The sequence below is a fragment of the Haliotis asinina genome, chromosome 2, assembly GCF_037392515.1.
Source record: "Haliotis asinina isolate JCU_RB_2024 chromosome 2, JCU_Hal_asi_v2, whole genome shotgun sequence".
NCBI classification, from domain to species: Eukaryota; Metazoa; Mollusca; class Gastropoda; order Lepetellida; family Haliotidae; genus Haliotis; species Haliotis asinina.
Genome location: NC_090281.1, coordinates 55,627,389 through 55,749,284, shown reverse-complemented (window position 1 = coordinate 55,749,284; position 121,896 = coordinate 55,627,389). Strand labels below are relative to the sequence as shown.

Genomic DNA, 121,896 nt, shown 5'->3' with positions numbered 1-121,896 from the left:
TATACTACTGTAAGCTTCCAAATTTTAATGGGCCATTTTTCATTCTAATGTGCAAAATGGCCCATGGACCCTGCCTTTCCCAATCCCTGCTAGTAACTGATACATATCTCATTAACTCAAGCCTCTTTCCACGTGATGAATCCATTCTGCTGACAATGCCAGGGAATACATCCAGATGAGAGTTGTGTCAGACTTACTTCTACACAGAAACCAAATTTGTACAGACCTTTATTGTTGGAACAAGACGAATTTATGACTTCAAGAGGCACTGTGAGAGCTCACTTCATTCACATTGTACTTGATCACTACTACATGCCTCTCCATAAAAATCAGTAACAGCACACGCACACATTAGCTATACATTCTGAACGATCTTTAAATTAGATGAAATGTAATTTAGGTCACTATGCTATAAGAAGTAAATTTACCAACTCAAGTGCAACACATTAAGGTTGTATAGCATGTATAACAGTCATTTGGAGCTCAATGACAGATCACACTACCTGGCAAAACATAACGAATGAGTTATCTCCCTTAGACCTGAAAGAACAAATGCGCATATTTATTTTGATTATCTTGAGTGAATGACATTTGAATGTATTTCAGTCATGAGAATTATCTTTTGAAAGTTATTATTCACACACAATCAAAATGCAAATTGGCTATTCCAAGAAGAGATTCTTGCCAGCAGGATTTTTACTGCATCGCTCTGTGTTGAAAGGGAATTCCCCTCAGAGGCTCAGTTCAGAGCTGGGATTTCCTACTGCGTTTTACGTCCAGCAAACATAGTCGTGCTCGACTGTTGAATGGCTTCAAAACAAACTGTTCTCAACAACGGATGATGCAGGTATGTTGTGACATGTCTGTTTCATTAATCATTTTGAGGGTGTCATTATCATGCGTTTGCTTCACAAGTAAATGAATGTTTACGAGATGGTCGTGACCTATTTTCTATTGGAACAATGTTCTGCCAAAACTTTGTTACGCTTACAAACAGAATATCATGTTCCTGCCGTGAGAAATATTAATAAGATAGCATTTCATGGTGTTAGTGTATAGGCTTGGTTCAATCAGACCTGTATTTTCACTAATATCAGATGAAAATCAAATGCTAAATTTCACGGACTGAATACATGGTAACATACCGGGTAGTGCATGAAAACCATAAATGATTGACTGAAATAAAACATTTTTCCAAAGAATCAGATTTCTCTGATGTTTCTGCCGACAGCATGATATTCACGTCGAAAAACTCTCTTAACTCAACTTTTATGGAAAGGTGTTTATGTGCAGTTTGATATTTGCATCACTGTGCATATATTAATGTTATACATGCTCATCACAAATTCCTTTGCCTTAACATTTTATGAACTATTTTCATCAAGCAATTTGCATATGCAACTCGCATGGTAAGAAAGGATATATAAGCACCTGTTTATATATAAAAAACAAAACAAAAGTGTAAATGAGAATTTAATACTGATAACTAAAATATGTTCCCCTTCTCAAACCTATCTTGTTTGTCATGACACTACTGTTCTTTCAACAAGAACACTGCCTTTCACCCTTCCAGTTTTTGTTTTGACATGCAAATAATGCATGCAAGCATGCACGCATGCACGCACACAAGCACACTCACGCATGCATGCACACACTCATGCAAGCAGACACACACATGTCAATGTCATGATAACAGTCACTGGATTGTTTAGTCACAGACAAAGCTATTCAGAGCCCATGTTTTTTAGCTGGAATACTGCTGAGTATAACCAGAGACCATAAAAGGGATCTATTACATATAGTCTCTAATATATCAAACAATATGCTCTGAGGTATAATATCTACAATCAGTCTAAGTAAACTTAGACTACATCTACACCTGTCTTTTCCATGAGTGGCATGTCCAAATTTTTTGTTCAAAGGTCACCTAGAGGCATAATATTTCAGCCTAAGGTTGGGGCATATTTTGAACAACCTTTAAGGGAGGTCCAGGTCAGTGAAATGACTGATCAGTGGGGAGTTTGTTTTCTAGTGTAGTGCACCTTGTGGACCCAATTCTTCTGATTTTGTGATGTGTCTCCAGAGGTAAAGCACCCCTACATCCATACCCAACTTTAAAAGCATGTCATAGGAGTCACGGATATTTAGGGTCAAGGCCATCAAACAAGAAGTTTTGTTCTTTAAGGCAGCTAGAGCCAGGGGACTTGAAATGATATATTAAACAGAATGACAGCTTGATGTGCTCCCATTCCACAATTTAGCTATTTTTCTTAGGAGGATGTGGTGACAGACATGGTAACATGTCATACAAAGCAGGTATTCAGACCAGTGATTTTGTTGAGTATGTAGGAAACAAATAAACAAACAATCAAACAAACATGTTTAATCATATACGTTTCATATAAAACATCCACACTGGAGGATAACCTGTCTAGATTGTCTGCTGAAACAGCTTCCAGGTTTTTACAGGCAAATGAAAATGACATGAATGGATCACAATACTAGTGTTTATTATTGTATACATGTCAAGGTGACACTGCTGCCTATTTGATATAAACAGTTCAGTATCTTGACTTGATGTGAGAGTCAAGGACAATGCATATCGTGACTGATGGGATATAAATAGATTGGGAATTACAGTGAATATTCCCCAGAGATAGGCTTAAACTGTAACAGCATATTTCACTGAAGAGGAAACGATGCATGACATCTAGCCCTCCAGAAAACGCTTCAGGGCGAAGCTGAGATTCTAAGAACTGTCTGAAAAAAGATTGAGAAAAGTGCATCGAGCCACCAAATATGGACACAATGATAAGATGTCTGAATGTATGCTTTTGTTAGTTTTGTATTTTGTTTAAGGCTGCACTCCACAATATTCCTACAACATGGCATCAGTCCGTAGATAATGAAGTCTTGACCAGACAATCCAGAGATCAATAGCATGAACATCAAACATAAACAATTTTGATACAAAGACATTTGTCAACCAAGTCAGAAAGTCTGACCACCTGACCCTGATAGTTGCCTCTTACAACAGGCATGGGTTGCTGAAGACAAAATTATAAACCTAAAGTGTGCTTCTCACTATACATTAGAATATCCAAAATAACCACATTTGCAGTTTTTGTTTTGGAGTAAGACTGCTTCCCAGGTTTTACTTTTCGTTAGTAAGACTGCTTCCCAAGGTTTACTTTTCCTAACTTTATATGAACATCAACATTCAAATGATCCATGAGTGTTTGAAATCAATTGAAAAATATCGTTCAAGACTAAAGTCAGAATACAAAGGTTTTCTGACGCGGGATTGGAACCTTAATTCTCTCATCCATAGGCAGACGCCCTACTGCATGGCCATCAGGCCATCAAAGGTGGAAGGGTTAAATTATCTAATTATAGTTACTGTCATTACATTGATTTTACGCTCGCTTCAGGTATTGCTATGTAGCTTCATTAAATGATCATATGCATTGTAATTACCCATCATTGACGGTATATATGATAGAGAAAACACTTCTCGGTTTTGGTAGACAATGTAAAACCATCGGGGCTCTGCCCCTCAGGATTTCCCTCCCCCTCCGGTTTTACATTGTGTACCAAAACCTCAGATGCATGTTTTTTGCTATACTTCTAACCCAGATTGATATGCATATTAGTTCACTGCAACGTTTATGGTTTTTGCTTAAACATGTTTGTTTGGTACATTGAATGAGAATGGTGGAACTTGAACACAACTGCCATAACAGGATTGTCACAAACATCAAGTTGAAGACAAATCAGTTCACATATGAGTGTTGACCTTATGGGGAGAATTGCATGTTTCTGAGGAACAATTCATGATGTCATAGGGACGGTGGGGTAGCTTAGCAGTTAAAGCATTTGCTCGTCATACTGAAGACCCAGGTTCAATTTCCCACATGGGTACAATGTGTGAAGCCCATTTCTGGTGTTCCTAGTCTGATATTGCTGAGATATTGTTTAAACATGTTAAAGCGACATGAAACTAAGCTCAGTCAGTCAGTCATGATAGCACGAAAGTCTGTCTACGTATTTCATAATGATGAAGCACAATACAACCTAAATACAATATAAATACAACAAAATTAAAATGACAAATTCTGTGTTTGATTATTTTAAGATTTATAAGTGAGTGAATGAGTTGATTATTTTAAGATTTATGAAGTGAGTAAACGATTTGGGATCTTTAGTCACATAAGCAGAATTTCAGCCATGCTGTTACCAAAACAAGGTATACTTTCAAGACATATAAACTCAGAGTATGAAATATTGTGGACAAAAGAAAATCAAAACATGATTGTCACAGAAAACTAGCATGAAAATAACTCATACAGACAAAACAATATAAAATTGGCTATAGATTGCCAACAACTGAAAGTGGATCACAATAATAGAGACCATGGGGTCTTATGGTATTGTTGCTTCCTGCATGGACCCTATTCTGTTATTTCTGTGCTATTTATCTATTCACAAAGATATTTATCAAATGTCAATTATTAAATGAAACCTAACTTTTGTGGCAGCAAAATACTCAGATTCAATGGGGCTTGATGAATGGTGTTCGTTCATGAAGTCATTTCATCCTACTTTAAGACTCTTTACTAGACGCTAGTATAAGTCTTTGTTCAGAAAGAGACATTACATGTATTGTGTTCAGTCAGGCTTTGAAATCTGATACAAATTCAGAATCAGCGAGGCACATATACCTGAGGCTGTTACAGGTTAGAAGACGCTCTGTACAGTGGCAGGACACTGCTATGAAGCTAGGTATATGTCTGTGATCTATTACAGGTTAGATGAGGGTCTGTTCAGTGGTGGGACACTGTTGTGAAGCTAGGTATATGTCTATGGTCAGTTTCAGGTTAGATGAGGGTCTGTACAGTGGTCGGACACTGGCATATATTGCCCTTCTATGGAAGCTAGGTATATGTCTGTGGTCTGTTACAGGTTAGATGAGGGTCTGTACAGTGGCGGGACACTGTTATGAAGCTAGGTATATATCTTTGGTCAGTTACAGGTTAGATGAGGGTCTGTACAGTCACTGGTCGGACACTGGCATGAAGCTAGGTATATATCTGTGGTCTGTTACAGGTTAGATGAGGGTCTGTACAGTGGTCGGTCACTGGCATGAAGCTATGTGGGGGCCTGCTGCCACTCGTGACTGGCGCCATTATACTGCTGTTGCTTAACTTTGGCAAGGTAATACTGAAATTCATTGTAATCATTGTATGTATAATGATATATAGAATTGGACCTGTATCTTACAAACAACGTGGACCTATAAGTATAAGTTATGAAATGGGATGGACCTGCATTATGATTATGAAAGTAACAGACCTGTATATTATAAACAATATGCCACTGTCTAAGACCATACACTTGTTTGTTTTATTCAACCAACCACAGCTCACAGTTATAGCCCATTGGTATGTTTCAGGTTGTTCAGGCGCACTGCTCAGACAAGAAGTTGTAAGTATTCTTCTGCAGACTTATAAAAAATATAAATGAAACAAAAGGCTTGTTTAGCCAATCAGGTCCCTTGAAATCACAGCATATTTATGGTACAAATATTGGATGTTAGATCAGTGACCCTGATGAGCCATGTACTCTTGTAAAATATGCATCGAAAATTTATAATTACACCTTGAAAAATAACTGTAGCTTACCAATTACCCATTAAAAAATGTTAGATAGACAAAAGGTTTAAAACATTTTCAATGTCATATTAGTTAGGTAAGTAAGACCACCGAAATACCCACATATTTGAAAACAGTAACAGAAAATGAAATACTCAGCATTAATAATACCGACCCCAAAAATACAGCCACCCACATGGGCTGAATCTTATTTGGAGCTTGATTAGATAATTCATATTCCCATTCTGTGTATTTTCTATGCAGCAAGTGTAAAATCTGAATCACTAACTACTTGACAAAGGAGTTCTGAAAGTGTAAAACTATTTGCCAACACTTAGGACACTATTTGGTACATCTGTAGTGATTCTGGGTTAAATCTGTTCCCAAATGCTGGTAATAAGCTGTGACTTTTTTACTTGTCAATCATTAATATCATTTAATATCGTTTTTGTTAAAAAATCATGGAAACATATTTGTTTTCTCAAGTATCCCAAAGTCAGAGAGGTAAACCCTTCTGTGCATAATAAGGTGTATTATTATTATTATCAAAACATTCAAGGTGTACAAAAGACATATAAGTAACGGGTGTAAGTAATGTTACAAAACACATAACAGTGCTGCTGCTGCTGCTGCTCCTGCTGCTGTTGCTGACAGTGATGATGACAATGATGATGATGATGATGATGATGATGATGATGATGATGATGATGATGATTATGATTATCATGATTATCATTTCCATGTTTAGCTACTACAAGTTGCCGAACCGCCCCAGTTATTGCGAGTTGTGCCGTATTTGCCCCCATAAGGTTTTCAACAATCCCAGGCTATATGAAGAACACCTTCAAGAACAATGTCGACAGATCCCTGCTCTCCCAGATGGACGAAGGGCTCACTGCCACAGCACCTCCTTTGACAAACCCTGTATGTATGCAGCATATCAACCCGGTATATAAACGTTGCTGAGCAACAAACCGAGCCTGTGTGAACAGTATTTTGCTTGCCTGTTGAATATTCTTTAATGTGACTTTGCATGCATGGATGTGTGCGTGCATGCCTCTCAATACTTTGTTTATGAATCCCTTGACAGAATAATTATGGAATAGGTCTGTTTCTTTTCAAACAGGGGACTTTGAATTCCTCCTTCAAGAAATTAGTATAAGTTTATAAGTTTATTGCTAAAATCAATATAAATTTTTTGTTCTTATTTGAAACTTGTTGGAAATATTTTGTAAAATCCTCAGTGAGTTTTTGGCAACCTAAAATTCCAAAGAAATGCATGGGTTTACTGTCAAAAGAGTCTTAGGAAACAAGTGCAGTTTATTCAATATCTTTTTTGAGGGGGACAATGGCAATCAAAACTGTTTACATTTCAATATGTGATAACAGCCTGTGTGAAGTGGATCCCTCGTAATGGAAAAGCTGTCTGCAGCGATGACAACATTGTCTATAGCACCTGCTTCCTTGAGTGCTCTGTGGGTTATAAAGCTTCAAAGTCCTCAAACATCACGTGCATCGACCAGCCACAGCCTCACTGGGACCAACAGTTTACACACTGTATAGGTGAGACCACACATGGACTATCAGTTTTCACACTGTATAGGTGAGATCACATTGGGACCATCAGTATACACACTGTATAGGTGAGACTACACTGTTACCATCAGTTTACACACTGTATAGGTGAGACCACACAGTGACCATCAGTTTTCACACTGTATAGGTGAGACCACACAGGGACCATCAGTTTACACACTGTATAGGTGAGACCACACTTGGACCATCAGTTTACACACTGTATAGGTGAGACCACGCAGGGACCATCAGTTTACACACTGTATAGGTGAGACCACACAGTTACCATCAGTTTACACACTGTATAGGTGAGACCACACTTGGACCATCAGTTTACACACTGTATAGGTGAGACCACACTGGGACCATCAGTTTACACACTGTATAGGTGAGACCACACTTGGACCACCAGTTTTCACACTGTATAGGTGAGACCACACAGTTACCATCAGTTAACACACTGTATAGGTGAGACCACACTTGGACCATCAGTTTACACACTGTATAGGTGAGACTACACAGTTACCATCAGTTAACACACTGTATAGGTGAGACCACACTTGGACCATCAGTTTACACACTGTATAGGTGAGACCAGACAGTTACCATCAGTTTACACACTGTATAGGTGAGACCACACAGTGACCATCAGTTTACACACTGTATAGGTGAGACCACACAGGGACCATCAGTTTACACACTGTATAGGTGAGACCACACTTGGACCATCAGTTTACACACTGTATAGGTGAGACCACGCAGGGACCATCAGTTTACACACTGTATAGGTGAGACCACACAGTTACCATCAGTTTACACACTGTATAGGTGAGACCACACTTGGACCATCAGTTTACACACTGTATAGGTGAGACCACACTGGGACCATCAGTTTACACACTGTATAGGTGAGACCACACTTGGACCACCAGTTTACACACTGTATAGGTGAGACCACACAGGGACCATCAGTTAACACACTGTATAGGTGAGATCACACTTGGACCATCAGTTTACACACTGTATAGGTGAGACCACACAGTTACCATCAGTTTACACACTGTGTAGGTGAGACCACACTTGGACCATCAGTTTACACACTGTGTAGGTGAGACCACATTGGGACCATCAGTATACACACTGTATAGGTGAGACTACACTGTTACCATCAGTTTACACCCTGTATAGGTGAGACCACTCTTGGACCATCAGTTTACACACTGTATAGGTTAGACCACAGAGTGACCATCAGTTTACACACTGTATATGTGAGACCACACTTGGACCATCAGTTTACACACTGTATAGGTGAGATCTTACAGTTACCATCAGTTTACACACTGTATAGGTGAGATCTTACAGTTACCATCAGTTTGCACACTGTATAGGTGAGACCACGCAGTTACCATCAGTTTACACACTGTGTAGGTGAGACCACACAGGGACCATCAGTTAACACACTTTATAGGTGAGACCACACAGGGACCATCAGTTTTCACACTGTATAGGTGAGACCACACTTGGACCATCAGTTTACACACTGTATAGGTGAGACCACACAGGGACCATCAGTTTACACACTGTAGAGGTGAGACCACACAGTGACCATCAGTTTACACACTGTATAGGTGAGACCACACAGTGACCATCAGTTTACACACTGTATAGGTGTGACCACACTTGGACCATCAGTTTACACACTGTGTAGGTGAGACCACATTGGGACCATCAGTATACACACTGTATAGGTGAGACTACACTGTTACCATCAGTTTACACCCTGTATAGGTGAGACCACTCTTGGACCATCAGTTTACACACTGTATAGGTTAGACCACAGAGTGACCATCAGTTTACACACTGTATATGTGAGACCACACTTGGACCATCAGTTTACACACTGTATAGGTGAGATCTTACAGTTACCATCAGTTTACACACTGTATAGGTGAGGCCACAGAGTTACCATCAGTTTACACACTGTATAGGTGAGACCACACTTGGACCATCAGTTTGCACACTGTATAGGTGGGAGCACAAAGGGACCATCAGTTTACACACTGTATAGGTGAGACCAGACAGTTAACATCAGTTTACACACTGTATAAGTGAGACCACACAGGGACCATCAGTTTACACACTGTATAGGTGAGACCACACTTGGACCATCAGTTTTCACACTGTATAGGTGAGACCACACTGTTACCATCAGTTTAGTGAATTTATTGTTGGTTTTGGTGACTTATCTGAAGTTAAACATTTGATGTGGTTTTGGTCAAAAGGAGTCAAAAAGGTAGCATCTCTGGATCTTTATATTTGGATGTGTCCTTGCTAAATCCCACCCCTATTTGTTCCTGCATCTGGCCATGTATGATGTCGTTTTTAGTGCTGATCTTGAAAACCATACACTATTTCTTCACCAACTTGGAACATGGCTATCTCTAATGGTTGAATGGTACCTTTTGCTGGTTTAGGTTTCTGGTAAAAACAAAGGTTTGAATCTCCTTGGCAACAACTTTGACTGAAGTGAAATAGTGGTTGTGCATGTTTCTAGAGCAGATTTTGAAGAACATACAATATTACTTCACCAAACTTGTAAAATAGCTGTTGGTGAGTTTTTTGATAGTTTGGAATTTTACAGGTCACCTGCAACGTAAAACACAAGTTTGCAGAGTCCGATTCCTTTCAGTATACACTTACCGAAACAAATCATGAAAAATGCCAATTCAGCCTATAAAGTTGAAAAAAATGCAATGAAAAAAATGCCTGTGAAATTGGAGTTCAAACGATTCACTAAATTTCCCCCAACGCTGGGGGAAAAACTGGTTTCAACAGCTGTGCTGCGCTGCACCCATAACGCATGCGCAGTGAATAGAGCTTGAAACAGTACTTAACTCCTATCAGACTATATGCCATAAACAAAATAAATTGATTTATGACTGGTGCACCTGAGTCCTGTCTCTGCCACATTATGTAATTAGGCAGGTGTGATACTTGTACACATGACATGTTTTTATGTCTGTGGGTTGCAAACAAACTATGACCATTTTTCCTCGAATGACTGGATCTGAAGGAAACTGGTGCAAACCCTTGTCAGTTTTAAGTCCTGCTCTGACTTGGACGGATGACAGTTTCCAGCCACATCGTAGTTCACCATCTCTACTGAGATGATTTTTGATTCGATCAAACGCAAATTCAGAGAACATGTATTTACCAGACCCAACATCTCTATTTACATTCTTTATGGATAACAACTTCTTCTAGTGTATATGACTTTGTTTGACAACGGTATATGAATCCATACTGAAACAACACATCAAGTACAATAAAAGAAGTTGTTATCCATAGAGAACCTTACTTTCTTATGACTCGCCATATTTCTAAAATGCCCATCAAACAGATCATCTTTCTGTACACACAATGAGCTCTCGGTGTTTCAGCAAATGAACCAGGCAGACGGAAGCCGTCGTTGCACTTGAGTGTACACCGACCCCGCTATGACTGGGTGCGGTCTCCCGAGGACTTCATTTCGAGGGAACTAAACCCAACTATAAAATATTTTGAATCGCAATTGAACACTTGGAATTTTGTTTATTTGTTTTTTGGACAAGCATCAGTGTATATTATATGTCATGAATAAGTGATAATTGTGTTTAAATTATGTTTGATTTTTGGGTTGCATGTGACCTTTAAAAAGAATTAAGTTTCCATGGCAACAACTCTGACTATGACTGGGAATGCTGCATTTCTGAAGCAGATCTTGAAATTCAATACAATACTTCCTCTCCATACTGGGTGGTGTGGTGAACAGTGATGAACTGTTTCTTACCCATAGTTTTAGATTCTGTCAACAAAATAAGATTCAACCGTGCATGGCAGAAAGTTTCAAATATTTTTTCATGGTACATGTGCATATCAGTTGCTTTGTCTTCTTCCTGTTCTGTGACAGTGTTTGTCGTAAGAGGCACCTAACAGGATCAAGTGGTCAGGCTTGCTGACTTGGTTTACACATGTCACTGGTTCCCAATCGTGCAGATCACTGCTCATGCTGTTGATCACGGGATTGTCTTGTCCAGACTTGATTGTTTACTGACCGTGGCGATGTAGCTTGAATATTGCTGAGTACAGCGTAAAACTAAACTTACTCAATCACTAATGTTGTTCCCATGTATATCAAAGGTCAAGGTTATTATATAGTATGGTTGTACTAAGACTTATAATTGTTGTTTTGATTAAAGTGGAACACAGTTTTTCTACTGAGAGTGGTATATACTGTTTTAGAGGATTGAGGAAATGCCAGTGAAGGGACTGCTGCTGATTTGTCAAGTACTCTCAAACACTTGTCATCTAGTTTTCACTTTTTAGTCCGAAACCCACAGTGACAGGTGACAAATTAATTAGTATTTGGAACCATATGACCCATACCTCTAATACAGAAATAACTGCACACAGTGCACATACCTGTAAATCTCACAGCTATATCAAATTGGAAAGTTTCTTTTCAAATTCAATGACAAATGATTTAATAGGTTTTGTGTCAGTGAATGCTAGCAATTGCTACATCTTTGAAGCAGACAGACTCTTATAAAAATAATGTTATAAGAATCTGAAACACATGATAACTTGCCTGTAACTCCATCGCCAAACCCAAAGAGAAGACATCACAGGGACATCACTGTGTATTTCAGGTGACGGTGATGCCATAGCTCTGGATACAGTGGCGATTGTTCTTGTAGGTAAGTCATGGAATCTTTGCAGTTAGCCAGATTTGGGCTTAGCTGTGAATTCGTCTTTTTTATGCACTAGTAGACGCATGTGTGTTTGCAGTAGGGTTGGTTATATAGGACTAGAAGAACAAGACACTTGCTGTAGTTGAACATGGCTACCCCACTGACTTAACAACTGACTTGCATCTGTATCTCTCTCTCTCTCTCTCTCTCTCTCTCTCTTTTTTCTCTCTCTCTCTCTCTCTCACACACAAAGCAACACACAAAAAAGCAACATCAACATTTTCATGACCTGCATTGGTCAGTAAGCTCAAAAGAACTTATATCACACACACACACTGACACACACACACTGACACACACATGCACACGCACACGCTCACACACACTCTCACACGCTCACTGACACACACACACACACACACACACACACACACACACACACACACACACACACACACGCTTGCTCATTGAAGTATAGTGCAATACTATTTTACCTAATTTCACCTCACATATTTCTATACCCGTGAAGGTCCGGTTCACAGATGATATTAGGCAAATGATGCTAGTTATTAGAGGTGGCTAACAGGATTGGGTGGCCAGACTCCCTGACTTGGTTGTCTCAGGTCATTGTATCCCATTTGTGCAGATTGATGGTCATGCTTTTGATCGCTGCGTCGTGTGGTCCAGACTCGATTATTTACAGACCACTGCCATATAGCTGGAATACTGCTGAATATATAGAAAACACACATTTCCAAAGATCAGAAAATGATTGATTGCACCTACATAATAAAGCTGTTTCTTTGTATTTGATGCATGTTAATTAACAATGTTTATTTCCAGTGATAGTGATCTTGGCTGTAGTCGTCCTTGTGGTTGTTATTTTCATCTGTGTTAAAAAGAAATCATCAACTGCTGCAGATACTGATGTAGAAGAGCAAGGTTAGCTGTGTGGATAGTAATATAAGAGATATGTGAGACTGTCTTAAGTTAAATTACAATCATTAATTCTGTGTCTGGGGCATAGGATGTGAAAATATTAACATGACTTTCTCAAGCAATGACTTTTAAAAAACTAGCTTTGTTGTGTCAGTGTAAAAAGTATAAAATATGGAAAATAGTGCTTCTGATGATGATGCTGTTGACATTCTTTCAGCTTAAGGGTTGGTTTGAAAAAAATATATTTAGAAAAGATAACATATTTTATGAATCTCCAAGAAAAGGTTACCCAGTGCACCATGGAAAATTTATTTGATGAAAATCCAGCAGTCTGTCCCTGAACCACATTATTTTCCCCAGAGCGCAGCCCTACAGCACAGCAATCCCTGCAGTGTTGAATCCCAAATGAAGCAAGTCTAGATTTCCCCAGGTTCAGAATCACTGGTCTCGCTGGGGCCTTTTTCAAATTAAGTTGGTTTATTTGTTGAAAATTGTATATATTTACACACTTAACGTTAGTGTAGTTCAATTCTAGAAGTTCCATTTTATTAGGACCACAAGTTCTTGCATAAATCCATCATTGGTTGATGAAAGAAGGTATCACTGACGACATGGTGTAGTTGAAGCACATACACCATGGTGTATTAGCAAGGTGTGATTCCAAATTGGTACAGCTTGTTTATAGACTTTTATATTATGAACATATTTTCAGTTATGAATTGTTTCATACTGTTTGTGTTGTACATTTCTGTAGATCCTCCAGTACAGAGGAATGTCAGCATAAGACTGGCTAATGCCACTCAGAGATGTTACAAGCTACACAAGTGGTTTGCTCAGAAAGGTAGGTTCCAGGTATTTGAGTAGATCAGTGGTTAAAGTGTTTAGTTGTGAAGTGACTGATTTGGAACGACTTTAAATGAATTCCCCTGCAGCCATGAGATGTATAAATCTTTAATCACTTAACTGCCATTGCTTACTTCTTATTCTTACTTACATCCAATGTGTTGCTGTCGTATATGGTTTTGACTTGTCGGATGATCTTTGGTAGATAAGTTTTAAACCAGAGAAACTAAGGTCTTCCGCTAGCCAAACTAGCAAAAACACGAAAACATGTTGACACACAGACCCAACCGACACCACCCTCTTTCCTCCCACCCCCAACTCCTTTCACACACTGGAGCATGATGTTAAACTCATATTACAGTCCGCTTGATTCTATTTGAGACCGATGAATTGCACATCATCCGAGTTGGTCTGTCGATTTCAAGTGGCTGTGCAAAATTTGGTTTTGTTGCAATTATTAGATTTTGTGTTAGTTAGCAATTCATTTGTCTTAAATGGAATCAAACAGGCTGTAACTCACCAAGCTATTGCTATGAGAGTGCACTTTGACATACTGACCTTGACCTTTTAAAGCAACTGTGAAGGCATGGCACGTGTATGTCCTCAATCACTTAAATTCCTTTGAATGTGCTTTATCCAACTTTACATTATATTGTTAATCCCGTCATATTATCCATTGACTCTCAGCTGCCATATACAAGTTGTCCAACCATGCCACTTCTCCTTGTTTATTGTTATGACTGCCCATGTCAGATTACCATTGATAAGTCAGCTTTAGTCGGGGAAAAAAACATGGTCTTCCTCATAGCCTAGGAAACCAGTAGCATGGTATGTTAGTGGGCAAATTTCGTAATTATGAAACCCTGACTGCTCATCAGTCAAATCATACACCTTTCAATCAAAGACTAAATATCCTGGTGAAATACACAATGTCCCTCAAACCCTCCTCCTCCTCCTCATCATCATCATCATCAAACTGGCATCATCACACATAAACCGAACACACACGCTTGACTCTGACGTTAATACCACATTTAATCTCTTCTGTTGCCATGGAAGTGCTGTGAAAGTCTGATCTTGACCTTTAGGCAGTACAGTATCAGTGATGGCCAACAGTTCAGGATGTGGCATCGAGTATCTTGTCCTGCTGAAGCAGGACTCGAAAACAGGAGATCCAGCAGTGTATTCCAGCAAGCCTGATGGTCCCAGCCAAGTGGACCTGGTCAATGTTGACCGCTTCCACCAGGGGTCATACAACTGGATCGTCCGACGAACAGATGGTGTCACGGAGAGAGGACACTTCAAGCTGGTGGTCAAGAAGCACATGTCTCACGGGTGGTCACTCTATTCAGGTAATGCCATGTAAATATGTTCCCTCATCACACTGAAGACCAGGGTTCAATTGCCTACATAGGTACAATGTGCGAAGCCCATTTCTGGTGTCCCCTGCTGTGGTATTGTTGGAATATTGTTAAAAGTGGAGTAAAATTCTATACTCACTCGCTTACCCTATTGCTTAGAAACTGAGATGGCTTCAAGTAATTTGCCATGTTGGTGTGTTTCACTCTGTAGCTAAAATTAAAATGCTTTTTCTCACAAAAATCTGCTTATGGATGTGGCAGGTATGAAGTCATGTAAGATTTGGTTCATTTGAAGTTGTCATTGTCTATAGTTTTAACTCAAGTAGTATCTTTTTCAAGTGTTAGTCTGTGGTTAATTGGTTATATTTTAGATCCTGCCTAGTCCATTGTAGGTATAAAGAGTGTCAAGAGATTGTGTTATCTCTTGTGTTGTGCCCATTGACTTGTTTGACATCAGCCTATCAGTAGCTTAATCACTGATGGATATTGTGATGGCTGTGGACAAGTCATTAGGTACAGATAAGTTTATTTAGTTTACAGTTAGACTACCACAAATTTGAATAAACATTTGTTTTTGGTCTCCTTGTGAATGATGGGACGTGACTGTTGCTTGTTTTAGGATTACTTCCTCCCCGAAATACTTCAGTTGCCCTCCATAGTTCTGTTGGACAGCATCCTGTATCACCAGATGATGAGGCTTATGATAGACTGTCTCACACTCAGCCAGGTAGGTCATCAAGACAACCAGGTATATTTCTGCTGATGCACCTGTCCCTTCATGATACTAGTTACTAGCATGATACCATCTTGTGGAATAGTTTCATGTGGAAATTGCAATAATTAGATAATAGCTTTTCTTAACATATACATAGGAAGTTTGGGAACCCATCCACAAGCAGTTCCAGACACCTCCCTCATCCTGGTTACTACAGCCACAGAAGATCTGGAGCAATTGCAGGGTAGGTGTAGTCATGGTAACCACATATGCAGACTATTCCTACTTATCGGTAAGTTGGACTGATGATCAGATGCTATTTCCTTGTCAAGTGTTGTCATGGTGACCATTACAACAAACCACTGGTGACCACTGTAAAACAGCACTGTGCAATTTTTCAGCTATATGATGGCCTTTTATTTGATTATCAAATCAGACATTCAAGTGATTGACATGATGAGCATATATTCATGTAATTGAGATGTAGTACAAAAGAAAATCAGCGACTGTTACTGTATTGTCATGGTGATCTCCGCAACATGTTACCAGGTTTCTGTAGAGGAAGCATTACCAGGTTACCATAGTTTATGGGAGTTGTTGCAGGGTAAATGTGACCAGTGCAGGGCGATATGATCTTTATTACCTAATAATGTCCTTGACCTGTGTTCCAGAACCCCATCCCACCTGGAACAAGATGGAAGGCTACGCCAGACTAATGCAGACACGAGAAGATGTCCACACTCTTTGTCGTCTGCTGGACAGAGATGAGCAGGATGGACTTGCATCATGGCATGTCATTGTCACATCACCGCTGCTGGGATATGACAGGGACTTTGTCTCCTTCCTAGAGTAAGATTGTCTTTGTGGTTTCACATCACATTCACAAGTTTCCAGGATTTTCCTTCATAAAGGAGTCAAGGGCAGGGATGCCAATCTTACCAATTTTTTGGGGATGATCCCCAAAAATGCATGTCAATTTCACAATCCAGACAAAGCCAAACTCATTCTGATTTTTGTAAAAATTCAACAAAGATGAAGATAGACTTACTTTCTGGATGACTAGGGCATCTATGACCATCAATAATGATAATTAAATAAATACAACACTTTGTTTACAGAAGTTCTCAAGTTGTTTACACATAGAAAGTAATCCAGAAGCTGCTTACTCAGCCTAATAAATTCCATGGCTGTTTATTTTATGCACTTATCGCTCACAAACATTGCTGGCGACTACTGCAAACCAGTTTCAGTTGTAAAAGGATCTCTATGTGTAATGTCAGTGAATAGTTTCATCCCTTAAAAGCATTCATAAGGATTCATAATTTGTTGGGAAAATTGCTATATTTTCCTATTTCTAGCTCAGATTCCTAACTGCACCAATTTGGGTTTGGCATCACTGAAAAGGCCCATAGTGAGGTCAACCAGCCTGAGTATTCCAAGAGTAAGAACGTTATATTGTTGGTGACTTTTCCCTACTAGTTTAATGTGCACGTGGTGGTGATGTGCAAATGAGGCAAAAGTCAGGTTTTCCTAGTTTTTTTGTTGATGACTGTTGTTTTTGTATTTTTAAACCATTTGTATACATGTTGTATTTGATGTGTTGATAAATCTTACTTCTCATAAATGAAGTGTTGATATGTCTCCATGTGTGTGTAGGTACCACCGGAAAGGTAAGATGTACGACGGGCCGATGTTTCACATCCTGACTCTGATGAAACAGAACGGAACAACTGTGGAGGAGCTGATCCAGCTTCTGCAGCACTACCAACCATCCTCTAGCAAAGCTATTGCAGTCTTGGAGAAGTACTTGTGAAGAGGAAGACAGTCCACATTACACATCTCTCTAGATTCAGTGAGCGAGTTTGGTTTATTCCGCTTTTAGCAATATTCCAGCAATATCACAGCGGGAACACCATAAATGGGCTTTACACTTTGCACCAATTGTCAGGAATCAAACCCAAGTCTTTTGCATCAAGAATGGCCGCTTTAAGTACTAGCAGTCTAAGTAAACTTATCCTCAGTACTTTTCATTACACTACACGACTGAGTATAACAAAATGTTATGGGAGGTCGCATCAGGGAACCTTTGAGATTGACCAATCAGAACACAGCTTAACAAATCGCGAAAGTAGACATTCGCACATACCTTTTGAACTTTTTATCTGGAAAAGGTTCGTACCCAAACGGTTCCGAATGCTATTTAGCAGATGCTCACTTACAGGTGATGCTCACGGCGTACGTTACAACCATGACAAAGGGGAGTAAACAGTCGCTGAAAATAGTGTTTTGGGCAATATTCAAGGATGTCATCTTGCGGAAATATTAGCTAATGGTAACCATATCAACAGAAACCCCAAAGCGTATATACTGCAGGTCAAATAACTGTGTTTTATATGCAGATTTTTGTTCGTGGAGAGATCTGTGTCAGTGACCTGAATATTTTGAAAGTCCCTCCGATCCCTAAATAGTAGCTGTTGTCTGATTGGTGAAATCTATTTAACCATCTTGTGTTTGATTGGACAGTCATTGGTCTCTCAAAGGTTAGATGACGTGACCTTCTACTAGGTTTTGTTAGACTCAGTGGTGGAATGTAACGATATACACTGAGACTAAGTTTACTTAGACTGTAAGTACTAGGCTACACCTCCCAGGAATGAACTCAAACACTTCGCAAACAAATGCAAAATTTATTAACCAAATATTAAGAATTTCTATTGTGAGTTATTTAATTTCTTCAAGAATCTTACAAGGTCCTCTTCAGTGCAAAATTTTTGTATGTATGCTAACTTATGAGAATGATTTCTGTAACTTTTTAAACATTAATCCAGTCTCATAAGGATCAAGGCATCAAAGGTGTGTGATTATGAACAAAGCTGTGTTTAAATGCACAGATGCACAGTTATATTTTACCATTTGTACTAGTGACTGACTGGTCACTGGAACAAACAGGAATCATTTTTTGCATGATCCTTATGTTGATATGTATCATATCAAAGTTTCATGCAGACAGTACTTTGATAATATTTATCAGAGATTGACAGTGTTGTCAGTGTGTTCATGGGGCATGTTTTGTATTATGTGGTTTGAGGGTCATGAAAATAATGTTTCAACATGATATTTTTAAAGGACTGTTTCAATTTATCTTTTTTAAAATTTCTTTCCAAACATATGATTCTTTAAACATGCTCGGATGTTATTTTGGAAGAGAATTTAACAGTCTGTTCTCTTTTATGATGTTATTTTTCATTGTTGAAAATCTTAAAATATTAACTGGATTGACCATATATGTGAAATGTTTGGTACTGATTCCTTTAAACCACATTTTATGAACTGTTACTGAAGCTTGCTGGTCAAGCTGGGCAGTTACATGCATGGACGCATGAATATAAAGTTTTATATTTTTGATTTTTAATATCATCTCTGACAGTATATAAAAGAAACTATTTAAGCATCTTTGTATACTTCCTTTCAAAAGTTAAGACTCACTAGTGTAAATATAGCTTCTTACTTCAGGCAATTGTGTTAAACTACATTTTGCAAAATATTCTATAAGGTTTCAAGGTATTGGTTACACATGTACAGATTCTCTTTACACATGAATTGATGTAGTGTAAAACAAATTTGTAACGTTGAAAAGATTTTTGACAAGAGTTCAGTAAATGACAAAACCAGTGAAAATGGGTGAATTCTTAACAAAACCGCTGTTCACATGCACAATATTTGCACATGCTTTTTAGCAGTTTTATAGATGATCTTTGCGAAATTTATATGCATAAGGTTTGCAGTTAGTGGAGAAATCAGTCCTCATTGTAGCCATATGTATATAGATTTATAACATATAGTGTTTTAAGTGAATTTTGAAAGGAAGTATATGTGACATTTTAGTGTATGTGTATTTTATCCATTTTGTTTGTGACAGATTCAAGCACCTTAACTGTGTCAGATCGATGTAATTGCTGTTTACACAATATATTTTTAGTGTATGTTTTAGGTGATGGTGATTTTGGTGTTTGGACCAATATTTATCCATTAGTTTATATGTATTAGATTGTATATTCAACATATTTAGCATGTTATTGAGAAAAATACACCTGGAAATAAGTTACGCATCAAACCTTCTTTTGGCTCATATTCTTCAGCTTCTCCATATGTTTTGAAAATATCCCGGTCAATCGAAGTTTTAGAAAATTATTCGATTCTATGGGTGCCAGGTGACAGGTTGTAGGGATTTAATTAAACATGCCCAGAAGACAGTATTCTCTACTGTGCAACAAATGGCAAATATTCTTAGTTTGGAATTAAAAATAACAATTTTGAAACCCCATCTTGTTGACAAAATAAGAAAAAAAACCCAATTTACTGCCTGGGCACTTATTTCAGGTACCAAGGCACTTATTTCATGTATTTGATCTCATTCGCTATGGAAATTTTAAGAAAATATATGTGTTTGATGAGAAATTAAGTTCCTGATCCATTTCAGAACTGCTGAATTCACGTAGAAATATATTCTAAGCAGGGCTTCGCTGTTTGCAGGTGTATGTATGAAATGTGTTGATTTTTCTGTGCATTATTTTCTTTATAGTTTTTGTTCATTTTATAATCCAATTTATCCATCTTATGTTAAAAGACAGTTAAAATGTTTTCAAATTAGTTCTGATGCTCATAGATGTACGTATATCAAGGATTTTTATAGGTGATAGTAGAAAACCTCCTGTGAATTTATGTACTATGCAAATAGCCTGAGCATGTATGTATACCCAAGAATGTATCTATACATATGTCTCTATACCCGAGAATGTATCTATACATATGTATCTATACCCGAGAATGTATCTATACATATGTATCTATACCCGAGAATGTATCTATACATATGTATCTATGCCTGAGAATGTATCTATACATATGTATGTATACCCAAGAATGTATCTATACATATGTCTCTATACCCGAGAATGTATCTATACATATGTATCTATACCCAAGAATGTATCTATACATATGTCTCTATACCCAAGAATGTATCTATACATATGTATGTATACCCAAGAATGTATCTATACATATGTATGTATACCCAAGAATGTATCTATGCATATGTATCTATACCCGAGAATGTATCTATGCATATGTATCTATACCCGAGAATGTATCTATACATATGTATCTATACCCGAGAATGTATCTATACATATGTATGTATACCCAAGAATGTATCTATACATATGTATCTATACCCGAGAATGTATCTATACATATGTCTCTATACCCGAGAATGTATCTATACATATGTATCTATACCCAAGAATGTATCTATACATATGTATGTATACCCAAGAATGTATCTATGCATATGTATCTATACCAATGTGCAAACTAGCCACTGGCCCTCATTTCGTAAGAATCCTGTCAGGCCAGTAAATCTCCACAGTCACTGGCCCAAGTGGCTAGTGAATTTTCATGGGATCGTTTTGTAAATATATCACTATCTCCGACTAATTAAGTATTGGTACAAGACTCTGGCCTGATAAAAAGTTTCATCATATTGGTAGCTTCAAGATCAAACACATGTCATGTCAACAGTATCTTATTCTCATCCATTTTTAAGTTGTTTGCTTAGTATTTACATTCAGATTTCAGGCAAGTGAATTATTTTGTGGGTTAGTAACTCTGAGGTTTAGCCTGTCCGAATGGCTAGCAAAATTTGGAAACCATTTAACACACTGATATATTCACAACAAAACCTTTTCCATGATCACAGGAGAGGTCTGCTAAAGTCTGACTTCATGCACACTTCCAACAATGTCTTGAGCAACTGTTAATGAATCACTATTACACAGATGACACCATGTGACTTTGTCGTTTGAGGACCAGGTTTTTACCATATTGTTATTCGTTACACTGCTCTACCCTAGTAGGAGGTTGCATCGGGTAACCTTTGATCAATCAAAGACCGTCCAATCAAATGTGCAACATCAGAACGGATTACTGTTTAGGGTTTGGCAGGACTTACAAAATTTCCCAGTCACTGACTCTGATCGCTCCACAAACGAAAATTTGTGTGAAACACATACATGTATATTTGAGCTGTAGTATACACACTTAGGGCTTTCTGATGACATGGTTACCATTGGTTCTTTCCAGTGACTGTTTACTCACTGTTTACAGAGTTGTAGCATGCTCCATGTGCATCATCCAGAAGTGGTCACATGGAAAATAGCATGCAGAATAGTTCAGGTACAAACCTTTTGAGGTGACTGTTCAGAAGGTATTTGCCAATGTCCACATTCACGATTTGGTAAGCTGTGCTCCGATTGGTCATTCTCAAAGGTTACCTGACGCGATCTCCTACTAGGGTTTGTTAGACTCAGTAGAGTGCAACAAATAATACTGAGACTAAGTTTACTTAGACTAACCATCTAATTCACTGCGCATTATGTAATTCTTACATCTATTACTGTTGAGCTAAGATTGATTATATTTTTGCAACTTTTGTATATGTATGCACGTACATAGTTTCAGAAGTGTACAATTATAGAAACCTGTATGTTCATCAGACAGATCTTTGATGGCTGAAAGTTTCTCTAGATTTTCCATGTATAGTGCATTTGCTGAAATCACTGTCATCACTGTTTTTGTGTTGATATGTTATATATGTTTATCTTCTTTCTTGCAGAGATATTTTTCTACCTTTATAATCTAAAAACATATATCTAACTACTGTAATTCTGTTTATTATTGGCATGGGCTTGAAATGTTTCTGCAGTACTGATGTTATTCCATATAGACTCCTTGTTAGAAAACATCCCTAGCAACTGTAGTCTGTTTGCAGTGAAAAAGTACTGACAAATTTTACTTCAAACAAAAATGTAAATTGAATAAAATGAAATTAAGATTGCGAATTCTCATAATTTTGCCTTGCTAGCTAAACTTTTAAATCTCAGAATTTTATTCAACTTAGGATATAACTTGTTTACCAAACGATCATAGTTTTTAATCACTTTTGTTGGTTAGGATTTGTATTCTGAAATTTACATGTATTTATTCTGATGGAGAAATAGCAAATGAAGGGAGAATCTGCAGAAGATTTTGGTTGTGAAGAAAACAGAAGAAACATAAATTATGGAAAGGTGATGTATATAATATATTCTTAATTTAGTTGTACAGCTGGATTGTGCAGATTGTTGTACTATTAAACTGCTTGAATACAAGTATGTGGTACTTGTGTTTTACCATCTTTGTCAGGGCCATGTCCCCGAATGGAAACTGACACTACAAGAATATCCTGTTTGGAAATGGAACCCAGAAACCCATGAGGCTAAGGGGTCAGCTTGCTGAGTTGGTTCAGTGCCTTTCATGATATCCCAGCTGCATGGTGTTCACATGTTCAAGTGTTGTCCAGACTTGATTATTTACGGACCACATATAAGTAATAATGCTGAGTAATGAACAAAGTAATCACATTTGTTGAGACGCGAAAACTAATCATAACAAGCAAAAATTTAACCAATGGGATAGTCAGTTGTATACATACATTACATCTACAAACCCATGAAAAGATTGGTCATCAGCAACCCATGCTTATTGTGAAAGGCTACGAACTGGGTCGGATGGTCAGGCTTGCTGACCCGAATGACACATGCTGACACTACTCTTGATCACTGAACTGTCTGGTTCTAACTGTCAAAACCTGCTCACTCACTCAGCGTTCAGCAGGGCTGAGTATCTGGACTGAGCGTCAGGGTTATGCAAGTAGTCCATTTACCTACCTATAACCAACGCATTGACGAGCAACAGTTAGCACAATGGCCCATAATATGTTGGTTCTTTAGGACCAGATCATGCAACTAGGCTCGGTTGGTTTGGTGTACCCGAATCAGTGTAGACACAACATTAATATTTTACCTGGCCCAGCAATACAATCACCACACCATTGCGATATACGATACAAAACATGCATGGGATTATTTCACATTTGCTGAATTTCTTTTCTTCTTTCGGGAGTTAATTGAAATGTAATACAATTTCTGATAAACATACTATAAGTGCATGTTATCTTAAGCTGAACATGCTGCTCTGTATGTTCATGTTTTGTTTAGCTGAACATGCCACTCTGCTAGTGCATGTTATCTTAAGCTGAACAGGCTGCTCTGTAAGTGCACGTTATGTTAAGCTGAACATGCTGCTCTGTAAGTGCAGTTTATGTTAAGCTGAACATGCTGCTCCGTAAGTGCATGTTATATTAAGCTGAACATGCTTCTCTGTAACTACATGTTATGTTAAGCTGAACAAGCTGCTCTGTAAGTGTATGTTATGTTAAGCCGAACATGCTGTTCTGTAAGTGCATGTTATGTTAAGCTGAACATGCCACTGCAAGTGCGTGTTATGTTAAGCTGAACATGCTGCTCTGTAAGTGCATGTTTTCTTGAGCTGAACACGCTGCTCTGTAAGTGCATGTTATCTTGAGCTGAACATGCCGCTCTGTAAGTGCATGTTATGTTGTCTATGCCACACTGTAAGTGTGTGTTATGTTGGATATGCCACTCTGTACGTGTATGTTAAGCTGAACATGCCACTGCAAGTGCGTGTTATGTTAAGCTGAACATGCCACTGCAAGTGCGTGTTATGTTAAGCTGAACATGCTGCTCTGTAAGTGCATGTTATCTTGAGCTGAACATGCTGCTCTGTAAGTGCATGTTATGTTGGCTATGCCACTTTGTAAGTGTATGTTATGTTGGATATGCCTCTCTGTAAGTGCATTTTAGGTTAAGCTGAACATGCTTTCTGTACGTCCTTGTTATTTTGAGTTGTACATGTCACTCTGTAAGTGCATATTATGTAAAGCTGAAGAGGCCTGTCTGTAAGGGATAGTTATGTAAAGCTCACATGCCACCGTTTCAGTGCTTGTTAGGCAAAGGTGAACATGGCGCTCTATAAACGTTGCCACAGCATTTCTATAGAAACTGTGAGGGTGTGTTACATGACTCGACATTATTACACAAAGACGCTGGCGTCATCTCCCGGCATGACTTGTGTCTATATATGGCGTCAGTAAATTGATACCCGACAGGTGGTGAGGAAATACCTGTCTGCAGATAAAGAATGTTTGAACAACCACGTCATGGCAATACAATCCATCCTTCAGGGGAATACCCTGTTTTGCCCGCACTGTGATGGTCATGAAGGGTAGGGGATCTGTACTGACATGAAAGCAACTCCCTTGGGGGCAGTAGACAGACGCTATCTGTACAGTAGTCATCCCAATACTGTTTTCATAGTAGACAGCACACTACAGCGCAAACTAATACATACTGTCTTTCATTGTAGACATGTACAGTACTATTCGCATAGTAGACAGCACAATACTGTCTTTCATTGTAGACATGTACAGTACTATTCGCATAGACAGCGCAATACTGTCTTCCATGGTAGACATGTACAGTGCAATTCTCATAGCAGATAACACACTACAGCACAATACTGTCTTTCATAGTAGACATGTGCAATACTCTACTCATTCTTTTCTGTAGTTCAGAGTTTTTGTGAGTTCAACGTCTCACACTCGCTCTCTGAAACTGGATTATTTATTTAACACATTGCATTTGTTGTTATATAGATAAGTAAGTCTAGACTTGCCACATTTTTCAGACTTGTGTGGGCTTTCTTGGATATATTTGCTTCGGGTCCGTGTAAGAGGTTGTTCGACTACTAACTGGTGTAGATTGATTGGACACAGGGTATAAGGTTTTCATTGGTTGGTACAAAGTTTAGAACTCGAACTTAACAGTACACATTTTCCTACACAGATCGTATGTTTCCCCTAATAAAGTGTCTGACCCACAGAAACTGCCTTCAGATTGATTTAACAGAACCTACGCTTCTCTGATGCTCTGACTGCAAGTGGATAGCTGGTGACAAAAGACATTGTAGTGCGCAGTTCATTATCCGACACTAACAGCCCTTGTTCACCATCATGTGGGGAAATCCCCGTAATATCTAAATATAGGACCCAGTTTTTTCATGGCGTCCGTCTCTCTCGGTGACAACAGGCCGCGGAAATGTGGCGCACGTTTCTATTCTCCTGTCATCTCGTGATGGTTATATTCCTTAATATTTCACTTCACACGGTAAGTATGTGTTTTGATACACTACGAGATAAATTCTATGTGAAAGTGTAATGTGTGAACGTAATCTTCTCTATGTTGTCTTAAGAGGCCGTTCATACTTGATCGCAAGAGGGGGGGTGATGATGGTGTTGACGTCATTCGAATCATTTTGTGACATATAATTGACCTCATACAATAGCTAGTAATAAGTGTTGATGTCATTAACTGTGATTTTCGAAGGCGACTGTAGTGATCGGGATATTTAGCAGGGGAGCTCAGTATATTCAGAACTAATGGGTAATCAAGACAAAATAACACTCGTACGTGTATCATACTGATTTTACGAAACTCATGGTATTTCTGTACAACCAGTATGGCACAAATGATCATCTGTACGTAACTAATGACAAAATGGCTTCCACGGGGTACAGTATTTATAGGATTAAAGTATCCATAGGATTAAGGTATCCATAGGATTAAGATATCCACAGGATTAAGGTGTCCACAGGAATTAGGTGTCCACGGAATTAAAGTATCCATGCGATTAAGTAAGGTATCCGTAGGATTAAGATATCCACAGGGTTAAGGTGTCCATAGGATTAAGGTATCCATACGATTACGATATCCACAGAGTTAAGGTGTCTATAGGTTTACGGTGTCCACAGGATTAAGGTATCCACAGGGCTAAGGTGTCCACAGAGTTAAGGTGTCCATAGGATTAAGGTGTCCACAGGATTAAGGTGTCCACAGGGCTAAGGTGTCCATAGGATTAAGGTATCCATAGGATTAAGGTATCCATAGGATTAAGGTATCCATAGGATTAAGGTACTCTACAAACACGGGTTAGTTGTTGGTTGCATTAAAAGCAACATATATATATGTCTAAAACTACTAATCAATGATTTTGCAATGACGCATCCTTATTTAAATGTGACCTAAAACTAAAATTTCAAGAGCAAGAGGCAACATTTCCCCCTTAGAAGATATGTTTATTGTCGGGGGGGTGTTGAAGTAGGGGTTGTGTGGACATTGTGAGGCATGAGCTAGAAAGTCCGGGTTCGAAGTTACACATGGGTACAATAAGTGAATTGGTGAGCCAAGTAGGAGTAATAGTAGTAGTGACGAGTCGGTGTGAGGTAAATGGTAATTAATCCATATGCCTGCCAGTACATGCCACCCTCGATCCGTCTGCTGTTGGGTCACTGCTATATGCCATCACTCTCAACTTCCTGGTACAAATGAAATGACACACTTGTATGTATCCAGCGTGAGTTATGAGAGTGTGGTGGAGCGAGAGACAGGCATATATTACCTGAACTATCAGCTGTTACGGATCACAAAATTGACCTCCTACTTTGTGCACACACAGAGAGAAATACTTCCTTGTCGGCTGGGTCAGTGCTTCTTCAGAATAGCTACTGACAACGTCTAATAGGTTCAACGGCACAGCCAGCGGTTAGATATTGAAAATTTAAACTGAAACATGAATAACAGTAGAAGTAACTGACACTACGTTTGAAATGACACACACGTTAGTTTGCAGCAATACAAATCACGACGTTTCGATGTTTGTTTATGCTGTAAATAATCAAGTCTGGACCAGACAATTCAGTGATCAACAACATGAGCATCGATCTGCGCAACTGGGAACCGGTGACATGTATCAACCAAATCAGCGAGCCTGACCACCCGATCCCGTTCGGGGCCTCTTACGACAAGCATAGTCGCCTTTTATGGCAAGCATGGGTTGCTGAAGGCCTATTCTACCCTGGACTTTCACGGGTCTCTTGTGAATGATTGTTGACCTGGGTTAGGATTGATTTTCAGTGAACCAGGGAGCCTATATAGATGTAGAGTATCCCTGAGTGAATTAACCAAACTTTGAACTGGCTATCCGGACTTGGCTGTGGACGGATGGGATTGGGTAGTCACGCATGCTAACATGGTTGACACACGTCACCGTATTCCAAATGCGCCGGACGATGCTCATGATCTCACAAGATTATCTGGTCCAGGCTCGATTAGTTACAGACCGCCGGTGGAATATTACTGCATGTGACTTAACTTACTAAATTCCAGGCTGAATCTAATTAAGACAACGGCTCAACAGAGGAACACTGCCGGAGATTCGAATGATATTTCCAGACCGCAGTTATAAGCTCACAGGTATAATGCAACGCTAAACACCTTGGATATACTGGATATGACATTTTAAATCCATCATATTTTCTATTTGCAGTGTGAGGAGAATTCCACTTGTCCAGAATATTACTACATGGACAAAAGTTTTGGCTGTCAACCGTGTTCACAGTGCAGCGATGGATTCATGTCGGTCGAATCGTGTACAAACCAATCAAACACGGTTTGCAGGTCATGTGAGCTTGGAACTTATTCCGTCGGGGGATTAAAATGTCAGAACTGTTCCCATTGTTCCCCAGGAACCTTTGTGTCGCGCCACTGCACTTTGACCTCTGATACTCAGTGCGAACCGTGTGCAAAAAACATGTACTCTTCTCATTGGTCAGCTGAATTCTGCATACCGTGCAGTCGATGCGGGAAAGCGGTGACAGTAGAGACAAAGTGCAGCGACACCCATGACTACAAATGTGGAGATTGTATCGAAGGTAGAGCTATGATAGATAGGTTTACATAATATATCAGTGTAAGACAGTTGATTTAGGAAGCAACAGCAACATCAGCAGCATCACATGCAGTTGTGAAGACTCTTGACATAAAAGTGGTAAAAGCATCAAGCCGAAGACCCAGGTTCGATTCCCCAAGTGGGTACACTGTGTGAAGTCCATTTCCGGTGTCCTTGGTCGTGATATTGCTTGGAAAATTGCTAAAAGCGGCTTAAATCCAAACACACTCATGATCCAGGACCAAAATTCCAAATTCAACATGGAGTATTTTTTTCCTATGGAAAATCAGATATATTTTCTACTTTAAACCTTAGGATCTAAATACACTTTTCTAAAACAAAGCAAAGTATATTTCTTGTGACGTACTATTTTCTTAGTTTTCAACACCTTATCCAAAAGTTCTATTTGCAAGCATTTTCTGAGACATTTAATGGAATCACATGAAATGCAATTTGTTTTCTCTGCTCCGGCAACAGGTTTTGCAGTCGAGTGATATTTATTGGAAAACAATACTCCCCAAAACGTTTCCCACACTGGAGAGGGGCTAAACTGCATCCTGCTATAACTGTTAAAACCTTACATCTGTCTTTCCTCTTGCAGGGTACTACCGCCACCCGAACCTACCCAACACGTGCATCAAGTGCTCTTACTGTTACCCCGGCAACCCGAATGTCACCGTGGTGGTGAACGAGTGTCGGACCAAGAGCAAGGACCCAGAAATGAGGTGCATGCCTGTTTGGGGATTTCTTGCTGGTTAGCACTGTTTTCTCTTTGTAGACGTTAGCACTTCTCAAACAAATATTTCTTTTATCTGTCTTGCATCACTTGCGCTTAAATCGTCTTGTAGATAGCGTGAATCGTGATGAACGTGATGATAAAATAAAGATTGTTATTTGCGAAGTATAGGAATAATGTGTATATTAAAGGTAGTTCTTGCAGTCGAAAGAAGGTTGGAGATGAAGGGGTGTGGGTGGAGGAGGTTTGAGTAGCGTTTATCTGTAAATAAGGAGCAAAAAATACGATCTCTTCCCCATGGCATCTAGGTACCTATGTTATATTTGTCGATTAGTTACATTGGTTACATTTGTTCACATTGTTACATTGTTACATTGTATTTTAAGGGTCCCTAGCGAAGAACCGAGCATCTTCATCAACGTCGTCAACAACAATGTCCACGGGCCACATAATTTCATCTGTACCATTCCTTTATGGCGAGTCCTACAACGTCCCTATACCCCCGAGAGTGGCAACTGCAATAATTATTGTATGTGTGATAATGATCATGGTCATACTTGCAATATTATGTATTCTTCACAAACGGAAACAGTTACCAAAAAAATCTGAAACAATAAACTTCCTCTGTCAGATGTGTCGTTGTGAAGGTTCCGATCTGAAAATGAAACGTGGCAAGGAAATTCCACCGCCCTCTCTCTTATCTAAACAGATCGAATTTGTCATCACCAGTGAACCTGAATCTACCAATTCTGTTCCCAGGAGACAGGCCTACAGTGATGAAGTCCCAATGGTGTCTTGTAGCCAGTGCCTTATTCATTACGGCATCGGTGGTGGGTCGGAAGCAAATCAGACTGTAGACCTTGTGGTTGGTCAGAATCAAACACGTGACAAAGCTCAGTTACAAGAAACATGCGTAGTTGAATTAGACGCTGAACCATTTTGTCCAAATCCAGTGCATTTTGTACCGAATGATTCTGAATCTAACTTTGTTTCTAGCAGTGGAAATGGCCTTCCGGTGTTCACGTCCCCATCAGATCGTGAAGGTGGAAATGAGGATCCGGGTGATTCCGTAGGAGGAACTCCGTTTGCTAACAATAACGGGTTTGAATGTGAAGAAGCTTTGGTGACTAATCCCAGCCCTCCAGTGTCCATTTCAGAGATGAAAGAGCAGAACCAGGGAGGAAGTATCCAAGCCTCAGAACCACTTTCAGGTGACTACAGGCTGATGCTCCAAGAACCCTTAGGAGTAGGAAGTAACGATTCAGATGACAGCGGACTCCCTTGTGTCCAGCAAGACGCTGCACAGTCAGCAATGTCACGGCTGGTACAGCGCATGGATAGCGGTATAGCAGAAGTAGGAACAGATACAGAGAGATCTGGGAACTCATCCCGCCATCTTAGCACGGCTCCTCCCCAGACAGGTGCGTGTTCAGTTCCAGAAGTCTCCACCTCCCGAGATCTCCAGCAACCCGGGAGTAGTTTCGTGGACGTAAGTACAGATAGCGAGGGTTCATCCCAGCGGACAGACATGTCCAGTGACTATGACTCAGATGTAGTGGACATGAAGACCTTGCTTGACAGGGGTCAGACCAGACCTGCTTCTTCAGGACGTCGATCAGGGCGTCTGAAGAGAAAAACGAGACGTCACTCTAATCCTGGAATACTGGGATTCCACCTCAGCAGTGGAACTCTGGAGTCGTACTCCAAACTGGACACCTTTACACAAAGGGATTAAGTTACAAATGTTGCAAGTTGATTGTCCTTTCTAAAAAAATGTATACATGTATAAATACGTGTTCAATACAACTTTCATTCCTTATTTCCATGGACTTCAGGGATACAGTAGTCTACTTTTATTTTTAATAGGCTGTAACAAATTAAATCCAAACCACTGCTGATGCAGTGTATGCAACACTTGAATAAATATTTTTGACTACTGTTTCTCTTCTGTTTATTCCAAACAGTATGAGGTGTGTGATGTTCGATGTTCGATGCTATGCATGCCCCGTAAAAGTACAATGAGCGTGGACGTCCCAGTAGCCTGAGATGGCAAGATATCACATGTACGAAGCACAGAAGCATCGTGGCCAATGATTATGCAAATAGTTGAATCTATCAGGACTAGGTGCCTGAGACGGTGGGTTCGAATTCCGCATGGCACTCCCAAACAAACATACTAGAATCAGTACTTTATTGAGAGAGTGTAATCTCTAATTTTACATAAGTTCGCTGAATCTACATGTAATTGTAATCCTTATCAGACAGGATTCTTTGCTAATCCTAGGTCTGTGGTCCAGTCTGTTCAGTCTTGAGGAGTATACTATTTCTTTTCTAATAAGCGTTGTGTTTCTAATAAGCAGCGGACATCTAATAAGTAAAGTAGGTTATCATGAAATATGCGCCGGGCCTCCAATAACTGCCGGGTCTTGAAGACCTTTGACAAGTAAGTTCCCGGGTGCTTAATAGAGGAATGCGGTATATGTTTTCAATATGGCCTTGGTTGGTGTAGATACTCGGGATTAACCAAATTTATTTCCTACGAGGGCGAACATATCGGGTTTCATATTTCTCATAGGGGGTCCTAGTGCAAAATGTTACTTTGTCATGGCGACGTGACGTCATGAACAATGCCATGATGTCATGAACAATGCCATGACGTCACAGGTCTGTGACGCGTTCTGTGACGCGTTCTGTGACGTTGGGTGGTCAGCCCATGTTTGAAAGTAGATTTGCGTTTATTTTCCTCAGTTTATTAACTTCGGTAATAAACAGAATATTATATTGGTGCCCATAACCTACCATGTTTACCACACTCGTGTCTATATATCGGTCAATCCCTCGTTCTCACTCGGGAAATACCAAAATTTAGACACTCCTGTCGTCAACATAGTATGACATGGACACGAATATAACATCCTCTATTTATTACCGAAGAGGACGAACAAATCGAGGTTCATATTTTTCATACGATGCCCTAGGACAAACTATCACAATGCCATGGTGACGTGACGTCATGAACAATGCTATGACGTCACGTTTCTTCTCTGACGTTGCGATCCATGTGCGGAGACTGCGGTTATCCAGCCTGTGATTGAAAGTAATTTTTTAAAAAAATGTTCTTCAATTTGACGACTTCGGTAATAAACAGAACAATATATTCGAGCCTGTATCATACTTTGTTCAGGACACTCGTGTTGAAATATCTGAATATCCGTCGCACTGGCTCGGGAAATACGAACATTTAGGCAACTTGTGTGGTAAACATAGTATGACATGGGCACGAATACAATATCCTCTATATACGTTTATATCTACGACAGCAACTGCGCCAAGCTCTTTTGGAACCATGGGATGTCATAGGCTATCACTGTTATCACATGGTATCAACACCAGGCTCGGGGACTTCACGCACAGTAAGCCGTTTGGCTCAAAAGCGGACCAATGAATTGCAGTCTAGCTCGATAACAAATTACATTACATACTCAGTGAAACGCTGATCATAATCGGAACATCATACCAACTCTGTGGGATTTTTGCAGAATATTTTTTGCAATTCACTAGTTGTTACGAGGAAGGAATGCCGAGAACGGGGCAGCCAGGTGTGCGAGAAAGCATGGAGACAGCACAACACAGCGCAAGTTAATGAATGAATAATTTTCTCGGCACGTGTGCACGTGCTTCACGTGCTTCACGAATACCTGACTGTGTCTTTCTCTGCACTCCCTCCCTCGTAGTAAACTGTGTCATTATTTTAATGTCAGTTTGTGAAACAACTTTTTCATCATGAGGACAAAAATTCTGCAAAAACCTCACAGAGTTGGTATGATAATTTGATTATGATCAGCGTTTCATTGAGTATTTTATGTTTATTAGTTTTCGAGTTAGATTGCATTTCATCAGTCCACTTTGGGGCACACTCCGCGTGAGACTTCACGACTGTAGTGGATGACTGAGTCTTGTAAATGGCTCATGCCAAGTGTGAGTTTTAGTTTTACGCCGCTTTCAGCAATATTCCAGCAACACCAGAAATGGGATTCACAGATTTTACCATTGTAGGGAATTGATCCCAGGTCTTCCTTGTGACGAGGAGACGCTTTATCCATGAAGCTGTTCCCGTCCAGGTCAGTGAGGAAATGAAAGAGAATGTTCATTTATTGCTAATGTCAGTGAAACTAATTTCGGACATCTAAATAAATTTGTGCTATGCCAAACTTGACGACACCGTTTGATTATCCATCGTACTCCTAAGTTACCTTGATACATCAGAAGTGTACCTTTAAATTTGTGGACAAGTATCGTAAAAAGAAGGAACAAGACCCATAAAACCCTTGCCCATCGGTCATACTGTTAATGTACGGCGCGACGGGTAGCCCAGTAGTTAAAGCGATTGTTTGTCACGCCAAAAATCATGGTTCGATTCTACACATGGGTAGGCTTACATTATGTGAAGCCAGTTTTTCTCGGTCGGGATCAGGATGCGCCGTTTCGGGCGATACACAGGATTGGTTCTTAGGTTTGTAGGTTTGATTTAGGTCGATCAAATTAATAGCCGAGCCAGAATATCTTTTGAGGTAAACATAAATCAAAATACCCACCCCCACTCCCCCCACTAAAGACCATAATCAAATATGCAACATTGTGCCTTGTGTGGACGTATGGGTAAGCATTTTGTCTCTCTTTACTTAAAATAATCGAAATCACAGAATATTGGTTTAGCGTCGGTACGTCATACGCCGTTAGGTAAACAAAATATATAGTCACAAGTTGTTTAGTTTAAAGCGGCGACTCCCAACATCACCCGAGCCATTCAAACCGATACTGAAAGTTCATGGGGATCAGCTTGTGTGAAGCGTTGAGTAAATCAGAAACAGTTGGGAATATTTGGGGAATTACCTGTAAGTACAGACGATACGTAATAGTTATACTCCATACATGAACAAACCGAGTCCTCTTTATCATCATTATGTAACCTAGAGTGGAGTGAGGAGTTTGTCGTGAGTGTTTGTTGACGATGGTTTATGTGTGGATGTCTATATCAATTATACAAGACCGTGGCAGGCATCAGAAAGCATTCATTCAGGTACTGTATAGTTTTCTGAGAAACGTTTTGCCGAAGCTGCTGGAAAGGCGCGCTTCTCTTTCACACTGGCGGTCTGTAGCGCGTTCACACAAGCATACAATTGCTACATTCATGATTCACTATGCTGGACCTTTCAGTACCTAATTCTCCTAAGATTGTACGGATGCTTGTACCCAAACACGATCGTTTTTTTCATGTAGAGTAATTTTAGGGTTTTCATTAAAGGACTGGACTGAAAATTTATATGTTTGGCTTTATATGTTTGAGCATTACGTGTTTAACGGTACCTGAAAAACGTAATACGCATATAATGAAAAACGAGTTATCTCCCTTCGTATATTGTCTGCATATATTTTGTTCATAGAAGAAAATTCTGATTACTCTGTGTTTGCTCTACATGCATATGACATGTAAATGGCAACCAGTCCTATGTAGTATTTAGGTTGGAAATGAAAGCACTGATTATTTCTGCTGTGAGATGTTTTGTAAACGCCAATAGCTTTTGCAACTCAGAAACAAGACCTAATATGATAAAAGAAAAATCATATATCTTGTTGAATTTTTTACATAACAGATTTTCAAAACTGATTTAAGTTTATAAGAAAATAATAGCAATACTATACCACCTTTGTCATTTTTAGGGAATAGACTAATAAAAATGTAATAGATCTAAATATGTTAAATACAATACGAACCATCTGGATGACAGTATATGATTAAATTTTGCTAGTCTTGAAAGCCTGCATTGTGGACGGAAATGTGTGTTTACTTACTGAAAGACAATACTGTGTACTGGTTTCCTTAAAGATCACATGCAACATAAAAGACTACCTGAAATAGAGCCTCTCAATATACCTCTGAGCATTTGCTAAAATTCAAGTAACTTGTATGCAATAGACTAAATATGAATTGAGGTTTCACGTAAATATTTGGGTAATTTACACGAATACGCAGCTCATCTGTACCTCTGACCATGACATTTCTGTTGAGACTTCTCTTTAAAACTTCTAAATGAAGTAAGTCTAGATTTGTCAGATTTAGTTTGCCTGCCTGAAATCTTGAACCATGTTTTCTCTTTCTTTAGTCTGTCATACAGACCTTGAAACAAATATATCTGAGAAAGCCCACTCAGGTTTTGAATATGTGGCAAGACAAAGTCTAGATTACCACTGTTTTTTTCTGTTACAAATGTTGATTTCAGTGACTTGATATCAGTCAATGCTCTCTGCAAACCTCGAAATAAGCAAGTCTAGATTTTGCTTGGTTTCGGTTTTAATGTCCCATCTCACTGGAGCTCCTTTTCGTTTAAAACGGAGTAATTCTATTCTACCAAAGTTGTCATTTTTCAGGTTATACATTGGTCTAGAGGACAGTCTGACCTAAGAGTTATCAAGACATGTCTACAACAATGTCAGAAAATATTCCCTATTAATATCAAGTAATAGAATACAGAATACAATATTATTGTGGCTGGACCAAGATTACATGTATTTCAATAACTTCAACACTTACATAGAGAAAGAGGCCTGAGCTATAATTATGCAATGTTAAAATATCAAAGAAATTTAAAATCAAAACATACACCTTAAATACTGACAAAGTTAACATTTTTCCCAATTTGCCCTATCAATGCACTCCTGACACACAAATGAGTATGTTTATAAACAATTTTGTTGTTGTTTTGTATGATGGGCTGCTGACTGGAAAGCGGAAGTTGTTGAATTTCTCTTGTATTACGCATATGAGAAGATTCTATATTTAGCATCATGGGATACTCCAATGCCTGAACAATTGTTGTTTTGATGTCAAGATTAAATACGCAATAAGTTGGCCTAGTTAAACGTGTCTTTTCAATTTTGCAGTATGTACTTTCCTGTTATACATAGATTCTTTCAAGGAAAGTATATATGATTAGATATATGCAAAGTCTCATCTACAGGTAGGTAGAGCTCACCAGTGAAAGTATGTATTTGCATCGATGAAGAGACATGTTTGTTCAGGTAGTGAATTTGTTGAATGCAAGAATTGGGTCAGGAAATATTGTAGATGTTTTCTAGTCAACAGTGTTATGAACATTTTGTCTATTACCTTTATATGAATATGGTGAGTAGTTGACAGGTTTTGCGTGTATGTTGCTGTTTAGGAGTAGCTGAAGGCTTTTATAAATATGTATAAATGTTGAAGAGGAACAATTATTTTATGGACAGACAACTTCTTTATTGCAATGGATGTGACATGAAGATGTTGTCTGTCCTTAAAATATCTGTTCATCTGCATCATACCAGCTTCTTAATGCCGTTCAGAGGAGCTAACTGCCTCTCAAAGAAATGTGTGAATGTTTTCTGAGACTGTGATGTAGAATATTTAGCAATCATAAAACTGTTGATGTTGTTTGTGAGGTAGTAGGTGCTTTTTGACATGATAGTCTGAGTGTGAATGTATTTTGACTTATTCAACAAATATGTCACTGGGTCTGAAGATAAATAAGGTCACGATGACATACAGCCCCTTGATACCTCTGTGGGACCAGTTTATACACCATAGTCCATCCTGTCTGACAGCACACATGGCTTATTAGGGATACATTCTGCCCCAGGATTTTGTGATTTGCTGCCAGCAATGGGTAGAAGACTCACTGTAACACTGTTATGACTTGATTCACCTTGTCAACAAACATGGGTTTAATTATATATTCTGCTGGAGAAATTCAGGTTGTAATTCAGTCTGACTGAGGAGTGAGTTTGTTCTTTATGCTGATATTAGCAGTATACCAGCAATATCACAATTGTGGCAACCAGAAATGGGCTTCACACATTGTACCCATGTGGGGACTTGAACCCAGGCCTCTGGCGAGAATAGCAAGCAAGTGCTTTAAGCACTTGGCTACCACACTGCCCTCAATCTCTGACTTACACACTTGAACCTCCCAATATGTCTTACCTCATGTCGGTAAACATGGGGCACTAGAGACTGATTTTGCCCCAGATCATCCACTTGTGGTGTTAGATATAATGCCCACTCATGAGTTCCTCTTCTTGGTGAGCGGTGGGGTAGCCTGGTGGTTAAAGTGTTCGCTTGTCATGCCGAAGACACGGGTTGGATTACCCACCTGGGTACAATGTTTGAGGCCCATTTCTGGTGTCTCCCACTGTGGTGAATATTGCTAGAAGCGGCATACAACTGAACTCACTCACTTCTCCTCTTTACTTCCAGGCTACATGCCGAAGACACGGGTTGGATTACCCACAGGGGTACAATGTGTGAAGCCCATTTCTGGTGTCTCTCACTGTGGAGAATATTGCTAGAAGCAGCATACAACTGAACTCACTCACTCCTCCTCTTTACTTCCAGGCTACATGACGGTCCACGGGTATTCGTGGGACGATGAAGTGGACGTGGTTCCAGATGGCAGAGTTTTCTGGCATTATTATCCTGCTGCTGTTAAGTTTTGGAAAAGTAGTTATCTGTCTTACAAACGACAAAATGCTTATCACAGAAATGTCACTAATAAATTTATAAATAATGTTTACATACATTCTAACAGTGATGTGTTTGTTAATTCCATCTTGCAGTCTTTTCAGTTTTCAATGATTCAGTACTAGTTAATTTATTTTGATAAATAATGATTGAAACTAATGGAAAAAAAATCTAGGCATCTTTGTGATCATCACATCATATCAGCACAAGGACTATCTTCACGTTATTTTTAGATCATACACTTCATCAAGGTTCCAGTTATGAGATGTTATACAAGTTCTTAATCTTAGGGGGCAAGATGATTGTTATATACCAGGTACCTTAAGGAGGCAAGATGATTATTATATACCAGGTACCTTAGGGAGGCAAGATGATTATTATGTACCAAGTGCCTTAGGGGGCAAGATGATTGTTACATACCAGGTACCTTAGGGAGGCAAGATGATTGTTATATACCAGGTACCTTAGGGAGGCAAGATGATTATTATGTACCAAGTGCCTTAGGGGGCAAGATGATTGTTATATACCAGGTACCTTAGGGAGGCAAGATGATTGTTATATACCAAGTGCCTTAGGGGGCAAGATGATTGTTATATACCAGGTACCTTAGGGAGGCAAGATGATTGTTATATACCAAGTGCCTTAGGGGGCAAGATGATTGTTATATACCAGGTACCTTAGGGAGGCAAGATGATTGTTATATACCAAGTGCCTTAGGGAGGCAAGATGATTATTATGTACCAAGTGCCTTAGGGGGCAAGATGATTGTTATATACCAGGTACCTTAAGGAGGCAAGATGATTATTATGTACCAAGTGCCTTAGGGAGGCAAGATGATTGTTATATACCAGGTACCTTAAGGAGGCAAGATGATTGTTATATACCAGTTACCTTAGGGAGGCAAGATGATTATTATGTACCAAGTGCCTTAGGGGGCAAGATGATTGTTATATACCAGGTACCTTAAGGAGGCAAGATGATTGTTATAAACCAGTTACCTTAGGGAGGCAAGATGATTGTTATATACCAGTTACCTTAAAGAGGCAAGATGATTGTTATATACCAGTTACCTTAAAGAGGCAAGATGATTGTTATATACCAGTTACCTTAAGGAGGCAAGATGATTGTTATATACCAGGTACCTTAAGGAGGCAAGATGATTATTATGTACCAAGTGCCTTAGGGAGGCAAGATAATTGTTATATACCCGGTACCTTAGGGAGGCAAGATGATTATTATGTACCAAGTGCCTTAGGGAGGCAAGATGATTGTTATATACCAGTTACCTTAAGGAGGCAAGATGATTGTTATATACCAGTTACCTTAGGGAGGCAAGATGATTGTTATATACCAGTTACCTTAAAGAGGCAAGATGATTGTTATATACCAGTTACCTTAGGGAGGCAAGATGATTATTATGTACCAAGTGCCTTAGGGGGCAAGATGATTGTTATATACCAGGTACCTTAAGGAGGCAAGATGATTATTATGTACCAAGTGCCTTAGGGAGGCAAGATGATTGTTATATACCAGTTACCTTAAGGAGGCAAGATGATTATTATGTACCAAGTGCCTTAGGGGGCAAGATGATTGTTATATACCAGCTACCTTAAGGAGGCAAGATGATTATTATGTACCAAGTGCCTTAGGGAGGCAAGATGATTGTTATATACCAGTTACCTTAAGGAGGCAAGATGATTGTTATATACCAGTTACCTTAGGGAGGCAAGATGATTATTATGTACCAAGTGCCTTAGGGGGCAAGATGATTGTTATATACCAGGTACCTTAAGGAGGCAAGATGATTGTTATGTACCTGGTACCTTAGGGAGGCAAGATGATTGTTATATACCAGTTACCTTAAGGAGGCAAGATGATTGTTATATACCAGTTACCTTAGGGAGGCAAGATGATTGTTATATACCAGGTACCTTAAAGAGGCAAGATGATTGTTATATACCAGTTACCTTAGGGAGACAAGATGATTGTTACATACACAGTACCTTAGGGAGGCAAGATGATTGTTATATACCCGGTACCTTAGGGAGGCAAGATGATTGTTATGTACCAGGTGGCTTAGGGAGGCAAGATGATTATTATGTACCAGTTACCTTAGGGAGGCAAGATGATTGTTATATACCAGGTACCTTAGGGAGGCAAGATGATTGTTATATACCAGGTACCTTAGGGAGGCAAGATGATTATTATGTACCAAGTGCCTTAGGGGGCAAGATGATTGTTATATACCAGCTACCTTAAGGAGGCAAGATGATTGTTATATACCAGTTACCTTAGGGAGACAAGATGATTATTATGTACCAAGTGCCTTAGGGAGGCAAGATGATTGTTATATACCAGTTACCTTAGGGAGACAAGATGATTGTTACATACACAGTACCTTAGGGAGGCAAGATGATTGTTATATACCCGGTACCTTAGGGAGGCAAGATGATTGTTATGTACCAGGTGGCTTAGGGAGGCAAGATGATTATTATGTACCAAGTGCCTTAGGGGGCAAGATGATTGTTATATACCAGGTACCTTAAGGAGGCAAGATGATTGTTATATACCAGTTACCTTAGGGAGGCAAGATGATTGTTATATACCAGGTACCTTAAAGAAGCAAGATGATTGTTATATACCAGGTACCTTAGGGAGGCAAGATGATTGTTATATACCAGGTACCTTAGGGAGGCAAGATGATTATTATGTACCAAGTGCCTTAGGGGGCAAGATGATTGTTATATACCAGCTACCTTAAGGAGGGAAGATGATTGTTATATACCAGTTACCTTAAGGAGGCAAGATGATTATTATGTACCAAGTGCCTTAGGGAGGCAAGATGATTGTTATATACCAGTTACCTTAGGGAGGCAAGATGATTATTATGTACCAAGTGCCTTAGGGGGCAAGATGATTGTTATATACCAGGTACCTTAAGGAGGCAAGATGATTATTATGTACCAAGTGCCTTAGGGAGGCAAGATGATTGTTATATACCAGTTACCTTAAGGAGGCAAGATGATTGTTATATACCAGTTACCTTAGGGAGGCAAGATGATTATTATGTACCAAGTGCCTTAGGGGGCAAGATGATTGTTATATACCAGGTACCTTAAGGAGGCAAGATGATTGTTATGTACCTGGTACCTTAGGGAGGCAAGATGATTGTTATATACCAGTTACCTTAAGGAGGCAAGATGATTGTTATATACCAGTTACCTTAGGGAGGCAAGATGATTGTTATATACCAGGTACCTTAAAGAGGCAAGATGATTGTTATATACCAGTTACCTTAGGGAGACAAGATGATTGTTACATACACAGTACCTTAGGGAGGCAAGATGATTGTTATATACCCGGTACCTTAGGGAGGCAAGATGATTGTTATGTACCAGGTGGCTTAGGGAGGCAAGATGATTATTATGTACCAAGTGCCTTAGGGGGCAAGATGATTGTTATATACCAGGTACCTTAAGGAGGCAAGATGATTGTTATATACCAGGTACCTTAGGGAGGCAAGATGATTGTTATATACCAGGTACCTTAAAGAAGCAAGATGATTGTTATATACCAGGTACCTTAGGGAGGCAAGATGATTGTTATATACCAGGTACCTTAGGGAGGCAAGATGATTATTATGTACCAAGTGCCTTAGGGGGCAAGATGATTGTTATATACCAGCTACCTTAAGGAGGCAAGATGATTGTTATATACCAGTTACCTTAAGGAGGCAAGATGATTATTATGTACCAAGTGCCTTAGGGGGCAAGATGATTGTTATATACCAGGTACCTTAAGGAGGCAAGATGATTATTATGTACCAAGTGCCTTAGGGAGGCAAGATGATTGTTATATACCAGTTACCTTAAGGAGGCAAGATGATTGTTATATACCAGTTACCTTAAGGAGGCAAGATGATTGTTATATACCAGGTACCTTAAAGAGGCAAGATGATTGTTATATACCAGGTACCTTAAGGAGGCAAGATGATTGCTTTATACCAGTTACCTTAGGGAGGCAAGATGATTGTTATATACCAGTTACCTTAGGGAGGCAAGATGATTTTTATATACCTGTTACCTTAGGGAGGCAAGATGATTGTTACATACACGGTACCTTAGGGAGGCAAGATGATTGTTATATACCCGGTACCTTAGGGAGGCAAGATGATTGTTATGTACCTGGTACCTTAGGGAGGCAAGATGATTGTTATGTACCAGGTGCCTTAAGGAGGCAAGATGATTGTTATGTGCCAGGTATGTTAGGGAGGCAAGATGATTAAAATATTATAACCAGGCAACGTAGGGAGACACTTTGATCTGTTTAGATATTTTTTTTCCTGATTTCAACACATTATTTGACAACATGGTTTCTGTTATTTTGCAGATCGTTGAAGGACACTGTTCAAAATAGTAAGTAGGGAAACAGCATCTACCCTTGTATCAGGAGTTCAGTGTGGGCCAAAGTTTCTGACAAAGCTCTGTACAGCGTATAGTGTCACTTCAAGCAACATGCCTCTCCATTTGATGAATGTTATTGTTCATATTGAATTCTTCTGATTAATGGTTTATTAACAAGGTAGCCATAATGCATTATTTGTACTGCTACTATGTGTGACACCATCACATGAAGACCTACCAGATGAAACAACCTTACAACACCATACAGTCACCCACCTCACAACACCATCACACCCAGATAGGACACATGATAACATCATATGCACATCCACCTCAAAACACCATCACACTCAGACAGGGCACATGGCCAGATCATATGCGTAACCCAACATCACATCAGTGTCCAGGAATTGCACACTACACACATACAGACCATAGTTACCAGCTTAGGTTTAAGTATTGTCTACCTGCTGATGACTGGATGTTTTGCAGCATGTATGAAGTTCCTAATCGACCTGAGCTGTGTGGCATGTGTCATATCTGTCCTGACAATAAGGAGCAGAAACCTTACATTCAGCCAGGTTGTCATGAGCAGCTGCCCGATGGACGGAAAGTACATTGCAACAATATCGCCTTCAGCAAGCCAGGTAGGGCATGCAGGCAGTGTAAATAGCAAGTTAAAGACAGTCAGATGCCACATTATAACTATTCCTGTTAACTAAATCAAATTATTTTTGAAATCCTTGCAATGTTCACAGTTTTCTGCCTTAATGGAACCTAGTGAGCAAGCATCACTTGTAAACTGAAATACAAATACCATACCCTGAATGCTTAAATTTCGGATCTGAAACCAGAAAAGCGATCACAGCACTACGGTAACTGTGACTTCCATACCTTAACGTAGACTTAAGGCAGACTTAGTGCTAAGGTCATACCCAGATGACTGAGAATCCAAATGCATTTATATTCTTCCAATGATGACATAAACGCTACTTGTAATAGTTACTGTGATTATGTTCAGAATTAGTGAAAACACATCTCCTCAGAAACCTTACTTCTTGTTATGTTAGTTTGTGGTTATATCAAGTAGCTCAGGTTTATTTCTTAAATTGTATCATATAATTTAGATGAATTTGAAATGCAAAACAAAATCAATAGTAAACTGAGCTTGCAAAGATGAAGATGACATGAAGAGGAAATTGTTTAAAATCAACAAGTCTAATTTCTGGTCTATTTCATGCCATAACATTGTCTTGAAATTTTTTGCATGTGAAGCTCTCGGTTAAAACTGATCATCAGCATTCTGTGTTTGTCACAAGAGGTGACTAATGGGATGAGGTGGTTGGGCTCGCTGACTTGGTGTATGAGTAGATCAATGCTCATGATGTCGATCACTAGATTCTTTGAGACAGGCTTGATTCTTTACAAACCTCTGTCATATAGCTGGAATATTGCTGAGTGCATTGTTTAACAACAAATATTTGTCACATAAATATTATCATTGGTAAATATGTTTCTCAGTCTAAGTAAACTTAATATCAGTATTATTCATTACACTGAGTCTAACAAACCCTAGTTGGAGGTCCAGCTAAATGGACGAACGGATTTAACCAATCAGACAACAGCTACTGTTAAGGGTATGGCGGGACTTACAAAATTTCCCAGTTGCTGACACTGATCACTCAACAAACAAAAATGGTGAGATGGTTTCCATTAGCCAATGTTTGCACAAGCTGACTGTCCTTGAATTATTGACAAAAATGCTATTTTCAGTGACAGTTAACAGTGTTGTATAGTGCTCCGTGTGCATCACCCGGAAGCGACTGTATGTGAAATAGCATTCGGAATTGGTCGGGTTCAAACATTTTTTAGGTAAAAGTTCAAAAGGTGTGTGCGAATATCTACTTTCACGATTTTGTATGCTCTGTTCTGATTAGTCAGTTTCACTGGTTACCTGAAGCAGCCTCCTCAGGAATGGAAATAATTCTTGAATTGCTAATGTACCCCGGCACAGTGGCACTTGTAAAGTCACTTGCCCTGATAATTTTTCCACTATTCTAGCTGATTTTCCTGTTGATTATTTAATAAACAACATAATTAACAATGGAACGTTCTCTGGACACCGGTACAGCGTGATATACAAATTAGCTTGTCCGACAGAAAGAACCACTAGACTGGGACGTTGATCAATGGGTTATTTCCACCCCTGCTCCTACTAGGGTTTGCTAGACTCAGTAGAGGAATGTTACAAATAATTCTGAGACTAAGTTCATTTAGACTAATATATTTCTCAGCATGTGTAGAGTGGAAGCCAGAGATCGGTAGTCTCAAGTGCAGTGATAACAACACTGTGTACAGTACCTGCTCATTGCGATGTCCTCGGGGGTACAAGCCAACTGTGTCACATAACATTACCTGTCTGGCAGATCCACACATACACTGGAGTCAACTGTTTCCCTTCTGTCAGAGTGAGTGTAAACCCTCTGTACCGATAACATACCTGTCTCAGTAGATACCAACATTACCTGTCAAATATTGCCCTTCTGTCAGAGTGAGTATAAACCCTCTTTACAGACAATATTACCTGGTTCAAGTAAATCCACACATAGAGAGAATTAAAAAAGAAAATCAATTAGAAGAATCTTTCTTATGACAATCATTATCCCCCACAACTCATTTTGAAGGGGTTATTGAAATATGCTCTGTCCATGAGTCCATGCATTTGTGCACTTTCATTTTTTTCCGGAGCAGAACTTTTGGACTGTTCAATATTTCTTCACCACACTTGGCACATTGGTCTGGTGGTGTCCTAGTGCTTTTTGGTAGTTTTGAATGTCTGAATAGGGTACTTCTTTTGCATTTCCATGACAACAAGTTTGACTTTGACTTCTCTTGGTGGTTGTGCTATTTTCTGAAGTTGAACTTTAAAACTGTACAGTATTTCTTCACATAGGTTGGCACATAGACTGTGGTTTGGTTTGAGCTGGTGCCTGTTGGTAGTTTGGGATTTCTAAATAAAATATGTTTTGCATTTCCATGGCAACACATTTGGCTTTGAGTGAATTTGGTGGTAGTACTTCTGGAGCAAGAAAGCTTAAATGTAACTCAAAAACTTCAAAACCTTTCAGTGATTTCCTTCCACTTTGCTTTTGGTATCCCAAAACATTTGTCATAATCATAACTAGTTGACATATTCATGACAAGTGGTTTGCCATGTCAGGGGATATTGATGACTTTGTCCTCATGTTTCAAATTTCAGACAAAAGACAATCACAGCAGGAGAAAAAGTACAGACATAAAGTTTTGAGTGCCGTGGCCATGTTCTTTATGGGTGAGTATTAGTTTCTGTTCAATTGTGGCTATGAAGTAATTATCTTAACTATCAGCTGAATGTCAATCCAGTGGATGCCTGTAGATGTAAATTAGAAAGCCTTTTCCCGCATGAATCCAAATGATCATCAGTCTCAAACGTTATGATCTGTGCAAACAATATGGTGCAATGGTGCGATTATTAACTCCTCTGGTGTTCTCATCAGATTTGTTATCATGGATACCATGATATTTATTGGGCCATCAAAAAATCAATAGGATCATGACGTCAGTTTGAAGAATGGGAGAGTACTATAGAAATATTTATAAATGCAAACGTAAGTCTACTTACATTATATTTCATGACCTGATCTAGTCCAGGGTTTGTTTCATATTTTACAAATTCCCTGATGTGTGTTATGTAGATGTGGTTTTCACGTTCTACTTCCGGTGATTGATTCTGATGTCTAACTATATTCCTCAGCGGTGTTATTTCTGCTTGGTCCATGGTGTATCCTCATCTGTCTCATTAACTGGAACAAGAAACAAGAGCAACGAAGTCTGCTGACGGAACAAGGTATGACTTGTCCAAGTGACATTGAAAAAAATACCAGGAGTGACTATTAGGGTGGAAACAATTATTCCAAAAGTGATAGTCTGTTACAACCAACTATTGTAATACTAGTTTCAATGATGTAACCTTGGTAACAATAAAAACATTATATAGAAAACAAACTATTGCAATGCTATTGTAATATTATTTTTCTCCTTGAAGTGTCTCATTTGTAATCATTTCCCAAATGAATGTATAGTATTTATGAAATAAAAATAAGCAAATATAGTTTCAGTCTCTTTTGATTACAGACAAGAAACTTGAAACCGAGATCAAGTATGTTAAAGAGGTAACAGGGGCAGATAACACTAAATCCAAATGAACGTTTATGGTCCTTCCTGTAATTTAAGTGTTCTTTTCTGCCATCAATTGATTGCTAGTGACTCAAAAATTGCAGTTCACAGTTAGTTTGATGCACCATTACATCTCTACACAATATGTTCTGAAAGGTATGTTTCTAAGTTCAGACTTACCAGATACAGGCGCCTACTATAAAAGTTATATGACCCCCATAACGAGTGTTTATAAGTTTGACTTTGGGCAATGAGATGCTTTTCATTCTAAATGACATTTTTCTATTCATATGGCAAGGTATTTAGGAAAGATAGAACAGGTCAATATGTTTATTTACAACTCTGGCCAGATGATTTTCTTGGTTCGCAATCACAGTATGGACAAGTACATAAATTTTAACAGGTGATTGAGAGCCAACTGGAACAGGACAATAAATGCTTCATTTCATAACCTTCTAAAAGATTTCCCCAATTTCATATTTCTGTATTTACGTAATGGAATTAACACATAACACATAACACAACAGATTTGTAATATGAAAGACTTTGTTGGTTACAAGCACTTTTGAAGAATATAGATATAGATCAAGCCTTATCAGTTATAATATTCATGTGACAAAGTAGTTTCTCACCAGGCTGCTTGTTTTGCTTATTTGTAATCCTACAATTGATTCCAGCTGCAAAGAATCCCAGAAGTCGAGTAGTGATGAAGCTGATTAATGCAGAGCACAGCCAAAGATGCTATGTCCTTCGAAACAAGTGGGTGGCAAAAGATGGTATGTTCACCAAAACTGTTTGTTTGTTTGTGGTTTTAACACCACATTCTAAATGGTTGCAGTCTGAAGAAATTCAAGTTTGGATTAGTCAATCCAATGACTGGGGTACGATGACATATGTCAACCACGTCAGAGAACCTGACGTTCTCCTAGTAATCTCTCATGAAATTTAGCATAGGTTACTTAAGACCAATTCTAGCCTGGATCTGAGATGAGGATGTATTTATAAATTTTCACCTTAAAAAGCTTTTTTTCACACTGACCTCACAATTCCACATTATATTGTACTGTAATGTAGAATATAACACACACTCAGATTATAGTCTTGCTTATTCATGAGGACATTTACTGTGTCAAATATGGCATGAGATCTGATCATTACCATCCTGGCAGGAAGCACTCTGACAGTGTTTGCCAAGTACCAGATAATACGACTTCCTGTTCACGCTGAATGTCACCATCAGTCTATGTCATCTACATCTGCATCTACATCTAAAAGAGAGACGCTGCACTTCTCGGTCTTGCCCAGTTCTAGACCATTTTTAGTCATGTTTGCACATTGTTTGCACTCAGAATTGTTCATAGCTTAAAATCATAATGGTTTGGTTGGTGGTTTTGTTGAAAGAAAGCAAAATTAATGTTTTGAAAGTTTCGTACAAATCTGTTCTGAACTAACCACTAGAATTACGTGGGTAGACTTTCAGGATGGCAAGCGACAGCAGTCATATTTGTTCAGCAGACAATGTAGGTGAAAATAGAAGAGGTTTGGTATAGAAGAGTACTGTAAATGAATGGACTGTTTTGGGGTGATTTAGACTTCTACATTTGGAAACTTCATGCAATGAAACATTGTTGTGAGAAACTAAAAATGAAATTATGATTATAGTTATGGTAAAATAGTGGGGTTGTGGGCTTAAGAGATGCCTTCTATCCCATGCTTATCACGGAGAGATAGTCATGTGGTGAAAATATTTGACCTTGCTGGACAGAATCATTGCTGTGGTGAATGAGGAGTTTGCTCAGGATTTCGGGGTGATGGCATGTTTCATATTTCTTAGTTATTTTAGAAAGGTGCTGCTAGTACTCCAGACCTATATTCTTACACTGAAACCCAAGGACATAATTATGATAACAATAATATACAAAATTAATATAGTGCTTCATATGGTTTAGAAACTAACACACTCTAAGGCACTACAGAAAGAGTCGCAAGTGCTACTGATTGCAGTCTGATTTAAGGAGATGGGTTTTATGCTCTTCTTATATTTAAAGTTGTGTTAAAATTTGTCAGGGTAGATTGTAGATCATTCCTCAGGGTTGCTGGAATCTTATTGAAGCATTTGTCACCATCATTATCAGTTTGTGCTTCAGGCATAGTGATCACAGATGCAGATTGTGATCGAAGAGATGCCTGGCAATTTTTTTATTGGTTTGTTTGGGGTCAGTGTCCTCACACAAATCCCAACAGTACTGGGTTAGTGGGCACCTACCCAGAACGATAATGGAGTAATTTACCATGGGTTCCTCCAGGATCTTGCTCATAATCCCCAAGTGCAGACCTATTGAGCGGACTTTACTTTGTTTAAACAAGCACACTGGAGAAACAAAAGTCAAATACACTTCAGAACATTTCCTCAATGTCCTACAGGTACTAATGTCACAATCTCCGCCACACCCAAGGAGGAAGCTTTAGCAGTAACGGCCTTGACAGTGGAGAAGATAGGATCAAACAGTGCCATCTACATGGCTCCCCAGTCAGCACCAAGTCAGATCATTCTGCACAACGTGTCAACACAGCACCCGGGGCGGTACAACTGGATTGCTGACCTCAGCGATGGTACTTCGGAGTGTGGAGTTTTCTTCCTAGAGGTGAAACTGTCGGCATTATCAGGTGAACTTTTTGAGCGATGACTGATTGAATTTAATTATGTAGGAACTCGTGAAAGACAATATTTTGGTTGTTACAGATGACTATAGTAACAATTTTATGGTTAAAAATCTTGAAGATGTTAGAATTGGCAGAATGGGCTCCACATTCCAAATGGTAGAGGGATGTCAGATTAGAGTTAGTTTCTTATATGATATCATACATGTACAAATTCTGGACAAATAGTAATATTGGTTTACAGGGGATGTCGGTTTAGAGGAGTCTGCTGTATTTGTTTGTTGTCTAACATGCTGCTCAGCAATTTTCTAGCAATTTTCTAGCTATATGCATGCAGCCTGTAGGTAATTCAGTCTAAATCAGCCAGTCAAGGGACAGATACAATTAGCAATATAATGATCCATGCTGTTATCTGCAATATTCTAGCTATACACTGTTGGTCTGTAAATAGTCAAGTCTGCACTCTCCAGCGATTAACACCTAATGAGCATCAATCGACGCAACTATGAAGACATACACCAGCAATTCTTGTTTTGTTGATTATTATGAACATGAACTGATAAGTGTCTTGTAGAAATAATTGACTGTGTTGAATACAAGCACATGCATTATGTGTGTACATTTTTATAAATGTTACATAATTCACCTGAAAATTATTGATATACCGTATTTCCTCTAAGACGCTTATTAGAGGCGCTGATGTGGCTGTCTTTAATCACTGCTTACAAACAAGGTACACTTTACTTCAGTGCTTGATGTTAATCTTTTTATTGAAATTATTTAAATGAAGAGAAGGTAAGCTACAGATCCTGCTGCTCTTTCAGGCCTTTCTAGACAAGGAACTGGGTTTGGGAGGCTCATGAAAAATCGCAGTGACATCCAGCGTTTGTGTGTCTTGTTTGATCAGGAGGAAGTCCCGAGGGTCATTTCTTGGCGTGATATAGCCATGTCCCCACTCCTCAACTATGACTTGCAGCAGATCAATCATGATGAGTAGGTGCACTTGCTTTGAATTATTGTTTGTTTGATTGTTTGTGTATTTGTTTGTTTGCTGGTTGGTTGGTTCATTGTGAAATTCCATACTGAACAATATTTCAGGTATGGTCTATACATATCCTGTCTGGACCGGACAATCTAGTGATTGACAGCACAATTATCTTTTAACTGAGATATAAATGCACGCATCAATCAAGTCATTACCTCTGGCAACTCGACCCTTCTTAGTGGACTCATGCATCCACCAATGTTGACACCATTTATGACCAAGAGTTTCTAACATAGAGAGGGGTACAAATACCAGTTGCCAAAGGACACTAACATAAATCAACAACATTAACTGGAAGGTGTTAGAACCATTGCACAAACATAGAAATATTAGACCAACACTTAATCTCTGAATTTACATTATTTCTGCTAGTGTGGGATTGGAAGTAGGTGGGTACAGCGTTTGCAATACTTTAATTTGCCAGGTGGACATGAGGGCCTGCTGTTGCCTGCAAGCTATAAAATCTACATTCCCAGAATGAAATCTGCATGCCCACTTTGTTAAATTGAAACCAATAAAAACAGAATAGACTTCACTGAACACAGTTTCACACTTTTTCTACACAATAAGTTAGCGAAGTCTATGGCACACAGAGACGTTATTATTTGTTAAAGACTGGTGAAATGCCAGGAGGTGAACCTGTAAGTTATCGTAACATGATGGATAATCCAAATGTTAATAAAGAAAAATAAAGATAACAGTTAAGGGAAGAGATTCCAGTTTTTCAAAGAAAGACAGATAATTACTGAAGGCCACAAGGACCTGCAAATAGTTGAAATATCAGTCCTGATACAATAACAAACGGTCTTGGCCTCTGAGCCAGCAATTATTTTGAATGCTGTGTGGGCATTTCTTAGACAATGCTTAGCTTCTGTATGTATATAATTTTGATAGAAACTGGCTTTTGCTTGGTCAGATACCATAGGAAGGACATCCATTTTGTATACAGTGATATCCAGACACATTTAAAAATCACTTCCAAATCAGTATGGTCATTCAGTGTCAGATAGGCCTATTTATCACCACCAATACCCTGGTGGTTGGTCATTAATTAGCAGACCTTGTCTTTTGTCAAAACATGTGGACACTTCTGCTTCACTTCACACAGTCAGCAGTAGATCAAGGCTTTGTGGGGATAAGTGAGTCAATTTTGTGTTGACTTGTCAGGTTTGTTTGTAAAATTTAAAGTCTGGAAACAGAGTTAGTGAGTTTATTTTTATGTCGCACTCAGCCATATTCCAGCTATATGGTTGCAATCTGTAAATAATCGAGTCTTGACTAGAAAATCCAGTGATCAACAACATAAGCATCAGTCTCTGCAGTTGGGAACCAAAGACATGTGTCAACCAAGTCAGCAAGTCTGACCACCTGATCCCATTAGTCACCTCTTACAACAGGCAAAGTTGCCTTTTATGCCATCATGGGTTGATGAAGGCCTATTCTACCCCGGGTCCTTCACTTGTCTCTGGAAACAGAAACTGAAAATCTGTTACAGTCACTTTATAGCATAAGAGATTGTTTTTTAGGAGAATTGACCTGAAGGTGAGGTTTCTGGATATTTTGGGGCCGGCAAACCAGGGTCTCATTGTTATTTGTTTGTAATCAGACCCTTATTCTCATGTACATCTCTCAAGGATATTTAGTTAGGTTGGAAGGGTGTTATCTTTATTTTAGAAATGACAGTATAAGGCATGTCAGTTGTGTTACAGTCTTATATTATATCAGTATTTTGTATACTTTCCTCTGCAGGTACCATCTGAAGGGTAAACCCTGGATGAAGGGTCCCACAATGAATGTGTTGACACTTCTGCACCAGAAGGGCACGACCATTGCAAGTCTGACAGAGTTCTTGAAAGATCATATGATTCCAACCAGTGAACCTCTCCAAATACTGAATAAGTACTTATGACTAATACTTGACAGTCTCTAGACAAGTTGTAAATTATTACCACACTTTTAGCATGGAGTGTTATCAAAATGTTATCACAAAGTCTTTTAAACAGTGTGAGTAGTCTGACTGCAAACCAGGCCAAAACTAATAATACACTCTAATTACACCTAGTATGTAACACAAGTTCTGACAGGACGGTGCTATAAATCGTCAGCATATGAGGGGGTATAGAAAAGTTCTAATTATCACCAAGACATGTTCAGGGATTTCTTGTCCTAAAGACTTTACGTAGTCATCAACCAGAGTGACACATTTCTCCCAACATTTCTTGGCCTTGTGCAGACCGCTTGAATAGACCCCCTAATTTCATGGAAAACCAACACTCCGCCTCTTCAATGATCCCATTGGTTCATCCTCTTAACGGAGTCGACTTCTTGGTTCACCTGTCAGGCACAGGTAGCTCGTTTGGAAATTCCTTTTCCATCTCACAGCAGTATCATAAGATGGGTTATTTTCACCATAACCAGATTTCATCTCCTCTTGATTCTGTGGGGCAGTCCAACCCGTCAAGTGCAAAAACTTTGATAGCACTTCACAACTCAATCTCCTGCAAGATTGGGGTAACTTGTGTTCAGCATCAACTTACACAAGACTGAAAAAAGTGATATAAATATTTTCGGGTCCATTAAATAGATAAGGGTCACTGATGTCACCTTACAATTTTCAACATAATTTCTCAATAAATGGAGATAATTAGAATTTTTTATATCCCCTCGTATACAGTTGACATGTGAAAAACGATTCACCAAAACCTTTGAATGTATCCATACACTATTGGGATAGCACTGTTTTTCATGGCTGTTGACACAATACTGTTAGATCATGGAACAAGATTAATCACATCATTATGTGACGTCATGTGACAACAGAACTATTAATGGATGATGGTGAAGCAATCAGTCTACCATTATCATTTTCAGCACTCATTTCTGATAACTAGAGGGTGGTTTCATGATAATTTCATCCATTGTAGCAATAACACTATGATTTATTCACTAGTGTAAGATTTAGTCAGTGTCATATGACAAACGATTTGACATTAGAAAAAAGAACTACTTCTTTTGGCAGTCGTGAAAGTTCAAGAAGTGATATGATTAACCTTTGATTTTGCATCTTGAATGGGGAAAACTGTTCTGTGTTTGAAATGGTGACGTATACCGATGGTTATATAGCCACAAATATACTACCGACAAGAAATAAGGGAACTAATGAAATAATAGCGAATTTGAAACTGCTTTAAATGTCCACTAAATCAATTTTAGGCGTCAAGTTCAATATCTGGTGTGTCCACCATGTTGGGCAACACATTCACGGCACCTTGATGGCATGCTGTTAATCAGTTTCCGGATGGTTGCCCGTGGTATTGCCCGCCATTCCTCTTGGAGAGCTGCACCAAGCTGGGCCAGGTTGGCGGGTCCTGGGTCCCTGGCGTACACCCTTCGACCAAGAACATCTCAGAGATGTTCAACTGGGGACAGGTCTGGGGACTTAGAGGGCCAGTCCAATGTCTGGATACCTTCTTGTCGGAGATAAGCGGAGACAGTTCGGGCCCGATGTGGTCTGGCATTATCATCTTGGAATACAAAATTTCGGCCGATAACTCTAGCCATTGGAGCCACAACAGGACGCAATATTTGGTCAACGTATCGCTGACCAGTCATGGCTCCGTTAATGATGACCAAATCTGATCGTCTGTCATGTGTAATCCCACCCCAAACCATGACACTACCATGGTCAAGAATTGCTGCCCTGGCATATCGCTCCCCGCTCCGACACCAACAACGTTTTCTGCCATCTGTGAATCGTAGGCAAAACCTTGACTCATCAGAGAACATGGTGTAACGCCAGTGGCGCATAGCCCGTCCCATAGCCCATGCCAATCTTTGGCGCTTATGGTGAGCTGAAAGGGTGACACCCTTAAAAGGCCGTCTTGCTTTCAGATGAGCTTGATAGAGTCGGTTTTTAATGGTTGAGGTTGAAATGTGTCTTCCAGTGAGTGTGTGGAATTCTCTATTGATGGCAGGGGCCGATTTAAACCTATCGCTTAGAGCAATTAACGTAATGAGACGATCCTGTCGTGGTGTCGTTGATTTTGGTCTACCACGCCCAGGTCTCGTTGCACCCCCACCCGTTTGACGGTACTTATCCCACAGGCGTGAAATTACACTTTTTGATTTACCCATCTGCCGGGCAACTTCACATAATGATGTCCCCACCTCTATCATCCCCACAATTCTCCATTTTGTTGCTTCACCGAGATACTGCCTTGGAGGCATTTCTGTAAGTAAGTGTCAATCTCTAATGCATTCGTGATTGCAACTTCTCAAGTACATTTACAGGAGTTAACTTCTGTATGCACGTGTAGCACATGCTGGGCATGCATTATGCGAAATTCCATTGTCATTGGATGTTGCGTTTGGGAGATATGCCACGATAACGGACCCTGTCACAGTCAAAGTCATCTACATTCAATTTCTTGGTTCCCTTATTTTCACATTATTGTAACATTATAACTAAATAATAACAGCTATATAACCATTGGTATGCGTCAACATTTTATCAAACAAAGAATATATTAGTTATCCCCATTCTAATTCAAATCGTGTTATGTTGTTTTTTATGAAGGAAAATCATTATTTAAACCAGGGCAAAGTCCTTCTAGATCAAGGTTTATCATATTACTTCTTGACCTCTGGTCTCTACAAAATCATGACTTTTATCAAAAAAAATGTTTGTGTGTTTCAAATGGAAGAAGCTGCCTCTTACTAGTCCTTGTCATTAAGTGTAACGGTACCCAGAGTGTTCAATTAATAGTGACAATATTGAAGCAACTTATTATTTTATTGCCATTTGAACTGCCATAAGTGTGTATTGTGAGATAAATCTAGAGTAAATAAGATCTGATTCGTCATTACATGTTGGTGCATATTTTTCATATAGCCATGGTGTGTTTCATTCTAACATGTATTTGATGTGATTCAGCATTGTTAAAAGGATGTGCCTTTTGGATATTCTTGAGATGACAAGAGTTAATTCCTTTCCTTTAATGGCCTTTGTCCATACTTCTGTGTGAAAGCAGATGTGGCAGAGAGACAATGGTTTAAGAACTTCCACTATGTGTTGAAGGAGCTTTACTGCTGACTAGAAAATACCAACAATGGAGCTTTGCAAGCTGTCACAAGGACAATCTGATTATCAGTTTTATAACTGTCAGGGAGTTGTGTATGTAATTGTCTTGTTGTGACAGCCTTATGAAACGGTAATGGAAAGAGCATTTTACAGAAAGTTTAAAAACTAAATCTATTTAATGTTTTATCATACTCTTCATGTTAAAAGAGCTCTATTCCCCAGTTTGTTGTTTCAGTTTGTGCAAATCTGTGCAATGTTATGTCATAGAAAGATGATGATGATGATGATGATGATGATGATGATGATGATGATGGTATATTGTCGTACTTGCCACTGATATTCTTTGTAGGAATCTAAATTACTTATTGTAACATCAAAAATTACTTTATGCTTGGGATTATTTGACAAATAAGATCATTTTTGAAGTGAACATTGACCTTCAGATTGTATCACCCATAAGAAAATGCAGTGACATTAAACTCACATCTTTAGCTTTGACACTCGGAGTGGGAAGATCTGATCTCACAGATGCATCAATGGAGCTTCTGACAGCTGACAGTTGTGAAGTTGTACAGCCAGTCAGTGTTGAGTGAGCGAGGAATTCCTGCAAATATATCTAATTTCTATGTGTCAATGACTGTAATGAATGATGTCTTAATGCAAACACTGCCATGGGGTGTTCATGCAAGGTTATTTGGCAGTTTCTCTTTGCCAAGGGCTTAAGAAAGGTGACTTCTTTTTGCTTTCAGAACCCACCGATATTTGCACAAAAGTATTGAATAAGAGCAAAAGATTGGATTTTGTGAAACTGAAGAAAGTGAAAAAAATGAAATCTAAAACTACTGAATCAACTAACGGTAGACTTATGTACTCAACTGAAAGTCATTGTGCTGACAATTTGTTTCAGTTGCTCATAGCTATAGTGTCTTATGGGACATCTCATTGTATTGATGTATAAATATCACTCTGTATTGAGTTATTTAAAACATATATGGACTTTCATCCAACATCAAGCTGAGCCGCTGTGATAAATTCTCATTCTCAAGTATATCATTCACCCTGTTTCGCAAGTAATGGCTTGTAAGAAACACAAATTAAGGAGTGTACATAATTTACGACTGGGTTGGGGGTGATATTGATTTCATGGTGCAGCATGTACAGTGTGAATGCCAGAGTTGTATTTGGTTGTATGGAACACAATCCTCAGCTCTGGTTGATTCAAAGGATTGATGAACAATGTTTTATCCATCCCACAGGAATCTTTGGTGTATAAGGATTAGAACTGTTACTGTCTCAGGCTTTACATTTGTTGAAGCAATCTTTTTTAATGTTTTCAATGTATGCTAATGACCTTTCTTCCAATTATGATTATTTGTAAGTTTTTACATTAAGTTAAAATATTTGTTATTGTGACAGTATGATTCAATCTCCATTATATTCACAAAATAAGTTTTCAACTCTTTTCTCCTAGACAGATTTCTTCCTGTGACAGACATCGCATGCTTCTATTGAACCATTTTAACTAGTGAATTAGAGGCTAAATTGAAAGAAGTCAGTAATATTATTTTAATAAATGATATTGATATTATTTTGTAATAAATTAAACTTTGAGCTGATATAACATGTTCTATAAGTCACCCAATATAGCAGATGGTTATTTCAAGCTGATGAACTGAGACGGGCATTAGAGTCTTGGATCTGAAGTCTTCAGTGTCTTTGCATCGCAAAACAATTTAATAATGTCTGCCATTTTTAGATCAAATCCAGTTTTCAAGTCCATACTTCAATTCGCACTGCATCTTCTTTACCATGTGATGGAATTTTCGGTTTGTTGGTGAATTGTTTCATGCACAATTTGGCATATATCATGTGTATTACTCTTCCTTGTTTGTTCAATAATAAGAACATTCCACAATTGTCAGACTAACCATTACTTGCCCTCGCTCAGACAAATATTTGCAGACCTACCTCATAACAGAGTACTCAACTTTTACTCAACAGCCAATACCAGTATTTAATCAAACATAAGCGTTTCCTGTCTGTCTGATATTCATGTTTAGGACAGACCAGTTTTATTTCTTGTTTGATAGATCAGCCAGTCGTATTATTTCTAGGAATAAGAAAAAACAAATAAAAAACAATTTTCCTATCTCAAAAATAAAATCCCCATGTTTTTATTGAGCAGAACTGTAAACTTACATGAAAACATTTTTGGATTGTCTTTTGCCCCACATGTGCCAGAAGTAAATACTCAGAATAATGAGAAATAATATTACTTTGAGTGGTAATTTTATTTTGATTTAGGTTTTATGAGGCCCCAAAATCTGTAAAACAAGAAATAGAATCTGGCCTTACAATGTTGTTTCTAGCCGTAAGCTTGTTATTACTGGTTTGTAAGAAGAATATGTTTAGTGACCACACTTGTGTCTTGTCACTACTGTTGGGAGTGTCTGGGAACAAATCGTGCATCTCCATGTTACATTCTGTAATTTGAATAACATCTCTGGTTTCTAGTCAAGTTTCAAAGTTAAAACATTTTTATGCCCCCGGCATGTAATGTCGGGGGATATAGTCAACTCCTCGTCCATCCGTTCGTCCGTAATCATTTTGTTTCTGGAGCATAACTCAGAAACCCTTCAATATTGTTAGACCAAGCATGATAGATATAATAATCTCAACCTATAGTTGTGCCTCAACCTATAGTTTTGGCAATTTGGTGTTAGTCTGATGGGGGGGAGGCGGGCTTCATTTCCGGAGAAGAACTCAAAAACTGTTCAATATTTTTCTGCAAAACTTGGTAGATATGTGTGGCAGGCCCCAAAGTGGTGCCTTTTGGTATTAACAGGTTTTTGTGATTTATTACTTTCTGGGTTTCCATGGAAATGTTTTGGACTTGGTCTCGAAATGAAGGGATGTGCTTTGTTTCTGGTGCATAACTATAAAAACGTTCACTATTTTCCTGCAAAACTTGGTAGATATACCAATCAGAAGCTGCAATGGTGCCTTTTCCTAGTTAAATTTTTTTGTGATTTCTTGATTTCTCGGTTTCCATGGAAACAATTCAGACTTTGTCACAAAAGTGAGAGGTGTGTTTCGTTTCTGGAGCAGAACTCAAAACCTTCATAATATCTGTCAGTAAAACTTGGTAGATATGTGTGGCAGACCCCAAAGTGGTGCCTTTTGCTATTTACAGGTTTTTATGACGTATTATTTTCTCGGTTCCATGAACACGTTGCTGACTTCGTTTCCGGAGCACAACTCGAAAACCATTTCATATCTTTCAAAAGATCTTGGCAGATATACGAGACAGATCTTGAAATGGTGACTTTTTCTGATTACAGATATATGGCTTTTATACTTTTCATGAATTCCATGGAAACAATTCAGACTTGGTCTAAAAACAAAATAAGTAACTGTCAGATGATTTGTCCTTTCAAATATGTGGGGGCGGGGGGGATATATCATCTTCTGATGACTCTTGTTCCAGATAAAGAAGGATCTGTAGTGGAAAAAAGTGACAGAATGTAAACAACAAAGGAAAAGAAAAAAACATTAACCTCATATGACAGGAATCTTAGGAAAATTGACAGGATATAAAAATAGATAGAAGGTTCAGGTTGCATTGTATTAGCTGAAAGAATAACCAATTAAGCAATTAAGCAAAATGTCTCAAATCCCATCTTTCAAAATGTTCTCCATGAGTGTCATCAAAAAATTCCTAGTAAAAGGAGAGTAATATAGAAAAAAGAGAGCAACATTTTAGCAAGATGCTAAAGTATTGAAAAGAATGAAACATGTTAAAAAGAGAGTAACATATGAAAAAGATGGTAATATGATGATAATAAAAAAGAGTAATATATTAAATAGAGAGTAATATGACATTAAAAACAGAGTAATATATTATAAGGAGAGTAATATATTAAATAGAGAGTAATGTGATACTACAAAGGGAGTAACATATTAAAATGATAGTAACATGATAATAAAAAAAGAGAGTAATATATTAAAAAGAGAGTTGTGTGACACTGAAAAGAGAATAATATGATGGTATAAGGAGAATAATATATTAGATAGAGATAATGTGATATTGAAAAAGGAGAAACATACTAAAAAGAGAGTAATGAAATGCTGAAACCTTTTTAAATATGTTCCTTAAGTCATTATGTTGTTTTTTCAAGTTTTTAGTATGGTAAAAATTTGTAATTCACTCAGAATTCACTTTTGGCTATATAGACACCTTGTCTGAAACTTACTGAAGAAGCTGACTTTTGGCCTGAATGTCTTCCTATCGATACTAGCAACAAGTATAGTGAAGTGGATCTTGACATTGCTGATGATGTAACCCTTGCAAAGATAGTTAAGAACATTGTTAGGTTGTCGTTACCTTTTTTCACTTTACAGCTTCATGTCTTGAGGTTGAATCCACCAATTATATGTTGGTACATGTCCAAATAAGCTTAACATTTTATAAGGCCCCTGTCTAGTTAAAAGCCTCCATCTCAAATTACATGCAACATGGTACAGGGGTAGAACCAGGATTTCGGAAGAGTGGTTGTACATAAATCATGAATTCCAAAGGTTAGGGGGAAATGTACTTCAGGGACATTTTTTTCCCAGGGAAAGGAGGTGTGCGCACACCCGTTTGGATCCGTCCTAGTGGTACCCCTGTGGTGGATACTCAGTACACAGTCTGTACACTTGATTATCTTGTCTTCCTAGGTGGCAAAACATCAGTCTTGAAACTGTTTCATGTGCTCATTACCACCATGATTTTTCTCAGGGCTGATATATTATTTTCGAATATCAACTGTGTGTGAGTGTGTCTGTGTTATTTTTGATACAATGTTTTGTCAATGTTTTGTCATGCCAGTTACCAGTCTGACCACTAATGATTATACCAATGAATCTTTATATCCTATATTTCAGACTTGCTGTAGATTTTGCTATCCTTTTACACATGCCTTTCTTCATAATTGTCAGAGGCGTACACAAAGTATGAAATCTAGCCTACCAGTTGTCAGACATTTGGTGGCAGCCGTGGTGGCTGAGGGGGCCAGATTATTGAGTTTGTGTTCTGGCAGTAGATGTCTCTCTCTGAGAGTGTGAGGTTTTTGTACTTGAATCTCTAATATACTGGAAAAGTGGATTGTTGCATGCTCTTCAGTAAGTATATTCTTCTGATGTAAATACTTTGAAAATAAAATGAAAGTTTTGTATATCTTTGTTCTTTCTGTTTATCAGACTATGAACTGATATAAATTAGAGAGAGATTTTATGAGTGTACTGAAAAGATTTTTCATCTTGAAATGAATGTAAAATATAGCTCACCTTGGCATCATTATCTGGAAGGGTCAAGGGTTGTGACCCAGAGACAAACCTGAACTTAAAGCTCTTATCTTATGAAAAAATACTGAACATACCAATATGATAACACCAAAATAATTTTGCTAATTTTCTTGGTTACACCAGGTTGAGTTCCATTTAAAACAGTTCAACATGGCCAATGTGGTTTGAAATCTGCCAAATATCATATGTAGCAGACAAAATGAATTACCCCTGTAACAGCCTCATTATTTTTGCTTATCCCAAACAGCCCCCATCATATATTTATATCTTTCAGTCATGTAAGGTCACCTGGTTGCCATGATGTAAGCACAGAAACACCTTATGACATCTCTAGCTTCATAGCTGATGATTACCAGACTAGGCATGGTTTCTAGCTGGACTTGAATGATACCAAGTTATCCAGAATGGATTTTGTTGTTTCAAATGGATGCATCAGAATATATGGGTATATGGTCGCTAACTGAAGACTACTCTTAGTCATAACGTCACTGTTTAATCTAGCTCCTGAATAAAGGTGAGCTTCTGTACCTCAGCTTTAATACCCTACTAATTCCTGGTCGATCATGCCTAAGGATCTCCCAAACTTTTTCTGCTGCTTTACACATACATTTTCGTATAGTTTAACACCTGCTGTGTTATATGAAGGCGGTGTGAAAATGAGTATGAATCATGCAGTCATAAGCATCGATCCAGCTAAAACGAAGACATGCATCAACACTGTCAGAAATTTATAGACTTAACACCCATTGCCGTTACTGAAAACTTTCATAAAAGTTAAAGAAATAACCATTCTTGAAAGGGATCCTCAAAGAAATCCCTATCACCCCAATCCACCAATAAAAATCAAATATCGCGTCAATCAGCGTGAGTAAAGCAATGATGTTGTCATGCCTGATGCAAATTTAGAATTTAGTTGAGAGCGACCAGCTGCAACGGAAATGCCACGGTTTCTGAGACTATATATAGACACACGTATTTTCCATGTATCTAAACATAAACACGGCAGTACACGTCATTCGGAACTTCAATGCCTGAAGATGAGTTGCTGCTCCTCCAGCTCTGAGTCTGCACTGACAATCATTCTGATTATGGTGGACGCGATGTCAACAACTTTGGTAAGTATGATTTGAAGAGTATCATAACGATCACATCCCCGTTACTGAAAGCGATCACAGAGCTACGACAGTGTTTCTGTGTGAGAATTACGACTGACGTACCGCTATGACCGCTTTCAGGAACGGGGCCCAGAATGAAATCCATATGTCTGCTAGAACACATTACGAAGGAAGTTGTGTGTGCAAATGCGTTACCACCATTTTCACCAGATAACAAAATATTTGTGACGCGTTATAATAGCGAGCTTGCTAAACGGTATTTGTATTTTAGCAATGTATTTATGATAAATATGACTACAACTAATATCAATAATATCTGAATGTTATATACATGCATTCATGCGATGTTAAGGACAGGATATTGTTACTCTCAACAATAAAAATCACTTATCAGTTTTGTATTTTATGTACCAACAAACGTAAGTAGTGTACTTATTCAAATGTATGTGTATAAGTTTCAGACGAGAGATTGTAAGACATAATGTAAGATTGTAAGGTGGGGTGACGTTTGTCTGAAGATAAGTAACTTTCTAGAAGATAAAAGCCATGTGGACATATTTTATTAAAAATCTGAAAAGACAATGTATTTAACCATATCACACAGGATCCAGATGACTGGACACTGTATCCAAATCATCAAATCAGCTTGTAGACTTTCATACTACTGGAATATATTCAGCTGACAAAATTGTGTTGAGAAATACGAGGGTACTGATTTCATAGCTGTACCCTTTTATGCAGAATATATTCTTATTAATAATATAGTGCCCCGATTGCCATATTAGTGAATTCCTCTTCCTGTCAAATGAACCACCCACACCTGTCAAATGAACCAAGTGGGTGGATTTCATTGTCAATAATATCTCGAAATGCACCACCCCCCCACCCCACCCCCCCTCAAATGAATCAAATGAACCCCCACCCCCACCCCACCTTGGATTCGCCAATGGTCTATTTCTCGAAAATAGCTCTTAAATCATGAGTCACAACTTCTCATATCTACTTTCACATGTTCCGCTTATCATTTGTGTTTGAGAATACAATTTCCACCACAGTTGTATCCAAGTAACTTCCTTATTCTAGTTTTACAGTCGTCGTAATTTTAAATTTAATTTCAGGGAGCCTTGTCCTAATTACTGTTTGATCATTGCACACCACACTAAATCGTTTTCTAACTAAACGACTTTGACCCTCAAAAATTCATGTTTGAATCAGGTGATCCGGTGATTGATTGTGTGAACACAGATCCACACGATGACAGGCCAGACCACTTAAGCCACTGAATAGTCGCTTGTAGAAGCGATGGAGTAGCCAAGTGGTTAGAGCATTCGCTCGTCATGACGAAGACCCGGGTTCGATTCTTCACATGGGTACAATGTGTGAAGCCTATTTCTGGTGTGCCCCGCAGTCATCTTGCTGGAAAATAGGTGAAAGTGGCGTAAAACCCAACTCACTCACTCATTCTTGTGTACTACCCAGACTGCTCGGGACCTGTTGAGATGGGGGCAACTTATGGATATCTGTGTAATCTATTCCGGTTAAATCACGATATTTGATGGATGCAGATTTTAAATATTTACTGATCTGTTGGAACTGCTAAACCATCTTACGGTTGATGCTGATGCGACTAAGCGAGCGGACGCACAGAATAATTGAAAGATTCATCTCTATAGAGAGGAGAGTTATGGCACTGTAGTCAGGTATCCATCGTGCGATCATCTGACTGCATTTATGGTCAAAGAGGAGATAGTGTGTGGCCGGAGAGTAAAAGACTGATGGTTCCATCATAAGTCTGGATCATTGACAGAACGTCTGGCTGGAGAGTGGAAGGTTGGTGATTCGGGTCCCGACTGCCTCTCAGGTCGTGGACAGAGGGTCTTGCTGGAGAGTGGAAGGTAGGTGGTTCGGGCCCCGACTGCCTCTGTTGTCGTGGACAGAGTGTCTGGCTGGAGGCTGGAAGGTTGGTGATTCGGGCCCCGACTGCCTCTGTAGTCGTGGACAGAGTGTCTGGCTGGAGGCGGGAAGGTTGCTAGCTCGGGCCTCGGACTGCCTCTGTGGTCGTGGACAGAGCGTCTGGCTGGAGAGTGGAAGGTTGATGGCTCAGGCCCTGACTGCCTCTGTAGTCGTGGACAGAGTGTCTGGCTGGAGAGTGGAAGGTTGGTAGTTCGGGCCTTGGACTGCCTCTGTAGTCGTGGACAGAGCGTCTGTCTGCAGGCTGGAAGGTTGGTGGCTCGGGCCCCGACTGCCTCTGTAGTCGTGGACAGAGGGTCTGATGACTGGGGAGTGGAAGCTTGGTAGCTCGGGCCTCGGACTGCCTCTGTAGTCGTGGACAGATCGTTTGGCTTGAGACTGGAAGGATCTCCTTTGCACGCCATCCAAAACGCCGTTGATGATTACTAATTGCCTACCGCGTGTGAGGCATTAGGATATACAACCTCACCACACCTTTGCATAGGCTTGTTCAACATTAAAGTAGAAGAATTTGAAGTCGACACTAAAATATGTACCTAAGATAACTTATTAATGGATGTATATATATTGGGTGTCTCAACATATACAAATGCATGATGTTGCGTCTTGCATGGTATCGGTAGGCATGTGCTTGGGCATATATTCTCTTCATGTGACCTAGCGGGGTCTTTTTTCTTTTCAGGGACAGAATTCGCCACCATGCCCTCGAGGCCAGTACTATGACTTTAGTTCACAAGACCACAGTTCTTGTAAGCTGTGTACCTATTGCCCTCCTGGATCAGAGGTAACCTCTCCTTGCACGAACCAGTCGAATACGGTTTGCAAGTCATGTGACTATGGAACATATTCAAGCGGGGGATACAAGTGCCAGAACTGCTCTCGCTGTCCACCTGGAACCTTTGTGTCGCGGCAATGTACCTTGACCTCTGACACACAGTGCGAACCGTGTGCAAAAGGCATGTACTCTTCTGACTGGTCAGCTGAATTCTGCATACCGTGCAGTCGATGTGGGAAAGCGGTGACAGTAGAGAGAAACTGTAGCGACACCCATGACTACAAATGTGGAGAATGTATTGAAGGTATAGCATATTCCAAAATGCGCAAGTGATTAATTGCCCATGGTTGTGGGTTTATGTCCATTTTCGCCCTATGATGAATTTAGCTTTATCAGAATCATACCCGTGCTTCTTAGTTTCACCAGAAACCATATAATATCTATTACATGGTCTCTGGTGTCATTGTTTGTTGAACTGTCTTCCAACGTCAAGTTCATTCGCCCTGATATAACAGATAATTGTCAGTGTGGTGCTGTAAAGCAAGGCTAGCTATTCAGGAAACGTTCGTAGCCCTACGAACTTCTTAAGCCCATTCTTTGGCTACGATCAAAATTAAGAATTCTTAGGGCTACGAACGTTTCTAGAATTAGGGTTCAGACTCAGTCACGCACACGGTCTTCTCTCTCACCCAAGTAACCCGTCAAAATCCGGGTTAGAATTGATCTCCATCTACCTGTGCTTGTAAGAGGCGACTAACGGGATCTGGTGGTCAGGCTCTCTGACTTGGTTGACACATGTCATCGTATCCCAGATGCGCGGATCGATGACCGTGATGTCAATCACTGGATTGTCTCATCCAATTTAGGTTGAGTGTGGTGCAAAACAACAGAAAAGCTTAGCAGAAGCAGAACAGCTTAGACTGGTTTGTATTTACATTCGTGTCCAACTCGTGTTATTCCGGGACCAGCCGAATGGCGACTTGCGTCTTCTTGAAAGTCACGGAAAGGAGCGAGTGGTGACGAATGTTGTTTACACTGTGTGACGTCAGTGCTATTTCTATTGGGGCAAGGTGTCCGATGGCGTCACTTTTTGAGGACAGTGTAACCTTAAAGATTTGTCGCTATTTGTGAGAAACATACAAATATGTATATGTTTTAATGCTTATGACAGTGTAAATGAAGTTGGGGGGTTGTCAGCCTCCGATTACTGATATTCATATGGTCACAGAACGCCCTCTAAGACACACACTCACTCTCTACTCATTGCAGGATACTACCGCCACCCGAACCTACCCAGCACGTGCATCAAGTGCTCCTACTGCTACCCCAACCACACTGAGGTCACTGTGGTGGTGAACGAGTGTCTGACCAAGAGCAAGGACCCGAATATGATGTGTATGCCTGTCGTAGGAGGACCTCTGCCTAAGGGGACCTTTTCAAGTGAGTTTGTATATTGATTGTTGAATATCCAGTCTACTCAAGGAAGAGGCACGTGATTATTGACAGTCTTAACCGAATCGTTGGATCTGGCGCATGAGTGCGCTTGTGGTTCCGAAGATGAACACACGGTCCATAGGTCTGAGCTTTGAAAATCACAAATGGGCCTAGGTGGTAACAGGAACCCGAAATACTCTCTTGTTATTCGACCCGCGAGGATCTGGGTTAGAATATTGATTTTCAGTAACCCATGATTGTCGTAGGAGGCGACTAACGGGATCGGGTGGCCAGGCTCGCTGATTTGGTTGGCACGTCATCGGTTACCAGTTGCGCGGATCGATGCTCGTGCTGTTGGTCATTGGATTGTCTGGTCCAAACACGAGTGTTTACAGATCCCGCCATATGGCCGGAATATTGCTGAGTGCAGCGAAAAACTAAACTCACTCACTCTTGTTATTCAGATACTCGTGTAAATAGTGAAGTGACACCCGCAACTTTGACAGACAAGTACCCATTCACATTCATATATAGACACACTGATTCTGAATATGAAAAGAAGTCGCATCCTAATTGTATCCTAAAAATAACTGGTGTAATCGATCCCATTGTCAGGTATTTCCTTTAATGGATGATCAATAATAAACGTTAAATGACATATATCTTCCATCTAAGGTTCGTCGGGATCTACCACCCGAACAGGCTCAGCTTCAACAGTTCCAACCAGCACACCAAGTCCCTCATCACAAAGCTGGGCTGATCCACTTACGTTAATCATAATAACAGCAGCATCCTTTGCCCTCCTTGTCATAATCTTCTCAATCTTTGTCTTTAGTATATACTGTAAGCATGGAAAGGGAAATAGAATGAACATAGTTACATTATTATACTGCATGTGCACAAAGAACAAAAGACACACCAGAGAAACAAAGATGACATCGGGGTTGTCACTGTTAAAAGGCAACGAACCCGAACAATCTGCTAGCAAGATGGCAGGGGTCTACTTCGCAGACTCTTAATTCCTTGTCTTAAGAAAGAGTGGGACATTACTCGAGCATTTTGCTGACTCTGTAGGCGGGAGCCTGGAGACAAGACACAAGTTGGACCTTCTGTTGGCGTGAGACATGATGGCGGAGGCTGGTCCTCTGCACTAACTGGCATGACACATCTCGGGAAAACAAATGGCGGTTCAGGACGTGGAATATTGTGTAGACGGGAAACTCGTGACAAGACATGGTCAAAGGTCGGTGGACGCTGATGTGTTCGAAGCTGATGTTCCTTCCTGACTTGCTACACTGGATCATCCCACCCCTGGGACAGGAAGCCAGTTTATCTCATCTGGTTAATCGGAACGTACAATCTTGTGCCATAATGTTGAAAAGGGACAAAACCAAGGCGATGGGTGATCTTCCGCGTCTTCTTGTGAAAATGGAATCGGAATCTCACTGTGACTTACTGCATATTCTGCCTCATCGCTTTCAAAGAGGGAGGTTGCATGAACAATCTTGATGATTACCCAGACTCACTCCAGTGCCCTGAGCCTAGATTTTCGAAGCTCTCTTAGAGCAAAGACAGTCGTAAGTGCCATAGATTTGCATTAACTTACGACGTTCTTAGCGCTAAGATAGAGGTACGTTTATGTTAATATATGGCACTTACGATTATCTTAGCGCTAAGAGAGCTTCGAAAATCTAGGCCCTGTTTCTGAAATCGATCGTAGCGCTACGACAGTCGTAAGTCTATGTTCAAGTATGGTAGTTACGATCCCCTTAGTTGTACGTTCGTTTTGTGGACCTGGGCCCTGGTTACATAGTCACCCAACTTAAATACACATTTTTGGAAGGGATCTAAATTGCAGAAATAAAAAAAATAATGCTGGCTTTTTTGCGCTGGAATATCAATTTGAGACTATCATAAAATGACCAAACTTGTGAGTGACAAACAATCTCTGAGCTGATATCTTACCAAAGTTTATATTGTTAAATATGTTGTGTATCTGAAAATATGTACCAGCCTTGCCTGAACTGCAGAGCAACGCATAGGACACTGTTGATCAGTTAGAAACGCGTCTGACTCAGGTACGGGTGGAGGGCAACGTTCAACTGACGCGTGTAACTGGCTTTGATTTTTTTTCTTTTTTCTTTTTGAGGATCATTTAAGATAAAAAAAAAATTAACTTAATCGTAATTTTTTCTTGAATGTTTCACTGTTTTCGGTATTTATTTAGAGTAATATGACATGCATCTTGTTGTAATGCAATAAATTTGTCTTGATTGCCCAAGATTCCAAGTTGTTGCATTCGCCATGCCATGTCAGTTTTCCAAGGGAGTATGGGTATGTGGTCACCAGGGACACAATGTCTTCACAGTATTTTCGAATAATAACAAAATGTACACATGCTAACAAAACTATTACTTTCACGGCACAGAAGTATATAAAGAGATAACAAAATCCTTCATTTTCAATATTACATATGTTCTATAGCGTGTTTGTTGTTAGCGTGGATTCGTATGTCGAGTTCTACGTCTTTAAATACGCCATTCCGACAGACTTGAGAATAGCTGACTCGGCCAAGCCTGGATTGGTATAAAATCTGATGATTAAACCAGCTGGATTATCAGTAAATCGCCCAAAAGTAAATTTGATTGTGCACCCCACTTTAACAATCGATTTAGGACACCCAGTATTTGGAGGAAGGAGAGGATGGAAATTTTATGTTAAAGTTTACTGCGCCTTTAATGCTGCATGTGTGTCTGTTGCTTTCGTGGGCGCCCGCGCACGTGTGTGTGCGTGTGTGCGTGTGTGCGTGTGCGTGTGTGTTGAATCTGTGCTGATATTATTGTGCTGAGATACTAAGATATTATGCAGTTCAACATTGGTACCCTTATAAGACTTTATACCTAGACGAGCATTTGTGTAATCCCCCATGACCAGGCAGGTGAACAATAAGTACCATGTTTAGCGCTTTATGGTATCAAACCATGGGAATCGAACAACGACCTTCTATCCACAGGTGTAATGAGGCAGGTGAGCAGAAAAAACATATAGCGGATAAATATATCATATCAGGATCGGGCCTATAAACTGATTGGACAAAGGGTCATTCATGTCCATTGCTGCAGTTATAACCAACCTCCACAACCAGGATACTGAGTACTTGAATAACGTTCATAATGTGACTGAGATCATCAAATCATATGGGCGTTATAGGCATGAAGTATATTTATACCACGGTGAAGGAACACACAGGATGAAACAAGACCACTCACAAATGCAATATTAATCAATCTAACACATGTGCAAACAAAGGGTGTTTGCATTGTTAGATATTAAGTGCACGAATCAAGTTGTATGCACCCGGATGCATGACACACTCTCTGTCATACCAGGAAGGAATATATCATATTCAACTGGCATGCATTTCCTGCGCCGAAGTCTTACACAACTTGACATAAACGTCGGCTGCGGAGAGACGTAGAATGGGGGGACAATGACTCCTGAGAGTTCTCACAGGGCTTCAGCGACACTAAAGCATACGTGACAAATCTAGGGCCTCCCTGGGCATGTAACCACTGTTTGCGATTAACCCTGAAAAACTCCAGGCCCGTAGCACACAGAATCATAATAAGTTGTGGGTCCTGATCGGAATGTGTAGGTTTTATATTTGAATATTAAAACAGTCGGCCGTGAGAGCCTGAAGAAAGGACCTGTCAGTACCATATACGGATTAAGCGATATGTCTTCATCATACCCACGGTCCAACGTTTTTGACACGGTATATTTCCATCGACTCTATGTACATGTAGTGACAAAGACTTGAAGCAAAGTTTTCACAAGCCTTGCCAGGAGCATTCCATTGCATCCAAGAGAGGCTGTGTTTGTTTGTTAGTTGTTTAACACCGCAATAAGCTGTATAAAATCAAGTTGGACCGACTGTTGATAATATAAAGATCTACAACCGGGCCCTGGACGTCAGGTTTCGGTTGCCGTGGACCTCTCCTGACCAGGGTTTCTCTCTGTGAGACCAGCATCAGTTGCTGAGGAACTGTCCTGAACGGGTTTCCATTAGAGATACCAGCATTTAACCTTAGTATGTAACCTAAATATTTCTCTCGTCTTTAGACACCCTGGGTTCTAGTTTTCATGACACACACGATCCCCATGGATACTGTTGCTTGATTGATGAGCAGCTTCGGCAAACAGGTTCCATACGGTCAACATACCATATTTTGCTAAAGTCACTCTGCTGTTGTTGTTGTTGCAGACTGGCCAGTACATTTGCTAAGAGGCACAGATTATCCTGAAGCAAATGCTTTAATGGCCGAGTGAGTTTTCATCAGTTCGTATCTGCAGACAAACCAGCGTTATGAGTAAACGCCTCTGAATGTACATATTTGGGGCACTGGTATACAAACCTGTTGCTACAACCACTCCGTGTCTTGTACAAGCTGCCGTAGTGTGTTCCCTCCTAGCGTTGTCTGAATTGGAGAATAGGAATTACAACAGTAAGTTAAGAAATGTAACGCAGGAGGAAAATCAGTTGCGAATATCTTTTTCTGAAAAGGCAAACACTCCGAGAGCGGACGTTGAGAGCGGACGTCGCTTAGCGGAAAGGCAAGAAGAGAAGCGATATAGAAGATTCATGTCATTGCCAGAGGAAATAATAGTAGTAATAATAATAATTATAGATTCATATAGCGCTTTTATCAGCTGAGCACAACTGCTCAAGAGCTCCCCTAGTGTCAGACAACACGTGGATATACACAATGCTTGGAATTTCTATTCGTAAGCCTCCAGGAACAAGTGACATTCTTGAAATCATCCAGATACTAAATAGATCGTATGCGAAATTGCTTAGCCCATAATACAGTCCTGCTATAGGTATTTACCACATATTGTTTTCACATTGGACAATGGTCTTCGTGATGGGAAACAGAAGCCATGACCAAAAAAAAACGAACGAACGAACAAACAAACAAACAAACAAACAACATCAACCAAATCATGTAATCACTCTTTCACACAAACGCTTTTATTAATTGCTGAGGTTTGTCAATCCAAGAATTCCCAAGAGGGTCCTGGGTGAATATTGAAAACTGACCCAATTGGTAAGTAAATTATTAAACCATAAATATAACCCAGGGCTTCAATTTGGAAATTTCCTATCTTGAATGGAAAATATACCAGCAGACATAACTTTCTATATCTCATTCATTTTAAAGAACATTTAAATGCTAAATAAAACTTACGAATGTCGCCTGGACGTATTCAGGAAATACTGGGATTTATACATAAATAAATATGTATTCTCGAATCCCGAATTCCACATTCACCTCGATCATGGGTCTCAGTACCTTACATGTTTATTCCGCTTTTGATATTTTCAAATGAAGCTGACACAGAAAAAACATACTTGAAATACAGTCGAAAAATGGTTATTTAATAAAATACAATTTTAAAGATATGCTAATGTCACACAAACTGATTGCCATCGTAGTCACTATTTTGTCTAGTCCGAGTTCCAGGTGGTGGGTTTTTTATATGATTATGTCCATACACCTCCACTAACTTACAATAAAAACATTCGTCTATATACATCATAATGTGACTTTTCAATAAAGCTATGATCCGAAAAGAGAATTCACGCCGATCAGTTTGCGCTTATTTGAAACTGAACAGAAATCCGAAATCCGAAATCGCAAACTGCACACGCAAGGCTCCTCGTTTAAGGCAGTTTATCGTTGCTACTGTTGTCGTGATGGTGGTGGCAGTGGTGGACGTTGCATGGTATGATGTAGCTGCCACGCTATTGGTTTGTTTAACTGCCGCGAAACCCATACCTGTCCCAACGACAGCAAACGGCACAAAACTGATCCGTGTGATTGCGAAAACCCGTCCCAGCTGTTAAATTCGGATTCGATGCTTCGCGAACGCGCTTTATATGTAACATCGGATCCTTAATGAAATCGCGGATCCTAAGAGGTTGAAAATGTCCGTTGAGTCAGCAGGGTGAGCAAACGTTTGTGTCGTACCATCAACGCAACCCGCAACAGCAGAAACCGGATCTCATCGGACCCAACTGAGTAAGACAGATCGAGGGCGTGTGTAGTACACTCGCTGTGTCCTAGAACATTCTGTGTGTATATAATTTGCTTGTTTATCACAGGATCCGAAAGTGACAAATTGAACTGCGTATGAATCGGATCGGCGTTGGTTAATCTTCGATGTGTTCGGATGTACACCGTGTCATGATGTATTCCAGATATTACTTACCTTCTGAGGATTAATTCCTAGCATCAGTCATTTTATTGTTGATTATTTATCGGAGTCATCATGTGAATAGCTTCGTGGTAAAAGCATTCGCTTGTCACGGTGAAGACCGAGGTTCAACGTATGGTGTGTCCTCCGCAGGAACATTGCTAAAACCTTCGTAAACCTAAATTCACGCACATGGATAAGAGGTGCGTCAATAAACGTCTCATTACCCCAGGTACATGACGGAGCTGTTCCAATAATCGATACTGAAGTAGATAATTCCGTTCTATGATCAAACTCACCTGCACACACACACACTCACCATGACTTTCCATCCTATACGTTTCAGCTACATATTCAGTGAGTGATTTCCGTAATAGATTGTACTGTTAGAGATATATCACAGATAGAGAGATATTAAACTGTCGCGAATATCACATTTACAAATTATACTGTGACGTATATAGTGAGTGAGTGAGTGAGTGAGTTAATTTTAAGCCGCACTCCACAATATTCCAGCTATATGGCGGCGTGATGCATATAAGGCTGGAATACAAAATGAAATGTTTGTCAGTGACGAGGGCGGTAGGACTTTTTTACAGGTTTTGATAGAAAAAAAAACGTACGGGGGAAATACAGCCTGGGAAGTTAAGCGCGTGTTAATGAGGTGTAGATTCAGTCACACTCGTTTTTACAGACACTCATTCTAACAGTGGACAAATAGCTGATCGGGACGCGGAGAAGGCAAAATTATTATTAATTATTATTTTTTTAAAAAAAAAATGTGTTACCCACGCAAATAAAAGTGACGCGCCGACGCTCAGGAAACATTTCACTTATTTATGTATTCTAATGTGTGTAAGCAACGTTTTGGTCGTATTAAGCAACGTGAAGGTCCGGGTTAGAACTGATCTTCAGCAACCAATGCTCGTAAGAGGCGACCAAGGTGATCGGGTGGTCAGACTCGCTGACTTGGTTGACACATGACATCATTGCCCAGTTAATGATTGATGCTCATACTGTTGATCCCTGGATTGCCTGATCCAGACTCTATAATTTACAGACCGCTGCCAAATGGCTTGGATATTCTGGAGTGTTCCGTTAAGTAACATACAAATCAAGCAACCAAACAACTTGTGTTTGTCACGGGAATACCTCAGTAAGCTAAGTATGATCGTTCTGTGCAGTGAGTACATTCAGGTTCGGGAGTTGTTTGGGACGCATTAAAACCGCTCTTCATGTTAGATTGAGAGGAGTGTGAGAAGTGGAAATAAAGTTACATTCTTATTGTTGCAGCGGATTATTTATCACTATGTACATTGGCAGTTCCCATGTCTGAAGCGATCTGCCACCCTGGACACTACACCTTGTACAATAGAAATATGGACTAGCACGGGAATGTGACACGTTATTGCCTCTTTAAGTTACAAATCTAGCACTCGACATCAGTGAAATTTCGCATTAGATTTCTTGGACACTTCATATGAAAACGTATAGCCACCGTCTGAGCCTCACCAAGACGACAGTTTACCATATCAGCGAATGGACAATCAAAATTTGATATCATTTAGAGTAGAAGAGGAGTCAACATGGACCCAAATAAAACAACGATTGATTTGGTGAGTACTGTGGGTGGTTCCCTTCTTGAGTGGGTCAGAATCGCCATATTACCGTACATCTTGGTCTGTGTGTACATCAGTATTATGGTTCTTGGGGTAACCCTGAATGTCACTCTGATTGTCATGTTCGGAAAATGGAAACATTACAAGACTCCGGGGAACGCCTTTATCCTCCAGATGGCGCTGGTGGACATCGCAATGTGTGTCGTCTGCTTCCCGTTTACAACAGTGTCAGCCATCTTGAAAACGTGGCAGCTGCCTGATGTCGTCTGTTCTGCCCTTGGAGTTGCATGCAGGTGGTTTTATCATTTACCCTTTGTGTTTTTGAGTTGCTGTGCCGTTGAACGAACTACCAAGATAAGAAACAAGGAACTTTACATGAGAACATTTGGTAAGCCGATTTTCGTTATTTTCATCAGTGGGATAACCTACACCCTTACATTTGGCCTTGCCGTTCTTCCGGTCATTCCTGATGAAGTCTTTGGAGACATCAAGTTCAGCAAGATCACTTATCAATGTGAACTGATCCAAGATTCAGGTCATTTTATTCATAATTTTGACTTTGTAATGAGCGTGGCTGCATCAGTGGTGACATATTCCGTGTGTGGTGTGCTGATTTTCAGAGTGAGGCGTAAATCTGTACCAATCAAACCTGATGACAGTTTAGAACTGGAAACAATGACAGCAGAGAGCCAAGGAACCGTGGAGGATGTGAGGTCTGCCTCAAGTCTGTCATCCAGCTCCACATCTCCCATCACGGTATCAGACATTGGTGGAAAACGCAACACTAAAGGAACTGACATGGCTGTTCCACGTGGGCTTCAGAAGCTGCAGGCGAAGGGGGAGTTCGTGGTGGAAGTTCTGAGAGACGACAGAGCCGATGCAGACTACCACATGGTCATCACGTACGTCATCACATGGGTCATGGTCACCGTGTTCACGTTGGCACAACCTGTGTTAACTTACATCGAAGTGTACGGCGGAGTTACCGTATGGGGCGGAGCTCATATCATTGCCATCATGGTAGGATCAATGTCTTTCTGTGTGAAGCCTATTGTCTACCTGTCCCATAACAAGTACCTCCAGAGGCAAACTGAGTCTGTCCTACCTACTGCCCTGACGGAAACTGTGACAAAGGTGAAGGTCACTGTATCGTCCTCTGTTGACAAGCTGGAGAGAGCTGTCTTTAGAATGAACACGACGAAGCCATCTTCAGGCGAGAGAAACCTCTCACCGGTTTCGGCTGATTCCACTGACAGTCCAACAGAATCTGATCAGATATTGTCAAGGTCATCTCCTGATATGTCACTGTTCAGTATGGTGATGTCAAGGTCATCAACCAAGTTCTCGAAGGACATATATGACGAGACAGGTACGGTTTGTGATGTTACAGCACACTGAACAGGTGCCCTCCTACCGTATGACACTAAATATATTGGAACGTGTATTTATAAAGCTGTACCCGAAACAATTCCCCGTTTCGATTTGCACTAATGTTAAGTGATTTTTTTAGTGAAAAACTGATTTGGTTTCGGCTATGACGGGTCTCACTAGTTGGGCGGGTAGGCTCCTGTTTTCGCGAACACCTGGTATCACAACTGTTTAATAGTGATTCACAGACACGTGGCAGTCGGAACGCTACATTGCTTGTAGCAGACGTTTCTTGTTTCTTTGTTTATATTTACATATATTTTGGTGGCATGCAAGAATCAAATCGGGGCGTTCACTCCTCACAAAAGAGCTTTGTGGTTGATTTTGATTTACAAAACACGACTTTAATATTCTGAGATGAGTTTTGATTGTGACCAGCGTTTCATCAAGCACTTTATGCTTATTAGTTTTCGAGCTAGACTGCAATTCATCGCTCCGCTTTTGAGCCAAATGGACCATACATGATCTGTTTACTGACATGCTTGTCTTTTCGACATACCGGGAGTGGGGTGTTGCGCCAGGTACCACGGAGTAACGTCATCTTATGAACGCCAGAAATATACGATTGTGGGTTCGAATCCCGATTCGCCAAAATATTTATCTAGCTATGGCAGCAACAACCCATGTTCGGGTGTTATTGTCGAAGTGGTGGGCGTCTGAGATCTGTATTACGACAAGCCGTGTTCAACATACCCAACTCACTCATATATTGGGGAACGTGCGTGTGCGTGTGTGTGCACGCGTGCGTATCTTTGCGATGGCTTTTGATCCATAAGTTGCATCAAACATACTGTGCGCAAAAGAAAGTACACGCGTGTAACTTCTCGCTTCTCTCATTACTATGGACAGAAAAATTACGATGTCTATGTAATTTGAAAATCGTATATAGTAATGGTCGTGTGTTGAGATCCCGACATTCAGACATGTGATCATAATTACGTCACTTTAAGTGACACGTCAATGACATTTACACTTCGCATAGAACGGAAAGTATAAACGGATCTAGAATTAGTAACTGAAAAGCCGCACTTGACTCATCAAAAGAAATCTGAGCGGATCATGGGTTTATCTATGTTACTGTACGGCTATATTTGGTCGTCCACAGACACACGGACACAGACACAGACACAGACACACGCACACACACACACACGTACATGTGATGGCAGTATGTAAATACTCACTACCAGATACACCAGCTTCATACTTCAATAGTTCTAGTAATTTCACTTCTGACAAAGCAAATGTTCAACTGCTCACGTTTAATGGATTCTTACAACAAGCAGTTGACAAAGAGGGCATCGCTTCAAACCTGGGTCTCAACTGTTAAATACAAATTGCTGATATGGAATATAACGAGGCAGATACAATACAGGGTCTCTGGATGAAGGTACTGAAGGTTTAACAGCCTTTGTCGTATCTGACTGCAAATTGATGAGAATGTTTTCTTTATTATTTTGACACCAGTTTATTATCAATGATGGAGGAAGTTATGCAGAGCTTATTCTGATGTGGATTCAGGCATTTCTGCATTTTGTATTTGTAAACTACGACAAAAGTTGTCTCCCTTTGTATACAAGCAAGCAGACAGCAAAACATTGCTTTGTACATTCCAACTGTGTACAGTGTTTTGAGATGTCTCAGTGTGGAGATGGAATTGAGAACACAGAGTGACAAAGTTAGCACGACATTTTTGGTGACAAAAGTGATAGAGATTTACTGATGAAAAATCTCATGTTTCTAAAGAGACAGTAGCAACGTAATTGCATGCAATGGTAGAAATCTTCCCCAAACCATGAGAGAAGAACGCCTGTTTGCATCGATTTGGACAATGTTGCATTCAGTAAACATGGCGTCATACCTAGCAAGTTTCACAGCTGTCACAAACTGTTGGTGAAAGCTTTCCTCAGACACAATTTGCAATAATTCATAAGTCAGGTATGAAAGATGAAGGGTCAGTGTAGCTGTATCCAACCTGCATAATAAGGTGCAAACAGTTTGCCAGCTTCCAAATTACCGTTTCACATATTAAGTCCAGGGTGTAGTATTTGTGTTGCTTCCACGCTACTATATGTTTTGGAAGATCCTTGTGTCTGAGCAGCAGGGAATATTCTTGTCAAAGCTGTCAAAATCTCATAAAAAATAGCCAGGATAAGTACTTTTAGGGGTATGAGTGAGCAAGTGATTTAGGTTTCACGTAACTTTGCACTAAACACGTATTTCATGTAAAAGCAACAACAACATTTTCATGACCTGGATTGGTCAGTAAACTCAAAAGAACTTATATGAAGACCGCTTCAATATACATAGGTTTATGAGACAGTATCAGAACAAGAGAAAATGATATCTTATGAAAATAGATGTTCTGACAGAAGATTAAAGGATGTTTCGGCAGTCAAACCCCAGACGACATCAGAAATCCGTTTCACACTCTCTTGGCAGCCCAAGGATCACATAAGTATGGGTTTAAAATCACACAGTCAGCCTGTGTATGATTCTCAGTTCATTGGCACAAAAAAGTGAACAATTAACAGAGTTGTGTTTCTGACTTCTGATGACTCTGAGTAGACATGATAACCATAAGGCATATGGTTGTGTGGCTATTTAAAGTGAACACTGTTGGCTGTTTTTCTGAAATATGCATTTTTTTGCCAATTTATGCAAATCTAACAGCAATAGCTTGGTTGCGTTACTTTACTGAATTCAAATCTCTGTTTGCACAAGCATGATTCAACCTTTGACATATGCATAAGGTCTTAGTGAAATCATATGAAGTCAAGGAAATTTTGTAAAATACCTTAACGAAACAAACATTATTAACAGACAAAACAATAAACATACAAATATCTGCACATGAACATCTGACTTTTTATAATTCATCTTCAGGAACCCCTGGTTGTGGCAAGAATGAATGACTGGAACAGGTGGTCAGGCTGGTTGCGTGAATACATGATCATGACATTGATGTCTATTACTGGATTGTCTGGTCCAGGCTAGACAACTGGGACACTTCTGTCATACAGATGGGATGATGCTGAGTACATTTAAATATCAAAACTCAAAACAATAATCAATGTCGTTAAATTTCAGATAACCTTTATATGAAGATGGAATAGCTAACTGATCTATACTTCTGTCTTTCTTGGGTGGAACAGCTGCTCGTATAGCAATACGGCAGATTTCTCTCAGAGTCCTTGGTTGGTGGAGGTACCAGTCCAGCAATGATTTCATCCTTTGTTGAACATCTTCTTGCAGGCGCTCTAGGTCCTTATAGAGTGCTTCCATATTAGTCTCCTTGAGAGGAGCCCCTGCGGCATGTAGCAGTTCTGTTATGCTGATGACAATATCTTCTGGTATTCGTCTGGACCTTTTTCTGCGTGTCAGACCATCGCTTTTAAAGAACTGAAATAAAGGTGGGAATATCAGAGCTTGAGCTTTTGGTCTTTGCATTTCTTGTCCTTGAGATTCATGTCCTTCAATTCTTTCACCTTCAGTTTCTTGTCCGTTGGTATCTTGCTCTTCAGTTTTGTGAGTCTTTGCACCCCAGTCCAACAGCAGCTTGGCCTTGTCTAGTCTGTAGAGACGACAAGCCATATGTAAGGGCCTCCACCCAAAGTTCCCATAAAGCTCATGGTTCACAGATGCTCCTGCATTTATTAGATACTCCATTGCTTGTTGAACATTCTTGGCATCATTTTCCATCACGATCGACCTCAAGCCTTCATTGGGTGATGCTCCTTGAGAAATCATCAGCTCCAGAAGTCTACCATGACCAGACCCTATCCCACATACATAACTCAGAGTGATAAAATTCTTGTTGAAACAAGCACCATGTTGCAAGAGGAACTCCACCATTTCAACATTTCCCTGACAAGCATGTTCATGAAATGGGTATCCGTTACGCCAGTTGACATCACTCCCCGCATCGATCAGCATCTTGGCTATAGGCAAACTTTTCACTATACACAATGGAGAACACATAAAAGCATCCATCAGATCTACAACTGCACCCTGAGCAAGGAGATGAGCTACAACATCCTTGTTATTTTGTTTACATGCGTAATGTAAAGCAGTTCGTTGGTCCCCATACGACACGTCATTGACACTAGCACCCGACTCAAGCAGTTTCTTGACAATTCCTAGATTGTTTGTTTTCTGATCTGAAGCATAGTGTAATGGCATGATGCGTAACTCTGGATGTGCGTAGTTGGGGTCTGCCCCGTGTTCCAGCAGCAGAGTCACAATGTCCTCAACGTTCCTCTGACACGCCCACACCAATGGGTTCCCATTCTTCCAGGGTGCTTTGTTCAAAATGTCAGCTACATCTGCAGTGTGGTCCTTGAGGAAGTCCCTTATGTCTCCCAGTGTCCCATCCTGCACAAGTGACTTCAGACGAGTCATATCTACCTCAAGGGTTGACTGAAGACCTTCAAACACAAAGTCACATTAAATTATGTGAAATGTAACCTTTGGAACATACTTCCAAACAACTTTTCATTTGTTTTTATATAGAGTTATTTGACCAAACTGTTTAACAGGCTGTACAGTTAAAATGTTACTGTACTTTTAGAAACTATTTTCAGAATCCTTATGGAAATGAACCTGAAATCAACATACCACCACTTGCCTCACTTTCAATGTTAAATCATCAAAGTAAATTATCTCTCCAATGCAATCACATGCAATTGCACATTAGCAATGTTGGGTTCTGCTGATACACATGTAACTGGCAACAGTAAATATCCCTGTGGAACAACAAATAAGTTGTCCTATTTCTTATGAATTATAGATTCTGTTATAAGGTTACCATATAATTTTGGAAGATATTTCAAGCTGTGCACATCAGCTACGGAACTTCACTACTCATGAAAATTACGACTAATTCCTTTGAGCAATCCTGACATAGACAGTTGAAACATATACTAGTACATGAAGAGACTTTCCACAAAACTGAGGATTTGACTGATGATGATCGAACATACAAGCTTTTTGCTCAGTAAAAGGGGTGAAATGTTGAAACAGTCTCACTGTACAATTGGGGATTTCAGGAATGTCTTTCAGAATGTGTTTCCAAGTTCTTATTCATAAATAGGAACACCTCACAAGAGAAAATAAGGAAAATCCCTGCTTCTGTTAGGTACTCCCTGGTCTCACATGAAAAATATGTGCTCAAATCTCAGTAGAAGTGTACAAGACAAATATGGAAGCATGCCCCAAAACTATTATTAAGGGGCCTTAAACATGTTTGTAGGGAGTCATTGTTGTTCATTTTTTATAAATGTTGGCAGCAGGATTGTTGTGCCAAGATATGCAGATCACATTCAAAACAACTCTCACATCAGACAAGAACTGACACAACCAGTTGTATTGGTACCGCTGAATTCAAGTCCATTGAAGTCATGCAAATAGTAGAATGGTAAAGCACAAAAAATGCTGACAATTTAGCTGTTTGTGTTGGCTGCATTTAAGTGTTTCGAGACCTCCAATATGTTCAAAATGAAACCCTAAATTCTCATGTCTAACTCCTGACATCTGAATGACAGAACAGTACCTTACCAGATAAGCTGGCAACAAGCATGAAAGTCCAACACAGATTATTCAAAAAAAAATTTCAAAAGTAGCTGCATAGCTCACATGAGTTTTTCTGGGACAAAATCTCAGGTCTTAGTGATCCAGCCTTGATTCTAAGCCACTGAGGCTGTAAAACTTTATTCTGGGCAAATGAGTCACAGAACACAACATACTCTCAACAGTACCACATCAAGCAGATATCATGGCTCTTAGAAATGAAAACATGTATGAACACTTTCTGTCACTGGAACTCCTTGATGAAATTTGGTTTTGAGATACAGAAAACAGACATGATTGCCTAAAGGCTTTGCTTCCACTGACTGACCACTAACAAAGATTCCCTGCCATGACTTCATATCTAGGTTACCTCAGATCCTCACACAGAGAGGCATCATATTGAAAAATCTACAAATATCAAAACGGGTGGTGAGGTAGCCTGGTGGTCAAAGTGTTCGCTCATCATGATGGAGATCCAGGTTCGACTCCCCACATGGATACAGTGTCTGAAACCCATTTATGGTGTCTCCTGCCATAATATTGCTGGAATATTGCTAAAAGCAGTGTAAAACCATACTCACTCACACACTCACTCACAAATATCAAAAACATCTGACTCTGAGGAATCATACAAATTTTCAGCTTCATTTCCCTTACAGTTTTAGAAAGGATGTCGAAAACTGAAATGTGAAAGACAGACAGACAAATGTATGCCAGATGACATAAGTTCACTATATGTTCAGACAGGTGAGTTTAATTAGCAGTGCCTCTGTGGAAAAACCTATTTGAGGTGTCCCATGCCAGGATATTGCTGAAGTATTGGTCAGATTCAATCACCATCTTACTTTTGTCAGCTGGTTCTGAAATTCAAAATATATGAAAAGTAGAAATATCAACTCACTATGTTCTTCCTCATGTTCATCCATCCTGTGATTATGCCCACCTCGTGCTGACAATCACTGTTTGATTATTCGACATGAGTCCTCCATGAAGTTGCCTGCAAGACAACAAAAACAACAGTAACAATATCATCGCTCTAACAGGTAATTTGTATGCTCCAAGGATACTAACAAAGTAAATTTATCTCACTAAAAACTGACTTACGATGTTTTTCGGTAAAGAATCCTTTACCATTTTTCAAGCATATAGGGGTAAGATGTGGTACACCAGTTTATTTACAAGATAACATAATAATGTGATAACAATAACAAGGGCAGAATATCAAAGCATCAAAGAAAGTTAAATCATGAGCTTGAATAGCATGATGTTGATGGTGGAGATTTTTACAAAAAAGGAAACTGCAAGTAATAGAAATAATTTTTGGCATGAAAAACACAGGTTTCTGCATTTACACAAACACTGGATGCCTGTGAAACTTGAGTGTTATATAGTTTTAAAACTTTATCTTTCTTGTTGATCTTTGAATTTGACAAACCTGGAAAGGTTTTAAGCTCTCTGTATTTGAGGTGTGTGTCACAAAGTCTCTTAACATTCTGTCAATGTCCATGTCATTCCAAACAAGCAGGTAGATATCTCAATGCTAAATTACTGACGTAGAAAACGGCTCACAGAAGACTTTTTTTAAAGAAGACAGCTTCATTAATTCATTCACTGAAAAATTTGGAAGATTATTTAGAAATTGAGAGAAAAATGTACCGGTAGTTTCCCACCGATGTAATAAACTTGCTGAAGTACTTTCAAAAGCAACCGAAGTTGCGCTGGGAACAACCAAGTGACACCTGCGTTGGAGCATGACGAGGTACACTAATTAGTACAAATGGTGGAGAAAGTGACCTATCTCCTGTAGATTAAGCATGATTGATGACAAGACAATATTTGGACCTTCTGGTTTCCACACAACGTATCGTATGATTGCATGGCATCTCTTATGTTGGGATCAGTGTAGCGTGTCAGGGTGACTGTACAGCCATTGCCAGTCACGCCTCACGGGCATTGCTGAGGAGAATATGGAAAACGGATGCAACATATGTCATATTTGGGATTTCACTTTCTTAGTAATATGACATATGTTGCATTTGACCACTTTCTAAATGGCATCGTGGAAAACGGATGCTCATAAATGACATAATCTCCTCAAAATACTTACATGGCTCATGACTGCATTATACAACATCCATAACTATTTTCTTGGGCGGATTGACACCTATTGTGGAACTTAGGTGGTGGTGTTGACACGAGGTTGATGTGGTGCAATTCACCCGTCGGATTTTCCTCCTCCCTTCTCTCTCTTTCAAGTGTGCATCGCGAGCGGTAGACTGCTGTGAGTGCTCTCCCTTTTCTGTCTACCGCTTCCGGGTCCAGAATGCGATGTAAACAATGCATAAAGTTTTTGAATCGCTGCCCTATGCTCGTTTAACCTACAGCGAAGTCTGTGGTATTTTTCTGAAATGAACACCTATGCAACATTGTACTTGTTTTTAGCGGATTCGCCATAGTTCAGTAAACTGAGACGAACCTCAATCAAGCCTAGTATTTGACATATATGCTGTTGGAGACACTAGTGGCCGAAATGAACCGCTTCTTTTAACCAGAGACCATATATCTATTATATGGTCTCTGTTTTAACGTACTGAAAAACTTCAGCATAAGGCGTTGTAAAGACGGAAACATAGTCATCAAATATTTGGCTGTAAAAAGTGACTCCGTCCGCTCATTACAGAAAATGACGTTCATAGGCCTTCTTTTCTGCACGAAATATAAAGCCTACCTATCTTATGCATAACCAGGTGTGTATTGTACTTTACTTTCGAGCGTATATTCCGCATGAGATAACAGATTCTATTCTAACATGCAACCTCATGTTTTTTTGGTTAGTGCGAACATTTATTGAACCGAACTGCTTTGAACCGAAGTTGTTTTTGGTTTTTTTCCCCAGATGGGCCGATCATTACAGAAAAATTTATGTTCAATGACGAAAAACCTTTATATTTGACCAAACAACCAAAGTGCCTCCTAAATCATTTACGTTAGTGGTGGTCTAGCCGGAACAGCCGATTTTATAATAACAGTCACTAAATGACTCGTCAAAAGCGATCACTGATAAATGCCATGCTGACTCACTAATACACACACACTATCTATACACATCACCATTTTAACTAAGTCACACACGCACACGCACACGCACACGCACACACACACGCACGTACACACGTACACACATACACACGTACACACACTTAAGCAAGCGTGGATAGTGTTTACAATGCAGTTTTCAAACAAGTACCAAACATGTCACAACTACAATTACGATCAAAACATTAAGCTCCAATCTAAACCTGGTCTTCAGTAACCCATGCCTGTCGTAAGACGCGATTAACGGGATCGGGTGGTGGATCACTGCTGGAAGGTGTTGTCGTATCCCACTTGCGTAGATCGATCCTCGAGCTGTGGACTGTCTGGCCCAGCTATGTAGCTGGAGTATTGCTCAGTGAGGGCGTTATAGAACAAACAAACAGATAAACAAACCGGGTGACAGACTCGTTGACATGTCTTATGCGTGTCTGCGTATCCCAACTGCACAGATCGATGGTCGTGGTGTCACTCGCTAGATTGTCTAGTACAACTCTTTTATGGCTAGATTGTCTAGTACAACTCTTTTATTATGTTTTGAACAGAGACCATATACCAAAATGATTTTGAACACTGCTGAGCGCGACGTTAAACAAGAAACAAACAACAGATGCGCTGTTTTGTTGGCTCGTCCACTTGCTGACTTGGTTGACACATATCATCAGTCCCCAATCACGCAGACCTATGTTCAAGATGTTGATCAGCGGGTGGTCTGGTCTAGACGCGACTATTTCCAGACCGCCGCAATATATAGATGTAACATTGCGGAATTCGGCGTAAAACAACTAACCTCTCTCGCTCATTGTCACTACGAGATGTGTGAACGCGTGGTTCCGACAAGGGTGTCACATATGGGACTAGATGATCCTTACTCTTGGACATCCACACCCTCACGATTTGGGCGGGTACATACACACACGTTGGATACCCCATACACATTCTTTCTTCATCAGATGAATGACACGTACCAACACAAGCGAATCCGTTGCAAATATGACTGGCAACGTGTATCGACTTCAATTTGTGGCTCATAGAACCAGTCTCACCGCAAAATGCCTCTAAACCGACATACCTGACATAACAACGTATGGTATGGATTTACAACACGAGGTCTCTGGGCTACTTCTTGTCGCTTCATCGGGTGAATGGCAGAATGATGATGATGATGATGATGATGATGATGAGAGCTTCGTTTCGAGGGAAGTACAGAATACTTCACTTTTGAATCGCGATTGTACGCTTACAATTTTGTTTATTTGTTTTTTAAAAGCAGCAAATTATATTATATGTCATGAATAAGTGATAATTGTATTTTAATTGTTCAATTTTAATTGTATTTTAATTGTTCAATTTTTTGGTTGCATGTGACCTTTAACATCAGCTCCACTGTAACCTCTGTCGCCTATAATAGGGAATAAACCATGATACTTATAAATATGTGAATGAAGGGGTGTTATGTTACCTTGAATTTAAAATGAAGTAGATTTTATGCAATAGGTAAGACTGGTGTGTAGAGTATGGTAATAACGTGTGCACACACACACACACACACACACACACACACACACACACACTATACTGGTGTGTACAGGGTGGTTATAGCATATATATATATATATCGAGAGAGAGAGAGAGAGATATTGAGATATGTAAAACAATGCTTGTCTGTGGGTATCAGGAATGCATGCTCTTTTACATGTCTTAACATATCTTCAATAAAGAAAGGTACGTACGATATTGATTCAACACACATAAAAAAGCACAAAATATCTTATATATATCCACCTCAGTTTCAGAATTCCTTGATCCACCCATGAAGAAAGTCAAAGGCTCCTTATTATTAATAGAATAATATGAGTCCAGATATTTCTTCTTGCAAAATCGTCTTTATATTTATATTGGAAATATAGAGGAGTTTTTGCAAGAAGAAATATCTGGACTCATCATATATTTATTTCTGTACACTTATACACCTGCTGAAATCACCTACTTACACACACACACACACACACACACACACACACACACACACACACACACACACACACACACACACACACACACACACACACACACACACACACACACACACACACACACACACACACACACACACACACACACACACACACACACACACACACACACACACACACACACACACATTATATATTACTCCCTTTTCTTTCCTTCTGTAAAATGTGTTCATTTTAGAGACTAGTTAATTGCTAGTCTATGACTTTAACATTCAAGTCAATATTGTCATCACGGTCACTGCGTGTGCAACACATCATAATCTGAAGAGGGGTGGAGGAGCATTCTACCATTGCACTTTAGAGACTGGACACCTTCGTTTCCTCCTTGCTGTGTGACGACCGGTGCGAGCGCTCCACAATGGCCTTTGTTTGTACTGTGGCCTTCTGTCGAAGACACGTATGCCGCGAGTAAGCTCAGCGCAAGCTGACGACACGCATCGTGAACTGAGAACCAGCGTAAGATGCCACCCAGTCTTCGCGTATTTTAACCACTAAAATCGCACTTGCCATCATCACGTGACATTTTACCCGCGCAATCAAACCTATTTGGAGGGAAAGAAGGTCCGCAAGTTGACTGCTCCTGACAACAATCATCTGTCTTCTAGAATCTGATATCGTCCCTTTCAAGTCAAGATGTACGTCGTTAAACGAGGTAAGTATTAATTTCACTGTCGTTGTGTATGTATAGTGCGTTTGAATGCTTGTTACTTGCGATCAGCAACTTTTTCGTCAGAACAGCACCCTTGTTTGTGTCAACGAACAAAACTTGACATGTATAGTCAGGCCAGTAATAAGTGTTTGTTTTTTCAGATGGACGTCAGGAGAAAGTTATGTTCGACAAAATCACTTCCAGAATATCCAAGTTGTGCTACGGTCTCAATATGGAATTCGTTGACCCGGTATTGGATATGATATTCTTTGTCTCTTGAGGTCTTTTGATACATGGCGGGAACTTGAAATTTGAAGTTTAAAAGGATACCCTATTGCGCAATGCGATTAATTGCAACTTATTAACTTGTCATGACTGAATTTGTTTAGTGTGTGAAAATAATTATTAGCATATCTCTTTATGTATGGCGTGTGTGTATTTTTAAAATAATTTTGAGGGTATTAGGGTGTGTCACCAGTTTGTTCTGAGGAGGGGTAATCACTTTTGTGCAAATGTAGTAAGGGGTGCCTAGCAAACTGTTAATAAAATGCGGTTTGGGGGAGGGGAGGAGGGGGGGCTTGTATGTAACACTAACAGATAAATAGATACATCATATGATCTTGGTAGATCTGAAGAAATGCATCAGCTCTTTAAAAGCTGACTTTAGGACCCATTTGGTTGGAATTTGATATTGTGTACTACTGGGTACAGATGAGAATGCTGATGTCTATAATGGTTAGTCTGGTGTTGCAGACCGCCATAACTCTGAAGGTTATCAGTGGTCTCTATCATGGAGTGACAACCATCGAACTCGACAACCTGGCAGCAGAAACAGCTGCTACCATGACAACAAAGCACCCTGACTACGCTCAACTGGCTGCCCGCATTGCCGTGTCAAATCTTCACAAGGAGACAAAGAAAGTGTTCAGTGGTAAGTAGAGTGAGTGAGTTTAGTTTTACGCTGCACTCAGCAATATTACAGCCATATGGCGGCGGTCTGTAAATAATAGAGTCTGGACAAGACAATCCAGTGATCAACAACATAAGCATCGATCTGCACGATTGGGAACCGATGACATGTTGAAGTCCGCAAGCCTGACCACCTGATCCTGTTAGTCACCTCTTACGACAAGCATAGTCGCCTTTTATGGCAAGCATGGCTTGCTGAAGGCCTGTTCTACCCTGTTACCTTCACGGGTAGAGTGGCAGTGGATCAAGTCATGTCCTATGCCTTTTGTCATGGTTTCCACAAGACTGACATCTACAGTCGACACAAATGTATAGAATGGACTTAATAACTCCATACTGATGAATGCATACTAATATGTTGTACCAAAGTCCTGACAGAAGATACGTATGTCTAGTAATTTTTAAATCTTAAAGTATACATCACTTAATGGTTTCATTGCTATGACAAGGTTGGGGTGGATGGGTGTTTAAAAGTCTGACATGACAATTTTTTTAAGGTGATTTCCAAATTTCCCCCAAACATGGTAAGATAGTTATGTCATGAGGTGAAATTTTACCTTGCCCCTTAGGTCTGATTATGGAACTTTTTTTTTTAACTGTAAACTGATAAACTGACTTAAGAAAGGTTGTTTGCTCAATGTAGATATTAGCAAATTGATGACAATTTTTTTTTTTTGAAAACTTCTGCTCATATCCCCTATAACATTTCATTCTTGTCAAATCGTATCACCTAGATATATGTCATCTGATAACAATGAGTTTTTGCATGCTTCTTGTATTGTGTCTTAACATATGGAAAGACATATCCAACTTTGTAAATGACACTCAAAGGTTTCTTTCCTCATTGTTAAATTTTCAGTGGATAATATGGACTGAAGTCTTGCCTTTATTTTTTTCCAGATGTGATGGAGGATCTGCACAAATGGGTGAATCCAAAGACTGGGAAAAAGTCCCCAATGATCGCCGATGACATCTACGAAATCATTATGAAAAATAGTGATGTAAGTCTAACCTTGACAAACTCACAGTGGACAGAAAAAAACTAAACATTTACCATGTTAACTCATGTCAGGATTCCATCTTTTTTTTTTATCTGCATTTATCCATTCTTGATGTGGTAATACTTGTCAAAAAACAGTATTTACATCATGTCTTAATTTTTGTACCACATGCATTATTGGATTGTTTGCCAGGGTCTGATTGTCATTGACCTTTTGAAAAGCAAACAATATGGAGACCATGTTTCAGCTCCTTGTGTTATCTTTTACAGAAACTGAATTCTGCTGTGATATATGATCGTGATTTCAACTACAACTTCTTTGGATTCAAGGTATGTGTTGCTTTGTAATTTTAGACTTGGTCTGACACTTCTAGCCTGCTGGGCTAGGATAAGATACATTTATTAACTTTGAGGATTTTCTTTTTGTATCTAAACCGTCTAAAAATGAATATGTACTCAATTCACAAAAATGTACACAGTAATAATATGCACAAAATGAATGCTGGTTATACGCAATAAAAATAATGGTTCAATACAGGCAACAAAGTAGGTAAAGAGCCTGAATAATTCTAGTTGCAATCACATGATGTTTCAAAACATTTGTGAATGGTATGAAAGACTGTCAGGCTCGCTTTTGAGGGAGGCTTAGCTAAAACGGCATCAAGGAGGAATTAGTTCAGAATGGTGAAATTACACCTGGGAACTATCGATTCTAATTTTAGTTGCCTACTTGACAATCTGGTGCTCACAGATAATGGTATTCATTATCAGTAGATTTTTATATCATGGATTTTTATCAGCTGACCTTACTACACTGAACAGTTTAACCAGACTTAGGCTAGAGATTCTAGGCTTATGTTTGAGACTTTTACTTTTTGTTTTGAATAAAATGCATTCATAATGGAGAAAGGACAAGATATATGATGCAGTAATCAGGTTAATGTTTTTAAGACTGTACCATATTTGTTTTCCTCAGACTCTTGAACGATCTTACTTACTGAAGATAGATGGAAAGGGTAAGTGTCCAAGAGAGGCTACTCGATACATGATCAAACCATTATGTGAACTGCCATAAAGATCAAGTTCTGACCTTTCTGTAATTACTTATCGTAAGACAATACGAACATATGTGTTTATGGGTCTTTTGTCAAAACTGGAAACACAGAATAATTACTTGGACACGTCAGACTGGCTTCCACTTATGGAGATTCCGGGTTGACTCTTTACACATTCACAGCTAAACTCACATCCTAAGTGGTGTCTCCATGACAACTGACCACATATGCATATTACCTCGCAATTACAGACATATATACTATCCTGTAAGTAAGCATACAATTCTAAGCTGTGTGACAGAACACACTGAGCATACTTTGCAAAGCACCAGAATGTTAGCTGGTGTGATAATCTCAGATTAGCAGTGTGATTTTTGGTTGTTTTTTTTAAAATCTGACTGAAATGTGTAGCTTGTGAGTTGTTTGTAGTATTTCACTATTTCTACTTGTATGGCTTCATACAATGAAAGACTTCACTGATGTATGATGCTGAAATAAGGACTCTCTGATATCACTCCAGTTTCTGATTTGCTATATTTACATATCCACTCCAATCTTTTGAAAGAAAATTGTTAGCAAATAATTATTGTAATATAGAAGACTGGTGTTCTGTAACATGTTTTCAGTTGTATGTTATAATGATAAACCATGTGCAAAACACTATAGGAATAATATGAGGAAGGGGGGATTCTTTTCATGCAGTGGTGGTATTTGAGAAAATGTGTTAGATGTTTGAAATTTTGTGTTTCAGTTGCTGAACGTCCTCAACACATGCTTATGAGAGTTTCGGTTGGCATCCACAGGGATGATCTGGAAGCTGCCATTGAGGTAGGTGCTGATGTCTGAGAGCTCAAACAGTTTGTTTTTAAAAAGTTAATTCTCCATATTATTGACTCCAGTTCCATACCATAGTGGCTCAAAAAATAGGATATTTGTTGACTTTGGTAGATGGTAGGACGTTTATACTGCCACTTAAAAAAGGACACATGGTCTCATCTTAGGTAAGTTTGTTCAAAGTTGCCTCTGGTCACCCTGCAGAAAATGGGTACCCGGTGGGATGGGTTATGACTACCTGTTTGCACAGCTTGAGATGTTCAGGGCAATGATTTCCATCATTAATGCGTAGAGTTGTCCCAGGAGCATGGAGTTCAGCAGCACTATTTAAGTTTCAGGGCTCGATTTAAAAGAGAACATAACCAACCAGGACCAGGTGCAACCAAAGATAAATAGTTGCTCCATCCAAATTCCATTGCTTTTTTTGCAATATGTAATGAAATAGCCATTGTCATTATTGAATTATTTAAACATCTGCCCACTGAGAAATTTACCAAATCGAGCCGTGAGTGTCCATATTGTAATTTTTAATGTATGACATTTGCATCCTAGTTGAAAAATACCGTTGTTGTTTCAGACGTACAACCTCCTGTCCGAGAAGTGGTTCACTCACGCCTCCCCAACCCTGTTCAATGCTGGCACATGTCGACCACAGCTCTCCAGGTATGTTTTGAACAGTTTAGCATATTCGGTTTAGTTTAATGGGATAGTTCCAGCTAAAATTACAGCTTTGTCATTGCTGAAATATGATTCTACTCTTTACTTTATTGTACCTGTGAAGATCTGTGTTAAATTAGGTCTTAAGTAACCCATACTTCTTGTAAGAGTGAACTAGAGGATCTGATCGTGAGGCATATCGCAGTCATGTAAAATTGATGCTCATGATATTGGTCGCTGGATTGTCTGGTCCAGACTCAGTTATTTACATACCACCGTCATATTGAAGGAATACTGATGTTTACAGGATTGAACAACCAACCAACCAAACCTGATGGTGTCAGGTCCACTCGAGAAGTGGGAACTCCTGCTTGAGTCAACAGTAATTGTTTGTATGATGTTACTGTCATTCCACTGATAATTGTAAAGCTTGGCATCTGTATTGATGTTAGGTTAATCAACCATGGATGAGTATGAAGTGAGTGTATTTCAGCTGTTTCCTGCTGACCATGGATTCTGACAGCATTGATGGTATCTACGACACATTGAAGAAATGTGCTCTCATCTCCAAGTCTGCTGGGGGTATTGGTCTCAACGTCCATTGTATCAGATCCACTGGCAGCTATATTGCAGGCGTGAGTACAATTGGTCTGTTCAGATTGCAGGGTTTCGCTTTCTGTTAAAATTTCAGTTCAGATAGTTATTTGATTTTAGTGAAGCACAATTTATGATGCTTGTAAAAGCTCTTGTTAATAACTCACAGCCATTAATGTTAAAGGGAACTGCTATTATTACAGATGTATGACATAAGTGCCTCATCTTTGCTCAAGCAAATTTAATAATTAGGCTAGAGAATATCATTGAATACTCGTCACCTGACTGTTTCAAAGATTTTATTTTGAGGCTGTATCATACCTTTACTTGAAATCAATCTTCTCTGCCTTCAGACCAATGGAACTTCCAACGGCCTCATTCCAATGTTAAGAGTGTACAACAATACCGCTCGCTACGTCGACCAGGGCGGCAACAAGGTAACCAATTAACTTGCTTTGTGAGCAACAGTAACACAGCACATAATGCAATAGAAATGTTCAGTTCCAGTTTCTGAGATTTTACTTACTAGTAGCAGTTTCGGGGTCTAATACTGCCAGAAATAAGTCTCTAATATTTGTAATTACGACTCTAGTAAAATAAAGTTGTTCGAGTCAGTCATGAGATAGGGAATTTCATAGTTTAAAAAACCTGTGACGCTCCCGGGGTAGAATAGGCCTTCAGCAACCCATGCTTGCCATAAAGTGCGACTTTGCTTGTCGCAAGAGGCGACTAACGGGATCAGGTGGTCAGGTCCGCTGACTTGGTTGACACATGTCATCGGTTCCCAATTGCGCAGATCGATGCTCCTGCTGTTGATCACTGGATTGTCTGGTCCAGACTCCATTACTTACAAAAGACCGCCGTCATATAGCTGGAATATTGCTGAGTGCGGTGTAAACCTAACCTCACTCACTCACACCTAGTTTAAAATACTATTAGAACCACCCTCAAGGATCCCAAGACCTAAGTTGTAGCCTATGATTAAAGCGTTCACCCTTTATTCGGATGACTTGGGTTTGATTCCCCATGTTGGTACAATGTGTGAAGTCCACTTCTTGTGTACCCCACCATGATGTTGGAATTTCATGCATAAAAGCAGTGTAAAACTATTGTCCCTCACTAACCCAAGAGCAAAACATGCTGAACACTGATAACTATTTAGATAATGCATTCATTCATTGATTTTAGATAATGCATTGCATTAATTGATCTTGTAGAGACCAGGTGCGTTTGCCATCTACTTGGAGCCGTGGCACTCTGACATCTTTGAGTTCCTGGAACTGAAGAAGAACACAGGGAAGGAGGAGACAAGGGCTAGGGACCTGTTCTACGCCCTGTGGTTGCCCGATCTGTTCATGGAGAGGGTGGAGCAGAACGCTGAGTGGACTCTGATGTGCCCCCATGAGTGCCCAGGACTTGCCGATGTGTGGGGAGACGAGTTCAAGAAGCTCTATGAAGGGTAGGTACTGTGAAAATGCATGGAAGTGGTAAACTTAATCGTGGTGTATGATGGCAGGTCAACGAAACTGTTGACTTCGCGGTTGCACATGAAGGTTGTTAACTCTACTAACAGTGATGCTGATGCTTCTGTTATTTCACGGAGGATGAACATATTTACACTCTCAGTCCCGTTTAGTGTTTTATTTATCATTTAAGGTTATGCCAGACCAATTTTATTTCTTGTTTATGGATTTTTGTCCTGAAAAAGAACCCCAAAGCAGGATCGGAAAAAAGTAGAAATAAAAATCACTAATCAAAGTAATATTCCTTCAAAGTACTCAAAGTATTTTACTTTTGGCTATTTATGAAGTTTATTAAAATTTTATGACAAACTGACATGTTGAAATATATGCAAGAACTCCTACCTCTTAAAGTGAACCTCTACATGATTTGTGTTGCCAGGTTTAATCGGTTAGATAATTTAAGAAGCAAAAGACTTGCTCTTCCTCCCAGGGAAGATACCTGTTCGGCTAAAAAGCTAGTCAAGGGAGGTAATGAATTCATCATCTGAGGCATAGATGCGTCCAGGGTGTAGTGGAGACTTGTCAGAATCTATACCCTGGAGATCGAGGATTACAGGGAAAGAAATGGTTCAAAATTTCCCCTATGACCACAGGACCAGTGAGTGGACAAAAATTAATGGTCCTGTCTTCACTTCACTGGTCTAAAATAACACTCATACATTTGTGATACTATCAATACAGAATTCAGTGGTATAAATGAATTTTACTAGCCAGGACCAGCATCAATTTTATGCACTGATATATAGCTGACAGAATGTACTCTGACATGGATTCTTAATGCTCAAATAGTCCCAACTTGCTTGCTCGCTGTTCCTCAGATACGAGAAGGCTGGCAAAGGTCGTAAGAAGATCAAGGCTCAGCAGTTGTGGTATGCCATCATAGAGTCTCAGACGGAGACTGGCACCCCCTATATGTTGTACAAGGACCACTGCAACAGGAAGAGCAACCAGCAGAACCTTGGCACCATCAAATGCAGCAATCTGTGTACAGAGATCGTTGAGTACAGCGCTCCTGATGAGGTGAGTTCCACTACATGCGAGTCTTGGGAAGCGACTCCTAAATCCATAATTTATTATCAATGTCTTCTGTAGATCAATTATCGATAAATGATTGACTATAAATATGGATTTATAAACATAACACCATGCAGGTGATGAGTTGACTGCTACACAATCACTTGTGAGAAAGAGATATGATATGACATGAAATTATAACTCATTGTAAGAAATGGATTAGAAAATGAATGCAAATGAATGGCTATAGGTGGTAAAGAACTATTTACCAACAATAATTAATTGGAAAGGTGTTGACATTGATGACAACTGGATTATGTGGCTTATTATTCAAAACCAGTTTACAAGACTTTACTTACTCTGCTAAAGACGTTTTATGATGGTCATTCTGCCTAGTCTTTTTTCAAAAACCTGATATTCTTTGGCCAACAGGAATAGTTGTCCATGAGATTAATAACTGGATTTGATGTTGCAACTGGAATATCTATAGGCTGCTGTCGTGTACCTTTTAATAGTGAAGTTTGACATTAGACAACAGACTACAACAAATGTATAACGTTGGAAGCCCCAAGGTTCACACAAGGTATGTTCAGTTGACTTTCACTGAACATGATTTGCTTCTTTCTGTGCTTAACAGGTCGCTGTGTGCAATTTGGCTTCAATAGCCCTGAACATGTATGTGAAACCTGACAGAACGTACGACTTTGGCAAACTGCGGGCGGTGACCAAGGTGGCTGTGAGGAATCTCAACAAGATCATTGATGTCAACTATTACCCAGTCAAAGAGGTAAATGGACGTGATAACCCCCAAAGCTGACAAATACCAAGGGTCAAAGTCACTGCTTTAGGTAGTTCACCCAGGTCTGAGGATTTCAGGGAATAACAATAGTGACTGAAATTAAGCCTGTCGGAGATAACCTTTCAGAATGGCAGACCCAGTTGTTCAGAGGCAGACATATCTGGAATACGGTGATTGCATTGTATAACATTACTACCTCCGCAAATGACATACATTATAATTGAAAGGGGATTTGTATAGATTTCCTAAAAACTCTGTAAACTGAACTTGCATGAAACTGAGATGAATTGATTATTTCAGATAGAGATGATACGGTAGCCTAGTGCTTAAAGTTCTCCCTCATCACACTCGTTTCTGTTCCCATGCAGATACAATGTGTGAAGCCCATTCCTTGTATCCCCAGCTGTGACATTACTAGAATATACCTGCCATACTAAATATTGCCTAACAAATGGAATTTCTATATTTATGGTTGATCTAATTCCTACAAACATCCACAGGCTGAAAACTCCAACTTCCGTCATCGTCCGATTGGTCTGGGTGTTCAAGGACTGGCTGATGCTTTCATCCTGATGCGTTATCCCTTCGAAAGTGAGGAGGCCCAGCGACTTAACAAGGAAATCTTCGAACACATCTACTTTGCTGCCTTGGAGGCTAGTTGCGAACTAGCAGAGAAGGTGGGACCTTATCAGACGTACCAGGGGAGTCCTGTCAGCAAGGGGGTAAGTGATCTATATTACTGGCTACAGTGGTAGTTAATTCCTAACTGTCAGACAGATTTAAAGGTGTCATCTATTTGTTTGCTGTTTTAAAATTCTGAGTTTTTTTTTTTTTTTTTTTTTTTTTTTGAGTTTGTCTTCCCGTAAATTTTATTAGATTGAAAACAATATAATGTGAAAGTTTGCATATAAGTGTCTTGCTCCTGTTGCTTGTTTACATCTTCAAAAGTCACAAGGCCAAATAAAAAAGATGTTCTGGTTCCCGTAAAACCTCTTTAAAATTTAGGGTAGGTAGGAAGTACGTTGTATATAATATGTTTGGCATTTTTTTTTTTTTTTGAAAGTTTGAACCTATACCATTTATGAATGTGTAATTGGTTATTCTATCAGAATGATCGATCTCCATCTGTGCAAGAAAAATAAAATGATATCTGAATGCTTATTTTATTCATACCGCTTGAAAAAGGTAGAAATAGCACCAGAATTCCAGGGTTGGTTGGGTATTCGGAATCAACACCTTTTTGAGCTTAACATTTGTGCCATTTAATGAAATGTGATTTTACACATTTAACAAAGATTTGCTGCTAGTTGGGCCAGATATTGGGTGTGGGCAACTATGTGAATTCTGCTGCTGTGGTATAACCACTTCCGAGTTTGCAAGGCAGATTTTTAGTCTAACAAGTCACAAGTAAGGATAATGAGTGCAACAGTTCACACTATAGAGGGTTTATGCATATTAGTTTACCTATGGCCAGACCTGAGTCACTTCTGATGTTTCTCCTTGCCAAGATATAACTGAAGACTCATGCAGGTCCCAGGGTAGAAAAGACCTTCAGCAACCCATGCTTGCTTTAAGAGGCGACTATGCTTGCTGTAAGCGGCGACTAACGGGATTGGGTGGTCAGTCCGCAGACTTGGTTGACATGTCATCGATTCCCAATTGTGCAGATTGATGCTCATGTTGTTGATAACTGGATTGTCTGGTCCAAACTCGATTATTTACAGACTGCCGCCATATAGCTGTAATATTGCTGAGTACAGCGTAAAACTTAAATCACTCACTCAAGATGTAACTGAAATAATTATTCAGAGCAGTGTGAAACCAAGTCCCAGTTGTATGCATGTTGCTAATGTGTCGTTGCAGGTGTTGCAGTTTGACATGTGGGGCGTGAAGCCAGTCACCAGTCTTGACTGGACTAGTCTTAGAGCCAGAATTGCCAAGTAAGTTTAAATTGCTCACTCCCAGGTGTTAATGTACAAAGCAATCTCAGCCCTTGTATCTTCTTCCACATCTAAACTTGTCACAGTCTTAAGGCTGAAGGTGTTTTGTGCAATGACAGTTTTGATTGTTTTTGCTGCAGAATCCTTGCACCAGTGCAACCTCAGTTACATCTTCATTGGAAGGGAGTGAACTTGCTGTAAAGCCCAACAAGTTCAACAAGCCTTGAATTTTCTGTGTCATTCTTATGACTGTTAGTGGCTATTCTAAGACATCCCTTTAATGTCCTTCATGCTGCCAGATCGAATTTCAACTGTCACTTTGCTTGTATTTTCTTAAAACAAAGTGGAGGCGACCCTAATCAAGAACATCTCATTGATGGTCGACTCTCACCCAATAAATCTCCTAACTTCATGGAATGCATCAAGTCATTTCAACTCTTTGATAAAAAAAACAAAACATTGAAAGTCCCCTTCTCTGCTGATGTGCAGGTAAAAAAACATCTGCTTAATCATGGTATCTTTTTCTTTTCCTAAAGCTCATACACCCAATATATTTTAATTTATATCTCACAAATGTTGTGCTTCTTAATATTTTCTCTGTTTTATTGTTCAGTGTGTTTTATTTATCATTTTTGGCCTTGTGAGTGAAATGGTATTCTATGTAGTTTGGTACAAGGCCTTCAGTTGGGTTCATTTCTTTGAGATGTAAATTAGCAGTCATCTAGCTAAGAAATGCATAGATTTTGATTTAAAGGTTTGATTTCTTGACACTCTAGGAAAGGTTTATAAATTAATGGTGCACAAACCGAAAATGCTGAATTTTTACTAATACCACAGTATACAATTCCACCCCTTTGTCATTGTTTGTTTGTGTTTGTGTATCTAACTTGAACCAGTTATTTGTTTCATTTTGGTGTTGAAATTTTTCCAAAATTTCCTTGCAGTTAACAAACTGTTATTATAGAAGTGATGTGCGTAAATGGTCAGAATTCTGTTATGGATGACAACTCCCATCATGATGTTTTAATATAATGATTCTTCTCTGACAAGTGAACCTGGTTGTAGTTATAAGGCTCAAAGACACAGGCTGATGTAAAATTTACCCACTTCTGTGTTTGTGCAGACATGGTGTACGGAATAGTTTGCTGTTGGCTCCGATGCCCACAGCATCCACAGCGCAGATCCTCGGCAACAACGAGTCCATCGAAGCTTACACATCCAACATCTACACACGTAGGGTCCTGTCTGGGGAGTTCCAGGTTCGTCCTTGTCATCAACACACACATCAGAGGCTTAGTCACATTGCAGACGTTAGAGCCTGTGGATGAAAGAGAAATTTAACAGGGGATCTGGTGATCATAATATCAGAACAGTGACTCTTTATTTTGAATTATGGCTTGGCTGATTGTATCTGTCATCCAGTGTTGAAAATAACTGTCCCCGAGGTGCCATGCCGACTGTTATTGTATCGGGCTGGCAGTTTCAAATATGTGCAGGCCCTTATGACCTTCAACACAGTTCTGTCAATTCATTTTCAACTATAATGTTTCCTTTTTTTTTCTTTTTTATTAAGGTTTGAGAATCATCTACAATCTATGATGTTACTATAACTTAGTTTCACTTCCTGGTTTTTCAGAGCTTCGGCATAGGCATGTCAACACCAGTCTAACAAATAAAAACTAGTGTGTGCCATATGCTTTGCTTGATTTAGTACAAACAGTGTGAAACTTCATACAATACAGTCTATTTTGTTTTTATTGCTTTGACTTGAACCAAATAGACCTGCAGATTTCATTTATGGCCTGTAGATGTTAAAGCCTGTAGGTGCCAGCAGGCCCTGATGGCCAGCTGGTAAATTAAACTAATGCAAACACTGCAGTCATCTCGGGCAAATTCAGCAATTCCACCATTGTGGAAGGGTCAGCAAAAAATATGTCAGAATTGCAGATAAGAGCAATATTTTATAGAAGTTCTCTATTTCAAATTAGCAAGTTTCTATACCGTATGTTTTGTATATGGGAGGCAACAACTAATTATTTCTGTTGTGTGTCTCAGGTTGTGAACCACCATCTCCTGAAGGACCTGACGGAGCGTGGCTTGTGGAACGATGAGATGAAGAACAAGATGATAGCCAGTGGAGGTTCTATCCAGGTAACAGGGCTACCTGATGTAGTGATACATATCCAGGAAATTCCATGGTTCCATTTATGTCCCTACAAGTTTTGACTGGGATAATGAAATAGACAGTTTCCTTGCAAGATGTTACTGAAGCCAACAACAAAATCTACATGTATTTCTTCACCAAAGTTGGCTCATAGATCTTTTTCTAGTTTGGCATTTTTTAAACACATTTTCCTGTCATTATGTTCAGAACCATAAACAATTCTTGGAAAATAAAATTCAGGTGAATATTAAAGAAAACTTTAATATCTGACTTCATGACAATTTGATGTAATTGTTGTTCCAAAGCAAAATCCTAAGTAGGCCTATTGTTAACCTGTGACCTTTTTCTTCAGGGCATAGAGGAAATTCCAGAGGACCTGAAGAAACTGTACAAGACCGTGTGGGAAATCTCCCAAAAGACTGTCATCAAGATGGCTGCTGACCGGGGTGCTTACATAGACCAGAGTCAGTCTCTCAACATTCACATTGCGGAACCCAACTATGGCAAACTCACAAGCATGCACTTCTACGCCTGGAAAATGGTAGGTCATTTTTGTTTTTGTCAATCATGATGTACTTTGAAGAAGTCCAAAGTACCTGAGATTTCTTTTGAGAATATGAGTTAAAATTGGTCTTTATTTGTTAGTCATGAAAAGAAAAGGAGGTCAGGCTCGTTTGTATAGATATGGGAGACCAAGTTTGTATAGTTCAATGCCCATTGTGTCAATCACTGGATTTTCTGGTTCAGATTCACTTACTGTAAAAGCTGCTATTGTGTAGTGGGAGCTTTGCCAGATGGTTTCAAAGAACAACCAAACAAACATAAAATCATTGCATTTTTCCCCCTGACAGCTCTTAGTTGTAGGCTAGTGAACTAGTATATATTCAGAGTCAGTAAAGAATGTTTGTTTGTCTGCAGGGTTGCAAGACCGGTATGTACTACTTGAGAACAAAGCCTGCTGCGGCTGCCATTCAGTTCACTGTGGACAAGTCCAAGCTGAAACAACAGAAGGAAACACCTAAAGAGAAGCAGGAAGAGAATATGGCCGCCATGGTGTGCTCATTGCAGAACAAGGATGAGTGTCTCATGTGCAGTGGTTAGAGAAATGAAACATGACAATCATGCATTGAACATCTCGACAAAACAAGTGCTCTCTCCTTTCCTGTCAGTTTCTCCCATGTACTGTCTTTGAACAGTTTGCTAATGTTCTTTGAGAGGTTATTCATGCTTAAAACTGCCCATGGCTGAAGTGAATGGTAGAAGATAATTTCTAAATGGAGCAAAGAGGTTAATGAAGAAATCTAACTGAAAAACCAATGTGCCACAGTCCCTATGCTGTTTTGCAGGCTGTTTCTAATAGTGTCAAAGATACCCATAGTCGATTAAGGATTGCAGAACCTTGAGTATATAGCCGACATAGTGTGTTTTACAAGTATGCCTGTTACATTGTATTTGTTGACTGTCAGATATTACCATGGTAATTGTGTTTAAGTTCACGTATCTGGTATTATCAGTGCTGTAAGCTTGACATTGTTATTTTGATGGATTACTGAAGTGGTAAATCAAAGACTCCTGTTATAAACCTCTATCTCAGAGTCAAATGGAAGACCTGAGGTTATTCTTTTTATTGAAAACAAAGGAGATGGGCAGAATTTTTTTCTCACAAAGGAAACATGGAATTGTACAGATTGGTTTTACTGTTAATCCAAAAGAGATAAGTTTACCAATAGCCCACTTCACGTCTAGCCCTGAGGACTGGAAAGAATTTAAACATCCAGGTGCTGCCCAACCTTGTGGTCAGGAAAGGGGTGTTTGATGGAAAAGGGCTCCTAAACCCGATGTATGTACTAGTATTGCTTTATGGGAAGTCTAATGACCATTAATGAAAGGGTACTGAGAATGGAGATCAAAGGGTGAAGGTAACCTACCCAAACCCTTCTATAGCTTACCAAGGATGGAAGAGGCATGCAAGATCTGTCAAATCATTAACATTGCTTCGAGTTGGTTTGTAGCACAGTAATCTGTGCTGTTGCCTGATTTTGCACAGCAAAAAGATGAGTGATGTAGTTTCTCAGCCACATTTCTAATAGGCATGTGTATGATAAGTAACAGCTGTTGAAGGTATTTGAAACTGAAAGTCATTTGTGGGGTTCACAGCTTTTGGTTGATGTTTATCCTGAGATTTTGCTGCATGTCCTGAGTAGTAATAATTTCTAATCCTGGAAAGAGCTGTCTCCATTACCTCCTGAAACCACTGAACAATGACTTTGATTTGAAATTTGCAGTATTTCTTTTATGCCATTTGACATTCCATCAACGCATTCCTCTTGGATCAAAATCGTCACACTGATCATCAAGCACCAATTATCTGTCCTGAACCTGTGGTCTGTGAATGTTATTTTGGTGTTATATATCCCTTCATCCTGTATTTACTGGTGAATATTAATTGCATTTACTTACTCAGGATAGTATTGGAGAAACCATAACTCCTTATCACTGCGCCCATCTGGATTTTATGGCATAACAGTACAGTAACTTATATGTATCCTGGTGAAGTATCCTAGTGGTTAAAGCGTTAGCTTGGCTCACCGAAGACCCATGTTTGATTCCCCACATCGTTACAATGTGTGAAGCCAATTTCATGTATCCCTTTCAGAATATTGCTGCGAGTGACATTAAACTAGACTAACTCCCTGGCTTGTAGCAAGCTATATTCCATTAATGAATATTTTACTTATGGTTGTTGGGTATTTGTCATCATTCAGAGTAACTGGTCCAGACTTCATATTTATACATCATTGTCTTATGACTGAAATATTGACTGCTTGAAATCAATGGCATCTGATAGAGACAGTTCAGTGATGACACATTGTTCACGTTTTAATGTTACCATTGTTAATGGTTTCTCAGTATGATGTTACTCCATTTGTCTTGATCTGATTTCTGTCACCCAACTTCTCTGTTCGATATGGATTAAACTGTTGTTTTGACATGTTCACAATGTCTAGTGAATGCTGTATATAAAACTAATGTTAGTTGTATACCTGTTACCATAGTAACTGTAGACATCCGTCTCTATCTATAAGTGCTTTTTCAATATACCACCTAAATATATGACAAAATCTCATGATCTGATCACATTCAAAGCAAATTTTAGGCTTTTTATACTGATTTTGTACATTAATTTATTACCTTCAGTGCAATAAATAAACTGAGGAAAACTTGGTGTTACATTTTCATTCCCGGCAACTATGAAATATGGAAACTAGTTCAGTCCGTAGGTACGTCTGCAATACTTTGTCCAAAGCGTATCTCCTAAACTGTACCTGATAAAACTTGGCAGACATGTCAAGCATGATCCCTAGATGTGCCTTTTTGGGGTTTGGACTCGGAAAGGCAGTTTTGTTCCCCGCCGTAAAACGGGACTATGTATTCAGCAGGGTCCGTACGTCCCGCTTCTTGGTAAGGCAATATCTCATGATCTGTATTTCCCAATGTCATCAAATTTGATGACATCCTACAATGGGGATTAGGCGGACACCTGTCGATTTGGGGTGAATTTGATATTGCTTTCAATGTGACCACGGCACTTTGTCCACTTTCCGAACTTAGTTAACGCAATATACCATGAAATATTGCAACCAATGTCCTCAATTTTGTCGACAGGGCTACATGAGGTGATTATCCAAACATTCATTTCAAGCATCTCGTGTGAAACTCTTCTGTGAAGCGTTTCAAGTCGGGGTCATCTCAAAATTTTCATATTTTTTTTTTTTTAAATATTTAATCCTCGCAATGACACGAGCGCATGTGGTCAGCAGTGGATTCCAGCAGCCTGAAGATGACGAGTAACCGCATGGCTGCTCCCCTTTACCCATGAACTGAGGCTGCTGTTACTGTAGCATGCTCTGATGAGTAGCATGGGATGAACCGATCTTGCGAATGAGTTGTCACTCCTCGCGGCCGCCCGTAAGGGGGACGATCAGCAACAACACCGATTTGCTGATTACGTTGAACAAGTCATGTAATGGATGAAGCCCAATCGTCCAACTACAACGGTTGCAGAGCTACCTCCATGCAAGTTTACAATAGCCATTCCCCTCTAGGCATCGTTTATATGGCGTGTACACCTCCTAGCGTCAATACATAAGGTTTTTTGACACAAATATATGAAGGATACACGCTGAAATGCATGCTTTCCACCCATAACCATCGATGCACGTGCTAAAATTATGCTTTTGCTGCTTTGTTAATGTGTTTATGACAATGTTTCGGTACTCCAAAAGCATGAGAGCATACCAGTGGTGTCTCTTACTGAATCCTGTATGACTGCAGTCAAAGTGTAAACTGCGCGCGTAGAACCTACGCTTAGTACATGTTCAGTAAGAGGCAGCTGATCTAGTTTCTGTTTCCGCAGTGCCCCATGCATACTGAACTACTGGTTCTGCTTCAGGTGATCCGACACTGGTCCTACTCTAGACGTGTGTGAATGAGTGAGTTTAGTTTTACGCCGCACTTCGTAATATTCCAACTATATGGCGGCGATCTGTAAATAATCGAAACTGGACCAGACAATCCAGTGATCAACAACATGAGCATCGATCTGCGCAATAGGGAACCGATGACATGTGTCAACCAAGTCAGCCAGCCTGACAAGTCGCCTCTTACGACAAGCAGAGTCACCTTTTATAGTAGGCATGGGTTGCCGAAGGCCTGTTCTACCCTGGGACCGTCACAGCAAAATGACGTAAGTGAAACAGTTCAGTGGGTCCAATAAAGTAATAAAGAGTACGAGGCCTACCAAAGAGAACTTTCCCACCGTGCAGAAAAATGACGAAAAACCTGCTAAAACCACATACCTCCCCCACTCCCCCCAAAAAAAACAAAATCCGCAACTTCGAATGTGCGCATGCACGTATGAAATATATAGGACGTTTTGACTGCATGTTGCCATTTTCCAGTCTGAACAAAGGTTTTGTTCCCTTTTTAAGTATTTCCGTTGTGTTATTTGGCATTTATCATCATCATGCTTCTGTGCACACCTGTTTAGTTTACTTTCCATGCGTATCTAATGCTTGACAATAATTATTTCTACACATTCAATACTTTATTACGCGAGGCGATTCACGGTTGCTCGGCAGTTTGACAGAAGCGTGGATCGCAATGCGCATGCGCAGTAGAGGTCAAAGTTTGTTGATATGAAAATGTTTAAGGTATTTCGTGGCCATTATTATTGTTCCAGTAGCGAAGTATTATGTTTATTGTTGCTATTTCCACAATTAATGTGGGCTTTTCTGTGGTTCTTTTCTGCACAGTGGAAACATTTTGTTTGGTAGGCCTGTGAGTACTGGCCCGATTAATAGCAGAAGAGGTAAATGGTCACTGTGGATCGCTGGTACAAAGCGCATTTACCAAGTGAATTCAACATGTACAACAAAGACCTATGAGCTACTTTCCAAGATCATTTACATAGGGGTTTCTCGATAGTTGTATTTTCGAAAGAATACCATTCAGAGTTTGAAATATACACGAATCCAAAAGCAGAAATATGCAATCACTATTTGGGGTGTTTACATACTTCACAAAGTTTTCAAACACTTTCCGCACGAACTCCACGACACCACCTCCATTGTTGTAGTCTCGGAGATTGATGAAAACAGAATATTTGTGAAATGCTCAGGCTCTCTTTCCAACATTTCGTTCTGTTTTTTCCAAAAATGAGAATATGTCTGACCTTGACAAGTGTTAAAAAGAGTTCACGCACGCTGTTGCATCACTTTCCCGCCTGACGATTAGACGAATTCCTCGGATGCGTTTTGTCGATTCGTACAGCAGACGACATATCTCATTTCGATCTCCAGCCTCTTCCACCAACACTTTAAGTTTCTTTCACTTCTGTCTAACAGCGAAAGAAAAGTCCTCAGATATTCTTAAGCCAGTGTGTTATAGCAATGCTGCAAGACCAAGAACAGATGATTTCACATTGTAGTCCAGAAAGTTTACAATAACAGACCTTCCTCTGTTTATTCTATGGGGCGCCATAACATCACGCACATGGTTTTCAGTCTTTCTGGTTTAGCTTTAGGAACTCCATGAAATATAATTCTATTTCATCGACGGTAGTCAATTCTTGTCAACTGTGATAACAAATCCGTCTGAACATTATCAACTTTAGAGGAAACCAGTTTAATTTCAGTAAGTACTCTTTCGAAGTCTTATTTATCTGTTTCTATCAATCCTGATGACTTTATTTGTTTGGTATTGGAAGTGGTTCTAGTATCGGGGTCAGGGTTTGGCTCTATACTGGACAACATTTCCACAACTCGTACAGGCGAGGAAAGTCAAACAGACGTGAAGCACATTGGGATGGTTCTTTGTGTTTGGTGTCTCCGTCACGTTTAGCACAGATATTTGGCGGAGGAAACGATGTTTTACCAATATACATCAGCCAGTTCGTAATGTATATGAGGCTTGAAAAGCATACCATCAGCAGGAGAGATGTGCAGATTATCAAGCAGTACGACATGTCCATTAATGGCGCCCATTTTAGGGGCGGAAAATACGCTTGGATTTTATCAATCTGTTTTAGACACCGGGGATGGAAATTCTTCCAATACTATTCCTGCAAGTGTCAATACATCCATTTTATGTTTGTGAAAGATTTAAAGGGTCTTTAGGTCTTTTGGGGTCAATTATCACACAAGTTTGACTCAGACTTCACCTACCAGCACATACAGGAACATGAGAACAAGTGTACGTGTGTTTTGGACGCACGAGGATGGTACACAAACTATATGGAATGACTGGGTGCTTGCCGTAACAGGCGACTATGCTTGTAAGAGGCGACTAACGGGATCGGGTGGTCAGGATCGCTGACTTGGTTGACACATATCATCGTTTCCCAATTGTGCAGATCTACGCTCGAGCTCTTAATCACTGGATCGTCTGGTCCAGATTTGATTTTTATAATATAACTGGAATATTGCTGACTGTGGCGTAAAAATAAATACACTCACTCACTTTGTCACACCTGCATAATTTCTCTTGTGAAAACATTGTTCCCGTGCACAGTGGGTGACAGTGAAACACTCTCCTGACGCCATGTGATTCACGTGCACTTGTTGAATATAAACCACGTGGCCAGCCCGCACTCTGCAGACGTCAGTTTGAAGTCGGAGCGGGCAGTTGACTTTGAAAGGGTAAGAGTATTGCTACTGAATTTATTGTTTAAGTATATTTAATATGATTTGAATCTTGTATTGCAATGAAAACCAACGCGATATCTCTCTAAAGCGTATTAATTGTAACCCCAATACAACCCACATAGTTTTCAGTGTTTTCCTTGGGCCAGTTCCAATTTATAATAAAGCCCCTTTCAAATTACGTGCAACTATAGCTACCGAGGGAAAGAGTTCCTTCCGTTCCCCCAATTTCTTTCTACCGCAGAGTAACAGATGCAACGCAGTGTGGTTTGACCCTATATATTGTAATTGATGTTTAGGCTTTTAGATATTTCTGTGAGTTCTCCAGTAATTGTTAGGTTTTGTTAAGAATTTTAGTATATATTAATTTGCAGATATCTGGGATGGGGGAACGCAAGGAATTCGTAACACTACCGAGTAGGCAGGCGCAAATTGAACGGTTGTTTTTAGGTTCTGTGTTGACGATTAGAGCGAGACAATTGAAAAAAACACTCTGAACATCAATGTCTTGTGAAGCTCCGATTCTGCGTGCGATTACGCCAACGGTCATGATCTGTTATCACTCAAATGACTTTGTTTGCAAGACAATGCATTACGTAGACTTTGAGGATGAACTTTAGTTGAAAACCTGTCAAATTTTCAAAATGTATGTTAAGTTGAAATTCCAAGTTGGTATATCTTGAAATTTCATATTAGTGTAGGATATTGAAATTTAAACTTCGTTTCCAGGGGTAAGAGTTCCGACCCTACCTACCACCCCAATCAAAAGCCAAAATTACAAACGGACATGCATACCCCACCTTACATATACATTTCTTACTTATACTTATTTCAGTGTTAGAATATCACACCGAGGAAGGTGGAAACATGTGTAAAAATAGGGGTTCACGGGCCTAACTCTTTCCTTTCCTGGTAACTATCTAGAAATTGCAACTTCTCATCTTGAAATTTCTAGATACTTTTCTTGAAAGGGAGTCTGTCCCTCAACTAGTTTCCCTCCCTGCAATGATACAGCTTCAAGTAAAGACTGTCCGGATCACCGTAACCCACATGCTGCCTTTACATATTTCAGTCGTTAATTATATAACGTCTGTTTCCCGCAAAGCTTTGAACAATTATTGCAAAATATCATACCTTCGTGCCATCTAAATTTAAGTCGCACAATTTGCCGATTTTTTCCACTTTGTAGAAACTTCAAAACAGTGGGATGACATTGTTTTTGAATTGCATTTTTTGTAAACTGCATTTGTCCCTCCCTGTAAATATATTGTCCATTACAGCAAAGATGAAGATCCTCTTCTTGGTCATCCTGGTCCTCTGTATCGGGTCGATGGAATGCCAGAAAAGGAAAAAGAAACCACGTAGGTATTAGCTGAAATCTTAAACCGGGTTCAAGGATGCGATGGGATAGCCTAGTGGTTAAGGCGTTCGCTCGTCCTGCCGAAGACCCGGGTTAGATTCCTCACGTGGGTAAAATGTGTGAATCCATCTCTAGTGTCTAATGTCTCTAATGTATTCCCCCTCCCTTCAGTATTTGTCATTAAGTTGGGTGTAAGAGTATTCCAGTTATCCCGGATGATGGAGGGTGGGAGTGTACATGTAGAAGGGGTTGGGATGGAGGGCTAGAAAGAGATGGAACTAGACAGCCATTCGAACCTAAGACAACTGTCTGGCTTGTCAAACGGACAGTCAAATCAATTGGAAGCGTCTAGACTACCATCAGACCTGCTTTGAGAGGTTTGTTTTGTTTTTGCACAGTTGTAGGAACACAATAGGCAATACGGTTTCGGTTGTACAATACTGACACTGATATCCATATAATATCCTTTCTGTGTATGTGGATATTCCTAGAATATTGCTATACAAATGGCATACAGCCATACTCATGGTTGTGGCATGTATACGTGAATATATTAGTACAAGGCGGTGATCAATCAAGCCATTCAGCTCCACCAACACAACATCAACCTCTTCCCATTCCCACTTGCATGCAATCCCGTCCACTCCCCCATGAGGGGGCCTTTCGTTCCCCATATTCTTCAGATTAGAGGTATTACATAAATGCTTGTATGAGGCGAGTAACGGAATCGGTTGGTCAGGTTCCCTGACTTGGTTGACACATGTCATCGATTCCCAATTGAGCAGATCAATGCTCATATTGTTGATGACTGGATTGTCTGGTCCTGACTCGATTATTTACAGACCAAACTAAAAGTGCTTTATGCTTCAACTTCTTTATTGTACAAGGTCACAACGTTTCGAGACAGATTCTAGTCTCTTCTTCAGGTGAAGTGATGTAATCACCTCATAATCACTTCACCTGAAGAAGAGACTAGAATCTGTCTCGAAACGTTGTGACCTTGTATAATAAAGAAGTTGAACCATAAAGTACTTTTAGTTTGATTCATCCAACTTCTAAATGCCTTTGAACCAACTTATTTACAGACCGCCGTCCTATAGCGTCCTATAGTGTGGCGTAAAACTAAACCCACTCACACTGAAACATTTTCGTACATATCTTTTCTGGTTTTGCAGCAGCAAGAAAGAATCTCTGCCAAAAGGATATATATTTCCTTGTGTCGGTCATGCGCGTGTGCAATGCATTCAGAAGAGCCACCAGATTCCGCATGAAAAATTGGCCTTCTTTGCGAAAGTACATTCGTTATGCACTGGTGTTAACCCTCAAGAAAAACAAACCACCGCCCAAACCAAAGTCCAGTGGCAAAAACAAGAAGGATAAAGGCAAGGGTGGCAAAGATAATAAAAAGACCCGCAGCTACCAAGACGACTTCAGTTTCGATGACGCTGGTACTGGTAACTTCTTTGACGGCGAAGATTCTTTCATCCCAGACAATGACGACCAACGCGGGAACGCCGTGGACGATGTAGATGATGACGCTGAAGACTCATCAGATGATCCGTCTGAACAGTCGGATGCAGAGGCCGAAATCCAGAAACTCCGCCGATATCTGGAGGAGTCCGGCAGATACAGGGACAAACGTGAGTAGTTGAGAAATTGTTGTTACCACATATGTAAGGCCCTTTTGACACTGTCAAAGAGAAAGACCCAATCGGAAACGATGTCGGTGTTGTGCGCGCACATTGGCAAATGTCAATAACTGACGGTGAACACACGGGTTAGAAGTGATCTTCAACCCATGGTTATTGTAAAAGACTAACGGGATCGGATGGTCAGACTCGCTGACTTGACAAATATCGTATACGAATTGTATATATCAATGATCATGCTATTGATCCCTGGATTGTCCAGACTAAATTTAGACCGCCACCATATAGAATATTGCGGAGTGCGACATAAAACGAAAAAAGCCCAAAGCAACAAGCGCATTAAGTGATCCAGCGATATTTTGTAACCAAACCACGGCTGTTAACAAGAGATTCGTCTGCTTGCGTAGACGGGGCTCAGCCCTTTCCAGTCTATTTGCTAACGGTGTGTGCAAAACAAAATATTAAATTTAACTTGTTTACTTCACATTCATCTGTATCAAGATGGCGGTGCAAATTTTATTTTAAAATATACTGGACAAAATAAGTTGGATATTAATATTTTGACTGGTATTTTATCAGTTTCAATAAATACATCTTTCATAATTTCAAACTTTACAACTATCCCTAACTATTTTGTCCTTGATGTTTAATATCTGGACGCAATGTCTCGAAATGACTCGAGATTATCCCTTGGAATTCAATATCTGACTGCATACTTGTAACCCTATCTGCAATTCTAAATCTGTAACTGAAGCAAGTCCAGACTTCCCCAGGTTCTTGAATGTCCCAGCTCGGTGAGGCTCCTTTGTGAATTCGGTGGGTTTATTTGTTACTCATTAAAATTGCATATTCACGGACTAAGCTTTAGTTTGGGGTTACAGGTTACGTAGTTTAACGGTATTACGGCGAAGCGGCGTACTTTACAGCATGTATACAAATACTACTGCGCACCAGTAGCACGTTAGAACAGGCTAGCTCCGCAACGAAGTTATTGCTTCGAACCCTTGTGGCGTGGATCGTTGCTCAAACCTTGAATCACTTGTATACAGGTCACTCGTAGCTGTGTAAACATCCAACATGTTTTGTTATATTTCTTTGAAGGTGCCCCAAAACGCAAGAACAGACGACGCCCTCCAAAGGATCCATTCAGGAGTCTGAGGATTATGTGTTACAAGATGTCAAGGCTGTTGTACCAAGGGTACGTTAACAATTAGCTCATCAATCCCAAATGTTGAAATGTTTGTCAAAGCAGTCATTTCAGTGTAATGACTGAAACGACAAGTCACTTGGTTCAGTCGTTTGGTCCAATGACTAAAAGGTTTGACCAGTGATTTGCCCAAGTGATTAAATCGTTAAGGTTAAGACAATGTGCAATACACTATACGGAGATGGATATAAACATATATATATATATATATATATATACATACACAAAGGCACCATTACGGAATGTTAAAGTTAATTACATGTATTTACATAGAACTAGTTCGGAGCTACATTTTTAATATTCCATACATTTTGAAGTACTGTTTCCGCATGAACTGATGTATTGTAACAAAATTCGTAACATTGAAAAGATTGTGGTTAAAACTAGGTGAAAATTGGCAAATCCTCAACAAAACTTTACACCAAAACGGCTGTTAACCTGCACAATGTGTGCCTGTGCTTTTCAGTAATTTGATGCATCATACTCGTGAAATTCATTTGGTTTGCAGATGGCTACCCCAAGTTAGTGTACAAATTCACATTCGATGTAGCCGTATAGATACCAACCCCAAGTGTAACACTGGACGTCAAAAAGTACTTATCTTCCGGTCGCTATGATAGTTAACGGTTTCACAAAAGGCATTTTCTAGACAGAAGTACGTTTACTAATCATGAAACTCCATGCATCAAAAATTGTCAGGTGAGACAATATACGTCAGTGCCTTATTGGAATGAGCGCGATTCTAAGAATAGGCCGTTTCTATCCCCGCAAGACAATTTCTTAACCCCTACGTTATTGGGTTACGAAACTGAAGTTGTGAAACTTTATCCACTTGCTTTTCCTAAAAGCAGTAGAAAAGCGTAATTTTTCGCATATTAAGTGTAATGCCATAATTATTCGGTCAAAAGCGTAAGGGTTGGTATCTCTACATATGACCCGTGGAGGTCCGGGGTAGAATAGGCCTTCAGTAAACTTTTCTTGCAATAAAAGGTCACTATGAGGCGACTGACATGATCGGGTGATCAGGTTCGCTGACTTGGTTGACGCATGTCATCGTTTCCCAGTTGTGCAGATCTTTGCTCTTGTTGCTTATCACTAGATTATCTGGTCCAGACTCTATTTACAGACCGTTCCCACATAGCTGGAATATTGCTGAGTGCGGCGTAAAACTAAACTCTCTGCATATAGAGCGTTCAAATAAGTAGGGGATATTGGATTTACATGAATGATAAAATGAAAATGACTCCGAGGAAACGAAGCGAAATTAAGGGAGATGTGACATTGTATTTCTTTTGGAAATGTTTCGTCTGTATGGATACATTTTTCTTGCAAAATGGAATATCCCTACCTTATTGAATTGTTTATATGCACATGACATGTAATGAGAGCCTTGAGTGGATCGAAACTTTTGATGGGTAGTATATAACACATTTACAGAGCTCGTTGGTGCCAAGGACAATTTATGCGCACACAATGTATTGCCTCGGTTAATTCAGGCAGCCTGTGCCGACCTACAAAATAGATACCCATTTACAACGGTCTGAACAAGGCAATTTTGAACAGTATCAAATGGTGATACATGTCATGTGCTTCGTTATGGGTCTAGACTGAAGTCTTAGAAATTTGAGTCAAACTGCAGAATCAGGTAACTGGTCATTGCTTTATTCCAATTGATTGCTGATCTGAGCACAGGACTACACACAACTGTCCTTTAAAACAAATCCACCTTAAATGTGCTGTGTTTTAACTTTAGTGGAATGATGGATTAGCCTTGTGCCTAAAGCGTTGGATGTCGCGTCAACGGTCTGGGTTAGATTCCCCTAAATGAAGACATTCTGTGAAGCCCGTTGCATTCTTGGCGACACCTGTGATATTGCTGAAAGCGGCGGAAAACCTTTTCATTCCAGCATTCGCCCCGTTAATAGTGTCGCCTTTGAAGACACCAATACATCGCCAGCCAGCTTGTATGTCCCAAACACAATTGCACAAACCCTCAATATCATGCCTTGGCAACGACGTGTAAATTCGATTATTGCTCATTGAAGTTTCTCATCTTTGTTGCAGGTGAAGGACCAGTGTTTTCATACTGAAAAGGACAAAAAAAACAACAAAATAACCCTTAAAACATCAATAAAACTGGCTCAAGCGAACTTGATTTGAGTGTTTTATGAACCCGAGTGATATGCCATCTACCATTACAGAATCATGTTTCTGTTGCCACTATCCATATCCTTATGTATTAGTTTCATCGGCTTCTATCGTTAAGTCATTTCGTTTGCCTAGTATTTTTCATGTATACTACTACAAAAGAACATCGTAATTTTTCCTGGCAATTGCCATGGCTACTGGGTGTATGAACGGCCTTCCCACGTTACTTCTAGTTTTGCATGAAGTAAATGAATACTGAAAGGCGAAAGTGACGTGTCGATTTATTGCTGATGACTAATACATGTATAATAATTGGTGATAAGGACCATTTGAGTGAAATCGTACACAAATGCCGACTCTCCCGCACATGCAGTCGCTTCGAAAAAGCTTTGAATGTCTTCCTGCAAGGTCAATCGTAGTTTGTGTTGTGTCCCACGGTGACTAGCCATTCGTGACCAACTCGTTATTCCAGGACAAGAATTATAGCGAGGTTATGGAAAGGAGCGAGTGGTGAATGATTGTCTAGCACTAATTCTAGAACTCATTTCAAACGTTGGATAAATCGACAAGCCCTTTCATAATGCAGATATTCGATTAACTTTCGAAACAAATCAAATGAGGAAGTTAAAACGTATTTCACCTGCGTGAAAAGGTGACGGCATTTGCAATGGCGTAATGCATGACGCCTACACTTGTTGGTCCTTATCAGAATTTTTCAGAGGGAAAAGGGAATGAGTGAATTTAGTTTTACGCCACACTCGACAATATCCCACGTGGCAGCGGTCTGTAAATAATCGAGTCTGGACCAGACATCCGGTGATCAACAATATGAGCGTGGATCTGCGCAAATGGGAACCTATGACGTGTTGGCCAAGTCGGCGAGCCTGACCACCCGATCCCGTTAGTCGCCTCTTACAAAGTAGTCCACCTTTTGCGACAAGCATGGGTTGCTCAAGACCTATTCTATCCCGGACCTTCACGGGTCAGGGAGGAGGCAAAAAGATGAAACACAAAAATACGGTCAGGCATATTGCTGTATGTTGGCTCAGGTTGGGAAGTAGGCCCGTCCGGATGCAAAAACCAGGTGTTAACTAACACTTGATTTTGATGTGACAGGGATTCGAACTCTCGACCGCAAGTCTCACATAGCCAGTGTCCACACTATAAACACGATCACCCAGAAAACGGGACATTAGTCTAACAGGTCCGTGCATTTGCAGGATGTAGGCGTCTTTAGAAAGTCCGTAGCAAAGGCTAAAAATATTGCTGGTGAACAGTAGAAATCCAATAACAGCAGTTGTAGTCTTAAATTAGCTTTACACTAGACAACTGATAACTGTGCGACAAATTGCAAATGAATAGAATCGAGCGTAATGTTTAATATTTAGTCGGACCACCCGCCTCCAAATAGTTGGAAAGTGTGAACTTGTTAGTTACAGACTACTGAAATTTCAAGTTTATCTTGAAATGTAAGTAGACCTTAAAACGCTTATTAACTTGATAATGGTGAACATCCATCGTAGACACTATCGTCTTTTTACAACATACGATACTCAAACCTGCAATAAGTTTTGATTTTAGTTTTACGCCGCACGCGGCAATGTACCAGCTACATGGCGGAGGTCTGCAAATAAGTCTGGACCAGATTATCCAGTGATCAACCGCATGAGCATAGAACCGATATCAATGAAGTTGGCGAGTCTGACCACCTGATTCCGTTAATCTTGCACCTAGCATGGGTTGTTGATGGCCTGTAGACGCTGTCAAAGGAGTGTCACCAGACACAAGGTCGGATTCATTACCAACAGCATGACTGGTAGGATGGGAGACTGCATTATAAGACTGGGTTGCCCATGTTGACCCATCGCCGTTGAGCGAGAAAAAAAAGCACGTTTGGAAACAACTGCACACAACTATTCTAACTTGACGTGCACGTGGACAGTATTTCTGGATATACGAGTGATGACATAACATGCTCACCAACCACTACTGGCGGCGACTATGGCGACCATTTTGTTTCAATTTTCCGAGTCCAAAAACACTTTCAGCTAAAGTCTATTCACATGCACAAAAGTTAAGCGCCACCCACTATATTTGTGATCTGTTACTATGGATACTCAATGGTAACTATCATAACGAGATCTATGACTGTCATTAACATCATTGGTTTGATTGTTTGGCAACTAAACGGGTGATGACGACCCATTTGCCTTGCAATGGCCCTGCATGACATGCCAGCATTTTTCATGCCATCTCTCAGCGGTAGTTAACTTTCTCCTCACCATGACTGATTTTTTAACTCTAAACAGAAAGAAGACTCTCATAACAGACCGGTGAAACTTGATTATCAAGTTTCAGATGGAAGGGAAATGGAGTTGCACGTGCAGAACGTTTTCCTTGTCATATCTTGACAATCTTAGGTTCAAGAATCTATGGAAGACTACTATAGTTTGTATTTCTGATCGTCAGTGGTGAAATCAAGACACTATGAAAGTAGTGGCGCTTAACTTTTGTGCATGTGCATATTTATTCACGATCAGCACTCTTTTAAATGACAAATTTCCCACATTTAAGAAAGTCATAGGCGAAAATACTGTGGATACCCACCTATTTTAGGTGATTTTGGCGGCCATTGTTTTTCAGTATTTCGGGTTGCTATATTTTTTCGCGATCAGCACCTTTTAAATAGGTAAAATGTAAAATTGTCTGGATTCCAAATACTAAAAACGCCCATTGCGTTACTTTATCCACAATCGGCCCAAGTCCGGTTGGTCCTAGTCTGACACGACCTTTCACTGAGGTTTGATAGACTGAGTATATCAGTGGAAGAAATAATACTGAGCCTTAGTTTTCTTACACTGACATTAGACGTGACTTATATGTACAATAAAAGACTGGTAACTTCAACAATAGTGCTTACATTTGGGAGTGCTATGTTCGTGAAAACTACTACCGTTTAAATGTCAATATTTCACACATTTTAAACAATACCCAACGGAATATTTGGTCAACCAGTCAGTTGAACACATCTATACGCAAATACCTCAATTAAGAAAAAACCCCCAAAAAACCATTAACATTATGGTGGTAACTGGTCATTTTGAACAAACTCACTGATTTTCATACGGAACCAAGGAATGTTTCATGTTTAATTTATTGTTGAATGCAAACACTCAGAATATCATTTCGCGTGTCTTACACGGTTCAACGTCAGTACCGAGTGTAACCTCCATGTGACTGTATGACAGCCAGCACTCTCCTCCTCATACCTCGTGTCAGTCTCCTGATCCTCTGCAGGGCCAGTCCACACCATTCCTCGTGTGAAGCAGTTTCCGATTGGGCCAGGTTGTGTACAGGGAAATCCCTGTGTCGTACACGACAACCACTTATGTCCCAGATATGCTCCAATGGGTTAAAATCGCATCTTCTTCAGGGGCGAAACTACATTTATGAACAAATAATTGTTTTTCATTTTTTTCCTTCTAATTCTTGCCAAAAATATAGTCAAATACCATAATATAAAGCTTTACACGAAAGAATTGGCTTGCTGCGCACCTGTTATTCAATCATGAGATATGTCAGGCGGTGCTTAACTAACTTCTTTATGTATAATTATTAGACATATTTAGACAAACCCTGCACTGCGAAGTATTATTTTGATATGTTTTATTTATCAAGATTTATTACAAACTGTATCTTTTGAGCTCTAGAAATAATCCGAGTCCAAATAAATATACGATAATTTTTTTAGATTCAGGAAATGGTTTCATTTGCTCATTGGAAGATGCAGTGCAAAATGGGTTTCAGCTATTGCAGTTTTGTAAAAATATTAATAATTCATTTTTTTAGCTGAAGGCTCGGTCAGGAACGTTTGTTAACTTTGCTCAGATATTTTTGGTTTGGTTATGTCACTATCATCCATGTAGTAAGAGAACTCCTTTTGCCCAAAACATTTTCACATCATATCTTGAAAGTGTTAAATCAAGTTCCTCATAAAAGCATCAAAGCAAAGATGCGAAATCAGTTATATGAAAAAAGAAAACTATAATCCTCTGGCCTGGTGTGATGTATTATATTCATTCATTTCTCTGTGAATGTGATGAATGAAACTTCTCCAGTGGTGGTAGCCGAGTGGTTGAAGTGCTCGCTCGTTACAGAGCGGCAGGGTTCTACTGCCACACACTGGTACAATATGAAACCCATTTCTAATTTTAGGACGCGATGCTGCAAGAATATTGGTAAAAGCGACGTAACAGAAAATGCTAATTCAAATACTAACAGCTAATACTGTTCATCATCAGATTGTCTGGTCCGGATTTACAGACAGACGCCATATAGCTGGAGTACTGCTGAGCGCGGCGTAAAACAACAACCAGTCAGTTCCTCTATTGATACCAAAACAAATGTGACATGCAAGGGATATCGATGTTGCCGACATTGTTTCTAGGACTGAAAATTTTTCTGATGAAATTAATCCTTCAAACGTAAAATCATCATTTCGAAATAAAGACACAGTGTTTGAATTTCTTCAGACGCCCTCAGCCACCCCTTCACCTAAGGCGAGTTACCCTGAAAATTACAAACATCTCCTTGTCAATTATAAAGGGCCACTTGCAACACGTGCTTCACGTGCACGAATGGATAAAAACCACGTGACACACGTCAGCGATCGGCGAGAACGTTGGAACATCAACTGTCTGCCAAAGGTGAGTGTTTCGGCATATGTTGTGTTGAAAGCGTATAGAAAAATGCCAGAAAATGGCTAAGGGGAAAGAGTTCCTTCCGTTGTCCATATTTTTTTTCTTCCGCAGATGAACAGATGTAACCTGTTAATCCTATACGTTGTACTAATTTTTGGCTTTTTACTTATTTTAGAGTCCTCTAGTAACTGTTGTATTACGTTTCGTTAATACTTCTAGGATATATCAAGTTATAGATATTATCTAGGATGGGGGAACGGGAGGAACTCTTACCATTTATAATATAACATCACTTTGAGTAATCCTGTATAGGGCGTGAGCAGATTTCAGACGGGACTGACTCCTCTGGTAGCCTTGGCCTCATTTCACAAAGCTATTGTAGCGCTACGCCCCACCTCACGTACTATATAACAGACTTACGACAGTCGTAGCGCTTACCTGAGCTTTGTGACATGGAGCTGGGCCCTTATTCTCAAAACGTTCGTAGCCCTAAGAATTCTTAACTTAAATCGTAGCCAATGTGTTAAGAATGGGTAAAAGAAGTTCGTAAGGCTACGGACGTTTCGAGAATAGCTAGCCTGGCTCGTAGATGTAGGTGCACATCAAATGTCTCGACACTGGGGACTGTTGGCTAAAAGACTGCCTGTGACGAGATTGTGTAATGAAGGCTCAATCCATTACCTACAGGGCTTCCCTAGGTCCCCTTCCTTCTCCACGAGAGAAGCTCAAGATGTTGGGTCTGTCGCCTAGCCCGGCAGTGGTAACTGAAAACAATATAATCAGACCTATCTGTGATTTTTATGTGATCAAAATGTGCGTGTTTTTCTTGTGAGATATCACTTTGTCCCGAGAGCCTGATATTAGTAATAAGAGTGAGTCTCAAGCCACCATCGCCACACGGCTGGGACGTTTGTTGAGTGAGACCAGTATTCTATAACAAGGGTCCTATTTCACAAAAGGCTCGTATCATTACGACAGTCGTAAGTCATATTCCTTAACACTTGCTTACGGCATGTATAGTGTTACGATCCCTTTTTGAAATGGGGTCCATTTTTCTTATGGGTCGTGTGAACGGATCTCATTGATCATCTCAATTGTTACAGAACTAAACTCAATTTTTTGGTACTCTTTTAATCACTGCATAAGAAAGACTTCTAGTTAGTCATAAACGGAACACCACTCTTTTTCTAAAAGAAATTGTGGTTAATCAATACCATGCGCTTAAAAGTGCCTAAAAGGCTAATGTTATAAGCAATGTCATGTAGAATCCTAATGTCCATCAATAAAATACACATTTTACTACCAGTGAAAAGTAATTTTGAAGAAACTTAAATAGCATTTATCTTCAGACAGGGCGCCACCATTTTTTAAAATGGTGAAGTCACGGACAAAGTCCATTTGAATTAATGAGATGATGGTTTGTTTTCATCAAGTTAGACCATCACAACTACTTTTTACTAGTAGTGAAATATATATTTGAATCATGGCCAAAAGGATTTTGCATTACACAACTTGTAACATAACGATTTCTTCCACTGAAGCAAGGTGGGGGTCGAAGTGATATTAATATTGCAAGCAACTTAAATAGCATTCATTCTCAGACAGGGCGCCGCCATTTTTTAAAATGGTGAGGTCACGGACTAAAGTTAATTTGAATTAATGAGATGATGGCTTGTTTTCATCAAGTTAGAAAATCAAAACTACTTTCCACTAGTAGTTAAATATGTATTTGAATCATGACCAAAAAGATTTTGCATGACACAACCTGTAACATAAGCGAGATCGGGGTCGAAGTGAACAAAGTTCTTCACTTGCTAAATTTACTTCGTTTGTAACTTTCACTCGCAGTATGTAGACACTTGTCAATAAACGTCTTTATATTTGGTCGCATAATCCTAATTACTATATAATCACACTTGAATGCATTTTGAAACTTATTAAAAAGTGATCTGCGAATGTATGACAGGTATGTAATATGTAGACGTTTTATAGTTTTCCTATATAAATCATAATTCGCACGCACGCCCTAGTGTATATCGTCTGTATCATTACGCTTCACGATGGAAACGATGATTCTGCTGAAAGCTGTCATAATGACAACTTAATAAAAACAAAGTGCAAGTATTAGAATTAAAACAAACTAAAGTTATGGGTGCAATGTCAGGCTATTACCTTGCTCGAGGAATGTGTCCATCAATATCCACAAAAACGAGTAATCTATTATTCATCTGCAGATGTCCCAAGTGATGTGTCTAATATAGGAAAACTTTATGTATCGGTTCAGGTTTTTCACATTGCTGTACAGTGTCATTAGTCGCCCAAGATAGCACACCTGACAACTAATTGCATAATGTGCGTCATTCTTTTAAATAAGTAATTTAGTTAGCCAATAATGAGCAATCAATGTATTGGCGGTTAATCCTTTGAAAGAAGGGTGTTGTTCTTACATAGACACAGACACGACAGAGTGTATTCAGTATAGATTAGTAAATGTACATACATAAACACTACCCATTTAAATCCGCATAAAACTTAATTAATCAATCAGCGTGTTTTGGTAAATCCTTTGATCGATCCAGACACAAGAAGTGCCAAATGAGGACCTTGTCGGGTAATCTAAGTGGCGTTACCACTAATTATACCTGTTATGAATTCATTAACCGAGCATCAAGTGAATGATGACAAACAACGTGTAGGTTTATACCACCTTACACGGATTACAGCCTCGAGACACCAAGTGATTTTGACAGAATCGTCTATGAAAACAAGGTTCGTAACTCGGAAACTAGGCAAAGCAGGAGACAAAACTAAATGATAGTAGACTGTGAGATCACATAGCTTTTATTTTGTACAAACCTTTAAACGAAATAGTTTACTACCTGAAATGTAGATGAATTCTGCATATACCCTCATATCTGTACCTACTATTACGTCACGGAGACGCGCCGCTCTGATTGGTTGAAAATTTGTTTGCAGCTGAGAATTGTGCACTGTTGTCAAAAAGGTCCATTTAAGGTAATTAAAGATCGAAATGAGCAGTTTTAATGACAGGGTTTCATTTATAACGATGTCAATGAGTCATTTATGCATTTGCACCCCGTAAAGTATATGTGATCTTTAAGCAAACACTTGTCTTGCCCTTATTTGACAACTTGCATATAGCTTAAATGTTTCTGATGGCGGGATTCACTGCTGTTAGTGTTTGCCGTTTGACAATATGTGACGGCTCTGTTGGACCATGTAGGGGTGGTCGTACGACGGTTCATCGTGACAACAATATTAAAGACATCTGTAAACCTTTAAAATAACATTCATGACATTTAAGGTCCTTATCCTGTACGAAGCAGTTGTAACGTTTTACTTTTGACTTGCGTTTACGTGTGTTCAGTTACACAAGTGACTTGGTTTGTGGCGGGAGCATACATCGGTCATAGTAACCGTGAAGTTCCGGAGTAGAATAGGCCTTGAGCAACCATGCTTGCCATAAAAGCCGACTATGCTTGTGGTAAGTGAGGACTAACGGGAACGGGTGGTCAGGCTGTCTGACTTGGTTGACACGTCCAGTTGTGCAGATCGATGCTCATGCTGTTGATCACTGGATTGTCTGGTCCAGACTCTATTATTTACAGACCTTGTAAACTTGACAACGTGCAGTATTTCTTATCGTTGCTCATATCTCATATCAAACACAAACACTTACATTTAAATATTTATCTTTTTTGTTTAAATTGAAGGAAAATGACAAAATACCCAGTTGAATTTGAGGCAGATGGGTGCAATTCATTTGGTTACTCCAAGTAAAATTAGAACATCAAATTAAGATGAACACAAGCGAGTACATAACTCAGTGACCCAAAACATTATCTGTAGCTCTGTTCGTGGATAGAGGTCATAGCGGTGGTGGTTGGAATGGGGGCTGGAAATTTTATGGAGGATTCATATTTTTCTGTTTGAACATCAAGGCAAATTTATTAAAAATCATAACATAACTTTAACATTTAAATGCTCTTGTGACCAACCATTTTGCAACTATCTGATTTTTTTCATAGTTTTCGATACATTTCCCAAAAATATCTCAGCATACCTGTAAACAACTCTTTGGTATCCCACGTGAAAATGAAATTGGTTAATTTCAGGCGAGATGAAGCCGCTGATACTGGCTGTCCTCCTGATCTGCATCAGTCTGACAGAATCGTCCGGTAGGTATGAAGACGGACCCTTGTTACCGGTATATCACAAACCCAATAGCGATTTACCAAGATAATATACATCTATGTAAAATGGTTACTGACGTTTCTTTGTCCAACAATTTCTCCATGGTATCGATAAGTATTAATCATCGATGGTAATCGTCTTGAACACATTGTTTTACCTTGAACCCAGTGGTCTTTAACGTTAATAATGTCCATGTAGAGGGATTTGTATCATCCAAGACTGAAGGGGCCCTGGGGTAGCCTAGTGGTTAAGGCGTTCGCTCGTCACCGCGGAGACTAGGGTTCAATTCACCTCTCAGGCACGATGCTGAAAACCC

The 121,896-nt window shown here is 39.6% G+C and overlaps 9 protein-coding genes across 13 annotated transcripts in view; 8 read left to right on the top strand and 1 right to left on the bottom strand.

Moving 5' to 3' along the window:
- The first annotated feature begins 733 nt into the window (after positions 1-733).
- On the top strand, positions 734-23,025 carry LOC137273953 (uncharacterized). The gene is made up of 13 exons (XM_067806877.1): positions 734-847; positions 5,107-5,214; positions 5,453-5,484; positions 6,400-6,575; positions 7,041-7,214; positions 11,915-11,962; positions 12,800-12,898; positions 13,650-13,736; positions 14,827-15,090; positions 15,719-15,826; positions 15,972-16,058; positions 16,486-16,663; positions 17,471-23,025. Exons 2-13 carry the CDS (start codon positions 5,143-5,145, stop codon positions 17,625-17,627), a joined length of 1,482 nt encoding a protein of 493 aa, XP_067662978.1. The 5' UTR covers positions 734-847; positions 5,107-5,142; the 3' UTR covers positions 17,628-23,025.
- Positions 23,026-25,624: 2,599 nt separating this feature from the next.
- LOC137273940 (tumor necrosis factor receptor superfamily member 1B-like) lies at positions 25,625-31,238 on the top strand. Of its 2 annotated transcripts, none has more exons than XM_067806850.1 (4): positions 25,625-25,941; positions 28,160-28,544; positions 29,163-29,315; positions 29,684-31,238. In XM_067806850.1, exons 1-4 carry the CDS (start codon positions 25,873-25,875, stop codon positions 31,030-31,032), a joined length of 1,956 nt encoding a protein of 651 aa, XP_067662951.1. In that variant the 5' UTR covers positions 25,625-25,872; the 3' UTR covers positions 31,033-31,238. The 2 variants fall into 2 exon arrangements, with proteins under 2 accessions (XP_067662951.1, XP_067662952.1); XM_067806851.1 differs by lacking the exon at positions 25,625-25,941 and adding an exon at positions 27,224-27,375.
- A 3,050-nt stretch (positions 31,239-34,288) lies between these two features.
- On the top strand, positions 34,289-54,858 carry LOC137273938 (uncharacterized). 4 transcript variants are annotated; one of them, XM_067806847.1, is made up of 11 exons: positions 34,289-34,377; positions 37,729-37,833; positions 42,244-42,269; positions 42,750-42,904; positions 44,552-44,725; positions 45,517-45,588; positions 46,051-46,143; positions 47,150-47,248; positions 48,897-49,139; positions 49,958-50,126; positions 51,928-54,858. In XM_067806847.1, the coding sequence occupies exons 2-11, from the start codon at positions 37,762-37,764 to the stop codon at positions 52,085-52,087; spliced, it is 1,263 nt and encodes a 420-aa protein (XP_067662948.1). In that variant the 5' UTR covers positions 34,289-34,377; positions 37,729-37,761; the 3' UTR covers positions 52,088-54,858. The 4 variants fall into 4 exon arrangements, with proteins under 4 accessions (XP_067662948.1, XP_067662949.1, XP_067662950.1 ...); XM_067806848.1 differs by lacking the exon at positions 34,289-34,377 and adding an exon at positions 36,228-36,316 and having other exon boundaries at positions 51,928-53,178; XM_067806849.1 differs by lacking the exon at positions 34,289-34,377 and having other exon boundaries at positions 37,713-37,833; positions 51,928-53,178.
- Positions 54,859-61,611: 6,753 nt separating this feature from the next.
- Positions 61,612-68,315, top strand: LOC137272711 (tumor necrosis factor receptor superfamily member 10C-like). Its single transcript, XM_067805095.1, has 4 exons — positions 61,612-61,719; positions 64,373-64,769; positions 65,735-65,905; positions 66,575-68,315. Exons 1-4 carry the CDS (start codon positions 61,642-61,644, stop codon positions 66,916-66,918), a joined length of 990 nt encoding a protein of 329 aa, XP_067661196.1. The 5' UTR covers positions 61,612-61,641; the 3' UTR covers positions 66,919-68,315.
- A 5,635-nt stretch (positions 68,316-73,950) lies between these two features.
- On the top strand, positions 73,951-75,174 carry LOC137271891 (uncharacterized). The gene has a single exon (XM_067804278.1). The coding sequence runs from the start codon at positions 73,951-73,953 to the stop codon at positions 75,172-75,174; it is 1,224 nt and encodes a 407-aa protein (XP_067660379.1).
- A 1,277-nt stretch (positions 75,175-76,451) lies between these two features.
- LOC137272710 (ankyrin-3-like) lies at positions 76,452-83,050 on the bottom strand. Its single transcript, XM_067805094.1, has 3 exons — positions 82,880-83,050; positions 81,674-81,769; positions 76,452-79,631 (listed from the first exon to the last, which is right to left on the bottom strand). The coding sequence occupies exons 2-3, from the start codon at positions 81,696-81,698 to the stop codon at positions 78,256-78,258; spliced, it is 1,401 nt and encodes a 466-aa protein (XP_067661195.1). The 5' UTR covers positions 81,699-81,769; positions 82,880-83,050; the 3' UTR covers positions 76,452-78,255.
- Positions 83,051-86,412: 3,362 nt separating this feature from the next.
- On the top strand, positions 86,413-102,320 carry LOC137273937 (ribonucleoside-diphosphate reductase large subunit-like). The gene is made up of 19 exons (XM_067806845.1): positions 86,413-86,553; positions 86,712-86,800; positions 87,304-87,481; positions 88,420-88,520; positions 88,790-88,849; positions 89,496-89,535; positions 90,326-90,402; positions 90,986-91,071; positions 91,559-91,700; positions 92,013-92,096; positions 92,877-93,118; positions 94,001-94,202; positions 94,834-94,983; positions 95,496-95,717; positions 96,859-96,935; positions 98,059-98,194; positions 98,991-99,086; positions 99,452-99,640; positions 100,018-102,320. The coding sequence occupies exons 1-19, from the start codon at positions 86,535-86,537 to the stop codon at positions 100,198-100,200; spliced, it is 2,373 nt and encodes a 790-aa protein (XP_067662946.1). The 5' UTR covers positions 86,413-86,534; the 3' UTR covers positions 100,201-102,320.
- A 3,899-nt stretch (positions 102,321-106,219) lies between these two features.
- On the top strand, positions 106,220-112,667 carry LOC137273936 (uncharacterized). The gene is made up of 5 exons (XM_067806844.1): positions 106,220-106,298; positions 107,582-107,662; positions 108,837-109,301; positions 110,412-110,508; positions 112,582-112,667. The coding sequence occupies exons 2-5, from the start codon at positions 107,587-107,589 to the stop codon at positions 112,583-112,585; spliced, it is 642 nt and encodes a 213-aa protein (XP_067662945.1). The 5' UTR covers positions 106,220-106,298; positions 107,582-107,586; the 3' UTR covers positions 112,586-112,667.
- Positions 112,668-117,292: 4,625 nt separating this feature from the next.
- Positions 117,293-121,896, top strand: part of LOC137273935 (uncharacterized) — a 10,139-nt gene continuing 5,535 nt past the window's right edge. Inside the window, exons 1-2 of the mRNA XM_067806843.1 lie at positions 117,293-117,371; positions 121,502-121,564. Coding sequence (XP_067662944.1) covers positions 121,507-121,564 — 58 coding nt within the window. The 5' untranslated portion in view covers positions 117,293-117,371; positions 121,502-121,506. The remainder of the gene's footprint in view (positions 117,372-121,501; positions 121,565-121,896) is intronic.

What these genes read in the sequence shown, in the direction of transcription:
- LOC137273940 (XM_067806850.1), top strand. Translation starts at nt 25,873, where the DNA reads ATGTGGCGCACGTTTCTATTCTCCTGTCATCTCGTGATGGTTATATTC. An exon ending in ATGTGGAGATTGTATCGAAG is followed by an intron (nt 28,545 to 29,162) that starts GTAGAGCTATGA and finishes TTCCTCTTGCAG; the next exon opens with GGTACTACCGCCACCCGAAC. An exon ending in TGTTTGGGGATTTCTTGCTG is followed by an intron (nt 29,316 to 29,683) that starts GTTAGCACTGTT and finishes TTGTATTTTAAG; the next exon opens with GGTCCCTAGCGAAGAACCGA.
- LOC137271891 (XM_067804278.1), top strand. Translation starts at nt 73,951, where the DNA reads ATGGCGCTGGTGGACATCGCAATGTGTGTCGTCTGCTTCCCGTTTACA.
- LOC137272711 (XM_067805095.1), top strand. Translation starts at nt 61,642, where the DNA reads ATGAGTTGCTGCTCCTCCAGCTCTGAGTCTGCACTGACAATCATTCTG. An exon ending in ATGTGGAGAATGTATTGAAG is followed by an intron (nt 64,770 to 65,734) that starts GTATAGCATATT and finishes TACTCATTGCAG; the next exon opens with GATACTACCGCCACCCGAAC. An exon ending in GCCTAAGGGGACCTTTTCAA is followed by an intron (nt 65,906 to 66,574) that starts GTGAGTTTGTAT and finishes CTTCCATCTAAG; the next exon opens with GTTCGTCGGGATCTACCACC.
- LOC137272710 (XM_067805094.1), bottom strand. Translation starts at nt 81,698, where the DNA reads ATGGATGAACATGAGGAAGAACATA. An exon ending in TGAACATGAGGAAGAACATA is followed by an intron (nt 79,632 to 81,673) that starts GTGAGTTGATAT and finishes TTGTGTTTGAAG; the next exon opens with GTCTTCAGTCAACCCTTGAG.
- LOC137273937 (XM_067806845.1), top strand. An exon ending in AGTACAGCGCTCCTGATGAG is followed by an intron (nt 94,203 to 94,833) that starts GTGAGTTCCACT and finishes TGTGCTTAACAG; the next exon opens with GTCGCTGTGTGCAATTTGGC. An exon ending in TCCTGTCTGGGGAGTTCCAG is followed by an intron (nt 98,195 to 98,990) that starts GTTCGTCCTTGT and finishes TGTGTGTCTCAG; the next exon opens with GTTGTGAACCACCATCTCCT.
- LOC137273936 (XM_067806844.1), top strand. Translation starts at nt 107,587, where the DNA reads ATGAAGATCCTCTTCTTGGTCATCCTGGTCCTCTGTATCGGGTCGATG. An exon ending in GAAAAGGAAAAAGAAACCAC is followed by an intron (nt 107,663 to 108,836) that starts GTAGGTATTAGC and finishes CTGGTTTTGCAG; the next exon opens with CAGCAAGAAAGAATCTCTGC. An exon ending in CGGCAGATACAGGGACAAAC is followed by an intron (nt 109,302 to 110,411) that starts GTGAGTAGTTGA and finishes ATTTCTTTGAAG; the next exon opens with GTGCCCCAAAACGCAAGAAC.
- LOC137273938 (XM_067806846.1), top strand. Translation starts at nt 42,484, where the DNA reads ATGAAGACCTACCAGATGAAACAACCTTACAACACCATACAGTCACCC. An exon ending in ACTGTTTCCCTTCTGTCAGA is followed by an intron (nt 44,726 to 45,516) that starts GTGAGTGTAAAC and finishes TTCAAATTTCAG; the next exon opens with ACAAAAGACAATCACAGCAG. An exon ending in GAAACTGTCGGCATTATCAG is followed by an intron (nt 49,140 to 49,957) that starts GTGAACTTTTTG and finishes CTGCTCTTTCAG; the next exon opens with GCCTTTCTAGACAAGGAACT.
- LOC137273953 (XM_067806877.1), top strand. Translation starts at nt 5,143, where the DNA reads ATGAAGCTATGTGGGGGCCTGCTGCCACTCGTGACTGGCGCCATTATA. An exon ending in TGTTGCTTAACTTTGGCAAG is followed by an intron (nt 5,215 to 5,452) that starts GTAATACTGAAA and finishes GGTATGTTTCAG; the next exon opens with GTTGTTCAGGCGCACTGCTC. An exon ending in TACTGATGTAGAAGAGCAAG is followed by an intron (nt 12,899 to 13,649) that starts GTTAGCTGTGTG and finishes ACATTTCTGTAG; the next exon opens with ATCCTCCAGTACAGAGGAAT.